This window comes from Saccostrea cucullata, unplaced genomic scaffold (genome assembly GCF_032062105.1).
Source record: "Saccostrea cucullata isolate Sc308-1 unplaced genomic scaffold, CSIRO_AGI_Scuc_v1 ctg1636, whole genome shotgun sequence".
Classification (NCBI taxonomy): domain Eukaryota; kingdom Metazoa; phylum Mollusca; class Bivalvia; order Ostreida; family Ostreidae; genus Saccostrea; species Saccostrea cuccullata.
Window position 1 is genome coordinate 29,033 of NW_026921197.1, and position 144,179 is coordinate 173,211.

Consider the following 144,179-nt stretch of genomic DNA (forward strand, 5'->3'; position numbering starts at 1 on the left):
TACAAATGATCAACACTGCACCGACTCCAAATATAATGAACGCAGTTAGAGTGACAATCACCATTGTAAAATCAACATCATTCATGCGACTGAAAGAAAGAGAAAAATGCTTTTAAAACTTAAATTGGTTTAAAAAGTACATATTAACATTTAAATACCAAAGAATGTCTTTTTTATCATTTCACTGTACATGTACTTAGCCCCCCCCCCCCCCCTTTTTGTGAACAAAGTTATGGAATATTATTTGAAAAATCAACTATTGTTTTTAATTAAAAGAAAGACAGCGTTGACGACCATTTTCAAATCGTTTGTAATTCTACGCTTTCCTGTGTCCATTCTTGTGTCCATTATTTAAACGAAAATATAATTGTAAGGACAAAACAAACCTTGTATTTTTATTGGTAGTTGTGTTTGTCTTATTCGATTGAATAAAATAAACAGTGGTTGTTGCTATTTCACATTTGTTTTTGAGGTGGCGTTTACGACGACCTGTGGCAGACCTGCATTTTTTTCTTATAGGTGCTATAGATGAAGAATTTGAGGATTTAGATGTTACCTCAACAGTTGGTTGGATAGTGCTCTCAGGAACAGCTATAGACTTAATTGATTGAAAACAAGATGGATCTGCAAAACGAAAAATGTATTCCTTAAAACAGTTGGAAAAAAGTAAAGCGTAAAAGGCTGTGAACATTGAAAATTATTTTTTTTCAAAGATATATATAAGACCTCCCGGATAAATATGTTTGTTGTTTTCTATATTTTATGTATCTTAATTAAAACATTATACCCCAAATTAGTTAGTGTATTCAAATATTATAACAAACAAACAATGAATATTCATGAATATTCATATTTACATTTAATAATACGGAAATATTTTAATTTTTGTTTATTTTTTTTTCAAAATGAAAACAACATGTGTTTGTTAAACACTATACACCCATCAGCAATACAATTTAATATTTAAAACGCTATTTTCAGCATATATTTCAAAGTCAAGGTCACTGACCTTGAAGTCATTTGAAAGAACTTGATTTGTAAATTATTGATATCAAATATAAAGTCTCTATCTCTTATGGTTCAAAAGTTATGGCTAAAGTACGAAAAAAACTATTTTTAGCATACAGGTAACATTCAAGGCTACAAGGCCATTTACCTTGGTGTTATTTGAAAGAGATTTTTTGGTGAGGTATGCATGCAAAACATGAAGTCTCTATCATTCAAGGTTCAAATGATAAAGCGAAGGTTAAAGTTTTCAGATAAAAAGCTATTTTAGAATATAGATCACAGTCAAGGTTGCAAGGTCGATGACCTTGGTGTCATTTGAAAGAACTTAATTGGCGGAGTAGCCATAGCAACTATAAAGTCTCTATCTGTCATTGTTCAAAAGTTATGGTGATGGTGCAAGTTTGCAGACAAACAGACAAACAAAAAGACATACAGACAAGACAATTAAACCAATATACGCTCCGGATCTATCAATCCAGGTGCATAAATAACACCACTGATAATGCATTTGGAGTACTTACACGTTATCGATTCATTTGAATAGTAATGAAAAGGACATTCTGAACAGGCAACACTGTAATCCTCTACAATACGACCTAATCCCCCGTTGAACTGAACGCAGCATTTTCCTACAACAGATCATTTCAATGTTAATTGAGACTCCTTAACATGCCAAAATATTTTAGTTCTTCCGAATTGTTTTGGTGAAATTCAGTTTTATTTGATTATTACATTAGGAATAAGGGGAAAGCAAAAATAATATTAATTAATAGATATGCAGAAAAACATGAATGTTTTGAATGGATAAAATCATATCCTTTTTTCTAATTTGGCAAAATGTAAGTGCAATCAAAATCACACCCTTGAATGTTTTTTCTAGAAAATTATTTTTTTGAAAGTTTCAGCCATTCGAAATTCGAATCTCTCATATTTTAATCGCAAATGTTACACATTATTGCACTGGCGTCACAGGTGTATTGTTAAGCACGGTCAAGCAAAATATATATTTCATTTCCAAAACAAATAATTTATGGTGTCTCCTATCAATCCCGTTAGAATTTTAAAAATTGATAATTGATAATTGACAGGATATTTGTTATAATTTCTGCTGTTTGGATGTACAAATCAGCAAAGGAATTAAACAAAAAATGTTCTTGACTGGAGTTGCAAGGGCTTTGTCACTATTCAAAACAATCGTTTTGCCCGATCCTTTCTTCTGTACTAAATATATTCAAAGAATTAGTACCCTGGATTTTAAATTTTCAAAAGGGAAAAAAGAGACATTTTAATGTCGCACGCACATCATCTAGTAGGGATGTTGTGAATCTTGGAAAAGTTTACAGCGCCGTCGAACGTCATGAAGAAATTATATTTCTAGTCAATAGTATTTATTGCTGGAGCAGATATATGTATATATATATATATGTATATATATATATATATATATATATATATATATATATATATATATATATATATATATATATATATATATATATATATATATATATATATATATATATATATATATATATATATATATGAATGTAAAATGAAAGCAAATAATGACGAAAGAACATCTAAAATGTCCATTTTTCATAAATCTTGAGGAAGGAAATTTTAGTCATTTGTCCTACATTCTTCTATTCAGTCGAAGTTCGTAGGTTTGACGGCTTCAAATTTGATCTCTTCTCTCCTTGTTGGCATATTTCTTGTTTTTTTTTCTCTCTTTAGCAGACCCTCACACATCAACGATTGACTCTACGAGTTCTTATTGAACATTGACACCTTTTGAGTGTTTTACTTTCGAAGACCCTCTTTATTAAGAATGTTTTTCGCTTAAATATGACCATTTTCAATATTTTTCAATCAAATGATTACTATATCTTCATGAATGTAGACGTGCTTCATTTTTAAGACATTTAAATGCATATGATAAAAACTCATAAAATACCCATTTATGACACTGTTTTCGTAAATGTATACCTGTGATAAAATTCCTTGGAGCACAGACTTCAATTAGTTTGTTTCCAAACCGCACACAGTGATATACTAAAGCGTCTTTGGAACAAGAATCATGCATATCTTCACACCTTCTTTCTCTTGATCTCATCCTTGTAGACTCTACATCTTCTGGGCAGAATTGAACTATTTTTCCTGTTTTAATCGTTTCGTTGCATACATCTTTCTGTATGCAAATAACATTAATTTGCTTTTAAAAAAAACATGGCATTGCAAAGTAAATACTTGAACGTAATTTTATCGCAACTGCAAAAAAAAAAAACATATTTAATTAACTTTATGTGTGTGTTTAACTATTTAACAATGGTTTTAGATCTTTGGGAACCCAACTGATATTATCAGTTTAAATTGTACAGACAGCGTTTTACAACTGTAGGATAGAAATATATATTGTGGACCTTCAGATATCCGGACCCCAGATATTCGGATGCTTCAGTATTCTGACGACTTTTCCTTGGAACGGAATTTGTATATGTAATTTTTCTCTTGTTTAACTGGTGATTCAGGTATCCATACTATTCACATAATCGGTCAAATTGACTGGGAATCAAAGCGCCCAGATAAATGAGGCTCCACTTAAGAACTAGTAAAGAAGCAGAATCCCCCCCCTAACAATTGGGAGGGCTGGCATCACCCACACAACTCCAATTCAGAAAAGTCTTTATATTAAAAAAATGATGAATTTCACTTTTTTTCAAATGAGCTTTGAGCACGACACATCCATTTCTCACGAATGGTCAAATGTAGTGAATTCAGTAAATCAATAAAAGCCCAAGGCTTCTAAGTTAATGTTCAGGAGAATCATTCACCTGCGTACTCAACAGTATCCAAAAGTCTAAATTACCATTTACAGGTATAGAAACTTCATATCACAGGTACCTTCCGAAAAACTGAGCCTCGTTTATTGGGTCTTATTCTAACCACCCTCAACATTCACTTCAAAATGCCGGGCGCTTGATAAAAGACAGTTGATACTTTTTTGTCAGTAGCAGCCAGGATTTTTTTAGCCCAGGACTTACAGATCAAGAGTTATCATTATCATTAAGACACGAGTTTATAAGTATGGTTTTTTCGCCGTAACTTTTTGACATTTAAATCAACTGTAGCTTCTCAGTATAACCAGGAGTCATCAAATTTCAATAAAAGGCAGTACGACAACAAACTTAATGATCAAAAATTGAATATATGACCTCAAAATCAATAAAGGTTTACTCTAGGTCAAAGGAGATTGTTACATTAAATTTTATAACAAAAGCGCAAAGTAGTTTTATATCATCTGGAAATGTTGGTAGAAATACAAAGAAAGAATCACAACTGGTCAGTTAGGCAGACAGACAAAATGTGTACTTCCTCCGAAAGCGGGAGGACAGTGCATAAAAAATACCCAAACAAAATAGGGACCAGGGAGATGTCTTCCCATCTTACATGTATATCCAAATCTCAATTGAAATTTTCAAGGGGGTCCTATCACCCTAGGTGGTGAATGATCACATTCTGTTTATATTTTGCTGTTTCAATTGAATTACTCTTCATAAGTGATAAGAAATTTACAGAAGCTCTAATTATCGAATAATATACCCGTGTAAATCGCTTCTCTATCCTTAAATTTCTTGATTCCACATGGCATATCTGTACAATTAATAAAAGGAGAAAAGTTGAGGTTGCGACGTAGTTACACCAGCCTGACATCATCACTCTGATTGAGATGTTTCTAGCGTCTCTTGGAACTCCTGGGCGCGCCGTCGTCAGAGGTCTGCCAAACTATGAAATCTGAAATTAAAAGAAAAAATAAATAAATAAAAACCAATAAAGAAAATATCTGTGTTTTTTTTTAATGTCTGATTTTATTTTTTTTATCCTCTCCTCGATCTGTATAGTTTTTGAATCGTATACGAGGGTTGTCCGGTAAAATCTTGGACAAAGAAAGAAAAACACATAATAATGGTATTCTACGTCTCAAGGCGGTGGTTATCCTTGACTGGGGTCTTCATTAAAGGTCCCCATACCACGCCCATCGGGAGGGGACTTGGAATTTAAAAATATGTAAGCAGCTAAAAAATATAGACAATATTGATTATATATGCAGTTCTAAGTTTTACAGTAAAAATAAGTTTCATGTAAAAAATCTGAACTTGTATGAACAATTATATTTATAACTAGTAAACTTATTGTTCAAAGAACAATGAGACGTCTTTCCACCTTTTTAAGTGTTTCCGTGTCCTTAGGGTTGGAAAAAAGACAAGAAAAATACAAAAAAAAAATTATTTCCAAATCAAATGGGCCCCTAGCCGATTCGAACTCGGGATCTTCAGAGTGACTGGCGATATCAAAGCACATGGATTTAAACAAAAATAGACACACGTGCGTTTTTAAATAGTACAGAAACACGTGTATTTATTTAATTTGTTTGTGATGGAACATAGAGAGGAATAATTAATAGTTCTGAGAAAAACGATTGGTGGATAATGAAAATGCTGATTTCCTATAAAAAAATCATTTGAGTTTGTTTATAGTTTGAATAGATAGAGTTAATCATACAGAGCTTATGATACATTCGAACATCCGTGTCGGCACTGTGTTTATTATTTGTGAAAATATAGGCGCGTTCGTTTTGACAGATATGGCGAACTCATAGGTTAGATTAAATAATCATCTCTATTTGCATTGAATTAATAGTTATGAGCATAAATTAAACTTGAAACATGAATTTCATGAAGAAAACGGTGTCACGGAGAGCGTGGAAATTTATTTTAGATGAAAAATCGCTATTTCCGAGATTCAGTGGATTAATATTTAAATCTAAATAAAATTGAAATAAATTCCATACACTTAAGAAAGCAAAAAATACTTGGTATTAAAATATCGTTATAGAGCAGGAGAATCAAATGCTGTTAACAAAAACTGAAGAAATAGCCAAAGCAGGCTTTAAATAATTTTTATGCTCATCAGCACTTTAATTTCAGACAGAAAAAAATGTAGTTTTCGCCGATATTGAATAGAATTTTATTATACTTAAGAGACTCACCGTAAAACTCTCAGGACACTTTCTTTGAGGTGTCTTCTACATTTTAATCTGAATTTCTTGTCGATCTGTGATCTCCTTTAAGCTATACAAAATTTGTTTACGTCGCTATTGATTTTTTTTTTTGAAGAAGGAGGGAGGGGGGTATAAGAATTTGTTTAAGAAAGAGAGTTGTAAATACCTCCCAGACAATTAGCTTGATTGTGACCTTTGGGTCATTGGGGTCAAAGGTCAAGGTCATTTAACAAGGACAAAGGTCAAGGGCATCAAAAAAAGGAGAGAGAGAGAGAGAGAGAGAGAGAGAGAGAGAGAGAGAGAGAGAGAGGTAAACTTGAGATTAACACTTGAAGCTGAATCTAGATAAAGGTAATGAATATTTCTTTATAACCTTTTGAGTAAGGGTCAAGGTCAAAGGTCAAGGTCAATGTCAAATATCAAGGTCATTTGGATTTTAAGCTTAAATTGACAATTTTTCTAGTTTTCCAATGACCTTGACCTTTGACCTTGACCTTCTTTTCAAGGTCAAAGGTCATAAAATCTCATGCACTTGGTCCTATAACTTCATCACTTGTCATTTAGAAGTTTTTTATTTGTTTTGTAAACTTTAAAACTTTCAGGAGCAATAACTCATAGAAGTAGTCACCAAATACTTTTGCCATCAATAGATTCCAGACTCCTCTCAATTAGTGGAAGACATTGGTGAAGGTCTCATACTTCTACGGTTTACGGTTTCAAAGGAGTAGCGATAACAAGCATTTCTTGCGAAAGGGGCAATAACTTTGAAAGGGGTCATAGTTCATATACGCAGGGTTTTTTGCCATAATCTCTTGAAAAGTACATTCTTATAAACTATAAATCTTTTCAAAAGGCCTTCAAACAAAAAATCGTCCGGCGGAAAAATAAAAAAATAACTAGGAGACTTATTGTTCACAGAACAATAAGAGGTCTTTCCACCTTTTTAAATTTCTTATAGTTTTATATTTTACTCTCTAATTTAATTTTAAGGAAAATGGCTTAAAAAAAAGAAAATGAAAATTAAAAAAAAAAAATTGAAATGACCTTGACCTTTGACCTTTATTAGATCTTCAAGGTCACAGGTCAAGGGTCACATTGCAATTGACCCCATGCCTCCGTGATTTTTAGTTCTATAGTTATAAGTTTAAATATTAAGTGCAAAGAAGTTAAAGGGCAATAACTCATATAAGGGGTCATTAAATCCTTTAGTACTTATACAATGAAGGTGTGCCTAGAGACCTTTAAGACATTAGTGAAGATTTCATGCCTCTACAGTCTACAGTTATGAAGTAGTAGCGATAAAAATGTTTTTCGCATAAGGGGCAATAACTTTTGATAGTGTCAATCTTGGGGAACAAATAGTTTTAAGAGTACATATTAATGATGCAAAGATTGTTTGCATATGTTAAAAGACAAAAAAGATATAAAAAGGGCTTAATTTCTAATTTTTGGAATGACCTTGACCTTTGACCTTGACAAAATATTCAAGGTCAAGGGTCACAATGCAATTGACACCATGCTTCTACCATTTATGGTTTTCAGGATACATGTACAAGGTTTAATAGTAAGTATAAAGAAGTTAAAGGGCAATAACTCATATAAGGTGTCATCAGATTCTTTTGCACTTATACAGTGAAGTTAGGTCTAAAGACCCTTAAGACATTAGTAAAGGTTTGGTGTCTCTTGGGTGTACAGTTTTGGGGGATTAGTGATAACAAGGCTTTTTGCACAAGGGGCAATAACTTTCAAAAGGTTAAATCTTAGGGGACAAGAACGATGTCTTTGAAACAATTTTAAGAGTTCATGTTAATGATGCATAAACATTAAGTATATGGTGAAAGACAAAAGAGATACGAAAAGAACTAATTTTCTCATTTTTGGAATGACTTTGACCTTTGACCTTTACATGAATTTTAATGTCAAAGGTCAATGAATCTTATGCAGTTGGTCCCATGTCTCTACAACTTCTCGTTTTGAAAATTTTTAATTATATGTAAAATTCAAAAAGTTTCAGGGGCAATAACTCATTGAAAGGGTCACCGAATACTTTCGCAATGAATAGATTGAAGAGTCCCCTTAATTAGTCAAAGACATTCGTAAAGGTTTCATACCTCTACGGTTTACGGTTTCAGAGGAGTAATGATAACAAGGGTTTTTTAGCACAAGGGGCAACAACTTTTAAAAGTGTCAATCTTAGGGTCCAAGATTTTTATCTTCTAAAGAGTTTCAAAAGTACATATTAAAGACATAAGATAGATCGTTTATGTTTAAGGACATACATGTAAGAGCTATTAAGAGAAATTTATTTCTCATATTTGGAATGACCTTGACCTTTGACCTTGAAATGAATTTAAAGACCAAAGGTCATTGAATGTTATGCAGTTGGTTTCATGTCTCTACGTCTTTTCGTTTTGAAAATTTTTAATTTTTTGTAAAATTTATAAACTTTTAGGGGCAATTACTCATTGAAGGGGTCAAAGAAAAAGTACGCAATGAATAGATTGAAAAGTCTCCTAAATTAGTTCAAGACAATGGTGAAAGTTTTGTATCTATACGGTTTACGGTTTCTGAGGAGTAGCGATAACAAGCTTAATGTTGAAAGGGACAATAACTGCGTAAGGGGTCGAAGTTGAAATATACGGGGTCGTTTTTCGGAATAACTTTATAATATCCAGTATCATGAACTAAAAAGTTTTTCGATAAGTCTTACGGTCTCAAAAGCTAAGGGGAGAAATAAAATAAAAAGAAACAGAAGCATTTTAAGAGGTCTCTCCACAGAAAGGTGGAAAGACCTAATAATTCAATAGGTCTTTCCACAGAAATGTGGAAAGACCTAAAAAGTTCAAGTATCGTTCGTACATCAACCATGCATGAAGTTTTGACAAATGTGAATTTTAATAAAACTTTTTTGACAGGGATACATGGTAATAATAATTATGTTTTAATATTATTTTTATAATTTACTCCAAGCTCTCTGATTGGCTCATTCTTGATTACATGATTAAGTATATTACAGCATAAAGACTTGAGTATCTATTTATAGAATACGAAATGCATATCGACTTAATAATGATTCTTAAAATGGAGGTACTTTTCTGTAAAACAAACTTTATTGAATTCACAAATACAGCTGTATAACTAATACATAGTAAGACAATATTTCTGAAAAAATCCTACAACTTGCTTTAATACTTGTTTCCCTATAATTGATGAGATGTAACAATGCCTTGTAGCCTTAAATTAGGATCTACTTTACATTAAAACATATTTCAATTGGATATGTATGTCAAATATTGATACAAAACATAATGAAAAAAATAAGCTGTATTTGAATGTGCAATTCCTCTGAACTACTCCATCAATATAAAGGATACAAATTTTGTTTTGTCAATCTATGTATAAAATAATATAACAAATGTAACCCTTTAATTCGGTCAATTCATAGATATATCGACTTTGTGCTCGGTCGATATGCCTTTCTGTGAAGTCGATATATCTATGGATCGACCTCATCAAAGGGTTATTTTCATTAATTATAAACATCTTCACCCCCCCCCCCAAAAAAAAAAAAAAAAAAAAAAAAAAAAAAAACAAAAACAAAAAAAACAAAAACAAAAAAAACACAAAAAAAAACATACATTCCCCCCTAAACATTATTACAGACATCATATTTTCCTGAGAAAATTGGCTCTGGGGAATACACACTCTTGAAATACCATGCACAGAGTGCGACTTCTCCTTGGAAAATTAAATCTGGTTTGGGGTATCTGTAGGCGAAATTCTCCTATTGAGACAGTTTTCCGTTTCTAAAATCGAACTATACAACCTTCTTTGCAGGGAGGAAATCCTTCCCTTGAGTCAGTTTCCCGGTGATAAAGATTTTACAGCAGATAGCTTACTCTACCACACCGACAGTCATTTTTATAGAGTGTACATGTAGTTCCTTTTGTGTAGTACATATATTTAAAAAATACTCTTAAAAACTAAAAGTACATATAAGTATATGCTATTTTTTCATGTTGTAAGATTTTTTATTCGACTTGTACTTTTTAAGTAGGTCATGTCATTATCTTTTTGTAGACATTAAGAATAAAATAAAATACTCCTCGGTCATTCGTAATACCTACAGTTTTCTATTTCAAAGATAAAAGTGACACTTGAGTAAGGCATGGCAGGTTGGGATGGAGATTAATATTTTTTTTTAACTCTGTTTGGGTTCGGTTCACTTTTACACAGGAAATGAAACCAATGTTAAATTATATGATTTTGTATGTTTTCGATCCCTGCTCCTTAATGAATGTCTTATTTTTCAATTTATTCTTTTTATTTACAATCGTAAGAAGGCACTTTCTTTCTTCCACGCCATTAGATTGTAATGCTGAGATTTAGCTTATAAATGATAAATAATGATTCATATTTATTTTCGATGAAAATTCCAAAACCTAACTTTGGGTAAAAATATTCACGTTCTGCGAAAAAAAAAAAGAAAGTTAGAACATTAAGATGTGTTGCTTCGATTTTGTATTTTTATGAAAATCGTTCTGCATTAAATTAAATAAATTCCAAACTACGTCTTTCGATATCAATACAGTAATTTTAAAGCAATATAAGCGAAAAACAGAGAAAATTCAAACCATAACTCCGAAATAGAGGATCCCCGGAGGATCCCCGGAGGCGTTAACTAGATTTTATGCTAAACATGAAAACAAAAACGTCAATGTAAACATATTCAGGTGGTAAATATGTAGTTATATAATTGATCTGAAAACCTCTAAGTTCATGCAAATAAGAAAATGGGAAGACCATCTCACAGGGTTATCAATTTCAGGTACTACTCAATAACTCTAATCTATGTATAATAAACCTGACAATCACGGGAGCGGTAAAATGTTTATATCATATATCATACGATAAACAATCTAATACATGTAATGATACATCTTGTAAATCATATTACTAATCATTTCTGATTAAATTCAATATTCACTGTAAGCATTTCAATATGGCCACATCTCAATTTTTGATGTAGTCTGATCTTCCGGGTTAAAATTATATAAAAAGAAAGTACCGGTAGGTACAAAAATGATCAAAGAAAAAAATTGAATTTATAGAAAACCTTTAGAATTAATGTCCTTCCTTTGTTGCAATTAAATCTAATCTAAAGAATTATTTTTTTATCAATAAGAGACAAAGCTTATACTTACCGGTATTGTATATAATCAAACACACTGAAAACGAAACTGAAACTAAAATTAGAATGTGGAAATTTTATTGCATCATTTTCCAATAATAAAGGAGCGATAATCGATCGAGAATCTACAATGAGTTCCTATTATCAAAAAGAAAATAAAGATTTTTTTTAAATCGCAAAAAAAATTGGGTAATTCTGAGATTATTCTTACAAAATTGCACATTTTGAAAGATGAGGAGATGAAAAGGTAGTAATTTAATAATCTCATTACATAGATGATTGATTAAAAACATGGATATTATATTTCAGCATTATCCTCTAAAGCTGCAGATCTGTAGCTCTCCGAAAAAATATATATTGATAGACCGGAGAGCGACAATGCCACCCATTGAAAAAAAAATTGTATATTTATTGCGCTCAAAAAAGTGCTCTCGGTCCTTGATTATTTCCTCCAAATTCTTACCTCAATTGCACACAAAAGGAAGATGTTTAAAGCATCCTCTCTCCTCTACCAAGTACTCTCGTAGTTGACATCTGAGCATATTGGACCTATTATCTTTGAAATCAAAATGGCAGCATAAATAAGCGAAATGTTCGATGATTACAATATCAGGGTCAGGAGGACTATTAACAACAGTTATGACGAATGTTTAATTGTGGAAAGAGTCAAAGAATATTTCAGGAGCATACGGTTAGTAATATTTTGAGCTTACGATTGTAGGAACATGGTGAAATAAATCAAAAACCGACCACACTTTTTTGTGCGCAATAAATATACAGTTTTTTCAATGGGTGGCACTGTAGCTCTCCAGTCTATCTATATATATTTTTTTTTCGGAGAGCTACAGATCTACAGCTATATCCTCTCTTTTCTTTTATACGAATGAAATACAAACATTTCGATTTTGCTAATTGTAAAATCCAACTTAAAAAGTTTGATTATTTAATAATAAATATTTTTTTCATTAAAAACATCTTTTTTACGCATTCATCACCTGACTGTCCATCGATGGAACCAACCTTCATTCAGTACAGAGTGGGTTATACTATGGTATTTCTGTAAGTATTTAAATTCTGTGATAAAAACAGCTTAATTAAAATTAATTCAATTTTTAAAAAATCACCCTTTTTTTGCACGTCTACTTTCCGTTAATTTTTCATAGTAGGCCTTTACATTGTATGCGACTGCAGTTATATTTGGTATTTTTTTTTTGTTAGTACAATAAATATGTAGCGCTTGTAATCGTCTGTAGTTTCTTACTGCACTGCATCCAAAAAAAAAAAATACACAGCTGATATATTTTTTTTTTCGCCAGCTAGTGTTGTATATCCTAGAATGTCTTCAATGGTCGCGATAAAATTCAATGAGCAGTGTGGCTTATTTAATTGTGTCAACACCTACTTTCACACCTTGAGTATTTAAGGTATCCATCAAATAATTTGAAACCTTCATATAGAAGAGAAGGAATGTAATGCAATATGTAGGCTTACAAAACACAAAGTTTCGTTGCAAATATCTAAAAACTTCAATAGACGTTCCTGGAAAATAAACGGTTTTCAAGCTAACATATATTTGCATTTTTGACGTCAATTTCTGTCAATTTTTGTTTGCCAGCATTTTGGATCTGCCAATAACGTTTGAAATGTACAAGTTTCAAATATGTTTCTAAAAAGAGTTGTAAAACGTTAAATATGAAACACATTATATCAAATAGACTTTTTTAAGTTTATGAAACATATAAGTATTGTTTCATACTATTAATGTCTTCTCTAATGAGAGAGTGTTTGCCTTCATCATTGTGATATATAACATGCAAAAGACTTGTATATTAAGAGATTTAAAAGAATTTCTCTTTTTAAATTCACATACACGAAGTCTGAATAGGCAATTAAATTTAAATAGAAGAAATCTACATGTATTGAAAGTAAGGCTTCCCAGAGATTTCTGTTTAAATTGATATTAAGTGGTAAACCATTTGACAAAAGTGTTCATCTGCATTTGAACACTGCTTTTCTTCGGATTCATTTAGCCATTCGTCTCTATCATTTAGACATACATTTATTTTCTTGACCAGTATTACTTTCGAGCAATCTGTTTCGTTGAATCTGCCATTTATCTGAAGTATGCATGAACATGTATTTCAAAGAAAAAAAAATCTGATGATCAGAAGTATATTCATTTTAAAAATTATCAATAGAATATATTGGTATAGTATAATGTACATGTAGTACAGTTTTGTGTAGTATAGCGTATAATAGTATAATATAGTATAGTATAGTATAATATAATATAGTATAGTATAGTATAGTATAGTATAGTATAGTATAGTATAGTATAGTATAGTATAGTAAAGTATAGTATAGCATAGCATAGCATAGCATAGCATAGCATAGCATAGTAAAGTATAGTATAGTATAGTATAGTATAGCATAGCATAGCATAGCATAATATAGTATAGTATAGTATATTCTACCACGATTATTCAAAACATCAAAGGAAACCGGCGGACATTATTCTCCAATAAATCACGAACAACATCAAAAAATTATCAGATCAGAAACACGTATCAAATTTGAACAATTCAATTCAAGCTGTATCAGACATGTTTTATTCAAATAAGGCATTTACAATGAGAATGCATTGAATCCCTTATTTGAAATGTATGTAAAGTAAAAAATATTGTACTAAGATGACAATTAATGAAGTACTTTTTCCTAAACGCATCTTCATTCATACACGACCAAAAAGTAAATTGTCCATCGTTATGTTTGTTACCATAAGTCACCATTCGAGAGATTAACTCCTAAGCCAATATATCTATTCCGTAGAAAGACAATAAAAAATAACAGCATATCTTCAGTTAGCAGTCCCAAATTATTCATGATATTACTAATTGGTTTGGAATGTTACTTACGATTCACTTACGATTCATAAAATTACATGTTTTTTTCTAAGATGTAATTGAAAATCTAAGATATATATTTATATCAGATACACAACACAGTTATAGATTTTGAAAAGCGTCCAGACCCCTCGCAGCACAGTTAAGGTTACAAATGGAAATATCAACGATTTTTTAAGATAAAAATATATACTTTATTAGGATGGGCAATTCTTTTTAGGACTTCACTGATATAAAAAAAATGTAATGTGGTTTAAATCTACATGTTGGCTACATTTAGATTTTTTATTTAGACTTGTCGTGTGATGTCGACGTCACATGACTTTAGCAATTATACTTGCAGTTTAGAGGTCATCTATAAATTTCAATATTGCAAGGGCATAACGAAGTTAAAAATCTTAATTACATATATAATCCTTTTCAACACTTTATGTACTTTGTGAAAAGTGCTGCGAACCTATATAGATTCCCTTTTTTAATTGCTAAAATTTAATTTGTTGGACGGCAGGTTGAATAATTTGCTGGTCAACTACATTAAATATAGCTATAATTAATTTATTTGCAAGATTTCAAGAGGTTCGCAGCACTTTTCAAATATCTTAATGCTTCTTGAGTTTATGTGTAAAATTTTGACAAGATACATTAAGGGTATGCCCTTGCAATAAATTGATTTATTAGGGCCCTTCCATTACTTTTTCAATGAATCTGCATACAAACATACGACAATATGCCTTGTCTGGAGAATGTACGTAAAGTTTATAAATAAAATACTAAAATAGACATCGCATCCAAATTAACGGCTTTTTTTAAAACTGCAAATAGTATTTTATTTGAGAACAAAAGACATTTTTTCACTGTACAAAATGTGACTTGATCAGCCTCTAACTGTGTACAAACTGCGTCATTTTGCGAGATGACGTCATATTGACAAGTGCATTGCGATCGATGCATCGTTTATATACTGTTGTGTGGGATTTAACAAACGACAAAACTGCATGTAATAGTAAGTTTGTATGTAGTATACAGCTATTCAGTTGTTTGAAATAGCAAATAATTTCATTTTGTGGTATTTTGAAGACCTTATATTATGTGTGATGTCATAGTTAACATTTCCCGTACAAATTAGGCCCCGCCTTCTTACTGTAACCTTAACTGTGCTGCGCTGATACGCAGGGTGAATAAGGAAGCATACAAAATATTCTACCTTGACTAAATCAGTGCTACATTATGACGTCATAGTAGGCGAGATGACGTCAATTCAAGAACACAAGTTTTCGTATTATTGGTATTTAGAGATGTATTTTAACTCTAGAAAATGAATAGAAACGTGTAAACATTAACAACAATGAAATGTTCTTATTTTGTTATGCTGTATTCTGCCATTTTGATTAAAATCTACCACCGATAACGTCATATGTGTACTTCAAGTAACTTGGGAATCGACCATGTCGTGTAAAGAGAATTTGGCTAAGACGGCATGTACAAAGATATGTAAAATGGAGTTTAAAAGCAAATATCATGAATATTTTGTAAAATTCATATGGAGATTAATCAATAAAACAGGTATGTTAATTTATTTTAATCGATTATATTCTCTTTCAAAGACAGTCAGCTATGTACGTATCCCTGTCGGCCTTTCTTGTGTCATTTGTGACAAAAATAATGCAACAGAACAACAATAAGCTGGATATTTCAAAACATAAAATTTGTACATATAGAAAGTTTGCCTCCTAAAATACTTGGAAAGTTCTGCTAGAATCCCGAGTTAAGCATGGTTTTACGGAAAATCTCGGTTCATATGTAAAAAATTTAAAACATGGGGTAAGGTTCCGTGCGAATGTGTGGAATAATTATTTTACTGACTGGACAGTGGGATTCTAGCAGCACTTTGTAGACAAAATAGATGCTTTTCAACTACATTATTTACTCAAAGAAATTATCAAACTCCGGGGTATGGTTGTTCTGTTAGCTTTTTTATTAAGGAAAAATTCGCTATTAATAGAAGTCACGTGATGCCGTGGTGGTGGGGCACGTCGTTGCGTTAGACACTCTTTTATCTCTATGAAATAAATAATAATAGTTTACGTTTATGAGTGGTTTTGGTAAATTACCAAACTGAATTTTCTTCAAAAAGTCTAAATTCCCAAAAAATGACTTATATGCTTCCTTAATATACCTGCGTATGTAGATGAAAGTGCCGTTAAACAAAAATAATAATTCCATTAAATTGTTTATCCATGGTGTCTACAATGGTCAGATCAGTAATAACAGTTACCACTGGTATATTTAGCCTTCTGAGAAACAGAAACATCTATAAATGGAAACACGTCATTTATGTTTCATTGCATTCAAATTCGGCATGTTCTTTGGAACAAAAAGCTGATAGATAAGAATAAACCAAAGTTTCTTCAGGAAAAGAAAGAAAAAAAAGAATCGTGATAATAATTGAAATTAAAATTAGTGCTGTTTTAATTATTTGTCATTTTTGTACGTTTTCTTTCATCTGTTGATTTTTTTTTCAATTAAACTAAAAATAAAGACAACTCAGGGTTTCCCAGATGTTTCAAATTTGAATGTAGAATGCACTAATGCTATACTACGCAATTTACCTGTAAACTGGAACATACAGACAGTGTTACATTTGTAATGGCTTTTTCATTTGATACATGGGAATGCACATTGCAAATAGTGGATATACTCAGGTGAGCTGCTACCAAATAAAGTTCATTTGGCAATTATACATGAGTTTGTAAACAGAAATAATCTACCGTAAGGTATAAGTTAGGTGAAATGTTAATAGACAAAACAAAAGCATATTTAACCTTTCGTAGCACTTGGGTTGACTACAATATTTTCCATTTTTTTCAATCTTGCGTAGACACAACATTTTCGTACAAATTATGTATTCTTATGAATATTGAAGATAATGAACATGTAACTCATTATGTCTACATATAAGCTGTCTTGAAAAAAAAATAGATTAGATCTTGTACATCTCCTGAGTGAAATGAATGAGAATTCTCTGGAATAACTTTTATATTTTATTTCATAATACGCGTATTGATACAATTCTGTTACTTAAATCTTTTCACCACAATATTTTCAATAAAATTCTCATATACTATAATCTAGTATACAATTTGTCCTTTATGTCCTTTATTTAAACCTATCCTTTAATAGCGTAAAATACATTAAACAGATTTGATTATATATTTGTTTTCCTGTCTATGTTCGATGATAAAATATTACGTCAATCTTTTTAATTAAAATATGATAATAAGTATTGTATTTATATACACAAAATGAATTCAGTAATAAAAGTAGTACCAATATTGCCACAACCATGTCATCCATTTTTTGTTGCATTGCTGAGACTGAACGATGGGAGGCCATCGGAGCCATTTGTAGATTTACCCTTTACCCGTGTTGATAATGCTTCTGAGTTACCCCGGACAAAAATACCCGTGGACAGTGTCCCAAATACGCGTAATTATTTTTTACTCACGTCAATTTTGTTCGTTGTGGGATCTGTTTTACTAATAGTTACACTTCCGATAGTTCTTTGCTGTGTTTTATATAAGAAGAGGAAAACACTCTTTAAGAGAAAGGACCTGCCTTTGCAAGATGCTGTACGCATAAATAAGAGTGATGTACAACAAAATACCAATGAGTACGAAACACTTGGGTATGAGACATTATTTCAGGGTTTTGGTAATCTTTCAATTTTTTAAAACCGTAGGAGAGAATCTTACTCTATAAATATTTCATCAAGGGACATATGTGGTAAAGAAGAAAAACCTCGTGCAGTGGCAACAAGTCAAACAATCGAAATAAATTCCCTGAATACATTTGATCAAGACAACCCGTATGTGCTGCCAAATAATGTCCATACAGAATCATCGACAGATGTACACACGTTTAATGATGAACTTATCGCAACAACAGAATCTGACTGCAAAAACAGCAATGTGTACGTATCGATTATACCCTCAGACTAATTAAACATGACCTCATTCTCAATAATCGAATGAAAAAAGAATCTAGATGCATGAAATACTACATGCATCTTTAAGACCGCAACCACGACACCTATACAAATATAAAAGAAAACTTTCTTGTGGATGGTGGGCAAAGAATATATAAAAAATATATGTATTTACTATTTTGTTGCATGATTTTAGAGAATTTAATTAAATCATGATGCTTATATCAGTGAAATATCAGTAAAATTTAACTCCATATTCTATATCACGTATTCGCTTTTCAGAAAATCTCCATGTTTCCCTAAAACACCAACTGTCTAAATTGTAGAATGCATTGAACTACCAGATAATATTATATAAATGAATTGATTAAGTTAATGAAAGTAAATATCATGATGAAACTTTGAGCCTAGAAATATCTTATGTGTTTTGCTCACTCATCTATGCAGACGAGGACAAAAATGGAACCCTCATGTTAATGTGACCCACATTCTACGTATGTTTACAAAAGTACTATTGTCAATAAGGTATATCCGTCCTTTTCAGTATATCATGATTACGAACAAAGTTTGATATATACATTTACATATAAAAGAAGAAATAAATGTATCCATATGAAAAAAAAATATTGATTGATTTTTTTTATAGGAAAATATGAATAAAATTGTAAACAAAATTGTTTTACGTTTAAAATTTAAACAAAATTGAGAACTGGAAGGTTTTAATTACCTGTTGGTGAATAAAAAGAAAAATATTCGTGTACCACAAAAAAAAACAACAAAAAAACGATCTATTTTTTTTAAAAACAATCATATAAAACTTACTTCTTTACTCCGTTTTCAACTAAGAATCGGGAATTTTTGCACCAATTTCTCAGAATTGAATTTAAAAGAATTGACACATTTTTTCATTATTTTGTGGCCCGAGAGGGGCAGAAGTTTGAGAGTCTACTGTGGTGTCGCGGAATTAGGAGTTCAGCCTTATGTCGTGGATTCGATTCCCACTGTGGGACGTAGATACCCATCCTTCGAATGAGATCATATAAACCGAGTTCCAATGTCGCAGTGGCCGCTGATCCGAAAAAGATATGTCATTGCTTAATGAACCTGAGTGCTAAGTAGAGGCAAAAATGTATCTTTCTGTGCATGTGGAGACGTCCCTATATGAGTAAAAATTCACGCAAGGGAAGTTTACAAACGATCAAACAATTCATCTTTCATTATTTCTACCATCACGATTCTTTCAAGCGCTCGGCAGTCAAATAATATACAAGAGGCCCATGGGCCACATCGCTCACCTGAGAAGCTTTGACCATTCTGTTCTTTACGAGATTTCCCCCTTGTTATACATAATGCGTCCCCACCCTACCCCACTGATCATAATTTAGACATTTTGAAATCTACACTACCCCATGATCCTTCCATGGGCACATATGTTTCAGCTTTTTTGGCCCAGTGGTTCCTGAGAAGAAGATTTTCAAAGATTTTTCCTATATATTTCTATATAAAACTTTGATTCCCTATAATGGCTCCGCCCTTCCCCCGGGGGTCATGATTCCTACAATTTAGAATTTACAATACCCCAGAATGCTTCCACATAAGCTTCACTTTTTCTGGCCCAGTGGTTCTTGAGAAGAAGATTTTCAAAGATTTTTCCTATATATTTCTATATAAAACTTTGATTCCCCATTGTGGCCCCGCCCTTCCCCCAGGGGTCATTATTTAAACAATTTAGAATCTACATAATACCAGAATGCTTCCACATAAGTTGCAGCTTTTCTGGCCCAGTGGTTCTTGAGAAGAAGATTTTCAAAGATTTTCCCTATATATTTCTATGTAAAATTTTGATTCCCCATTGTGGCCCCACCCTTTCCCCGGGGTCATTATTTGAACAATTTAGAATCTACATTATACCAGAATGCTTCCACATAAGTTTCAGCTTTTCTGGCCCTGTGGTTCTTGAGAAGAAGATTTTCAAAGATTTTTTCTATATATTTCTATGTAAAACTTTGATTCCCCATTGTGGCCCCGCCCTTCCCCCGGGGGTCATGATTCCTACAATTTAGAATTTACAATACCCCAGAATGCTTCCACATAAGCTTCACTTTTTCTGGCCCAGTGGTTCTTGAGAAGAAGATTTTCAAAGATTTTTCCTATATATTTTTATGTAAAACTTTGATTCCCCATTGTGGCCCCGCCCTTCCCCTGGGGGTCATAATTTGAACAATTTAGAATCTACACTACCCAAGGATGCTTCCACATATAAGTTTCAGCTTTACTGGCCCAGTGGTTCTTGAGAAGAAAATTTTTTAATGACCCAACCCTATTTTTGTCTTTTCTTGATTATCTCCCCTTGCGAGGGGATATGTCCCTTCAGTTAAATAATTTAAATTCCCCTTCACCCAAGGATGCTTTGTACCAAGTTTGGTCAAAATTGGCCAAGTGGTTCTTGAGAAGAAGTCGAAAATGTGAAAAGTTTACAGACGGAGGGACAGACAGACAGACGGACGGACGGACAGACGGACAGACGGACGGACGGACGACGGACAAAATGTGATCAGAAAAGCTCACTTGAGCCTTCGGCTCAGGTGAGCTAAAAAAGATTGATACAAGAAAATATCATACTGGCTATTTAGTTTTTCTTTACCACATATACATGTATAATACTATTTTGGTGCAAAAATGTTATATAATAATAAGTGCGCATTAATTTACATGATGTGTTCAATGATTTATATTAGTTCAACTATTTTACATGAAAAATCATATATATATATATATATATATATATATATATATATATATATATATATATATATATATATATATATATATATATATATATATATATATATATATATATATATATATATATATATATTAAAATTGTTGCATCTGATAAAATATTAATCAACCAAAGAATTACAATTTAAGTGCAAAAAATCAAATTAATTACGTCGCAGCTTAGTAAGATGCACAATGTTCCCTTATTTTTCTACCAGTGTTGACCATGCTATATAAGTACTTGTCTAAAAAATATCGTCTATAGTATCCTATTTTCGACTGTATTGTGTTTTCGACCTATTTTTCCCAATCTGCTTCCCGTGCAGATACCGCACGGTAGAATTTTTTTTCGGTTGCTACATTTGGAAAAATACCTGTGAAGCACTGATGTTGTGAAAAACACTCAAAATAATTCATTCAGCGGAATTCCCCATTGGTTTAAGTCTGTTGTCAGAAATTCTAGTCTTTTTACAAATGCTCATTTTATCTGTACATTAATGAAATCCGAAATCGATTAATTACGAAGATTTTGTGATGACATTGTTCCGAAAGAAAGTTAAGATCTCTGTCAAAAAGACACATGAATATTGAAATGAAAAGATGGGTCAAACATTTCTTTTCTTCCTTAAATATGGACATTTTTTTTACAGATTTTTACTGAAAAATTCAACGTAATTTTTTGTGGAAATGCACAGCTACTGACAGATGGGTTCAAACAACGAATAACTGTTTTTGCAACCCAAGTATGCAACTTGTTCAATGTTTTTTTTTTTTTTTTGAAAAACAGACAATCGTATTTTTATTGTTTGGAATATCCAATGGATATTTATAGCCAATACTTATTGGGAGTTGATACTCTACTTAGGTGGAAAAGACAACGCTAATATTTTGTAAGGAAAATTGCACCCTCTCCATATTGACATTTAAATAGAATAAGCACAAAACTGCAATTAAGGTTATATCAGTTTTATTTATAGACACATATGCTAACATTTTAAGCCCATATTTTCTCAGATTATTTAATGTTTGCAATAAATTATAAATAACATCTAAAAAGGTCGAAGATACAATACGCCAGGATACTTCTTCAAAATGCTTGATATAACTAATTTCACGACTGACATACCTTAATATCTATGAACAGTTGCAATAATTAACTGGTTTCTGTTTTGATTCTTATTACTTCAATGTAAAATAATAATAATAACAATACTAATAATAATAATGATGATACTATTAATAATAAAGAAATCGTCACATAATACATGTACTTTAGAAAAAAATAGCTATCTATGCCACTAAGCTAAAACTTACAATTATATGCTTTCGTGGATTCATATCTAAATTGGCAAGACGTAGAGAAGTTTTAACAAGATGTAAAAAGGTTTGGTTCAATCCTACATCCCCTCATGTTGAACTCTGGGCAGTGGTAACCTTTAATTATAATAAACAATGTTAAATAATTGACATTTTACTTCAATATATCCTGCTTTTTCTTGCTTCGTTAGCCTCTCTCCAAAAATACTCAAGAGGATATATGAGGAAATTGGCTCCCTATTAGCGTCAATTTAATAATCAAGTGCATAAATTGCTTGAATTAAAGTATATTCCTACCGTTACTTTTTGATATCAAATTGTTAGGATTATCTTCGAATTAATGTTTGGTATTTTTTTTTTTTTTGGAGAACATTAGTCTTTTTTTTTTTTACTTGCAATTAGAATATCTTTACTTGTAATTTATTTAATATTTACCAATAATTCTTTTGGGCTTTGCACAGACAGACAAAGTCATATTCATCCAGGTATTGATGAGACAGTGGTACACTAGGCAAGGTCTCAATGTTCCACTAGAACAGTTCTTTATAAGGGCCTGTGCCTCCCATTCACCTTTTGTGCGAGGACAATGTCATCTACTGACAGGTTTTACTTTACTTGCCATGCATGTTTCTTCGCCATATATCTGCATAAAAAACATAAAATTTAAAATACTAGTTACTACATGGTATGGATGAAATGATATATATGCATTCACTATTTTATGTTTCTCTGTTTTATTTGTTCAATGAGTATAAACTTTGTCATTCAAGACGCAATGATTTGATTAGCGTCGCAATAGAGTAGGTATAATGATAGATAGACATAAAATATATAAAAAAATGTTACTGTACAATTACATTCACTACAAATAAACAAAGATGAAAAAGGCTCCACGAAGATTCCATATAAAACAATCTTTTTCTACAATGCTAAGATATCATTTGAGAATACTTTTAAAACAACTATGAGCAAATTTATTTAAATTTGATCGATCAAGAGAAAAAATGACACAATTTAAGACATTGTATTACATATCCTTATGTCTAATTTTGTAAATCATACATTATTGAATGGACAATTAATAAATCTGTAATAGCTTTTTTTTACACCGATACATCTACTTTTTTCTTTAAAAATAATTAAAATATATTTGAAAATCTAAAAGGTTTAATATTTTTTTTTTCAAAAGCATAGCAATGATTATATCTTACCCAACAAATACACGTTTACCTCTCGATAGCCCAGAACCGCGTGGAAGCAAAGAATCCTAGCATTTCATAAAGGTTATAAAAAGATAGTTATTATTGAAGTATCTTCAGATATTTTTAGTACAGGTGTTTCCATTGTTTGTAAAATTTAAATATTCACAAGATTGACATATATTTCCTTTTTTTTTTTGGATACTCCGATCCTGATTTAGAAAATGCTGATTCCTTTCCTTTGACGCTTCGTTATTTTTATGCTATTTAAAACGAATCAGTTAATAATAAACAACAGAAAATTGTGCAGAGAAGAGATTATGCTTTTATGACAATGGCTAGGTTATGCTGATGTTCAAGGGTATAAATACCCAAACCACTGAGTCTAGTAAAAAGAAGTTAAGAAATAAAGAAGTAAAAAATAAAACTAGAGCGAGTGACAGAAATAAAAAGAGAGAGATAGGGGCGTGGGGTAACTGTTAATTTTAATTTATGTAAAATAATTTGTGGTACATATGTAACACCACTGCTTACCTTTGCTTCAAGATTTATATCGATGAAGTTTTTGATTTGTGAAAATTCCTGTCATTCAAAATGAATAAAAAAAGTCAGAATTTTCATAAAAGCAAAAAGGATTCGTATACCTCAATGAAATGTCAAATGCTATCAAATTATCTCGTCTCTAAGGACTACAATAAAAACAGACGTTTGTCCCTTTCAAAAGGTTTTCAAAAGAAGCGTATGGCTAAATGCAAGATTGTAGGATTCATCTGGCACAAATAAAGCTTTATTTTATTATGCTTTTTAAGTTTCATAGCAATTTGTTGGACTGGATTTACAAGACTAGCACCGTGAGCACCTCCGTGAGCACCTCCACCGTACAAAGAATGATCCCCCAATCTATACAACTTTCAGTTAGACGTCCTTTAAAACTTTCAGCCAGAAGGTTGTTTGAAATGAGAAAAAAAACAGACTATCACTTTCGAAGACAAAGAAAAGGAAAATATATATTTTGTACGCGGTATACTTTGTTTCCGACGTGTCAACATCAGCAATGCGACGTCATAAATATTTATGTGTATTCAGTTTGGATAGAAATCATTCATAATTTTTTTACAGGGGCTATTTCAAAGTTTTTTGAAAAAAGAAAATCGTATTATAGAACATCTAAAATTGAGCAATTCGATATTTGGATCATACAACCCGTTGACATAGTGTATATTCGCTCAGGAGTCCTGCAAAAGCTTCCTTTTGTACATTTATATTGCACATTAAATTTGTCTACATGGTGAATACTATGCTTGATTACAATTTTTGAACTTCATGGAACATGACAGACCAATACATGCAGTTTTCATTTTTATAAAAAGAGTGCCATGAAATGAATGACCATTCTCAAATAAATACTCATTAGATTGTCATAAGAAACTTTTTATGTAAGGATAAAAAAAAGTCATTGAAATGAATCGGAGAAGATTTTATCATACAATATTTGTTTGGATTTCCAGTGCGAATTTCGGCTACGCATTAAATATAGAAATGTGCTGCTTAGTTTTATTCGAGTTATATTTGAAATACTGTAGACGTACTTTTTTCCATGGGGTCATATTTCCACGGAATATCAATTTCTGTTTAATCCGCGGATAGAAAATTACGCGGATTTCTTACACTGTCACTAAATGCCTTACATTTACATTTAGTACGCTTGGACAAATTTCCACGGAAAATTTTTGACCGCGTACATAGCATATATTTATTCCATGCGGAAAAAAGTACTTCTGCAGTATATAGATTGCCCTAATAACGTAAGACATAGGCTCTAAATATTTAAAAAAAAATATGTCGTTTTTTCAATGCAGATTTTTTTTTTAGAAATTATATCATTATTCGAAAATAATAGATAATGTAATCGTGTGTATTGCTGCATGAATAAATGAAAGGGAAGCCACTTCATAAAAATTATTGGAGTATATAAAATGGTGATTACGAGCATATACAGTTTTACATTTTGCTACCTGGAAAATGTCAAATAAATTTTCAATGCTACATATATAGAATTCACATTTTTTACGTTATTTGATATGCCGAGAAGAAGTGCACTTCTTATACGCTTTCAAATTTCAAGATAACCTACAACTAGTATCAACAATTAAATCATGCTCACTTAATAAAACTAAAATTACATAATTGCCTTAGCTGTGAAACAAAAAGTAGTGTAGAGGTATGTGAGCAAAAAACGTGAGAGAGAGAGAGAGAGAGAGAGAGAGAGAGAGAGAGAGAGAGAGAGAGAGAGGGAGAGAGTACATGTTTTATCAACATAAAGAGGAGGCAGCCGGATATATTTTTGTTTTTATTTTCATTTCGCTTGATTGCTTAATTTAAATAAGAAAGTGAGACTAATCCATTATGATAAGTACATATTCTAAAATATATTTATAAATTATAATTTTATATCAAGTGCTTATTAATTTATTTGACTTGTTCAGAGAAGTTTTTGAAAAAAAAATCTGAAGTTTGTGTTTAGGAAATAAATATTATAGAATTACTTGCATTTAGTATCTACGGATGAAACAGGAATTTTTGTAAACTGTAATACCAGGCCAGGATAAATTCGCTTTGTGTGGTGACAGTTCATTTAACCCCTTACAGAGCATATACGCATTTCTACGCATCTGACTTTAAAAAAAGTGTGAAAAAATTCATAACTTTGTTAGTACTGCAAATTTCAGAATAAATCTTGCACCGTTGGAAGGAGAAAATAATATATGAAAAAATGATATACGGAAATTCTTTTTATTGGTTGTACCAGTTTTTAGCTGGCTTGAGTTAAACTTTGTGCAATATTTGAACGATTTTACCATTATCAAAATCAATGCATGGGTAAAACATTAAATGTAAAAATGCTAAATTGTAATAATTACCTTCCAGCCCATTTCCCCAAATACTTAAAATTGGTTTGTAAAATAAATTACAACATGCTCATAATTTTCATCACTACAATTAAATATTATTTAATATATTTAACTCAGCAAACTAAGAAAAAACCTAGAATGAAACAAATTCTTGAATAAATGGAAATTCCAGCATCATTATGGTGTATTTCGTTGCCATGGCAACTGATATGATATTTTTATAATCATTTATAGAAACTACACAATACCTGCTTTCAGAATATATATACATTAATGTGTACAAAAATTACAAGAAATGCTAAAAAGATGCATCGAAATCTTAATATTTATTTGTCTGGAAATGCTTAAAATCTTTGCCATGGAAGTGGTTTACGGGTTGTTATTGAATAGACATCTTAAAAACGGAATAAGCATGAAACATAACGCCTTGAGCTCCTTGTTTGGAGGACTACCCCTTTAATTTCGAGCATATGATTCGTCTGCACACTTTACGTCTGTCATCAAATGTGAAGTGAATGTAGGATTCCTCGTACTTTCTATATGAGGTAGCTTTGTAGATGTGATTAGGTAGAAAACATTTTTCTAAGAGAATAATCAATAAAAAAAATTATGATTTTCAGATATCATAAATCAATTTCATTGATAATTATTTTTGCTATTATCGGAATATTTAAATTTAGCGATTATCAATTTACATGTAATTTTAAATAGATATTAGAGGAGAGATTTGATATTGTGAATGAATGTTCATCTTCCTGTTCATAACACAATCACTGTTTCAAAGGGCTTTCCATAGAATTTGATGTCAAATGAGTTTTCAAAAATATTTTTTGCTCAAGGAAAGGATGTGTACATGTTCATGTTCCCTCACCAGGAAAAATACGGTGTGTTGTAATATTGTAATTGTAGGTCAGAAGGGAATGGCTCTAATAAAGAAAAATCAAATTACCCTGAATAAAGGAAATGCATATTTTTTATGACTCGTAAGCGTTCATACTCAGATATTATTCTATATTTCTTTGAAATATCAACCTAACTACAAAGATCGATGTCATAAATAAATAACAATTGCAAATTAGGCCTATCTTATATTTGTTTTTAAAAACATTTATCGTAAAAAGTAAAAGGCCGAAACCCTAGTGATGTGACGAGTTACATCATCTTTGAAGGACATTGAAATTTAAACAAATTAATTAGAACATTGAAAAAAAAAGTATCAAGACTCAGTTTGATTAATTATTTCTTTCAAATCCAGTTCGAAATATTTTACATGTAACTCATATAGAGACGACAAGCTATAGCAATGAAAGCCTTTTAATTACATCTAATATTCAGTTTTTAGGACCATGGAAAAGTGAAAGTTCGTTATTGAGTCATCTTTTAATGTTGCCTCGATTTTAAGGATAAATGATGCGTAGAGCACGCTTTAAAACGAAATTCTATAAATAAAAAAAGTTATGAGTTCCAATATGCTTGTTCCTCAACGAACATATTTTTAAACATGGCATGTTTATATTCCTCAAGTACAGGAAAAACTAATTATTACGTCACACATTTGCAAAATAAGCGAAATTGTATATTAGATACTACGTACAAATGATTTCAATCAAGAACCATGTAAAAATATTTTTGTTCCTTAATTCACGCTTTTCTGGTACGTGGATTGAAAGCACAAAGATATAAAGAAGCAAGATTGAGACTCATGTAAATTTCTCTTAAGTAAATGACTTAATAAATATACTACAAAAAGTTTTGGATTCATGATTTATATATAAGACTAAAAATGAATTCTGGTTTGATCAGTTATGCGATGAAGTAAACCGTCGTACCGGGATAGAGTCCGATTGTGTGGTACCAGCTCATTCAAGGGGTCTGAATTGTAGGGGATAGTGAAAATGAAGCATGGTTTACATGCATATTGCCATGAGCACTTTGATTGTGGGTCTACCCTCTTAATGTAAAAGTACACAATCTAGCTACACACTTAAACACTATCATTAAAGGTCAAGTGTCTGTTGGATTACTCGTTGTTTTATGAACAGGTTTTGCACATACATTTGAGAAAAAAAAAGTTTTAAAAGAAAAAAAAGGTATAATATTTTATCCTATGTAATAACTCATGATGATATTTGCTATTAGTTATAAAAGAAATCGCTTGATGTAATTTGCTTGAGATAGAGTCTCCTATATGTAGTGTCACAAAGTCCAAAAAGTGGAGCGTCTTGTGAAGTTTCAAGCATTTTGAATTGTTGGCACTGAAAGCTGCTTTAAACTGTAAAGACTTAATGAGTTATTATGTGTTTACATAGAATGGCAGTGCGGGACATAAATCTTACAGATTTTTATGTTGCACTCAGCATCTGTTAACTAAAAAATATATTTTAAAAAGCACAGACTGAATGCATCTTTTATGAATTTTTAGGTCACATTATCATTCGTGATATCATTAATTTCACATTCTTTTAGAAAAGAAAATGACAGCAGTGTTCTTAAGTAAATGTTGTTTCCTTTTCATTCAGTCTCTGTTATTCTGCATTTTTAAATCAAAAACACCCCCCCCCCTGCTGACATGAGCATGTTTAACATTAAATGTACATACACAAACTCTGAAAATTAAATATTCTTAACTGATCTTCAAAAAATTATAATTGCGGATAAACAGAATAAATATAATAAGTATTATACTTGATGTGTTTAAAGTTGCAAACCGAAAGTTAGAAATATTATATTGTAAAGCAATGTTCTACCTCTTACATAATTTGATTCGAAAAGGTCCATCCCTTCCTCTTTCATGCATTCCAGTTCGGAGTCATCCCCAATATTTCACACAAAACAGAAAAGAAACTGCAGGGTTCTCATTTCTTTCAAACCTTTAAGCTTTAAAAATAATTAAGGGAAGAGACTCTATTAATGGACTGTGTCTTCGTCCATCTGGTCAATCTATAATTGATTTAACAATGGATTTTTTTATTGTTTTTTATGTCAAATGGAAGTCTTCAAGAAGGTAAATGTTGGAACTAAAGGGTTAATATGTGTAGGCTAGCAAGGAAAAACATGGATGATACTGTAATGCTTAGTGAAAAGTCAATATGAAAATGGCTCCAGCGAAGAAAAATCAGATTTCCCCGAATAAAGGAAATGTAAATTTTAATGACCCATTTATACTCTGATCTTTTTTATATTTCCGTGAAATATAAAAGTTTTAGCAAACACCAATGTCAGAGAGTTGGGAGAAATGACAGCATGTAGAAGTGTTATTATTGTTTTTATTTTTATGCTATATTTACAAGCATTGAAAGGGAATAGTACAACGCTAAAGCCTCGGAGATGTGACGGGTAAGAAATTATTTTTGATGAAATTGAATTATTTCACATCTTCTCTGTATGATAAAAACCCAGCTAATTTATATGAAATATATACTACATGATCATTTTTCATTAAAAGGCCAATTTTATACGAGCATCAAACAAAATTATATTCATATATTATAAACAAATCAGACGAGCGCGTAGCGCAGTGGTCACATGGGACGTGAATAGCAGAATAGCAGTCCTTTCGATGAAACTGTTTAAACCGAGTTTCCATGCTAAAGTATGTGTTGAAACCATAAAGATTCCTTCCTGTTCAATTGATCTGAGCCGGATAATGATTAAAATTTATTGCCCTTCTCTGGCAAGTGATGGCGTCTTCATATGTGTAAAAAAAAATCATGAGAGGCACGTTAAATGATATGCAGACAATAGGCAAATCATATTATACGTATTTCATCCCCAACGTAGGAAAGAAATTATGAAGAATAAATAACTTGCAAGCAATAAGTATCATTTTTTTTTCAATGATATGAGACATGTTGTGGTACATTTTGACATTACAAAATAAATAAATAGCGTTTATATTTTCTGACTCAAATTACAATTAAATAATAAAACTAAAGATGAATTTTCTGAATTTATAACAATTTTTATGGGGGTGAGGTATTACTTTACCAAATAACATTAGAAAAAAAGGCAAGGTATGCATAACAAGGCTGAGTGAAATCTTACAAATTTAGTGCTTCAGTAACAACAACTTTTCTATATGTGTAGGAAAAGAAAATAATATGACCAAAAAAATATGATTGTATGCTTATAAGATTTTCTTTTTTTTTTGGAGTAAATTATTTCTAAGTTTAAAAATAAAAAAAGGATTTTCATTCGTATCATATGAAACTCTCAGCAAGGACATTTAAAGAAAATTATGTTTAATTTATCATTATATATTTTATTCAAAATTAAAAATAAGCATTGAAAGAAAAGTCTCAAATACCCCATATACAAATACATTGTTAAAAACCATTTTGTGATAATACATGTGTAAGACTCCAAGGTCCGATGGTGACGCCAAAGCCCGATGGTCTCGCAAAACCCCGATGGTCTGCGCGAAACCCCGAGGGTTTGTTGTCGTCACGGACGCCAAAGTCCGATGGTCACGCCAAAGTACGATGGCTCGTTTCCTATAAGACGCTTTGCGCTAAAGTGTGATGGTCTGTCACGCCAAAGTCCGATGGTGTGAAGAAACAATCGACAGTTTATGACGTCACAATAATTCGACGTCAATCCTTGGCGCCGTTTTCCTGCATTTAAAAATGCCATCATTTCCGAATTATCCTTGCACACTTTTTTATTTATTTTGTGTATTACTTACATGTTTCAGAGATATTAGGATCAGTCCTCGCACACAACTCAACTGTTTAGGGTTAATCCTTTTAGTTTTATTGATTTAGGGTTAGTCCTCGCACACTAGTTATTAGGGTTAGTATCGCACCCACCCAAGATATATAAGTATCTATATACACATGTAGTTGTAAGGCCTACACACTTTTCGAGCGATTAGGGTTAGTTTTGCACCTATCCGAGAGATAAAGGTTAGTTTTTGCATAATGATTTTTCATGTTTATTTAAAATTTTGGCATGGTGAAGCATTGTAGTTTGCCGCATTATACGTATTATGACGTTTTAAACGTAAATTGTTTTCAGCACCATCGGGGTTTGGCGTGCCAAACCGTCGGGGATTAGCGCAGACCATCGGACTTTGGCATGACCATCGGATTTCGGAGTCCTATCATACGTTGGAGTCCTACACATGTATTAAGAACAAAATGAAGTGGACTGAATCTAAATTGCATACATTTGAGAGAAAAAAAAATAATGTGCATTTAATGGAATTTCTCTTGCTTTTTTAAAAATTTTAATACAAGATTTTGTATTCTGCTTGTTCTTTAAAAACTTCGCATCGTGATAGAGTGGTTTACATTTAACCATGTACTTCCTATTTTACTGAAAACAAAGTTCATGGCACCGTTTCTACTTAGGAATATGTCCCCGTCAACGTGTTTTCCAGGAATCTGATTATTTTTTTTTATATAAATATAAATATTTTTCCTCTTTTGCTATTGGTTGGAGTCCGTCATGTCTTCTATTGTTCGCTCTTCCTCTTCAAATTTCTTCTTTAAAGGAGTCTTTCCATTTTGTGAAGGTGAGCTGCTTATTGTATAGAAATAACTTTCAAACTGTTTGTTGCTTTTAAGATTTTTGAATAATACGCTGAAATATTATATGGATTTTTTAAGGACATTTCAGAAATGAGCGTTCTTACAAATGAATAAACTTCGCGGTTTTGCAAAATAAAACAATAATAATCTAACGCGGTCTTAAAACCAATGAAAGTATTTCATGTAGGTTTAGAATCTTAATGTAGGGAATCAATGATTTAACAACTACAGAACAATTCTGCGGAAGAAAAATAATTAAGATAAATTAATGAAAACATTAAAAGAAATTTTTTTTAGATCTGCTTTATATTTTTATTGATTGACCTATTTTACGTCCTTTGTGAGATTTATAGGGACGCTCAGATAAAATCCGATGGAGGGTTTTAATGTTTAACCTATCTTCGGCTATCAGGGACATTGAGAAAAAAAGTTCCTTATCCTGTCATTACTTGTCCTATGATTGAGAAAAAAATGCTATTAAACCTGGAGGAATTTACAAATTACACATGAAGTAATATTTTTTCTGTTATCTTATGTGCCTTATTTATCTTATATAATTATGCATATATAACCAATTACATGATACTGTACAATTATGTCATTTGCATTTTTAATTGCATTTACATGTAAATATAACATTGTAATTTTATATCAGAATCCGGAAACATGAAACCAGACCTTTCAATATCAGGATTTATTTTTTTTTTTTTGTTATCACTATATATGCATGTACATGTACTTGAAGTTCATAATTAATTTCCATGCTCTGAATATTTGAAGCCATTTGAACTATTTATCCATTTTTTTCACAAGGGAAAATAAATGCTGCTTCGGCTTTACATGGGATGAAGAACTGCAGGGCTGTAGAAGTAAATACTTTTTATGCCTTCTCTTTTCCCAACCGCTATGAAAAAGGATAAAAGACAAATGTTTATTGAAGTTGAATTTTTATTGATCAAATTAAAGGTTTTGATCAATAAACACAAATTGTAGCTTATATTAGCATTAAAGGTTACCAACAAAAATGGACAATTGCTCTTTACAAATATAAAATATTTCTTACATACATGTATAATAATAACAGACTTCAACTTCAATATTATTTTTATGAACATACATGCATAATACATGCATGCTCTATTTGCCTTCATATGCTAATGCTGTATCAAATAGTACAGAACAAAGTAAAAGAAAAAAAAAGAAAATAATTATTAGATTTAAAAAACAATGTCACTTGAAAAAAAACAAATCACTATAAATTTCAAAACAGTCTTGTTTTTCCTATTCAATAGTTCTCCGTTTGCAAAATCGGAAAGGCTGTAGAAAACACTTAAACATTTCAACATTTCTATTCTTCTCTCCTTTTTCAGAGTGTAGCACCGGGTTCCACGGAGTTTACTGTAATAAGTCATGCCTATATCCATATTACGGAACAGACTGTGATGAAGAATGCCATTGTGAAAAACCAACTTGTAATTTTATCACGGGTTGTTTAGGTATTCTTTATATTTAACAGTTGATATACATGTACATATATCTTATCATTTTTACGGACTTATCATAGCCTATGAACAGGTGTTTGTCAAGATTTCAACTGAATAAAAATTCTGAAATAATTATGATAATTTTTTTTTATAATATAAAAAAATATGTTTGTATTTAAATATTATCCAAATATTGCTTTTTTCACTTGAAAAATAAAGCTCAAAGATTTTCAGAAACCGTATTTTGTTTAATCTATGTTTGCACTTTAGGATTTTTAGGGCCTGTTGTCTATGGTATGTAATTTTTTTTTCAGACAACACAACAGATATATATACATCATCGGATCAGTCATCTACAGACACCTATGAATTCTTCACTAGTGTTACGACATCATCTATACACAACGAATTGTCTTTGAAAAGTCTCCAGTCGCCATCTTCTATTAATCAAATTATTTCTTTTTCCCTTCGCGATTTCCTTCTTTTTATTGCCGGGGTACTAATTGTACTCATTTTGATCACAGTAATCAATGTTTTTATATGTAAACGTCGTGCTAAAAGAAATTATGTAGTTTTTAACGAGAAAGAAATTAAATGTTCATTGATTGAATCAAAAGATACTGTTAAAAATACATGCAGAAGAAATACGAAAATCATAATATCACACTGCACAGAAAACAATTCCTGCTTCTTGGAAATTACAACAGACAAGGACAATACAGACACCAAAAATAGTTGCTATTCAAACGCTGATGTTGATAAAGAAGAACGGGAACAAAACAGAAAAATTGACTCGATATATGACCAAACCCAATTGCATCTGTGCACAATTAAACCATTGGGACAAGAAGAAACAATTTACAACATCAGTCAATGTTCCCAATATGAACTCGACTGCTACACGGATGTAAAGGAGGTATCTGACGAAAATCATTCAACAACTACTACGAAAGTTTCACATGAGAATGAATACATCAGTGTACCATGCTGCCCAGAGTGTGAAAGTTAGCTATCTCATAATGCACATTAATGTCCGAACATTCTAGATCTGATAGATATTTTTTTCTGGTTTTGCTCTTATTTAATAATTGTATTTGTTCTACTTTACCTCTAAATATTTCAATAAATGAAATGCAAAAATAAGAAAAACATTCTTTCTCAAAAATTGCATTATATATTGAATATAGGAAATTCAGAAAACACAGGGACCCTTGAAAAGATCTAAATGTACCGTGGAATGAATGCAAATCAAAAAGGAGGAAGCGTTCTTGTTGCGTGCTGCAGATCAATGCCAGACCCTTCATAACTCTCTGGCACATTCACTTCATCCGAGATAATTCATTATGACAGTGACCTAAAGTAGTTAACATACCGTATACAGGGTTGTTTTTGCTCCGTGTTATTTTCTCCCTTTTAAACTTGCGAACAATATCAATTGTTCTAAATTCTCCGTGTCGCCGTTCTATCTAAGAATTTCTGCTGTGTTCTTTAAATTTGCATTTTTCAAATTCGCCCACCAGTGACAAGCGAAAAAAACGGGGTAGGGGGGGGGGGGCAAAAATTTCCTTGTATACAGTATCCAATCACCACACCCCTGGGCATATGTTGACTCTTTGGTTTTCTTTGGTATTGTGGTTCATCAATTTTCGTTGGAATCAATTTTCATGGATTTTGTAAAACAGAGGTTTTCAAGGATACGTAATTTCGTGGGAAAAAAGCATTGCCCATACAAATTCATGCCATATTTCTTAATTCAATGAACATTTGAATTCGTGGATCTGCTCAACCACGAATGCACAAAAATTGGTGCTCAACAAATATTGATGAAACCACAGTATTCAATGAAATGATATCATGATTGCTGAAAAAAAAAAAAAAAAAAAAAAAAAAAAAAAAACATACGTTTCGTTTCAAAAGTTTTAATCAATTAAGTCATTCAATTTTACACAGACTAACAATTTTATTTACAATATTATAATATTATATATAATTGAGAAGTACAAACTTACAGCAATACTCCAAACAAACATGATATAGTAGTGTTCGATATTTTTCTCACAATAAACTTGTTATAGAATTTAATTACTACCTGTAACATAAGCTCTTGGTTTTGAAGTTTTCATGATTACAATCGAAAGTTAATTTATTCAGTAATGAAATCTTGGAATTTCTGAAAACTGCAAAATGTTGATATTCAATATTCCAGAATGATTTAGAAAAATAAATACCACACATATTGACCACTTTGGAATGTTCAAAGATTTTTTTTCATGTCACTCAATAAATACATGATGAAAAAATACAAATACACTTCAAGTACACAACACTTGAATTGAAATACTAAAAAAGACAATTGTACAAAATCTCTGCAGAATATTGCAGTAATGGTGATATCCAGAAGAACTAAAAAAATAATTGGGTTAATAGCAATACATTAGCCTATTCATACATAGCCATATTCATTAAATTATATAACAGTTTACATTTTATTGTCTCTATTAGCTTTTGAGCATGCAATAAAAGTCTTTATCAGTAATCTTGTTCATAACTTTTATACACATTTATACATATAACTTAAATGGTGTTAAACTAACTGATTTAAAGTATATTGTAAAAACATTCTGTGTTCGAATATTTGAGATATATTATATAATATTATATAGATCCACGGAGCTTCTGGTACCCCTGGTACGGAAGTTTTGCCTCACTATTATACTGTACATTATTGAATAAATGCTTAAAACATAAAAAAGTGATTTCCTATACATCTTGAATAATGAAGCTGTGTATAAAATTTCAAAAGAACATCGATAACACTAAGTATCCCCTTTCAGTACTATCATGCATTGGACAGGATCCATGATTAATAAACGTGTGCCCGACGTACAGTAAGATAACCGTATAAGTCAAATTAAAAAAAAAATCATTGACAAAGTTTTGCACACCGAGTACATTTGTGAATTGTTTGTTTTTAATAATCATTAACAAAGTTTGCATAGGACAGTTATTCTCATTGAAGTCTAAAGAAAGAAAAACAACTCTTTAAATTTTCGATTTCTTAATTAGCGTTCTGGTAACTCATGTTTTTGGTGATTTCAAATAGTTTAATAACAGGACAATTCTATTCACCGGAAAAGTTTAATAACTACATGATTATAAATAATGCTAATAAATTGTTCGACTCTTCGACAAAAAAATTTAAAACAGGAAGGTATTTATCTTGCATTAAAATTAAGATTAAAGATGTCCGATATATGGTATTTTCTCAACGCATCGCAAACTCACCATTACGTAAAAAATATTCATTTTACATTTTTTTATTTTCTTTAAGTCTAAACAAATTATCCAAACATTGAATCTGCCTTAATTAATATAAAAGTTGTCTTTAAGTGTTTGTTGGTATGCAGTATGCATAAGTGTAGTGATCAGTGTCATGAGTAAAAAAACTATTTCTTCATTGAACTCTAATAATACATTTCACAATGACACCGAAGATGTTAATTTGCATTTGAATATTTATAATGAAACATAAATTTGTAATTTAAAATCAAGCAGCACATTTGTTTTTCCATTTGTATTTTTTTATATAAAAAATGAAATAATGTGATATTTTGTATGGATAAAAAAACATAGATATTCGAATTTTTCGTTGAGATATCCCATTCCAAACAAAGTCGACAAATGCAAAAAAGACAAAGAAAAATAATTAAATTAATTTGTCACATTCAAAAAGAAACAAACCTATTATTTGTAAAGACTGAAACAATTTTAAATTTCTTTCATTGTAAGTATTAAATACCTTGCGATTAGATCTCGTTGAAATTCACAAGACAACAAACGAAATATATCTTTGTAAGGATTCATACCTGCAAGTAGCTACTGAGTCTCCATGAAATTCACACACCCCATATCAAGGCAAAAATAATAAAACAAGAAATAATTTTGCATGGTAGCACGGCAGTCCCTCCAGCATTTTAACATTTCTTTACATCTACTTTCATTTTTCCCTCAGAGGGTAGAAGAAGATACTTCGGTCTTTACTGTAATAAGACATGTCCATATCCACATTACGGAAAAGACTGCTATGAACAACGCAGATGTGAACAACTTACTTGTAACTTTGTTGTTTAGGTATTCTTGATATTTAATATTTGACAATTTCTAATCATTTTGATTGGATGCAATTCTGGACTCTTTAAGGGTTATTCTTTGAAAGTAGACTTAAGGGAGCCGAGCGTGGTTTTATTTCTGTGAAATCTACAATAGAGAAACTCTTTCAGTTACATAGACTTCAATGTATATGCCATGTTTAGAGAACATCTATCGGTTATAGCTATATCTTTTCAGAGGCCATCTCAAAAAAACAATTACATTTACTCTAGGGTAACATCGAAAGTGACAATTCTTCACAATTTAAAGCAAACTATACTAATTATAGTATAGATCTTTCGTTCAAATCATAGAATATGATGAGTAATAAAAAAAAATCGTGCAATGTGTATCAGAGCCACAAAAGTCCAACGTTCAATTTTCAGAGGGTGGCATTAAAAAAAAAATGAAATTTCCCTGTGTTGATAGATTGCTACAAAATATGACAGTATTCATGTTTTGCTCTGGAAAATCCAAAATATATGTCAGATCAAAAAGTAAAATAGAAGGTGCACAACGACAATAAATAATAAAGATTCTGTGAAAGTTTAATTAAATTTCCTTCAGTGGTATGAGAGGAGTTCCGAATAAGAGATGGGTACCCAAGAGCATAACAGACGGACGCACGCACGGAAGGACGTACAGACAGACGGACGGACATCATGATTACTATAAACACTCCCACTTTTCAAGCGGGGATATAATGAAGAGATTTTTTCCGACGCAATACCGATAAATAGGGCTGCGAAAATGACGTCTGCTTAATTGACTGAACACGACACTTTCATTAAATTGTGTGTAATGCATGAGAAATCGTCAATATAGTTAAAAAAAATATGCATGTTAAAACCTACAGTAAACCAAGGTATAGCATTTGTAACATGTTGGGGTTGAAGATTCTCGAAGAAAACTTTATCTGGATTATTAAGAAAGAAATTCTGAATGACCAATATTACACATATCTCATAAATACCTGCAATTTTTGGTTTAAAACAAAAAAAAAAGAATAGAGAAGTGTTGACTTTTGCATTTTTTTTTCGTTTCGAAGAACAGAGGTTAAGACTGATCGGCAAGCAAACACAATGTATGCATTATTTTGTACGAAGAAATTGTAGAATTATATTAACATACCTTACATGAAGCTTTATTCCCACGTGAATCACACATGATATTCACTCTAAATGCTTACAACTTCCGATTTCTTGTTTTTGTTGACATGAATTCTCGTTACGTTTCACTTTCACTCTTCTAATACTGATCAACAGTTACATGTTTGACGTCATGGATTTTGAATTTAACCTCTGTGATATATGCATGTACATAGACCCAGAAACAACAAGATTCCGTTTATATTATGCCTCTGCATGATTTGATTCATTTTACGACCTCAAATCAATCTTAAATATCGATTTTAAGAAATTATTATCTCTAAAGTGCTTATTTAGGTTACTATGAGGTCATTTTAGATAAGCAAGTAGAATATTTGGTTGTTACCTTAAGATACCTGCGATGAGAAAAAAATAGTCTCAAAAGAATAAATAGGCTTCAATTTATTATGATGCGCAGAGTATTGCGCAGTGGAATAAAAAATCTCCCATCTTACGTAAAAATTTTAAACAAATATAACATCTGATGTTGATAACTTAACAAAATGCTCATCATATCTTTTAAGTCAAATTTTATATGAACAAGGAAAACTAATATATAAGAAAAAGAGACAAAAATAGAATCAAAATTTTCACCTCAGGTTACTCTCATTTTATGGTTATGGTTGATATTTATGGCATTAAATATTCAAGTCTTTGTTAGACAATGCATCACATATCCACTCAGCAACCGATCGTACATCTACAAACAGCAATGACGTTTTATCCATCTCTACACCGTCATCTACAGAGAGCAAACTATCTTTAAAAAGCGTCATGTCTTCTTCAGATAATCAAATTATTTCATTTTCTCTTCGTGATTTCCTTCTTTTTATTGCTGGAGTATTAGTTTTACTCATTTTCTTCACAACATTCAATGTATTTATATGTGAACGTCATGCCAAAGGAAATTATGCAGTTTTTAATGAGAAAGAACAAAAATGTGCATTGATTGAATCAAAAGATACTGTTACAAATACATGCAGAGGAAATACGAAGATCATAATATCACACTGCTCAGAAAACAATCCCTGCTTCTTGAAAATTACTACAAAGAAGAATAATATAGACACTAAAGATAGTTGTAGTTTAAACATTGATGTCGATAAAGAAGAACGGGAACAAATCAGAGAAAGTGATTCGATAAATGGCCATACCCAATTGCATATATGTACAATTAAACCATTGGGACAAGAAGACACAATTTGCATCACAAGTCAATATTCTTAATGTGGAATAGATCGCGACACAGAAGTAAAAGAACTCTCAGCCAGACAGCAATCAGTTATCTACTACCTCGAAAGTTTCATACGAAAACAAATACATCTGTGTACCCTGCGGCCCAGAATGTGTAAGTTAGCTGTTTCATAATACTGAATATCAATTTTTTCCCGACTTCTCGGAATGTGTTTTTACATATGTAATTGCATTAAGTCATGTATTTATCTTCTTTGTACTTCAATATTTAAACAGATAAAATGTTTTAACAAAGCGCATGTCAAGATGAAATACTCTAATTTGACATTAAAAAGAAGTGGAGCACACATGGATTCCTTAAAACACCAGACTAGAATTCGGAATACGTGAAGGAGGAAACATTCCCTGTCGATAGCTCAAAGTTTTTCTTAGTTCATTGTCTCATATATACCGGTAATTTTCGTTACCGCTTACAAGTTGTTATGATAATGATCTAAAGTAATAAAAATAATAATAGTACTACCCTCCCGTTGATTTCCCCCCTTAATGCTTATATGTATACCCTTCATTTGATTATGATACGCAAAGTATTGTGCAGTGGAAGCCCAAGCCTGCCCTCTTGGGTCAAAATTTAAAATTAATATAACATCTGACGTTGATAACCTAACAAAATGCTCATCATATCTTTTTAGTCTAATTTTATAAGAACATGGAAAATCTAATATATAAAAAAAAGAGACAAAAATAGAATCAAATTTTTCACCTCAGGTTAATCTCATTTTATGGTCTCATATCATAGTGCTAGAAACTGATTTTTCCCAAAAAGTTTACTTTGTATTTGTAATCATTGCAAATTATTAAACGTGGTCTATTGATTTGCTGAACACATTTATTTAATACAAAATCATTTTGCACCCTCTTACAATCTAAAGGGTATTGTGTTTAAAACTTTATTCAGAAACACGTAAAGTGATGAAATAATGATAACTCTTAGAATACTTTAAAACGTAAAATCCTTCTTATTATCCTTTGTTGATGTTATAGATCAAATTTATTTCAACAACATTATTAGCTTGCAGTTATAGTCATACATTGTAACCACATGGCGATAAAAATCAAGTTTAGTTGTATGACAAAAACAAAACACAATGATATTTAGATAGAAATTTCAAATATATTGATTTAAATTTGTCCAAAGATCGTTTTTCTTTTTCAGATATAACGTGACAAAAGGAATGTCCATACTTTTGCGGATCCAGTTTTAATTTTACTTTCCAATATGAAATTCTGCTTTTCAATTTTCTTTGGAAATAAAATACGATTGGATGATTGAAAATAATTCAGCATGTTTAATATTATTGTTTATTATAGTGCAATTGTGCACTCAAAGCATTTAATGCATGTATACATTGTTTTTGGAAATTAACACTTTTCATTGTCCATCACATCCACATGTCATTTAGTACCAACAAAGAGACAAAATTCTTAATTGCCAATAAATATATCTATTTATATTGATATTAAGCCTATATAATCTTTATATTTTTTTTTTTTGCAAAGAAAGTTTAAAAAATGACATCCAAAAATGGGGGTATATATGTTTAAAAAGCTGTTTTGTTAAATTTCTCTGGTCAAGCATATTAAAGTAAGAGTTTATTCGTAACCTAAGATATAATTCTTTAGAGTCAATCTCTGTAAGATTAAAAAAAAAATAGAAAAAAAAGTTGGGAATGACATATAACATATTTGGCTGATTTTTTGCTTGTAATGTAGAAGCACCATGTATAGAACATTTTTGGGGTCATTTTTTTTTATTTTGAATCCCAGTTGCCATGGTAACCAAAACAACCATTTTAGGCAAAAAATACAGAGCAACCTACTGAAAGTGTACCATATTCATCATACATTTATATTTTCTACATATTATTGACTCTATGATGGAAAATTTATTGGAGTAACCACCACAACTGATAAAATTATTCAGTAGTAGGTAATGAAAGAATTGTCTTTCAGTAAAAAGTGTGAATTTTTAAATTTTTAAGAAATTTAAAAAAAATACAATATAAAGCATAATAGCAAGAAAACACCGGAAATCCATTACAAACAACTACTGTCACTTATAAGTCCATTCCTTACTTAACAAAATATAATTTTTTTAGAACGGTGTTAACGTTATTTTTGGGAGTTGATTATATCAACGAGTCTATGTCAGTAGGCCAGGACAGGAAGTGCAACTGACAAACAGCCGCCAAAGAAAATGAGTTTTGCGAAATAGTTCCCCATTAAACTTACAATAAAGAAATTTTAGTTTTTGACAATATTGCCCACAATCACTCTGTATTCAGCTTAAGTCTGTCATTTTAATTTCCTCTAAAGCATCTTTCACCTAAATAATCATACCGAATTCTGATATGTATTCATACATTGTGCATGTATTCTAATTTTAAAACAGGAAAATCCCTATACTTACAACGCGTCTGCAATATGATGAGAAAAAATGATTGTTATTCTTTTGCTTCAGCATATTTAGATATTAGAACAATGAGCTTAGTAATCAGATGTACTATATTCAAAGTCAAATTGGAATACAGAGAACAAAACTTCATGTCTTGGCTAGTTGTTTTGTTTACAATACATATATATGTGTGCACCACTCAGCGGGCATTGTGTGCTTGTGAATCTCTTATATGTGTAAAGCTTTAGATAAGATCTCCCCACTGATGCAGAAGTGACCTACTGCATGGATTAATTTTACTTAATTTTAAATTTTTCTTCTCGCCTTTTACTTTTGTGTCCGGAATGATAGTAAATCAAAGTATACAGGATGATTTTTATATGCGTAATATATGAAGCTTGTTCATTTCTTTTGTTAATGGAAAGTTGTACAGTCATACAGTATAGTGAAAGTCAATTTGCGTGATAAGATGACTGTTTGACCAAGCACGATAAAGAGTGGAAACAGATTATTGCACATTGTTGGCCCATTGAGTATTTTAAGGACGTGGATATATGTTGAGGTATCCAATTTCCCTCTAACACAAATCTGTGTAATTAGTGCATACACATTTTGAGACAAAAAGCCAAATACACACGTATATTATGCTTTGTGGTTTAACAAATATCTCGCTGCAAATTTAGTGATATTTCACGGAAATCGGTCTCAAAAATATAAAATGTTAAATTTAAAAAAAGAATTATACCAGGCAAAAAGCCATAATTAATCTGTCACAATCGAACGAGTTCTATTAATTATGAAATACAACAATCTGTTACAAAACATACTGCATGAACTCTACTTATATTTACATTTTTGAACATCATTGAACTTATTTAATTGTATGTAATTGAAATTTTGGGGTTTTAGCCATTTACTAAAAATACATATCCAGCAGGCATTTCAACGTTGATTCAACGTTGAATCAACGTTGCACTTCAACGTTGAATCAACGTTGAATTTTGGTTGCATATGAAAGTTGAGGCAACTTTGAAACATAACGTTGTTTCAACGTCAATTTTCAACGTTGAATCAACGTTGAAAATAGGTTGAATTTTTGGTTGATTTATGGTTGGTGTTTGGTTGCAAATGAAAGCTGATGCAACGTTGAAGCTTCAACGTTGTTTCAACGTCAAATATCAACATTGAACAAAAGTGAACATTGGTTGTAATTACGTTGAAATTTGGTTGAAATTTATTGGTTGTACAAACGTTGATTTTTGGTTGAAATCACGTTGAATTCATATTACATGTGAACGTTTTATTTTATAAATAAATAAATTTCAAATTCTAATAATTTTTTGCTTATTCAAGTTGCGTAATATTTATATAAGTTATAATCCAGTATTACGATTGTGAGAGAAGTCATTTAGTTTGTATTTTAAAGACAAACACAAATTTGGATTCAATCACTGAATCTCAAAAATCACTACTTGACAAAATTTATATTCCTAGTGAAAAGGGGGTCACAGTTATCACATCAAGGTTCTTCAGAGTACTCGTCTGTCTTACACTACTAAGTTCCACAAAGTGGCGGATCCATTGATTTTAATCACGCATATACATCTGTAGTTAAGTCCCGCGAATGAAAGAAATGAACATCCCAGCTAACATAAAAACATTTTTAAAATGTTTTTAAAACATTTTCAAAATGTTGCGAAAACATTTTTAAAAATGTTTTAATCACGTGATTTTGTATGGTTTTTTAAACGTTTTTAAAACATTTTAGTGAAATATTTCAGCAAAATGTTGTCAGAACATTTTCTTAAAATGTTGCAAAAACATTTTCAATAATGTTTTAATCACGTGAATTTGTATGTTTTTTTAAACGTTTTTAAAACATTTTAGTGAAATATTTCAGCAAATGTTTCTGGAACATTTTCTTAAAATGTTACGAAAACACTTTTTGAACAATGTTGTAATCGCGTGATTTTGTATGGTTTTTTAAATGTTTTTAAAACATTTTACAAAATATTTCAACAAATGTTATCATAACATTGTTATAAAATATAACAAAAAATTTTCAAAAATGTTTTTTTTTTCACGTTTAATTTGTTTGGTTTTTAAAACGTTTTCAAAACATTCACTTCGAGGTTACAAAAGTATTTTTACTGAAATTTTACTTTTCTCATTAAATAATGATGTATTTATATTTTAAAAGAAATAAACACAAATTATATTTAATTTTTTAACCTTTAATACAAAACCATATTCAATATGTTAATCACATTTAAATTCCATTCTCGGTATAAGTTTTTATTTATTTTCTTTCAAGTCACCGGGTTTTTAAAGGGTGAAAACGGCGTCTAATCCATTCACTGAATTTTAAAAGAACAGAATCACAGAAATCCTATGTTCACAGTATAGGTCGAATAGAGCGGCGGATCTATAAGACTTAGTTAGAATCACATACACAGAAAAGGCTGATAAGGAATCCGCCCCTCGGAACGAATAGCACAACCTGTAAAAATAAGGAAAGTTGTGTTTGTATCAGCGTTCTACATCTAATGTATCTTAAGATGATCAATGAAAATATACAAAAAATATTTTAAATAATTATATCAAATTTAAGTTCTTTCCTCATTTGCATTGAAAAAAGCAAAAAAATAATTACTATGACTATATTACTGAAGAGTAATAGTATTTACGTACACCTTTGCCTTCATCAAAGGCGGGTCTTTTGAATGGGGGAATTTGAAAATACGGATGATGCAATCAACACCATGCTGTAAAGAAATTCCATTTTTAAATCAACATATTGTTTGATGATTTTAAAACATTCCACAAAGACAACGAATACTTGAATCAAGGATATAATTGCGTTGACTTAAGAATGAAATATTCAAATCAAATACATGTGTATAATCTTAACGCTTTGTCATTTCTTAATGCTAAACATACATCTGTACAAAATTATTGATCATGCACTGGTAGTATAAAAGTCATTTTTAAATGATCTTTTAAAGTCTATGATAAAGAAATAATTCTTACCATTCAAAGTTAATAAATCCCGAGGTTATTATTGTTTTTTTATGGTGCAAAGTCTTCTCATTTAAATTGGCACGGAGTAAGCGCGCACATCTTGTTTACCAGAATTCAAAATTTGGCCTAGATAAGCTGCAAACCACTATCCTCTGTAACGCGCTGCCCAGCAGGAAAATTGCATAATAGGTTATCATGACACTGAAACTGACCAGTGTGCCAATCCCTATCTAATGCCTCACAGTAAAATGCTGGGAGTGGATCACAGATTTGATTAAGAACATTTTTAAAAAATACATTAAGAGTTTTATCAAATGCTTATGATTTTTTACATTTATTTATATTTTAAATTTTGTGTTTGCCTATCCTTTCATTTATTGATTTTTTGATTTGTTTTAATTATAAGGACTTTATATATGTCTGTTTAATCAATAAGCCAAAACTAGAAATCATTATAAAATACCGGAAAAAATCAATTAAAAAATTACTACAATTACTCATTTCAACACCATTCGTTCTATATTCTCTTTTTTTTCTTCATAAACTAAATTTTAGGAAAATCGCAATCATACATTATTTGAATGTTTTAAGAACATTTTGAAAATAACATTAAAAAATGTAGCAATCTCAATGAAAAATGAAATGTTGCAGCAATGAAAAATGAAGTCTTTAAAAAAGGAAAACACATTAAATTGAATGTTCTAAAATTATTCTCATAACATACTCTTAAAATTTATAAATGAATTTAAATTGTGCCGCAATTACATAAATGTTTCAGAAACATTTTGAAAATGTTTCCAAAAAATGTTACAAAAACTATAAATGTTTCAATTGTAGTGAAAATAATTATTTTAGTTAATGTTTTAAATAAACATTTTCACTGCCTAGGCCGAAAAATATCCGGAATTTAATGTTTATAACTAACAGCGATATTAAGTATGTTTTAAAAATATTTTAAAAATGTTCCTTACAATTTCTTCAGAAACGTTTAGGCAATGTTTCCGTTTTACAGAAAAAGAATGTTTCATTTCATGCTTTAAGAACGTTTTTAAAACGTTTTATAAGATCTTTAATATTTGGAAGCTATACATACCCTCAGGATAATTTTAAGAAAAATGTTCCTTAAATGAATTAAGAATGTTTCAAAAACATTTTGACAACGTTCCTTCCAAATGTTTCAGAAACGTATTCATGCAATGTTTCAGATTTATAGAAAAGGAATGTTTCATTTCATGTTTTTAGAACGTTTTTAAAACGTAATATAAAAATCTTTGATATTTGAAAGCTAAACATACCTTTTGAAACATTTTAAAAACGTTTCAAAAATATTTTATAAAAATGTTCCAAAAGGATTTAATCATAAGCTTCTTGAAAACATTTTAAAAATGTTTTTAAAATGTTATAAAGAGAAGAGAAAATGTTTTAAAAATGTTTTTAAAATGTTTAGTCTGAAATGTTTCGAAAAAACCTTTTTACAACACCAATAAAATGTTTTGAAAATGTTTTGTGCTACCTGGGATGAGAATCCATCCTCTAGAGCAACAGCCTATTAATAAAAGAAATAAAGATGTGAAAGAAATTTCTTCGATACAACGTACGCAACAGGTTATTTCAAACGATAAAAATAAATATACATGAATAGTTAAAAAAATCAGACAAAGGAATATTTTCCGGTACTTGGATTTAATTAACATGATTAAAAAGAATAATAGTTAACTTCATATTAAAATTTGTATTAGTATGCTTATAAATAATTATTACTTAAAAAATGTTATAGACATAGTGTACTTACAAAATGTTGCATTCCTTTGTATAATTTTCACGGGCGAAGAATCTGATGCAATCAAGGCTGACTATATACAATCAATTCCCTCACCACTGGTTGATTGAACCATACGATGAACTAAAATCATAATTGTATAATATATTAGTATACTTATATTTCATAACCAAATGACTATCAACAATACACATAATACACGGACAAAGGATGTGCATTTCACATATACTTATAAAACAAGGATTAAAAGATGTACAGATACTAAATAAACTTAATTTCTTAAATCCATGAAAAGGAAATAATACTTACTGAGCAGAAGTTGATATTCCAGCCTTAATCCTTGTGTATGTATCTTGAAAACACATTCAATATGAACAGCGCGCACTTCTTGTCCATCAGTTGAATTCAAATTTTGAACTAGATAAGCTGCAGCTATACTCTGCCCAGCAAGAAAATTGCATAACAAGGTTATCCTGACACTGAAACTGACCAACTAAGCGAGAGGCACTCCTTATCTGATATCTCGAAGGTTTTTGGGGAGTGGATCTTAGTAATGCTATTTGACCGGGGTTAATTGTCAGTGTGAAAATTGTTGTGTTTATTTGAATTTTTGTTTTATGTATTTTGTGAAATGAAAGATTATAGAATTAATACACACAACAAAAGCACAATCTGATAAAATATGACTTCTTAGATTCGCTCTGTATAACATTTTGCGCAAGAGTATACGGCACGGGTCTATATGAGTCTAATTTTAATTTTAATTCGGAATAAATACTTATTTTTATTAATTCTAAAGTAACATGGAATTACAGTGAGATGTTGGATAAAGATGCCATTATTTATTTAATGCTTATATTTAACATATTTTATAAATATGTATAACTACATTCACAATTTATTAAATTTCACAATGGTAATAGCTGAACTGGCACAACTCTTTTGAGTAAATCAATTCACAATGCATGTGTTTCATTTATTGTGTATAATTATATATATAATATTTTCTAACAATGCATACAACCGTGTGTATCTTGCGAAAAATCGCATAAATTAAGAGTTAAAGAACCTTTATATTTTGACCTTAAAAACTAAAATGCTCAATACTCAGTCATTACCCGCTCTTTTCTTAACTTTCCTAAATTTGAAAATATGTTGAATCTTCCACGTTGTTTCAACGTTGAAATCAACAAACAGTCAACTTTGCATTTCTAAACCTTGTTTCAATTCTATAATATCAGAAAATACTCAACGTTGAAAACATGTTGAATCTTCAACGTTGTTTCAACATTGAAATAACAACGAACATCAAAAGTTGAGAATTTGTTGCAGCTTCAACGTTGTTTCAAGGTTGAATATCGACAAGCATTCAACGTTGAAAATATGTTGCAGCTTCAACGTTGTTTCAACGTTGAAATATCGACGAACATTCAACGTTGAAAACATGTTAGAGCTTCAACGTTGTTTCAACGTTGAAAAAAGGTTGAGGATTCAACGTTGAAACCTCAACGTTGAAACAACGTTGAAATATAGTTAATCAACTTTGCAACCTATATTCCACCTCCTTTCAACGTTGAAGCAACGTTGCGTGCCTGCTGGGTACATTGTATACTAGTGTATTATAAAAAGATATTAAAAAGCAACCTAGCTATTAAACTTTTTTTTCAGAATTTACTTCTGCTCAATCTGTGAAAAAAAAATCAACTGGTTTTTTTAAAACTCAATACCAGCTGGTGTGTAAAAATCTGCAACTTATTTAGAAATTTTAATGTAATTTCTGAATTGGATAGATTAACCCTACATTTGGACATTATACTATCGATGATAAATTGTTGGTATGGGCTTGAATAGTCTTTTCCTATTTTAGAGATGAAAATTGTGAACCAAAATCTATATCTGTGAAATATCTTCAAAGTAAAGCTCCATTTATTTTCTCATCACCAATTTAGATTGTATTTGTTATTTTACTACAATTAAATTTCATTCTATCGAGAAAAGCTGTCCACTTCGATTGTGATGACGTAATCGTTTGATGATATTTTTATCAAGTTATGTCAACATTTATCCATATTAGTACTGCATGCCCCCATGCCCAAATTAAGATAATATCATTTTCCCCAAAGGGTGCGTTATTAATTTTATCTAAAATTTGTCTTGAAATTTATTTTTATCCTAAAACATCTTTTTATCTTAGATACTGAAAACGGATCATCTAACAAGATTTCTCATATCATTCAAGTTATTTTCTTATTACTGTAGATCACTAAATTTGCGACACCTTATTTTCGCTAGATAGTCATTACATGTAAGTATTTATTAGCGTGACAAAATTTGTTACGAATTGTGGTTATTGTTCTATAAAATTGTAAAGAATACTTATATATGTGCAAGAAAGAAATTTTTGCGTTCACGCTGTCTCGCTTAGTTACGCGAAAATAAAGTTCTCGTGAATTAAAAGTGATTTAAAGTAGAACAAACCATACCGCTTTGACTCTGTAGGATCACGAAATCCTCTTATGCATTTGCTTCTCACATACCTCAATCAAGAAGCATCAATATAATTATAATTTGAAAAGTGGGCAAGGATACATACATCGAATTCAGGTTCAAATCCCACCAAAAGACTTGGAGACCGGTATTTCGTATAAGACCGTATAGACCAAGGTCCCGGGTCGCAGTAGGTGCTGGCTCGAAAAAGATCCCTCTCTCTCAATGGGTGCTGAGTATAAGTAAAAGAAAAATTGCAGCTCTCCACCGGCATGCCAGTGGTGGAATCTCCATATGAGTTACAAATTCTCGAGAGGGACGTTTCACACTATACAATCAATCAATCATACATCGAATTAACTTAATAATCAACTCCCATCAGTACTTTCAGTACTTTGATTTAAGATATAAAATGGTACAGAGAATTTGGATTAATTTGTCGATTCAACTTTTGGCTCCTTTTTGTAAATTATAGTTTTAAAAAAAATCAAAAGTAAACACGCCTATAAACCTCATTATTTTGAAATATTATATTAATATATAATAAACTTTATAACTTAATAAAATAGACAAAATTATGTGTAACTATACATGTACCAACCAAAAAGTCAGGAAAAATCACTATTATAATAATTATTGACGTTATCATCATGCATACCATGTGCCCTCACTGCATCATTTAATTTCTTCATTTAAATAGATAAACTTATTGTATTTGTTAACTTAGTTATGTTCATTAGAAAAAGATACATACAAATTCAAATGTCTAAAATCACATTGGAATGGTAATAAAATACAGTAAAGTTTTTTTTAACACTTCTTATAATGCTTGCTACATGTATTTCAATTTTTGTGCTACTGACAAGTATGCAAAAAATAATATAATAGCTTCATTTATGACCTTTTTTTTTCTTTTTCAATAAAATAATTGAATTTAATTGTGTTTCACTAAATCATGAAATAGTAATTCATGATTTATTAAAAAATGGTTGCTATGACAGCCAATAGTTTAGGAAAATCCCTTTCATTGATTTTTTTTTTTTTTTCAATTTATAAAATGTATTGCCTTATTGCTGGCTTACATGTCTTCTTCAATAGAAAAAAAACAGAAATGATCCAAAAAATTATTGATACCAGTATATACAACCCATAGCATGATAGCACTGCCACCAGTGTTGAATATACTTCTAAATACTGTAATTTATTTACCCGGACAAAAACAGATGAATTCAAACTTAAACTGATCACATATACCTGAATTACTGCAGCAGGTTTTCTTTCCATGGAAAAATTAAATACCTACATAAAAGCATGGCATATCCTTTTGAAGGCATTTCCTTTATTAATTGAAGAATATACATATGTTTTAACACATATATGCATTTTTTAGTGTAAGTAGGACATGCACATAGTCAAGAGTGCCCCCCTTCTTGATTCAACTTGTTTCTGCTGTTGTTAAAATGATCCTTTGCTGTTCCTTTACCAGGGCATTATCATATCACCGCTACGAAGGATAGAGGGTATTCTTATTTACTTGTGTGTCTGTCCGTCTGTCTGGCTGCGTGTGTGTCTGTAAGTAACAGGTTTTTGGTCGCAGTTTTTTCATCAACTATCCATTGGATATGCTTGAAGTTCTAGCACAATATTTACTAAGGTCTGTCATATGGTAGGTAATATTTGAGTTTAAATCTTATGTCAACTTCCTGTTTATCCGTGTATCTGTTCGTACCATAAATAACAAACTTTCGTTAAAATTTATATATATCAACATGATAGTCTCTATTATTTCACATCGAAGCGGGGGTATTACAATGTACCAGTGAGCATAGACTTCTTGTTTAATAAATGGTTTGTTGCAGGCTTTTTAATAACAAAACCTTCTTTATTGTTGCAGTAGCATATTAATAGTGTAAAACCCTGTCAGGCAGATGATTAAAAAAAATCTTGTTAAAAAGATGAATTTAAACATATTTTCCATATTATACTTTCCCCCTGAAAGAATATGGTATATAGTATATCCCTCAAATTTTGCCAATAAAAATTTGTTAATGGAATAAATTATTTGAAATGTGGCTCATTTTCCGTTCTTCCTTCCATCATTTTACATTTTAGCTCAAGTACAAAGAAACTTTTGAAGAGATCAGTGTTAATCATACACATTAAGAAAGACAATCAAAACTAAATATGTAATTTTAAGGTTTTGTGAGTTTGTTCTTCTCCATTTTGGCACGGAGGTTAAAATAAGTATTAACCGAGGAAAATTGAAAATAGATGCATAACTTATTATACAAACCACCGCACTAATTACAGTTAGATTACCATAAATAAAAATTGTAACCACCTCATTAAGATATTTTTGTTCAAGTTAAATAACTCATTTTTATCAAAAAGCATTTGATTTCTCATTTAATTTCCAGAACATTAGTCTAAGATAAATGGAATCCTGAGACGTCCTCAGAAAACATGACTAAATCAAATATAATATATGTCTTTCTCAGCTAAAATTTGGAGACATAAATCTATGATTTCAAGAACGACCAACTTACATATCCTCAATATCTCTATCTTCGTAAAAGGAACTCCTCTCCTCCTGAAAGTTGACAGATTTCCCTATAGACCTTAATTTGCTCCTTCATATATTGTTTCAATAAAATGTACACGGTGTATTATAAATTAGGCTTAAACTCAGCTGTCACAGTGTTTTGTTGTGACAAAAATCTTAATTAAATAGTTACTTTTTTTTCTTTTCTGCAATAATATAATCTGATAAGAAATATATTTCTAAGTACTTTCAATTTTTTGTAATAAGTTCCTAAATGAAAGGGCACATGTCACCCATAATCATCCCCATTCCAAAAAAATTGCATCGACGAATTTCAGCCCTGACGTTACTTTGTTTTTAAATACCTTATTTAATGATGCAGCACTTGTTGTCACAAAGGCAGGAATTTCGTAGGATGCAATTCATTATCACCTCAAACACAGTAAAGCCTGATCAAATGTTAAATAGTTTGGATATGGGTGATGTAAAATACCAGAAATATGTTTTCAGAAACCCTGATAATGTCCAAACCAGACAGGATTTACTCCTCAAAGTCGTTCTCTGCTGTGTGTACACTTTCACTTTCATTGATATAAGCAAAAGATTTCCTAAAGGGGAAATAATTCTTCACAAACTTTACAATCAATTTATTTTCTTAAAGTAAATAATACCTCTGCAGTTTTTAATATATTCTTCATAATGTTTAAAGTAAAATTCATAGCATCAGAATATTTGACCAGTGCCTGCTTATTTGTGCACATTGTTATGTTCACCCCCTTCTTTAAAAGCATTTTTATTTTATTATTGGGCATTTACATGTAACGACTGGTCCAAATTATTTTTTTTTCAACTGCCTTGCATAAAAATACACAAATTCTTTTAATGGAAAAAAATAAAAATCAGCTGTATGAATTAAATACACGTTAATTGGATTGATTGATTGATTGTATATTGTTTAACGTCCCTCTTGAGAATTTTTCACTCATATGGAGACGTCACCGATGCCGGTGAAGGGCTTCCTATACTCGGCACTCAGGGCCACTGAACAGTGAGGGTTCTTTATCGTGCCAACGCCTACCGTGACACGGGACCTACGTTTTTAAGTTCATATCCGAAAGACCCGTGACTTTCACTTCTAGTGCCGAGCGATTGGCGAAGGAACAGTCACTACCTATGGTTACGTCTTAGGTATGATGCGGCGCCGCGATCGAGAATCGAACCCGAGCCTCCCGATCACGAAGCGAACGCTCTACCACTAGGCTACCGTGACCGGTCACGTTAATTGGAAGAAATGTAAGATAGTTTCCATCTATGTGGAAAAACAGGAAACCTGGTTGCCAGGGGAACAGGACCAATCTATTACTTTCAATAGTATTTTTTTGTAACTCGGGCTTATAACGTAATTATTTAACCAAGTTTCAACAAAAACCGCGAGAATCAATTTCCAGCCCGTTTTGATGCTTATGGTTTTAAAGGTAAACTGGTATATAAACTGTTTAGATTTTGAGAATTTTAAACAAATGAAGATATTTTGAGATTTTATTTTTCTGAAATGCGTGAACAGATTCCACATCAATAGTTAATGATTTCTGATAAAGATTTCAAATATTCTCTGGGCAAATGAATATTTATGATTTCATAAGTTTGATTTCTTGAATAGCTAAGTAAATTATTATATCACACTTACTAAAGTTCCATTTTAGCTATTGAATTATAAAAGGTATGTACTCTGAGACATGATGTATGCAAATTAACCTGCAAGGATATGTCTTTAATGGATGTTTTGGTCAGATTATGACTTATTCAAAGTATTCCAATTAAAAACTAACAGTCTGATTGAAAATTCAGAAGGTACGGACATACCTTCACAACAATTTTCATTTATTATTTATTTAGATTTATTTCTTTTATACTAATTAAAATGTTAATATATTACAAAATCAAAATATTAACTATCAAACAATGATTTTTTTTTTACTTTAAAGGGTTTTTTTCAGTATTCTCGTTCCTATGCAGTGGCTAAATTTAATTGAATGTATACTGTTTAACTTCCCTTTTCACTCATATGGAGACGCAGCCACTTGCCGATGGGCAGCTGCAGCTTTTCCTATGCTCGGCATTCAGAGTCATTGAGCAGGGAGGGATCTTTTTCGTATCAGCACTTTTTGCGACACGGGATGTTGGTTTATACCGTTTCATCCAGAGGACCTGTCTCCACATACCAAGGGGGGATTGAATCCCGCAAGGTAAGGATCAATTCTTTACTTTTTCGACTCTAAAGCAGACGCTCTAACCACTGCGCCACACCGGCGACTGGCTACGGTAATAAATTAAGATAAATACCATGATTATATGATGAGGGATCACATCTAAATTATGAATATTTATTCATGTGATACATTAACAAAGAAACAAGGGTGGTTTGTTTTAAATATATGATTAAAAAAACTTTTATTTAAAAACAATAACTATTGTGTTTTTAGTTTTAAAGGATAAAAAACAATGTTTGCTCTCTGTGTACGTAAGATACAAGGACATTCATTTTTGGTGAAATTCACACATCCCAAAGAAAGGCGACGAATAGAAGGATAATAACTGTTCTCATATTGCAGACAGGCAACCTGAATACAAACAAGAGAGAAGAAATGTCAGAAAAATATCATAATGACTAATTTGAAAATAAGTCTCTTTAAAACGTTGGCATTAGCACATAAATCGTTTGAATTTAACTTACCTTTGAATTCTGTTTTTGCTGATTAGGTCTTTGTTATTTTCTGTGGTCATAGTTGAATCAGATGCTTCATTTTGAAGAACTGCCTGATGGACCAATTTATAACACCCCTGATCTGTTAATATTAATCAGTCCAATCTTATTTATTCTCCTCTAGTTGTATTTTGATGTACCTTTATGTTCCAACATTTTAAAACCAGGTTACATAACAATCTAAATTTAAACTCTGAATTAATGTAAAGACTCTAAATATACTAATAAAATAATAAAAAAAAAATGCATTACATATTTACATAATTTCTGCTCTATATAATGTGTCTTTAGATTGTAGAGAATACAAAACACGATACATGGTACATGTATTCACTTTTTCCTTTTCCTTAATGATCAAATGTTTATATTGGTTATCAAATTTGAAGTTTTGTCTAAGAACAATTTTTATTTTTAACAGAAAAATAACCTTTTTTTCAGTGTATCATAACAAGCATGCTATTATCTGATAATTGATCAATCTATATTTTACGTGCACGGTCATATGCATGTTTTTTACTTTTAACAAAATATTGAGTAGACTTTATATTTCTTAACACTTTATTTTCCAGTATTCAATGTTCAAACTAGTTTACCTTGTATTCCTTTATTGATAGAAAACCTTATGGATATATCAATAAGTATATTTTATGAACCTCTGTCCACCTTCTTCTGTTCATTTTACGCAAAATTCTTAGTCCTGGAATAATGTATAACACTACGGAACATGCATGCCTTTTTTCCATTACGAAATTAAATGAAATCCTTAATTTTTGCTCACCCATTTTTGTTTTGTAACAAGTGAACATAACAAACGGCATTAATTTTAAACTTACTTCTTATACCGTGGAGTCTGTAATAACAAGTAAGGAAACTGACATTTGTATTTCAATGATAAGCAATAATTTGAGAAGCAATTGTTTTTCTTCAAATTTTACAAAAATACGTACATTTATAAGCTAACGTTGAGGGATACTTGAAGGGACACGGTTTAGAAAAGTTTCTACAATCCGTATCGTAATTCGGCTGTACTCTGTTTCCTTTCATATTAAATTCAGCACAATGATAATCTGAAGAGAGAAAAGGAGATTAACAAAAACATGGACATCCAATGAACAATTATTTGTTTATATTAAGACTAAGTAACGATAAGAACACTTGATTTTTTTCTCATTTCTTTAGAAAGTATTGAAATAAAATTATGTTGACAAACTTATTTTCATCTTTTTAAAAAGAAATATGAAGAGAAGGTATGCGTATAAATATATGACAATATACCAAATATATCGATATTTTAATTCAATGTGTAACTACAGTGTAAGCTGAATATTATAATGTGTACTTGCAAATACTTCGCATGAAATAAAATAATGCGATTTAACCACTCAACGTTAAATCCGTTGATCAAAGTACCATCGAGCTTTTTATTATTTTGGTATTAGGAGGTATCCTTCCTGTCCTGGCCTTGTATTAACGTCATCCTGTTCTCAGGGTTTTCGGGGTATTAGCCAAAACCATGCACTAAAACCAGTGACGTCGATCGCAAAAAATCAATTAAGTTACTTCAAAATTTCAACCCCTCCCAACCACACCCCTTAATAAAGTAATATGTTAATGGAAACTATTTGCTGCTTTCTTGTGTTTTGTTGTTTTCTTTTTCAGACAATATAAGCATTAATCCATATTCACAGCAAGGTCCCGTCCTAACCGTCACGGCTGGAACCACATTCTTTCTGGAGGAACAAATTGCCCAAGCGGATATTTGGCTCACCAGTAGTGCCTAACCTTGATTCTTAATATATGACTTGGTGCACAATTAATTGAATTTTGCCATTATTGTCCAAGCAGGCGAGCGTCTGTTCCCAGGGCTCTCCATTATGCTTGTTTATTTGTGGGGACGCCACCAAGGCAAGAATTGATGCTTGGCGCCCTTATTTGTTTCAATGCAGCCGTGACCTATATCGCCAAATAAATATAAATAATTAAACAGAAGTTTTCTGTTATCTTTGCTATAAAGACCCAAAGTAAGGGCATCTTTTGATAAATACGTAATAAAGAAAGCAGCAGACCCCAACACCAGCCTTATATTAGTAACTATGGCCCTATTTTTTAAATGAATAGATTTTTAGTATACTGTAAAAATACAGATTTTAAAGGAATCAAATTTCCATGGTTTGATTAAAATATATGAGGGATTTGATTTTGTGGTTGAGGATTCGTTCAGTAGTTATATATTTTGAAAAATTGCATTTTGTGGTGAACATAATTCGCAGGTCTCTTCTTTTAAGCTTCTTTCTTTGTGAAAGTGTGCAAATATGAAATATGTATATACCTAGAATATTATCCGGTGCTGCACAAACGGAGTACATTCGGTTCTGCCATGTGTTGATCAGACAGTGATATAACAGATTATATTTGAAACATGGCAGAACTATATTTGAACATTTTTTTTTTTTCTCCTTGCTTGTAGCTCCCAATCATACTTAGTACGAGGGCACCAGTCAACCTGTTCTATACTTGCTGCTAAACAGGATCCTGAACCCAATATCTATCACAAACAGAAATAAAAAAAACATTTTAAATTGGAAGTTGCTTTTACTGAAAAAATTCAATATTTTGAAGGCATATACATGTATTAAATACATTTCACGAACGGAACAAACTTTTTCCCTTTTTGTGTGAATTGCAATTAAAATTGTTAAGTAAACACATCTATATATAAAATGACTCATGCCAATTGACCAAAATTATAATCAATGCAATGTCTCCCTTAAAGTTCCTTCTATCTATTGATATGTTGAAAATGAAATAGTTACTTAGAGTCATTGACTCAAACAGACCCCGACGGGGTTTCACTAAACACTAAAACCAGCTAGACTGTTCTGATTAGGCTGTCCGTAAAATTAAAAAAAATGTTCAAACTGTTTTAATCTCTATGAACTATCTAGATATGACGTCATAATAGAATATGGCATCAAATCACTGCATACTTTGGCTAACATGAAGGGGAAAGTGTCATAAATTTTCCAATTCCTTTCACATTGCATGTAGACTTTTTCGGGTGTTGCTGTTTAATTCACGGGTCGGGATTGTTTTTAAGCGCCATTGTGCTGTTATTATGTTGGACATTTGAAATTTACATATCTCTCTTCCTTTCACTTGTCCAATGTGCACATTTAAACAAAAGCGACTAATTGAATATGAAAAATTACCTTAAACTTTACGCACCCATAACCAGAGATAGAATCTATAAACACATCTATAAAATATATCTGGTAACATTCGACTGGCACTAGTGATTAAAAAGGATACTTTGGCACTGTGAAAACTTTGATTTACTATAATGAACACTTTGACACTTTGATACATGTATTCTATAGTGAAAATTATGACACTTCATTTACTATAGTGATAACTATGAAAACTTTGAATTTATGTCGTGATCACTATGGAAACTTTGTTAATATGGTGATAACTTTGAAAATTTTGATTTATTATTGTAGTATAACTTTGACATTATTTTGATCACTTTGAAAACTTTGTTTAACTATAGTGAACACTTTGACACTATAGTAGATACTTGAATGCTTTGATATACTATAGTGATAACTTTAACACTTCGATTTACTAAGTTCCACTAAAGTTATCTAAAGTAAACTTTAGTTAATTATAGTATTGTTGTTAGGGTTGCATTAACCAGGACTGTTCGGAAATTATTGAGACATTCTGTATATTTTTTTTTATTGAACGTCTTTTAATAAAACTTTGCATAAACGTTTGACAAACATTAAGGATTCATAAAAGAAAAGATTTATATTACAAATTTTTAATTTCTTCTCAACAGTGGTTTATAATGTGTTGATGATGGGGGTTCTCGGTGCAGTCACGAAGTCAGGTTTTGAAAATAACAAACATCACTGTTCAAACCATCGATAGACCCAAAAGAGAAAATAGTTCACTGTAAGTATATAATGTTTCCATTTTATTTTGACTTTATAGTATTGAAGTTTATTAGAATTCTTATAAGAAATTATGAGATCATTAAAAGATTAAGACGGTAAAGAAATCAGAAAACGACCACAAAATTGATTTTGACATCAGTTCGGAGCAGAGAGGGACCTAAAAATTTTTGTAGTGCTATGCAGGATTTTATTTACCTAACTTCCAACATGTTAAACAATAATAACCAGGATTAGATATGTCGAATGGTATCTTTTTTTCATTGGTATATATTTTTCGAACCAATAATTCAACCAGAATAATATCAAAATTTCGATACAGCCATCATTCTATTTTTACTGTATCGTAATTAATAATGTTTAGCTGCGATGAATAAATCGGCATTGCATGATGCTGAATATATGACACTTGAACATTTTACATTTTAGTGTATCAACAACACACATTTTTAAAGAAAAGTAATGGTTTAAAGAAATCTGTTTAATTTTTGTTATGCCACACATGATAATAATAAAAGAAGAGTATACGCTTCAAGATCGTTTTACATGCATTTTCGGCTGACGTGACGTTAAAATGACGTAGTGATGATGTTCCAGGTCGACAGACATATGCAGGTTTATCATTTCACCGGCAAGTATCTGACTATCCTCTTAATTTGAAATGTTGCATAATTGTTTAATTTGTCTTTATAAAATGTTGATGATTTTTTAAAAACTATCTCTGCTCTTATATATCTTAATAACAGCCCTCGTATTTCATTTTTTATGACCCTATAGGTCGGGTGCATGCAGTTGTAATTTTCATTGCACAAAAGTACACAAAGGTTTTTTTTTTCTATTACACTCACACTGGTTCTCAAATACTTGTATTTTTTTAGCATGAAAATGACAGAACAAATAAATATTATCAATTTTTAAATATAACAATTCAGGATGCTGTAAAAGTTTAATAAGTCCTCAAAGTAACCCTTTATTTAACAATAAAACTCAAAGTAACCCTTTTAGTTTTGCTATTTGACGATTAAAAATTGCAATTGAAATGGAACAAGAACCTTTCATAAAAAGATTCAATTTAACCATCTTGGTTACATTTCTTTCTAGTTAAAATTGAAAATTCCAAAATAAATATAAATCTACATAAATGTCACTATGATATGATATTTTACTGTAGATTTAGTTCTGTATGTAACTAATGCAAGATAGATTAACATAAAAGAAAGCAAATATTAGTAATTGGTTGAAATTACGTTACCTTGGCATGCCCTGCGTGTAGACTTATTCCAAACAGGCAAATGACAGCACAGTGGATCCATAGTTGCATAGCACTAATACTCTGAGTTGAAAATAAATAAAAGTAGTTTTCTTGGTATTATTACGTGCATTATATTTTTTAATCAATGTAAGCATTTGCTCTTCGGTCATTTATATTGAAAGGTTTTTGTACACATTTCATTTCCGAGCGACATCTCAAGACTTTTGAGCTTTTGCAATGAAATTTTATATCAAAATTCCCTATGCTCCCACCCACCTTTCTTTAAATACCCCCTTTGAACCCCCTCTTGATCCGTGCATGTTCTTTATTTGTTCTTGTTTGGGGAACGTAGAATCTCCAAATAAAATTATTTCATCTGCTTTGTAAATTATATTTGTAAATTATATTTCAAATTTCTGAACAAAGATAAAGAGTAGAATGATCTTTGAAAAAGAAAATATCATTTTAATGCTTTTAATGCTAATTTAATTTTCGGAAGGCATTCTTTTGAAAACATGTTATACCCATAGTGAAATTGAATGTGAAAACACAACATATTCGATGTCAAGTCCATGGTATGTGCACGCAGATTACTAAGACGATGGATCGTGGGTGGATGGGATAGACCCGATTTATTTTACTTATCTAAACGTTTACCATTTAAACTATCTATTAAAAGGCTGGACCGCCCTACTTTTTTTTTAAATAGTCAACTCCTCAAATTTTTTTAACAAAAGTAGTATTTTTAATAGTTGAATTTGACCTACCCTACCCCGAATTTCTAACGCATTGTTAGGTGCCTGGATTTAGACGATTGAGAATATGTAAAATATAATAATTTTATTTCAATTTTCTTGTTACAAACAAATACCACAGCAACCCGAAGGAAGGATAGCAAAACATAGGGTTGTAGTATTGAAGCTTAAGTTCTCTTACAGAGACGAACACACCAAACTGATCATGAATTTTCAGTGGTTTCTCTATCACAATTAACATATTTTTACTTCTTTTAAATAACATTTAATGATATATAATTTCTTTAGATCTGTTATATATCTTCACAATCCTTAACTTTATTTCAGAATACATTGAAATTTTATTCAAGTATCCATATACAAGTTTCTATATAATCATGTTTTCCATATAACAAAAATATCCTCTTTTTTTGTTAACAAATCTAGCACTGTACTTGCGAGAAATAATGTCGATTTTTGGTTTCTTCTTCCTTGCTTTTTTTTTCTTTCCTCAAGATTTTTTTAATTACTTCAAGAACAAAACAAAAGCAAAAATAAAATAAAATAAAATAAAAAAAAAAATAACAGAACGAAAATAAAAAAATAAAACAAAGCCCAGACTTTTTATTATATCTGAAGTAATCAATAATCATAAATTATATCCATTTTTATAATTACATTTAACCATAAATTCTGAGCGATCGAAATTAATATTTTGATATATTTTAAAATTACTACAAGTTAATTTCTTTTTTACGGAATAAAAAAAACTATTTAAAGACATTAATTTACCTTAAGGTTTTCTATTGATGTATTGAAAAGTAAGTAAAGAAGCCAAAACATGTAATTATCAAAAGCTTCCTGGTTCATTTTAGCTTTGTAAAAATAGCAACGGATTTTCCCCTACTGGAGAAAAAAAGAGACAACTCATTAATGTGTCCTATTTTTAACAATGATGCGTTTTATTTATCTTAAGAAAAACTCTCTTTAAAAAGTCAAATGTTTCAACAATCATTTTGACTTGTTATAAAGAAATGATTTTGAACACAAAGATTACCATCTTATTCTTTTAAAATTGACGAATCATTTGAGTTAAATAATCTTGAAAGGGACGTTAGAAGAAAAATATCATGGATAGCCTAACAGTGTCCTACAAGTAATGGAAGTTGTAGTATACCACACTTCATTTTTACCAGACCCATTTCCATATCTGTACCTTACATGTACCCCCCCCCCAAAAAAAAGGGGGGGGGGAAATAGATAGATAATGTACGTACATTTTAATATCGAAACAAACAGTGTATTTTAGAACAAAAAAAAGGGGGGGGTAAATAGATAGATAATGTACGTACATTTTAATATCGAAACAAACAGTGTATTTTAGAACAAAATAAGTTGGGGGAAAACTTGGTGATTAAGTTTCCTTTGCACTGAAAATCACAAAAGAATGGATGTACATTTAAAGAATCCTGAATTGAAGCCTTAAAAACCTTCGTTTTTTTCTTCAAATATATAACCATTTGCTTAAATATATGCATGTCTTCTCGATACAAATATTTTTCTTAAAAAAACTTTCAAGAAATAAAAATAACTAAAACTGTAGGTCATGAGAACCGTAGATTTCAATATTTTTTAATCGACGGATTATCAGCTTAATTAAAAATCTGTTGATTTTTTAAAAAATAATTTCGAGAATTTTACAGACTAATTTATTTGTATATTTAACATAGATTTTACGAAATAATAATGTGAAATTTATTGTAACTTTTATTTTTACTTTTTTAGATTTGTCTTACAGTATAGCCATGTTCAACGATGGACATGATTAAAGGACGCGAGTATGTTAAGGAAGCATATGATTCATTGCTAGGGAAATTTAGACTTTTTAAGAAAATTAAGTTTAAAAAATTATCAAAACCTCTTATGAACGTAAACTGTTATTAACTGTTGCATACAGATAAAAGAGTGTCTGACGCAAAGACGTGAACCAGCGCCAAGGCATCACGTGACTTCTATTAATAGCGAAATTGTCCTTAATAAAAAAGCTAACAGTACAACAATACCCCGGGGTATAATAATTTCTTTGAGTAAATGATATAGCTGAAAAACATCTATTTTGCCTAAAAAGTGCTGCTAGAATCCCACTGTCCTGTCCGTAAAAAAATATTCTACACATTCGCACGAAACCTTACCCTATGTTTTGAATTTTATACATACGAACCGAGATTTTCATAAAACCATGCCTAACACGGGATTCTAGCAGCACTTTCCTTGTTTGTCAGAAGGCAGACTTTCCAACTATACAAATCTTATGTTTTGAAATATCCAGCTTATTGTTGTTCTATTGCAATATTTTTGACAAGAATGACAGAGGAAAGGCCGACCGGGATACGTATATAGCTGACTGTCTTTGAAAGAGAATATAATCGATGAAAATAAATTAGCATACCTGTATAATTAACTGAACTCCATTTAAAATTCACACAATATTCACGTTATTTTCTTTTAAACTCCATTTTACGTATCTTTGTACAAACCGTCTAAGGCGTGTGTTGCTAAAAAGCGGAACGGAAAACGGAACGGAACGGAAAACGGAAAATATTATTTGAGATTAAATCATTTAAAACATTTAAATTTCTCAAAAACGCTATTATTTTATACATATTTAATCCCTCCATGATCAATACAAGTTTAATTAGTCATTTTAAGTCTCTTATGACATAGCTCCAATTTCTTTCAGCATTATTTTCTTACACTTACTGACTACTATTAATTTAACAGACAGAAAGTGTTGGAGATTTCAATGATCAATTCAATAGTATAAAGGTTATGTCTGGAAAACAGTTGGGGGATAATTGTTATCTTTATAAATCATGATAATTGGTAAAAAAAAATAAAACGTAAAAAAAAATCTTCTTTAATAAGATTACTATTAGAGCACGCCTTTCCCACAAGCCCGGATAACACTTCGATTGTAAAACTGGTTTTTAAAATTTTATACAAGTTAGAGTCGCTTCCTATCAATTAAAATCTTGGATAGATGGAGTTGTAAATCTTTACTGTAGTAAAATTAATATATCGTCCATACGTTTAATTAAGTTATTAAAGTGAGTTTACTTTTTTTTTGGGGGGGGGGGAGGGGATGGCGGTGTATGACCCAATAAAACGTATTTTCTTATTTGCAGCCATTTATATTTGAATTTCTCAATATGCATATCATATGCCACTCATGGATTTAAAGGGGAGAAAGACCCCCTTCCTTTCTGTGACCAATATATGTGTGTGACTAAGGGAACCTCAAACTGCCCCCTCCCCATTTCAAGATTCCCGGATTCGCCAATGTATGCGGCATAATCTGTACACCAGTATGTCAAAGCTAGATTTTTTGTCTTTACCGATACATGTATGTATACATACTACTAGTCTTTTTCCTTCCGTCTTTTTCAATACAAGATTTTTTTAATTATAAATAAGCATTCTCTAAAAATGATTTGAACGAAACATTTGAGAGATGGATACAACTGTAGATCACTAAATTTTCGCGAGATTGTCATTGACTCTTGGTAAGCGAGGCATAATTTTCACGAATAGTTGTCATTCCTCTATATAATCGTAAGGAATACTTTTATACGCGAGAATTTGAATTTCGCCAACGCATAATTCCGCGAAAATAAAAAGTGATTAACATAAGTTAGTACATCTAAATCACAGTATGTGTTTTATTGACCATCGCATGTACATGTTATGAGAGGAGCATAATTCACAAATATATCATATTTTTTAACGTTAATTTTTCATTAAATATGACTTTTATATCATGAATATTGCTTTTTATGTCTGATTCATTTCGAATCAAGGTTCTTTCTTTGACATTTATTTTCCATTTTCCGTTACGTTCCGCTTTCCGTTCCGTTTTCCGTTCCGCGTTTTAGCAACACCCGTCTAAGGCAAATTCTCTTTACACGACATGATCAATTCCCAAGTTACTTGAAGTACACATATGATGTCATCGGTGGTTGATTGTAATCAAAATGAGAGATACCAGTATATCAAAATAAAAACATTTTATGTTTGTTAATGTTCACATGCTTCTATTTTTTTCCAAAATTTAAATTATATCTCTAAATACCAATATAACAAAAACCTTGTGTTATCAAATTGACGTCATCTCGCCTACTGTGACATCATAATGTAGCACTGATTTAGTAAAGGTAGAATATTTTGTATGCTTCCTTATCACCCCTGCGAAATTAAATTTTTTGTCCAAAGTTGTGTTATTTTTTTATCATCATGAACAATATGGTAGAAAACATATAAGAAAGGTCTGTAAAGGATATCTTAGGCATTTAAATAAGTTATAAATACTGAAAGGAAATAAGAAACACGTTGTAAACGTTTGAATAAAATTAAAACTTTTATTTCCAATATGTCTTCCAGTATTGTTATCAAACATTTTAATTCAACTTTAATAAACAAATTACCAACATCTTGTGCTACGCTGACTGATAATCTCTGAGATACTGATATGTTGATGCAAAAATCGGATAACGATGTGTATAACTCTATTGTATCTCCTGGCACTAAAAAATGTGATCAAAAAATTGTCATCATCAACTTGCACGGTTTTTTTTTGTTTTTTTTTTTGTTGCTTTTTGTCACTTCCCCTATGACGCCAAACATATCATGGTAAAGTAATTTTGACCTACAATTAAAAAAAAAATTGCTTTTGCTATACCAGTGTAAAATTTTCATGTGTCATGCCGGGTATATAAAGAATGCCTTAGCATAATGCTGTGCCGATTTATGCGCGGTACAGGTCATTGTTATTAATAATGTAATAATTAATGGTCGTCCTGACCATTTATTTTCACTCTGTTGGAAGAATTGGTTTGAAAAATATACATACCGATAAATTAAGAAGCCCTTAGACTGTTGTTGTTTTAGCAAGTTAGTCAGTCTGGAAAAGAGTTCTACATAGCCCTACACAAAAAATTGGTGTGTTCACTGCTCTGCCTAAGCGTCAATATCCAGTTTGTCGTCGTTATTAGATTTATTTACCGCGCTTTACTTTTATAATGATCTCCGTGTTTCTGATCAAAATTTTATCAAAAGTGTACAACATGAAATCAAAATTGAAATGAAATATAAAACATATAAATTGATTTGATTTAGCTTTTATTATGGGTCCAATGGGAGTTTCAACGTCAATGTTTTTTTTTTTTTTTTTTTTTTCTTTATTTTCAATTACAACTGAACTTGGGATAATATATCCTCAGATACTCCCGACTAATCCTCACCTATGGTGCCAGGGGCCCATTGGATTGGATAAATCATATCTTATATGTAGATATGTATATGTAATATAAATAAATATATATAAATATATAGACATAGAAATTATACATATATGATATGAATCGAAAAGATGAACTACCTTATAAATATAAAAATATGCAAATATTTGTTTTTACAACTAATAATAATAGATAAATAGATAAATAATTGAATAATAACAATTATGTCTCGCTGCCATGGGGAACATCTTCCACCTCACTGAGTTCATAATAATTACCCCCACATGGCAGCACTACTGAAGGACAGACCCCTTCAGATAGTCAGACTATAATTATCACAAAGTTATCGAAATATCATAGAACCATTTATATGTAAAGTTTACATTTAATTTTTTATAAATCTCATATTGATACATAAGGTTCGCCTTTACATAATACAAGATATCATTTATATTTTCTTCTCTGTTTTCATATCTTAGCTTCATTTTAATCTTATATATAAAGAAAGCTATGTATGATAATAAATAATTCAATGAAATAGTGGTTTTGTTTTCTTCATAGAAAAAACCCAATACAATATTTTTCCATTTTATATTCAAATTCAGACGATTTTCTATATTTTTCCAAATCAATTCTACATTTCTACAATCAAAAATTTGATGTTTTGTATCTTCAAGTGATTCACAAAAAGGACATTTATTCGATACATTTCTATTCCATTTGTGAACATTTTTGTTATTATTAAGTAGATTTTGTAAAAGCTTATAATTAAATTCTGCTAATTGTTTATCTTTTATTTTCGTAATTTTTGATTGATAGATGCGTGTTTTGTTTTCCTCAAAACTAAAGCCGAAGCTTCTCGACCAATATTTCTCGGAGTAAGGTTTTATAAAAGTTTTTTTTAGAAAAATGTCATATATAATTTTGCTACTTATCTGGTTTATCTGTAGTCTTTGTTTATTTTCTAACATAATCATCGTCTGATTTTTTATGTTTATATAAGCTCCCTTTGAAACATCATGATGTTTCTGTATAGGTTTTACAACTTTTTTTAAAATATTGTATTCACTGATTATGTTGGATTTGTTTACAAGAATATTTTGAAAATAATTGATATCATGGAAGTTTCCATTTCCGTCAAACAAGTCTTTAATATATAAGATCCCACTTTTTATCCAATTGGTGTAGAAAAGTATTTTATCATTAAATCGAACAAGGTTGTTCAACCATATAGGTAGAGACAATATTTCATTATCGGGTATCTCCCTTATATTGTGTTTTTTAAATTTACAATCGTTCAATGTACTGAAAATTTCACAGTAGAAAATTGGTAATGACTTAAATATTTGTTTTATTTCACTTGTACTTGTTGTATTCGTCCTAATAAGATACTCTGGTGAAATGAATTTTCTCGCAACACAAGATATAAAGAAGGACTTTAAAGATGAATTTTTTTCGTTGAAAATTCGTGTAACCCATGCGACCTTGAGCGCTTTCAGTTTGCAATCAATGTCAACAATTCCTATCCCTCCTTCATTCTGTTTTCCGATTAATGTATTTCTTTTTATCCGTTCTCTTTTTCCCCATAGAAAATTGAAGACTGTTTTCTTTATTTTCTTAATTGTTTCGTTTTTAGGATATTGCAAAATAGATGCACTATAGTATATTTGCGTTAATGCTAAAGTATCAATGACAGTACTTTTTCCATAAATAGTTAACTTTCTGGTGTTCCACATTGTGAGTCGTTTTTCTAATTTATCGACTTTTTCTGTCCAGTTTTTTTCATAGCACTGGTCAGAATCATGACCTATATATATTCCTAAGCATTTTACAGGTGCATTAGTAATATTCATGTCGTATATTTTATCATATCTGTTTTTCAAGGGCCCTAATAATATTCCTTCAGATTTATTTTTATTAAGTTGCATTCCTGATATCTTGCCAAATTGTTCAATTATATCTATAGCTTTTTCTATAGATTTTATATCTTGTAAAAAGAGCGATGTATCGTCTGCGTGTTGAAGGATTTTTATTTCTTTAGGCATAAATTCATTAGTAAAACCTTTTACTTCTGGAGAATTGTGTAATTTTATTGACATTATTTCTACAATAAATAAAAATAGCAATGCTGAGATTGGACATCCTTGTCGAATTCCTTTCGTCATTTTACAGGTTCTAGACATCCATCCATTATTTTTTATACGAAATACGGGCTTTGTATAAAGAATTTTCATCCATTTTATGAATTGATCTCCAAAGTTGAATTTATCTAAAGTGCTGAACATAAAGTTCCATTCAACAGAATCAAAAGCTTTTTGAAAATCAAGAAGTAAGATTGCTCCTTCTGTTTGGTTTGCTTCACAGTATTCAAATATATCAAGTAAAAGTCTTGCATTTTCACCAATATATCTACCTTTGATGTATGCAGATTGATCTTTATTAATTAATTTGTCTATGACTTTCTGAAGTCTGATCGCGAAAATTTGTGTTAATATTTTGTAATCACAGTTTGTTAAACTAATAGGTCTATAGTTTCTGAGATCGTTCTTTGCTCCTTTTTTATGTATCAGAGAAATAATTGATAATTTTTGCGAAAAAGTCATTTCCTGCTTTTCAAATGTCTTATTTAGTGATTCATAAAAATATTTTTTAATATCGTTCCAAAATATTTTATAGAATTCGACGGGTAACCCATCAGAGCCAGGAGATTTGTTGTTTTTCATTTGTTTTATAGCCTGCGCACATTCAGAAATTGTGGGAAGTTCATCACACATCTCTCTTTCTTGATTAGTTAATTGAGGACATTCACAATCTTCTAAATACTCGTCTATGTTTTCTACTCGGACCTGTTTTGTTGAATATAGTTTTTCATAAAAATTACAAAGTGACTACATGATGTCTTCAGTTTTATTTAATAATTTATTTTCTTCTTTAATTTCATGTATCGTATTTGCCGATTGATTTTTTCTTTCTAATCTTAAAAAATATGATGTATTTTTTTCCCCATTTTCTATCCAGTTTGCTTTTGATCTGATAAATGCACCCTTAGTAGTTTTAGCATAAATTTCGTCTAATTCTGTTTCAAGAATTTTTTTCCTTCTCATGTCCATTAAGTAGTGCGGAGACGTTTCAATGTTTTCTATTTCTTTTTCTATTTCTGTGATTCTTTGTTTTCTAGTAAGACTTTTTTGTTTTGAAAAATTTATTGAAAACTCTTTGACGATAGATTTAACCTTTTCCCATCTTATTTGATAATCTATTACACCTTCCAATTCTTGTTGTTTATTTTTCAATAATTCCCTTAACTCAGACGTATAATTTGGGTCAATTAGTAGCGAGGTATTTAGTTTCCAGTAACCTTGACCTCTTGCTTCTTTATTCATTGAAAGATTTAATCTAATCGAAAGATGATCTGAACTTCTATTACCTTGCGTATTAGGAGCCTTTCTAAGAAAAACTTTTGACAAATCTAACTCAAAAGTTTTAGACAAAAATACAAAATCTATTCTACTTTTTGGTATTCCGTTCCCGTCACACCAAGTGAATCCTTGTTTTTCTTTATTTTTTGTCTTCCATGTATCAATCAAATTTAAATAAGTTAGCATATCTTCTAAATGTTTTGAGCTTTTATCATTATTTTTTGTTTGTGTATTATGTCTGTCCTGTTTTTTAAGTACTGTATTAAAATCTCCAGGTAGCATTATGTTGTTTTCATTCATTGCTAACCTATAAATCCACGTTTTTAATTTTTTGAAAAAATCTATTCTACTTTTATCATTGTTTGGTGCGTATACGTTTACAAGGGTGATGACTGAGTCATTTACTTTTAGATTAACCAAAAGTTTACGGCCATCTAAAGATCTATGCACATTTACTATTTCAAAGTTAAATTTCTTATGAAAAAGAATAGATACGCCTCTGCTATGTGCAGAATCTGTATTTGAATGTATGGATGTGCCATACCATCTTGAATCATATTTAAAATTATTTTTTTCGCAAAAGTGCGTCTCTTGTAGAAAAATAATATCTATATTGTTGTCATTAAACCATTGATATAATGTATTTCTCTTATCATAACCATTTAACCCTGTAACATTCAGGGTAATACACTTTATGTATTCCATATTGAAAAAAGTAGACAAAGAGAGAATGATTGCGCATTATTAAACATATAAGCATGCATAGCTAACTAAGAATTGTTATTTATTATGCGTAGCCGGGCGAGGTAGCCCAGATCTGGCCCTGTTTTTCGGTTTTTTCTTTATTTCCGTGGCTATGCGTCCAAGAATCTGTCCCAGAACATTTTTTCCGGGCCACGCTGTGGGTTTAGAACGCTCCGATTGATTAAGGTTGAGACCTGTTGCCCAAAAATCGTCGTAAGTTGTTTCGGCGAAGACGACATTTTTGGGTGAATTTTCAAGAGAGTCACGGAAATCCTCAACTTGTTCTGATTTTTTCGAAATAATTTCTTCCATTACTTCCACTTGTGTGGAAATCCAGGTATCGGATGCCGTGATTAGGTTGCCAATTCTTTTGGACTCAAGTGCCGACTCCGCAGCTCGGATTTTATCTGCAGCCATCAGATCTCCGGATCGAATAGCTTTTACACACTGGAAGGCTTGTTCAGCGGAATTGAATTTTTCGCCAAAGACAGAGAGTTGACACGGATAGAAATTTGACAACACGTTCTCTTCACCATGAAAGAGAATACAGTTATTCGGACATTTTTTCGAGTAGTTCGGACACTGCTCATCTCCCGGGGAATGTCCCGGCTGGAGACAAACTTTGCACTTGGAATCCTCCGTGCATTCATTGGTTGGGTGATCCGAACTCCAGCAAATGCGACATTTTCTTTTTGGAGGTTTTGGTTGACCAAAATGATAGATGCGGCACTGAATTCCTGCGCAGTAGCTCGTGCGGGGTAGGAATTTGTTATCTGCGAAAGGCTCTATGTAGATATATCTGTTGCCATTCAACACACCAGTCATTTTTTTGGTCACGGGATTTCTTATTTTTTCATATTGTAGATCGCTTTTTAGGTTTGCGCCTAGTTTAGTAAGCATTGCCAAAATTTCATTGTCATCTACAGAGAGAGGCACGCCAGACACAGTGACTTTGAGAACTCTATCTGCAGGGGATTTTGAGCCTGTTGTGTAAGGATTATGGTCATAGACATTGAAGTTTTGATTATTAATGTCAACCCCTTGCGCCAGCAATGTTTGTTTGCTTTGATCATCGATCAAATATATCCGCCAGAGGTCACGGTCGAGCTGTATGCATCGTACCATATCCCCGACGGACCGAATCACACTTTGCATAAGCTCAAAATCAGATATTCTTTTGTTTCTGTTCATTTGAATTTCACTGTCTTTTAGATAAACAGGTTTAGATAATGCTTCCATCTTGAGATTGAAGGGTTTTTTTTCTCGATGTTTAGGACATATGATTGACAGTTTACAATAGACAGGTAAATGACAAAGTAAACACAGGTGAACACGTACTCACCGATCAGCCGAACTGTTTACAAAGAAAGATCCCAAACTATCACTATTTGCAAATCGATTTCTGCACAAAAAGGTTCCCTATATGACAACTAGGTGATGGCGAAATCGTTGAGTGAGTTTTGGATCAAAAAGCCTTTGAAAACAGCAAAAAAATTGTCAAAAAGACGGAGCGAGGAAGGTCACGTCTTTCCTTCACCCTGTCACGTGACTTTTTTCAACGTCAATGTTAGATTTTTTCAATATCTGATTTCGTGACTGCTCCAGGTACCACTTCCACTGACATTTATGTACGATTTAGGAGAAAATTTAATATATGTAAAACATTTCTTGTTCTTTTTGAATTATTAATGCTTGTTAAACGTATATGCAAACGTTCATCGAAACATCTTAATTAGAAAGAAACAACCCTCGTATATTTATCAAATAAAATGTTTTAATTGAAATTTCATGTCATATTATTTTGATGAAAATATTGATTAATTACTGTCAAGAGTTGATAAAGAGATACGAGGGTAGATCAAAGAACAAGGAAAAAAGAGAGTTGAATCTAAGATTAGAACAATGACCTTGTCAGCAACTACAATTTATCATTGTGTCATATGATGACTGACGTTTTTCATACTAATTGTTAGTCCATTGAAGGATTTTCCCGCTTTTTTCTGATCATGACAAGGAGCACACAGTGGGTGTGACCTATCGGCAGGGGTTGCTCACTTTTTCATGGCGACTTTTCCCAACTCTAATGTTTTAAACAGTGTTAAAGGGCCTTGTTTGTTCTGCACCTGTTCTGTATTGTTTAATGGACTTTTGAAATAAAATACGGTTCTTTACCTCCATATGTTACAATAAAAACACATAAAAATCTAGAAACTGTTGCCATTCATTATATTTGGGGATTTTTGCTACTCTTACGTGAGGAATAATCGTGACAAATTTCATATTCTTTTAAAGCTCTATGAATTGATATTACATGTATGAGAATTTCTCCATATGTTTGAACACAAATTATAAGTTTAAAAGTGAAGATTAGTCTCTCTCTCTCTCTCTCTCTCTCTCTCTCTCTCTCTCTCTCTCTCTCTCTCTCTCTCTCTCTCTCTCTCTCTCTCTTGCAGTAGAATATCGAAAGATCATTCCGAGAGAAGATCTCAGTTAGTTCATCATAACGATAACCTCTCCTGATATGAGACCTGTACAATAATGACTTTTCCGCATATGTCGTTATTATGTATTGTTTCGTTGTTTTCTTATTTTTTTTTCTCTACAGAAACATTGCTTTTTTGCTGGCGTTTCTTTAAATTTGACCCTCTTCAAGGCAGGCAAGGGTTGTTGTTAGGGTTGAATGTAAACCTGTTCTTTGCAAAAGGAATGCAGAACAGTTATGGTTACAGTAAGGGAATAAGGCCCAATTTATACGGGAAATGTTTACTATAACGTCACACAAAAATATAAGGTCTTCAAATTACCTTTGAACATATTTTATTGTATAAATACTATACAAATGGTTTGAACACAAATTCTTACAACTTATTAGGTTCTCACTTTACATCTGTCAATATATATATATATATATATAGGGAAAAAAGGAAGAAGAAATATTGATGTTTGAACATGTTTGTTAAACTGCACAGCTAGGATTAGGCAGCCCGTAAAATATAAAACTGTTCTAACTGTAGTAACTCTTCTGAACTACCTAGATATGACGCTATAATAAAATATGACGTCAAGTCACTGCATACTTGAGCTGAAAAAGAGCTGACATGACGGGGAGAGTGTCATAATTATTGCGTGGCATGTAAATTTATTATGGGGACTTGTTGTTTAATTCAAGTGTAAGGATTGTTTTTTAAGCTCGAATATGCTGTTATGATGTTGACCATTTGAAATTTAAATATCCCTATTCCTTTTGCATGTTCGATATACACATATTCAAACAATAGCAAAAAATTTGTGTAACACTCCCCTTATACGTCTGTAGACAGAGTTAGAATTTGTGAATCGTGTTTATTTTGTTACCTCTGTTATGTCTATTACCATGGGAGAAATAAGAAGGGGGGAGGTCTGCGTGTGTTTATGTATGTTGTTTTTAAAGCTACTAAAGGGTATGCTGTTTCTAGAAGTGATACTCAGACTATTACATTGTTTTATTGTATCAGGAACAAAAGATTTCTTAAATATTTTAAGTCTACATCGAGGAATAGTGTAGTCCTTTCTATTGCGTGAGTCGTCCTTTGATTCATTACTTTCTTAAATAATAGGATACTAAGTTGTGATGTACTTTATATGTATACTATTTAGTTTTGCTACTTTTTGCCTATCTGCAAGAGGTACCCATCTTGTTTCTAAATATAATTCATCTCTTGAAGCGATGATTGGTAACCCTGTAATTATTCTTGCAACATAAAGCTGCACCTTTTCCAATCGTTCAACATCTTGTAAAGAACACCCATCTCAAACAATTATTATAGAACAATATTCAAGCAGCAGTCTAATAAAAATTAAGTACATTTTAAATAAAGTTTTTCTACCGATATTCTATTTCAGCTTTTTTTTTAACAGACCTAATCTTTGGTAAGCTTGTTTAACTAAATTGTCTATAGTATCAGACCAATTAAGATTTTGGCTCAAAATTAATCTTAAATGCTTATGAGAGGTTATATATTCTAGATTACATCGTTGAAATTGTAATTTGGGGAGATAATAATTGGATTTTAGTGTAAAGAACAATGCTTTTGTTTTGGTTGGGTTAAATTTCATTAGACATTTGGAAGACCACTTATCCAGAATATCTAAATCACGATTTCAAGTATATTCAATAGTTGCAATATTTAAGAGAAACTTTGCAACGGGTTGTCATCTGCAAACAATCTACACAATAAAATCACGTTTTCTGATACATCATTCACATAATTCAAAAAAAGGAAAGGACCAAGAATAGATCCTTGTGGTACACCAGCGTTAATGTTTCTATTAGACGAAAAAATATCTTTTATACACAGCTTTCTGTCTTCTTTTACATAGGTAACTCTCTATCCACGTAAAATTTTTACACAGAAACCATATGTTTTTAATTTAAAAAGTAAACTCTTATGCCACACTCTGTCGAACGCTTTAGACAGATCACAAAATACCATGTAACACATTTTTCCTTCGTCGATATTCTTAATTATAGTGTGATAAGTTTCAAGTAATTAGTAAACAGTTTAGTGACGTGGCAAAAACCTGCTTGAAATTTGTATAATATTTTTTTTTCTGATGAAAGTAATTGTACACATGTTTAAAAACAATTCGTTTCATAATTTTACTAACACAGCTCAACAATGATACCGGTCTATAATTAGTAGCTACTGAAGGATCATCTTTTTTAAACAACGGTAATACATGAGCGATTTTCCATTTGTCTGGGAATATATTTTCTGCCAGTGACTTATTAAATAACCAACACAGCGGTTTAGACACAAAATTAAAAGTAGATTTTAACATCTTGTGGCGTATTCAATCAGGACCTATTGCTTTATTAACAGGGATATTGATATTATATCGACAATTTCTTGCTCAGTAATTGATATATCACTTGTCATTGCATAGGAAACACTGTTGCTGTAATTGTTTTTTTAAGGTCATCAACGCTGGATATAGAAGAAAAATACTTGTTCAACACATAGACGTCGTCTAAGAAAGCTATATTTTCTTCGCCGCTATCAGAAATGTTTTGTATGGGTGAAATATCTTTGTTCGGTTTACATGAAAAGCATCTCTTAGCATTTGATGGCACCTGATCCCACCTCTGATGTTTTGGAGGTTCGTGTTGCTCTGTTCCTATTTTGTATTGTTTTATGGACTTTGAGATCGAATACTGTTTGTTATCTCCATGTCCTTCTCTCTTAGTTATCTTGGTTGACTTTCATCTGTAATACCCATATCAAAAGATTATCCACCTTTATTAGTTAAATCATCAAAAATAATTGAAAGATTTTTAAAAAAAGATTAATGCAGAAATAGTTAAAGCTATTAAGGGTAAGCCAAAAATATTGAATGATTAGACATGAATTTTATTTGATAGAACCTTGATATGTATTCGAGAATGTTATAATAATGATTTTAATATTAGTTATTGAAGAGAAGGGACATTTGTGCAATATGATGATAAACGGTAAAATAAAAAAAAACTATCTACACGTATATCTCTACATTTTTTTTAGATCAAATAACAATTGTAAGCGTGAAAGAGCTGAATATGAAATAAACGGATATGAACAATGCAACAGCTGACCTATGTCCTCTTAGTTTTATATAAACGTAGAAAAACTTCCTTAAAGCATAATAGTTATGTATTATTTAGGAAAATGAAACGAAAACCACCTTATAAAGGAACATTTTGAAACATAATATTTTGATATCATTAAGGAAAATATAAAAAGTCCCTTTAAATTAACCAAACATTTACATGTACTCGCCGCTATGTAGTTAAAAGGGGGAAAGTTAGAGTTAATTGAGAGTGTTAATGTACATATACCTATATTTGAAAAATGCTAACGTATAATAACTTACTTGCAACTAAATATGAGAAAAACATTTAACTCACTTATACGCACATGCCCTTACTTATTGCACAACCGCTCACACAAATAAATAAAGAGACAGGTTTTTGAGAGGGATTATTTCACTTACAACGACATTTTTAAAGAAGTTTAACTTTAAAACACTGAGACTGAATCGATCATTATGACGTCTCTCTGCCTAAAAAAGGACAATGTTGACTTTGGTGATTATTTTAATATCTACTTAGGAGAATTAATATTTGAATAATGCATCATGGATTAGAAAATACACCTACTAGTATTTTCCTCGTAGAAAATTTTGTTGTGTAATTGTTCCTCTAAAGTAAATAAAATTGCCTTATTATTAATGTTTGACCATTTTTGCTTGACATATAGGAAATGTATTTCTATACATAGGAAATTTTCATGTACATAACTTTTGAAGTAGAATGTATTAAAAAGGGATAAAAAAAATTGTAACGAAGAGAAATTGAAAATGTTAAAAAAATTCTTTACTGTGAAACAAAAAGGAGTAAAATGTGCAATAAAGTTATTTGTAAAAATAGATTCACTGATATAGTCCCACATTTTAGCCTTTCCATATGTTTCCTTCTCTTGTGATTCCGAAGGAAGAGTGTGTGGGAAACATGATGTAAACAAAAATAAATATTAACAATTCCAAAAAATTCCCCCTATGATTCTTTACAAAATAAAATGCAGTATATTTTCTCATGAACTACATTAGGTATGTATCACAAATAAGCATGAATATCTCCATTGTTACGTCATGATACCGCTCTTGACGTCTAAATATTCAAAAAATAAAGTGCACGCTGTTTTGTTTTTTAAATGACAGTTGAACGGCGTAAATCTATAGCAAGACATAGAAAAAGTAATGTAAATATAAGAAATGAATTTAATTTTTTGAAGATTCATGAGGTATATGAACTGCAACGCTTCATGCCGGCATATTTATCATAAAGGGCTAACGCGCTTCATGAAATATTCCGGCATGAAGCGTCGTAGTTCATAACCCCATGAATCTTCAAAAATTAAATTTATTTTTTAATTAAATTCATATTTGAAACTTTCACTGACAAAAGAAAATGAATGATCATTGACCATAACAACCAAAAGCACGGGTTTCTTCAAGTTCTAATGTGCTATCATGAAAGATCATGTGCTAAAGGAGAGGTTGTGTGTCCACTGACAACACAGAGGGTGAAATGGAATTGTAGTCTTATCGTAACAATTAACTTATTGCAAATATGTGAGAGATAGTCTTCATTGTAAATCTTATACATTTTATGATCAACCAAACATTTTTTTTTTAATTTTGTATCAGCATTTCTTTCTCCTCTCTCTATCTGTTCCTTTTTTATTCACCTTTCAGTCGATAAAAAAACCCTCTTTGATTTTAGAATTCAGAGCCATATTCCTTTACATTAGATCTGTATAAATGTTGCCTTCTCTCTCGTCATTCTTCCCTCCGTCTGCTTCAATACTGGAGTTGGTAATTGAGCTTTTCACAGATTTAATGTGTATTCCTGGTTCATCGGCTGTGGGCAATAAGGGGACAATGTAAAGGGACTCATCTACCGATTGAAGGTCAATTATCGTAGTGTTGGTATCCATGGTTTCGACAGTAATGCTACTGTCCATGGATATATAATCCGCCGGAGTTTGGTTTCGTTTGACTTTTGCGTAGATGTCATTATTATGTATTGTTTCGTCGTTTTCTTTAGCCTTTTTCTCTTTGACCGGAACATAACTGTTTTCTCGGGCTTTTCGTTGAGCTGGACCATCTCTGCTGCATGCAAGGTTTGTTCTAGAAGTGGCATCAACCTCTTCTGTGCAAATGGAAAGTGAATCATATTCGGAAGTTTTGACACATGTGTTTATTTCATTCAAGTCATTGTAACAGGGATCATCATTTTGCAAATTTGTCTCTTCTTCATTTTTTATTATCAGTTTCTTCTTCTTGAATTTTCTGCAAATGAGTATAATTACCACGGTTGTTACTGGTAGAGTAAGAAGTGTATTCGATATTACGATTGCAAGAAGTCCGTGGCTCATATGATTAGTTGTTTTGGGATTGAAACTTGGTCGCAAGTTTGCTTCCCAATGGAGCCGATTAGAGGTAGATCTTGATGTAGGACTTGGATTATCCGTATCAAACACAATGGATTTTATCGTTGATTTTTCTGAGGCATAGATGCTTTTCTCGGTCTTGATTGTTTGGGTATTTAACCCACTTACCAAATCTGTTGAAGATAGAAAAGGAAAATATTCATATATTTGTACAGACCATGTCACAGAACGGTTTTTCGATCATTGAATATACATATACTTTGTAAACTATATACCACATCCATATACATGATGACAGGACTGTTTGCACTTGCACGTCATTTGACAATTCCAGCCATACAATCCAAATGGGCATATCGTTGAACAGTTTTGTCCATAGAATCCGTCGTCACATTCTACATAAAAAAAACAACAGATTAAAACAAATAATACAGACAAGTATTGTATTAAACTTTTTATCTACATACATATGTTTCAAAATATGATCAATAAATTATCTTTTAAGTTCAATTAAGATTTTGATCAATGTCGGATCTGAAAAAAATGTATTAGTTTTAAGTGCACATACTTTTACAGATTTTCGTTTGAAAATCGAACATGTAACCATCGCAGCAATTGTAAGGTTTTCTGAATAAGAAATAAAAAAGAATGATTAAAAAACGGTATAAGCATATATCAATTAGTGACCTAGTTTCCATTTAAATTAATTGTTATCAAAAATATTGTTTTTTACTTATTGATGACAATCGAAAAATCTTGCATTTACTTACCCCTCACAAGTATTGTTTGCAGAACTTCCCTTTAAAACAAAGTTTGAAGAACATATAACTATAGGTAGAAATAAACTGATTGGCATCATCCTGAGTTGCATTTACAGCTATTGTCTATTGCTGACTGATACTTCAAACAAAAATTTTAAAATTTCCTTGTTTTCGTTTAAAAAAGGTGGAGACTAAATGACGAATAAAGTGAAAATGATCAAGTGTATGTCATGTTAGCAATTTTATTTGAAATATGGGGCATAGGCGCCTTGATGTAAATAAGGCATTGCTGTATGTTTCTAGGTTGTAAATAGAATCAGATACGACGTGATGTCAGTGCTGGGGACAGAGAGGAAGTATTGTCTTTAGTTGCTGCATGCTCATTTGTTATAATTTCTATATTTTTTTCTGAATAAAAATCAATTTAGAGCCAAAATAAACAGAATTTTCACCTATATAAAATGTATTCTTCTAATATCAATAAAGATGTCCAATGACATCATTTCAAGTATTTTTACATTTTCTTTATTTTAAGATTTTATGCATAGAATAGATGCATTTTCAAGTCATCATATTTCAGCCTGTGATAAATTAGTAATAAATTGGCATAGATGAACGGTTATTTGCAATAAGGAAATAAATACAATTCATAATAGAGACATCTGCTGATTCTATATTACATGTATGCTAGGTATCTTAGGAGTAGTGTTTTTTAAAGGGAATGTATTATTTCATTATATTATTTTATATTAGCCCGAGTGCTTATGGAGACGGCCCATGTCCTGGGTAAGTGCATCCGTATAAAATTAAACGTTAGCTTAATATCTATTGCTGTTACTTACAGAAAGTTTTAGCTTCCGGATCTGTATATAATTTGATACCATTGTGTGTGAAAAGCCTCAGGATGTTCTTTGATTCTGAATGTGCATACGCAGTTTCCTTTGTAGCACCATATGGTGTTTCAGTGTACCACTATCAGACTTGTATATCAGCGAAATAAATCCATTCATGTACATGAAATATATGGAGGTAACGAGCAGTACTCAAGCTAAAAAATCCATTAAACTACAGAAAACAAAAAAAGAGCAAACTCGGACTTTAGAGGTGAGATCGGGTGCCATGGAATAGTGACCATTCCCTATATTTAGAGAATATTTGTAGGACCTGTAAATACTCAATTTGACATTTTTATTGTTTATGTAAAGACATCCTAGTGTAGAGGAAGTGTCGTTCCTTTGTCAGGATTTCAAGGCAATTTAAAATATTTTGGATAATCATTTATAAGTCCATTTCACTTGTTTATACTAAAACATTTTCTTGGTTTATATTTTTTGTAATATCACCAGCGTAAGTATACAATTTTATTGACTGTGAGTATATAGTGAGAAATATCCTCTGGTTGTATTTATTACACCAAAGGGTAATTATCCCTTTCTCTCAACTTGCACACACTTCACTTCAATCGAAGCAAGGTATATTTAATTTTATTTTAGATTTCTGTACATCACGTACTTGTAGTTTGAAAATACCTTGTACCTTGTATAATATTTTTAGCAATAATCATTAATGATATACACAGTGTTTACTTTTAAACGTTTATTTAAGACTCTACAAAGGGTGTTGCCCCGATTCAAGATGGGATCAGAGCAAAGATATGTGCATAGGTAAATTCTATAGGTAAAATTTATTACACAATACCACATAGCGGCTTTTCTTGCCGGGTCTAAAATTTGGCGTTTTGCGTGCTTGAAGGTGCGCCATATATTTTAGGCATAATGTTTTTTTAGTAGACATAGAGTTTCAGCTCTTTGGATATGATCACTAAGAAAAAGTTCTAAATGATTTAGCGATAAAATTTTTAGCAGGCTTCATTTAAAACGCCAAAAACAAGCACCCCGCTTAAATATCCAACTATACGGTATTAATTGCAATTACTGTAAAATCACATATTTTCGTGGGGTCAAATTTTCGTGGTTGAAGGAAAAAACGTTGGTTCGTGGGGATTTTATTTCGTGGATGAAGAACTTTTTAGTAGTTGTGCATATGAACATTTACATTTCGTGGTGGACATGAATTCGTGGGTCTCTTCATACCACAAAAACAACGAAAATTAAACCCCCACAAAAATTAGTGATTTAACAGTATTACATTTCAATTAACAGTTTATATTCTTCTGATATGATCTAAGTTAAGAAAAGTGATATAGAATTCACTAAATTGATTGTGCTATTTTTTTTTTTAATTTAAGAATGTCCGCCTGGCGTTTTTGGTATCAATTGTACAACGCCTAGCTTGTTTCCATATTTCGGGAAGAGATGCGAAAGAAATTGTAATTGTAGCAAAAACAACTGTGATGTTGTCGAAGGATGCCAAACATCTACGAATGGTATTTTTATTCATGCCTTCTCTGATAAACCAATAATATACTCTTAAAAAAACGCATAGTAGGAACAATGCCCTGAACAATGTATGATAGTTTTGTCATATCTTTTATTTTTATATGAATATGATGTACGTATTCGAGTAAAATGCGTGATTTTTATTGCAATTGTAAACTTTTGAGCTATTCTACAAGTCTCAGACAAAAAGACCTGATTTTGTAAAATTTCCCCAAAAATTTTAATCTCAATTTTCATTTGTTGAATTCTGTTGCAATTCCTATAGGTACAAAGGGGTTATCAAAAGCGGGGGTTCTCGATATTTTGACTCTGGTTTTATCTGAAAAATGAATCTTCCTAAAAATGTTGCATAGCACAAAAAGGAAAAAAGGGGACTAGAAGCATTACGTTTAACCTTGATAACATAAACCAATAACATCGGACACCCATATTTTTCAAAAAATATGGCAGACTTAGAGTGACATCAGCAGCACAGCATCATTTCAGAAGATTAGGTAAATTGCATGAATGTAGTGCAATGACGTGATCTAAAGCATTAGCAAGAGGATTATTCACGTCATTGTTCTGACCCAACAACATCCCAAATATCGACTTCAAAGATCTCATATTAATAGAATATGACAACAGCACCACTGCTGAACATTTTGGTTTAGCTACTAGTCCAGAATGTTTATCCGAAAGCCTCTTATAAGGTTAAGAGTGATAATGCTTTGTAATGAATGTTAGACAAATAACTGCCTCCAGAACGTTACAAAAATTGCTGGTGGTAGTGTTATGATACGGAAAACGGTTTTATAAGAAAGTAAGATTGATTTGGTTTCAATTCAATGGACTTTAATGGAAAAAAGTACTCTAACCATATTCTGCCTACACATGCCTAGAACTATTCAATTTTGCCGCATCCTAGCTAGAGCTAGAACCACATTACACATCAACCTGTTTCTGCCACAGTCATCTAAATCGCTAGATTTAATCCAAATTAAGCAGCATTGGACAAAATGGTTTGACATGATTTGCCAAAGACAATCGCATCCCTAGATTCTGCAACAGCAGATCAAAGTTCTACATTTGAAGTGGGAGAGTATTCCTAAACAGTTTTTATTACATACATTTGCTTCTATTGGATGCTGCTTGTGGCTATCAGAGTGTTATGTTGTACAGACATATGCATGAATTTACCGAATAATGACCTTGTTGGTGCCGAAACATACATTTCTTCGCACTTAAACTTAGATTGTGGTTTTATTTTTTGGTTTTAAGGAAATGCATCTCTTAATCCGGAGACCAATTCAGATTTTTACACTCCAATCAAATTGCATACATTAATGCTGGTCTTTAGTTGCTTATAGACAGCGGCAAATATAACCGGTAGAAATACACAAGTCGGTACTTCGTTTTATAATTTATTAACGGTCCAAACTAGGCGTTTTCTACTCGATCAGTATGTCGGCGTGGACAGTGCAAGGTCCAGTTTCCAACTGAAGATCGTGCACAAAACAAACAATTTATAACAATAATGAAAGAACAATTATAATGAAGAGTTACTCAAGGCGTTAATACATAATTGACATAATTAAGATAATTGAATAATAATTTTGAACACCCCTCTTATGTTTAATTGTAACTGATAACTGGATAAAAAATTTAAAGATCCTTTTAATTAATCTTCAAATGTCACTGTAATTCTAGAAGCAGATCTCCACGTTTCATTTTGGCTTTTGTTTTAATTTCACAGCTATGTATCCTTTATGGAGCTCTCAAATGACCGTTAAATCCCGTTGACTTTTTTTTTTGTTTTATTTATTTTTAAAAGTTTGCATTTAATTGTTGTTTTCCTAATTTATAAAACAAAACTTTGCACAACATACTTAACCAAACTTTTGGTCAATGTTTCCCTGTTTGTGAACTAATACAATGTTTCCATAATTGCTTTCACAAATTTTTATTCATAATAGAGACAACTCTCTAAATTGTTTTTGTATTGATGACTTGATATTAATTGGTTGGTACATATTATGTGCAGTGGTTAAACACTAACAGAATATACTCTCATTATTTCTTCTATGCATTAACAAATAAACAAGTTATGAATAGAAAGATGAAAGAAAAACGTCATTTATGCTTTTAGAATTGCGACGTATTAAAAAAACGTTTTAGAAGAATATAATTTATAATCAGACAAGTAAATAACAATATCACGGAAACTCGTGTTCAAAAATTGACGTCATCTCGTCTACTATGACTCCATAGTGTATCTCTGATTTAGATAAGGTTATATATAATTAAGTTTTTATTTTTTTTTATCTAAATCTCCTTTCTCAGAAAAGAATGTGTATTTGTTAATCCCCCGACTGTGTGCGTGTATGTGCTAAAGTTGATTAATAATAAAAAATTTGGTACTTTTTTCATCTTATATATGTTTTTCCGAACAAGCATTAAATCTTGCTCTATGAATTGTACTTCATTTCTCCGTCTTTCACAACTAAAGCGGCGAGTAAATCACCTCATTTTTCTTTGTACTTCCCTACATGTATATGGTATCAAAATAGTATTCTAGATGTTCCTCTCTGAGAAAGAGTTCAGTTCCCCAACCCATATATCATTAATTTGTTTCAGGAAGTTTGTTACGTTGATGAAAAACATACAGGACATTATCCAGCTGTTTTTATAACACATTCTGTTTCTCCATTTTAGCTATTTCACGGTTATTCATGAATGCAACATGAATCTCGAAAATAGACATATGTGCAGATGCTATCATTGTATTTGAAATAATTATAAAGTAAAATTGACCCTTCTGTACAAAGGTTTAAAAAATTAAAGAAAGAGAAGATAGTATGGTATTTATTTAAAATAGATATAACTCATTTTACTGTAATCTATAACTCAATTTAGACGAATATTGATAATAAGTTACTTTTTTTCGTATTTTTTCTTATGTAATAGGGAAGTGTTATTCATTAATTCTCCACTGGGAGAATAAGAAATCATTTCTTATTTATGTACATATAAGATAATTTTTGTAGAATTAAAAGTATCGATTACGGTAATTAATATAGAAAAACATGTTGCATTTATAACTATCCTTCTATTTGAAACTTTTGTATCAATTGTTGTAAAAGTCCAGAGTACAGTGGAGCCTTGTTTATCCGGACACTTTGGTTCCCAGTCACATTGTCCGGATATGTGAAGCATCCGGAATTCTGAATCACCAGTTAAACAAGAAAAAACAACTTTTAAAAATTCTGTTCCAATGAAAAAACGTCCGGATACTGAAGCATATCTGTTGTCCAAATATCTGAAGGTCCACTGAATTTGGTTTTTTTCTTCTATGTGGTATAAAAACAGGCAATCTTTCACCAGAAGGCGTTTTACGCTCATCGCTCCAACACCTCTGTTATCGTCTAAATTACAAGAATCTTGTAAAACGAAAATAAATTATAGATTTCCACCAACTTGGTAATTTTTTGAAATGAAATTAGAAATATCAATCTGTAGCACTTCTTTTGTTCTTTCAAAATTTGGATATATCAAAATGGCTTCAATATATACGGCACTATTTTGCTCTTAATTTTTTACACATATTTTCATTTTGAAACCAAGGAGACAAAATCAGGAAATATTTCCTACCAGAGAGCTTAAAACATGTAACATCATTGAGAAATCATACAAAACAATCAATGTTTATACAATTTTTGTCGACAAATAATTATTTGACAACCCGCGCTACTTTTTAGACGACAACAGAGGTGTTAGCGGAGCGCGCCCTCTTGTGAGAGATTGGTTAAACAGGAAATAAATTGTCTTTTTTTACGGTAATGGAGTTGTTTACATAATAAACTTAAAGAAAGTGTATCCATTAAATTCGCATGGGTAATAAGGAAGCATTCAGAATATTTTTAATAAAAATTACAAATTGATTTAATGAGTATGCAATGACTCTGCTTGAACCGAAGTTGTGGTTGTTCTTTTTAGATCTGCTTCGTAAAAACAATTATATAAATTTGCATTTAGTTAAGGATAAAAATGGAAGTTTTCAACCCCTCGGCTATGTTAAGGAAGGTCAGAGTTCACATTCCTTGTACATCGTATTGGAAGTTTAATTGTGACGTCATTGAAATCTAACAAGCTACAAAAATTAATTAACGACATGATTATGCGTAAATAACAACTTGAATTTATCTATTTTATCGATTATTCATAAAATCTTGTAAAATTGCAATACTTGATAGCGATACAGTCGAGTAAGAGAAGAAAGCCTTTTGTCAAATATGACGTCATCAGCCTTGACATGACGCAGCACAAGTGATCCGGAGGAGTAAATTCACTGGTTTATTAATTACAAGAATGCTTAAATAAATATGATATCATTGTTAATTTTTAAACCTAATCATTAAAACTAAAAGAAAATAATTTATTAAATACAATGTGTATAGAATATGAATTTATCTAGTAGCATTGAAGCTGCACAGGGATAAGGAATATAGAGAATATCGCTAAAACGATGAGCGTATTCGTGATATACATCAAAAGTGCAAGGGCATAGACTATTTTGTTTGAGCTGAAATTTGGCATATCTATTGCTCATATAGTGTATATTTTGAAAAGTGCTGGGAGCTGATCCTGGTCTGCATAACATTAATTTTATTTATAACAGAATTTAAGCGAAGTGGAAATTTTTAGCTATTATAAGCATTTTCGGCAAAATTTTAAGTACTTCGCAAACAGCACTGACCAGCTCCCAGCACTTTTTGGGTAGAGGATATAAACCTCTTTTAATGTGTATCAATTATTTTCTTGAAAAACAAGCGTATGCCCTTGCACTATCCACATTTCCTACATTCAGCTTAACAATTCTATTTTTATACAAGTCACGTGACAAACAGCTGATACGTGCGATATAACTGGTAATAACTACGGCCCAGTCCTATCCATTATTGATAGCTATATTACCTTTTGTACAAGTATTCAGTTGATTTGTTAAATTTTTTTTAAAAGAAGCAATACATATTAAAACGGTACAAAGGTAACATTTTCCATATCGGTCCTTAACATAGCTGAGCCCCAAAACCACTCTTGTCAAGCAATGTTGACTATTGTTTGACAGGAGCGTTTAGTTTCATAACTCAGAAAGTAATAGTGTGCTCTTTAACAAACGCTTCGCGCTGAATCAGATTGAACTTACTTACACAAAGGTATTATTATACGTAGAAGAATGCATCTTAGATTTTAAAAATATAACTAAAAGTGTTATCTTTACGGAAAAAATAAGCGCTAAGTGTTCAACTTAAGTTAATAAAATTACCACCTGATTAAAATTTTCCCATCTTTAAATATCAAAATTGCTTATAAAATGTACATTCACATAAATACAACTTTTCTTAAAAAAAAAGATTGTGTTTTGTAAAAAAAATAATAAAAATGTTCAAATTTAATACTGAAATAACAAAAATGAAAGGTAAAATGTAATAAGTAACCTAAGGTAAATTATTTTTACACAAGTTCCTTTTAAAAAAAGAAACGGTTTGTCCTTTTGCGATTCCCCACAAAAGGAGTGGTGAAATAATTGACAGACATGAGAAAAAGTCGGTTTTAAATATTTCACTAGCAAAAAAAGGCCGACGGTGACAATAATTGAACGACCCAAACAATGTACAAGCACGGGTTCCTTTAGTTTTAAAGCAGGGACAATTGATAGAGATGAGACACCTGTTGACTGAGCTCATGGAGGGATATAGCAAATCATAGAAGACTGCATTTAAAATTTGCTTTGTTGGAATCCATAAAGAACAAATTGTGATGCTAGTCTTATTCATTTCATTATCTTTATAAAGATTTTTAAAAAAAAAACTTTTGAATCATGTTTTCCTCTTTCTCTCCTCCTGTGTCTATCGATAAAACCTGGTCATTTGCTTTGAATTTACAGTAATATTCCTTTACATTAGATCTGTATAAATGTTTCCTTCTCTGTCAGTATTCTTCCTTTCTTCTATATCAATACTGGGGATAGAAATTGAGCTTTTCGGAGATTTAATGTGTATCCCTGGTTCATCGACAGTGGGCAGTAAGGGCACAATATAAAGGGATTCATCTACGGATTGAAGATCAATTATTGTAGTGTTGGTATCCATGGTTTCAACAGTGATGCTACTTTCCATAGATATATAATCTGCCGGAGTTTGGTTTCGTTTGACTTTTGCGTAGATATCATTATTATGTATTGTTTCGTCGTTTTCTTTAGCTTTCTTCTCTTTTACAGGAACGTAGCTGTTTTCTCGGGCTTTTCTTTGAGCTGGACCACCTCCGTTGCATGCAAGGTTTGTTCTAGAAGTGGCATTTACCTCTTCTGTGCAAATGGAAAGTGAATCATATTCGGAAGTTTTAACACATGTGTTTATTTCATTCAAATCATTGTAGCAGGGGTCGTGATTGTCCATGTTTGTCTCTTCTCTATTTATTTTCAATTTTCTTTTCTTGAATTTTCTGTAAATAAATATGATGACCACGATTGTAACTGGTAGGGTAAGAAGTGTATTCGATATTACGATTGCAAGAAGTCCGTGTTTCATATGTTTAGATGTATGGGATTTTAAATTTTGTTTTGAATTCGCTACCAAATGGCGCCGATTAAAGGTAGATCTTGAAATAGGACTAGGATAATTCTCTGTGAACACTGAGTTTTGGATCGTTGAATTCTTTAATGCATCAACGCTTTTCACGGTCTCGCTGTTTGCACGAGTATTTCCAACACTCACAAAGACTGTTGGGAAAAAAAAAATTATAAAGAACAATATAAAAGAATTTTACATCATTTAATGAAAAATTCATAGTCCTTTCATATAAAATAAAATACCACATCCATATGCATGATGACAAGGCTTTTCACACTTGCACAGCATTTGACAATTCCAGCCATACGTTTCAGGAGGGCATTTTATTGAACAGTTTGTTCCATAGAACCCGTCATCACATTCTAAAATCAGAAGAAAAAAAAAAATAAATAGTAAACACATATTGTATTCAACTTTTGTCTAAATATATGTTCCAAAATATGATCTAGAAGTTATCTTCAAGTTCAATAAATATAGAAATCAATGTCGGATAAATAAAGATTTGAGTTTTAAATGCATATACTTTTACAGCTTCCCCTTTGAAAATCGAACATATAACCTTCACAGCAATAATTAGGTTTTCTGAAAATAAAACCAAAAAGAATATTTTAAAAAACGATATAAGCATTTATAAATTAATGATTTTGTTTGTAACCGCTTAAAAAAAACAATTGCTATATACGTATTTTTTACTTATTGATATCAATCAAAGAAACCAACATGTACTTACCCCTCACAAAAAGCGTTTGCAAAACATCTCTTTAAGACGAAGTTAAAAGAACATATAACTAAAGGTAGAAATAAACTGATAGGTCTCATCCTGAGTTGCATTTACAGCAATTGTCTATTACTGCCTGGTACTTTCATACAAAAATTTTAAAAATTTCCTTGTTTTCGTTGAAAAACGTGGAGACTAAATGTCGAATAAACTAAAAATGATCAAGTGTATATTATGTTAGCAATTTTATTTGAAATATCGGGCATAGGCGCCTAAATGTTAATTAGGCATTGCTTAATGTTTCCAGCTTGTAAATAAAATCACAAACACGGCGTGATGTCAGTGTGGCGGCCAGAGAGGATGCAATGTATTTTGTAACTGCATCTTCCTCTGTCATAATTTCTATATTTCTATTTTTTTCTGAATAAAAATCAATCTAAAATCTGAAGTAAACAGTATTTATGAAAACATGTATAAAAATGTATTCTTTTAATATCAGTACATCAATAAATGTTTATAATATCAATACATCAATGAATGTATCCCTTGGCACGCGTACGATTTAAAGTATTTAAACATACGCTTTACTTTAAGATTTTGTGCATAAGAAAGATGATTTCTCAAGTCATCATTTTCAGCCTTTGATAAGCACGCGTAAGTTTTTATTTTTTTTAAAAGAACATGGACGGGATGGTAACAGATTTTAGTCAATAAAAGACATTTTACCCTATTTTAATATATTTATATAATGGCTCTAAAAGCGGTAACGATGACTAGGTATATGGTTCTCTGAATAAAGAGAACCAAATAATAATTGACATCAGGATGAGTCCAGTGTTAGGTATGATAAGTAAACCATTTTCTTGGTATTCATTATGATCGGAGAAACATTTTCAAAACAAAGAACAAACCAAAAAAATGGGATAAGATTTTTTTTTTCCTTTAAGACTGTACGAAAAAAAATATCATTACAATAAAGTAGCAATTCCTACCAACGGAATGTATGTTAATATCTGAATATCATGCTTATTTTTTTACAGATTTTGTTTTATAATGTTTTATTATGAAAAGAAAAGAAGGATTTTTAAGTTTCCTGTTTTCTAAAGTGGTCAGGGATTTATCTTCTCTTCTTTAATTTCAAAATGAAATATGCTTTGTAATTTTCACTAAATGAAATTGAGCATCTAAACAGGATTAAATTATTTCCAAACTATTAAATATTATTTTAAAATATTTCCTTCTGAAAAGCCGGTCCTTCGGATGAAACCGTATAAACCGAGGCCCCGTGTCGCAGTAAGTGCTGGCACGAAAAAAATCCCTCACTGCTCAAAGGCCCTGAGTGCCGTGTGGCAACCTCTAATGATAAAACGCCGCTTAATGATACAAATAGCATTAAGCGTTGCAATTGCAACGCTTAATACCATAAATTATTGCATTAATAGCTGACATTATCAACCGCTAATGCTAAATCGCCGCTTAATGACAGATTTATATCATTAAGCGTCACAAATGTAGTGCAACATCGACGCTTAATGAAACAAGCAAATATCGACATATTCGACGCTTAATGATACACACTGGTGTATCATTAAGCGTTGCAGTTGCAACCCTTAATGATATAAAATTTAGAAATCGCTTGTAATATCTAAGAGAAACACACATCCGCCTTTCCTGTACAATGAGATATCACTTGTCAAAATATTTATATACGCCCTTGTGCTTTATAAATAGTAATTATTGAAGTTTTACTGAGTCAAGGGAACGTCTTAAACCCCAGATGTTTAAGAGATAGCTGGAAGAAAGAGATACAAACAAAGGGATAAATAAAATGATATTCAAATCCTTTAAAAGAACCATTTTTAACTGAAAATACAGAGGCAAACAAGCAATTAAATTCATTTTTAATTTATACAATGATTTGAATAGTCAACGTGAAATATATATATGTTTTAGATTTTATACAGCTTAACACATATCACTGTTAACGTTTCAGATATACGTATCGAGATTTTCACTATTGCTTCGTTTCTACAAATTCCGAAAGAGAGAGACATAAATATTGACAACTTGTGTTTAAGAATATATAACAAAGAATACAAGTACATGTAATACATAGAATAATATATATTGTGTTGAGAAAAAGGTTCATTTATGCATTAATAGTGAGCCGTAATACTTGAATACATCATCTGTTGCATGATTATTTTAGAACCAATTTTGAATTCTAGTATTTATCAAATTACAATATACAAATTGACTGAGGTTGAAGAGGCTGGTTTTTTTTTAATTCTAAATATTTCATTTGTAGTATATTTTTTTTTCTTTCGATATATAAGACTAGGTTTACATCTGACTACATGTAATATTAAAATGAAATAGATTTAAACGAATATAGTTCGGTACAAGAGAGACACTCTCTATTAATACTAGTATTCATCAGAAGTATTTCGTTCACTGCGAATGGGTATTGAAAGGTCGCATGAAAGGTCCGACTATGCTTTACTTGCATTGGTTAATACTTTAATGAGCTACAAAATATTCTCGTCTCATGCAACTACGGCCAGATGGGGAGAGGATCGTACATTTTGACAGTGGTTAAGGACGTTCCAAAGTTTTCACTTTCTCAAATCAAAGTTCCAAAGTTTTTACATTGCTTCCCTAGTTGATTATATTAAAATATAGTAAACTATGTAGTTTTCTATAGTATTTGTTGTTAGGGACATGTCCGCTATCTAACATCAGCCGTGAGTAAAAAAAACTGTCTAAATTTCAGACTTATTAGCTCACCTGAACCAAAGGCTCAAGTGAGTTTTTCTGATCAAAATTTGTCCGTTGTCTGTCGTTGTTGTTGTAAACTTTTCACATTTTCATCTTCTTCTCAAGAACCACTGGGCCAATTTCAACCAAACTTGCTACAAAGTATCCTGGGGTAAAGAGGATTCAAGTTTGTTCAAATAAAGGGCCATGCCTTTTTCCAAGGAGAGATAATCATGAATAAGAGAAAAAATAATGGCATTTTTAAAAAAAATCTTCTTCTCAAGAACCACTAGGCCAGGAAAGATGTACTTCATGTTGAATCATCCTCAGGTAGTGTAGATTTGATTTAAGTTTGTTCAAATCATGACCCCCGGGGATAGGGTGGGGCCAAAATGGCCGATCAAAGTTTTACATAGGAATATAAAGGAAAAATCTTTAAAAATCTTCTTCTCAAGAACCACTTGGCCAAGAAAGATGAAACTCATGTGGAATCATCCTCAGGTAGTGTACATTTAAGTGTGTTCAAATCATTGACGCCGGCCGGGGGTAGTGTGGGGCCAAAATGGCCGATCAAAGTTTTACATAGGAATATATAGGAAAAATCTTCTTCTCAAGAACCATTGAGACAGGAAAGATGAAACTCATGTGGAATCATCCCCAGATTGTGTCGATTCAAATTTGTTCAAATCATGATCCCCGGGGATAGGGTGGGGCCAAATGGCAGATAAAGTTGTACATATGAATATATAGAGAAACCTTTTAAAATCTTCTTTTCAAGTACTTCAAAGCCATGCTTAGTGATATTTATAGGGAATCATCCTCAGGTAGTGTAGATTCTAGTTTGTTAAAATCATGATCCCCATGGGGGTTAAAATTCAAGTCCCCTTCCCCACCCCCCCAGTAAACTTTCAGTTCTGATCTGATATGTGCTTTTCCTAGCCAATTGCTCAGGTGAGTGATATGGCCCCTTGGCCCATGGTATTAAGCAGAACCGAATAACAGGCGAGTATAAATGGTACATGTATACCGAAATAGATCATTCTTTGCTGACAATTGCAGTGGAGACAGACTGAAATCTTTCTAGTAAGGAATAGAATTAACCACTTTTGAATAATGTGACATTATTGTTTCTAATTATTCCAAACTTAAAGTACAATGCTTTGATATGCTTGGACTCTTGGTATTTAAGGCATGGCATCTCGGTGCTACATAATTACATGTTAAATCGATTCCACATGGTCATTAGCTCATCTGATTCTATATATAAAAAGTAGCACAAATACAAGGAAAGAAAGAAACACAGAAGTCTTTCTGTGTGCTGTCTAGTTGGCAAAAATAACCACTAGCTAGAGTTTTTATTGCAATGACATTTAATTAATTTTCATTTTTTATCGTTATAAAAAAGCAATACTTTGATTGGACATAGTTACTTTAGGACCCTGGGTAGCACATGTAATTTAGACTATAAAAAACGTAAGTCGCATATAAAGAAAGCCTGTGGCAAAATTTCCTAAGTAAAGAGGAGGACCTCCAAAAATGGAGAATAAAAAATCCCTAATCTTCCCAAAACATTAAAGAAATATTTAACTTAAGTAGGGTTCTTCTCTTGTTTCTGACTAGATGGAATATTTAAAGTATATCTGTTGATATGTAATATATTTAGATGTAAGAGGTTTAAAAGACCATATTTTTATTTCCTCATCACAATTATACAACTTGAAATAGAAATGGTAAACTGCGTTTGAAAACTAGCAGGGACTATATTTTGGCGTAATGGTGGCGTATGAAAATATCTTCTTTGCTGCCTCTCAGAATTATTATAGAACATTGAATTTAGTTATAATTTTTACGCAATCAAAGACTAGACGAAATTTTCAAATTTAAGTTCAACTACATGTAATAATAAGGGACTAAAGTTTCAAAACATATCAAATAAATAAGATTTTTCACACATACTAGAACTATGGTTGCTTTTAAATGCTTCAAATCCAAGTACAGATTTGAGTCAAAAAGTGTTATCTTAGTAAACGATCAAAACTATTAGTTTTTGTATTATTTTGTACCTTTATGTGCCAACTTTACTATATGTGAAAATTGGAAAAATTTAAATACATGTATAGGAAGCATATAAAAATAACTAATAAATACTAAAAATTTAAGAAAAATAGAGGATATTCGGATTAGCATATATCCATTTTATTTAAGTTACCCATGTCAATTTGGTAATACCATCTTATAGGCCCTATATGGTAGTATCTTTTTGTGCAAAAATAAAAAAAAAATTAATCTTTTGAACTACAAGTAGGGTCGCATTATTGGAAACAGTAATTTTTAGCTCTACTGGTCAGAGACTAGAAGAGCTTATGCGATAGTAATGCGTCCGTCCGTCTAGCTGTCCGTCTGTCTGTAAACATTTTTTTTTAAAACGCTAATCCTCCTACAGTTTTGGTCTGATTTCAATATAACTTGGCACACAAATATACTACACTAAAATACATAGGATACTTCATCGGTTTTTGATTTCGATGAACAGTGTTGCCATGTTTACTAAAAATAGAATTTTCTGTCAAATTTCTTTAAAATACTACTTGTCCTACAATTTTTGTCTGATTTCAATATAACTTGGCACACAAGTAGACTGCACTAAGATTCATAAAATAGTGCATCAGTTTTTGATTTTGATGAACAAGGTTGCCATGATAAGTAAAAATAGAAATTTCTGTGAAATTCCTTTAAAACGCTACTCCTTCTACAGGTTTGGTCTGATGGTAATGGCTTTTTTACAAGTTTTTAAGTACAAACCAGTAGAGCTACAGTCTTGACAGAGATTTCTGGTTTAATGTTAAGATCAGACGACACGTTCCTCAAAAATATATAAATTTTCTTAAGAGATTGTCATTGAAGAATAGGTACTTAAACAAGATTCCTTGCAAAAAATAAGGTTACCTTACCAGCCATTTGGACAAGATACCAAAGGTTCATATTTCTTTTATAACTCTTATGGATAATCCTCTGAACGGCCTATCTCACCATTTTTTGGTGTACCTATATTTTAAAACATTTTGAAAACAATGTAGAAATCAGAAGAGAATACTAAATATGAATATTTTTTATCTTATTCCAAGAGATTCAAAACATATTATTAAGGAACGTGTCGTCTGACCTTAATGTCCAGGAAAAAGGTAATGACCTTGACCTGACCTTGCCTGTAATATTAAACGGTCAAATTTATTCTTACTGATACCATCACAAATATTGTCCTCTTGATTCTGTGAACATTTCATTAATTTTTAAATACAAGAAATGTGAGAAGAATCCTACCTTAACCAACATAAAATATTTATTATTGTAAGTAACCCCTATCCCATCCCATCCCGACGCTTACAAACATACTTTGTCTCATTACTTCTCCTTAAATTGAAAACTTCCATTAAAGCAATATGAGCTGCATTTTTGAGAATTTTATTTTGCTGGTAAAATGTGTTATTATGATTAATCTGTATGTAATCTAAACCCTTATGATCAATAAAACCAAAATATTAAGTTTAAAAATGTTTCAGAAGAATTTTTTTGTACACCGAATATACAGTATTATATAAGAAATCATTATTATACAGGACAACAATAATTCAATTTTGCTTTAATTAAAAACCTCTTTCATTGCAAATATGACCAACAGAAGTTTATAAATGTTCTATTTTTTTTGTCATTGAAATAGTTTATTACAAATTTGCAACATTTTTTTTTTGATCGGCTTTTTGTTTTATTTTGATGAGAAAGTCGGTGATGTTACAATGGACGACAAACTGAAATTTAACGGCTGGCGTAAAAAAAAAACAAGTATATCCTTCAAAAAATACTACAGTAAACTATAGTTTACTTTAGTTAACTATAGTACCAAAGTAAACATTTAAAACTTAAATTTACTATTAATAGTGAAAACTTTGGAACTTTGATTTGCTATAGTAAAAACTTTGGAACTTTGATTTACTACAGTGAAAACTTTGGAATTTAATTAACAATAGTAAAGACTTTGAATCTTTAATGTAATTATGATTGGATTCTTATTCTTAATGTTTCATTACATTTCAAGGTTAAGATTAAAAAAAAGGTTCCAACATTTTTTTAGGAACAGGACCATTTTTCTAAAAGAATAATGTACAAGAAATGAATACTAGTACATGCATCAATAGAGAGGGTCTCTCTTGTACCGAAAAAAGAACTATTCATTTAAATCTATTTCATTTTTATATTAGTAATATGTAAACTTAGTCTTATATGTCGAAAAAAAAATATATCTCTGTCGAGACTGTAGCTCTACTCGTTTGTACTTACTTATAATAAAGGAAGAAAAAACTAGCAATTGGGGCTTAAAACTTTATAAAAGCAATAAATAGAATGACAGTCCTTAATTAAGTCTATTTTTATGGCAAGATTCCAATAAAACTACAACTGTAGTACTAGCTTTCAATAAAATTTTACAGAATTTTCAATTTTAGTTACTATGGCAACATCAATCAACAAACTCAAAAACACGAAACTGATAATGGTGTTTGCTAGTATAGTCTACTTGCATGCCAAATTATATTACAATCTGACTAAAACTGTAGGAGGAGTAGCATTTTGAATGAATTTCACAGAAATTTCTATTTGAGTTACCACGGCAACACCGTTGATCGAAATCAAAAACCGATATCTTTAAGTGTAGTCTACATGTGAGCTAAGTTATTTTGATATCAGACAAAAAATGTTGGATAAGTAACATTTTATTATATTATTTCTATCTTTAGTAACTAAGGCAGAAATCAAAAACCGATGCAGAAATTAAGTATCTTACTGTTGTCTATTTGTGTGCCAAGTTATATCGAAATCAGACCAAATCTGCAGGGGGAGTAGCATTTTGAAAAATTGTTTACAGACAGACAGACAGACAGACAGACAGGGAAATATACTACAAAATGAAGTGTGCGTCATTTAGAATTTTAAAAACATCAGCTTCATCAACTTCATTCGACATTCATTCATATTTTGATAATCATATACATGTACTAGTTTTCAAAATTGATTCTAAAATAATCATGCCACAATAATGTGCTCAAGTAAAACTGATAACAAATAAAAGGTGAATGAACCTTTTCTCAAAATAATATATTATTCATTGTATTACATTCATTTGTATTCTTTGTGTTTAATATACTTAAACATAAATTGTCAATATTGATGTCTCTCTTTATCGAAATTTGAAGAAACGAAGCAGATTAAAAATACAATTATAGCGAAAATTATAAATTTATTTCTCGATACGTATATCTGAAATGTTAACAGTGACATGTGTTAAGCTGTATCAAATCTAAAATACAAAGTTTGTTTTTTAAATATATTCTATATATTTTAGGTTGAGTATTAAAATCATTGTATCAAATTAAAAGGAATTTAATTGCTTGTTTGCTTCTGTATTTTCAGTAAAAAAAAATGGTTCTTTTAAAAGGATTTGAATATCATTTTATTTATCCCTTTGTTTGTATCTCATTCTTCTAGCTATCTGACTAACTGTCTCTTAAACATCCGGGGCTTAACGACGTTCCCTTGACTAGATAGAAAACACAGTAAAACTTCAATAATTATCATTTATATAGCACAAGGGCATATATAAATATTTTGACAAGTGATATCTCATTGTTCAGGAAAGGTGGATGTGTGTTTCTCTTAGATATTACAAGCGATTTCTAAATTTTATATCATTAAGGGTTGCAACTGCAACGCTTAATGATACACTAGTGTGTATCATTAAGCGTCGAATATGTCGATATTTGCTTGTTTCATTAAGCGTCGGTGTTGCACTGCATTTGTGACGCTTAATGATATAATTCTGTTATTAAGCGGCGATTTAGCATTAGCGGTTGATGATGTCAGCTATTAATGCAATAATTTATGGCATTAAGCGTTGCAATTGCAACGCTTAATGCTATTTGTATCATTAAGCGGCGTTTTATCATTAGAGGTTGCTACAGTGCCGAGCATAGGACAAAATTTGTAGGCCTCCACCGGCAAGTGGTGGCGTCTCCATATGAGTGAACAATTCTCGCTAGGGACGTTAAACAACATACAATCAATCAATCCTTCTGAAAAGAGTAATTATCAGCATTTCTTCAAATGAAATGCATGGCTAAACAAAATTTGTTAATATAAAGAAAACTTTGGAGTGTTTTCCACTTGCACGTTTTCATCGAGCATTTTTTTTTCATTCATAGAAGTTAAATTTATTTATTTTTCGATGACATATTTATATCCTTCCTTATTTCCATCCATGAAATATATGATCTGAACTGGAGTACATAAACAGTTATTTACAATAAGGAAATGTATTCAATTCCTTTAAAGAGACACCTCCTGATTTGATTCTATATCATATATATATTAGATATCCTTGGAGTTGTGCGTTTTTTAAACAATATGTATCATTTAATTATATTATTTTATATTAGTCTGAGTTCCATAGCAGATGGTCCATGTCCTTGGTAAGTGTATCTGTATAAAATTAAACGTTAGTTTATAATTAATGCTATTACCTAATCTACTTTATAAAATGTAATCAAGCATTTTGAACTGTTTCGCGATTCATTTGATATTTTTGCGTGATCATGAAACAGTCGAACTGTTGACCGCGCTACAGAATGAACTCTTGCCTTTTTAAAGCGTCATGGTGATATTCAAGCGTTTTGATAATCACAACATCACTATTTACCTGCTATATAATTAAATAAACTAGAATAAAACACGCAAACCATCAATTCATTAAGTATTAATTAAAATTATCAATTATTAATTTAATCTTCACATTCGGTGTTCAGCTCATTACACGTAATAGACTGATATATCGATGACCAGTTAAATTGTTAAACATGTTAAAAATCTCTAATGGTTGTTTTTAATCCAGTTTTGTTAATTAATATATAGTAGTTTAGGTAATAAAACACTTCGGCCTCGGGCAACAGTTTTCCAGGTTTTCCACACTACCTTGGGAAATATTTGACTGTGTACCTCGTAGTCATTAAATAAGTGTATACAGTAACATGAGGACATTTTAACTTCCAGATATGTACTTAGTTTTATACCATTGCGAGTGAAAAGCCTCGGATGGTTCTCTTATTCTATTCTTAATTTACAAAACTAGATTTCTTTGCAGCACCAAAATGCCTTACACAGTATCATTAACTGTTTTATATAAGCAGAATTCGTCCGTTCGTGTACATGAAAGATCTGGCGATAACGAACTGTATTCAAGCTCAAAAGTCCGTAAAACTATGTAAAATCATCATTTCGTAAGTTTTATAGTCCAAACAATGACTCTGTCAGCAAATTCAGTTTGGGTGAAATACTGACTGATGTCTTTCAAACCAATTGTTAGTCAATGATTTATACACTAAATTGACGATGGATACTTCCGTTATTTCCTGCACATGACAAGGAGCACTCGGCGGATGTGATTGGTCAGCAGATCACTCCTCCATGGCAATGATACCACTTCTGATGTTTTGTTCGTGTTTGCTCTGCTCCTATTTTGTATTGTTTTATGGACTTTGGTATCAAACACTGTTTGCTTGCTCCATATCCTTTATAAAGAACAAGAGAAGAGCAAACTCAGTCCTCCAAAACTTCAGAGATGGGATCGAATGTCATGGATGAGCGGTCATACCCTGTTATAAGAGAAAACTTGTATGACGTATAAATATTTACATTTGGTTTTGTAATTGATTAATAATATGTAAACACCTCATAACACCTCATAACACAGAATAAGCGCTCGTTCCTGCACGGACTGCAAGGAGAATTTAAATATTTTGGATAATCAATTAAAAGTGTTTTTTTTTTTTAATTTCATTTTTTAAACTAAAAAATGTTGGCATACAAATTTCATTCCTTTTTAATCACCAGTATAAATATACATTTTTAAAATGATTTCAAGTATATATCAATTAATAACTTCTAACTAAATACGTCTCTCCTATATCCGTAATACGAAAGGGATACTATCTCTTCATCTCAACCAGCGCACACGTCGAATCGATCGAACTGTTATCAAACACACACTGTAGACGAATCAAAAACATCTTAAATTTAATTTTAGTTTTCTTTACATCACTTGATAGTAATCTCGAAAACCTTTTGTAATAATAAGAGTAAAAATTACTTATACACCATCTTTACTTCCAAACTTATATTCAAGATTTTTCAAAGGGTGCTGTCCTTATTCAAGATGGGATCAGAGCAAAGAAAGGTGCATAGGTAAGTTTCAGAAATAAAATTAAGCAAATTAATCACATAATTTTTAGTGCGATATTTTATAATGTGTCAATAAACAATTTAGACACCTCTGATATAAGTTTCATTCCCAAAAAGTGATATAGAATTTACTTTAAGGTAAGTCACTCGTCAGCTTTTTAGAAAAGTTCACGCAGAAGCTTTTACTTCAAAACTACTTATTAAAATTCAATTTTTATAACATATTTAAATTCAACAATGTAAATTTTTTAACATTCAGTGAAAAAACTGCTCAAAAATCTACAAAGAAGCAAGATTTATGAGGGACTATTTCTTTTGGTGGAAGGATATTTAGCAGAAAATTCTGCAAATCTGCACATTTATAGAATTTAATGTAATGGAAATTAAGCCTCACGTACTTTTACTCGGAGAATATTTTCTGTTTTGATATTGCTAAAAATATTTAATATAGGTCTTAATTTATATTTTTAGACTAAGTTTTACACCTTCCCTCAACAAAATTTTCCAAAAAATGAAAATATATTAAAGAAGTCTAGGTCAAATTTACACCATTTTTTGCCTGAAAATCACATATCTTGACAAATATTTCAAAATTAACATCACTGACCCCACCTTTTTCTTTCATTATTTTAAACAACTCGATACTTGTGACTAATCAGCGCTCAAGTCGTAAAAGGTTTGATATAAGAAAATCTTTTATTGCCTATTTTTTAATACCCAAATATGTTATTTTTTTAGTGCAAAAAAGTCACACAATAATTAACGCGCATTAATTTGCAAGATTTGTTTAATGATAAATATTATTCAAACTATATTACGTAAAATAAGATTATATTTATTGCCATTCTTACATCTAATCATATATAAAAAGGGTAAAAGTAATTAACCAAAGAGATGAAATTTAAGTGCAAAAAGGTCAACTGAAATGTACCGTAGATCAGTAGGATGCACACTGACCCCCTATTTTCTTTGCGATTTTGTGTTACACTTTATGAGTACTTATCCAAAATATACTTCTCAAAAAATCCTTGATATAACAAATTTCAGGAGTGACTTACCTTAATAATTGGTTTTGATATTTTTAAAATTCAAGAATGTACGATTGGCTTTGCTGGCATGAACTGTACAATGCCCTGTGAGTTTCCATATTACGGGGAAGATGCGATGGAGAATGTTATTGCAGCAAAAACAATTGTGATGATGTCGAAGGTTGCCAAACATTTACGAAGGGTATTCAACTATATTTCAATGTTGCAAATTTCCATTGGCGACGAATTTGGCTTGTCTCATAAACATAACAAGAGTAGACTGTTTATTATAACGAATCTTACACAATGCAGGAAACGTTAAAAACACTGAATAATATAATATTTGATAAGATGATAAGAACAATATAGAAAACAACTGTAAATTACACCACTACCTTACAATAATTACAAGACAGATATCTAGTATGTGTATGCCTTAATTTTCCTTAACATACAAAACCCAATTTAAATGTTTTGAGTTGCATTTCTTATCGTAAAAATATTTCTGGCTATTGTAATAAAAATTATTCTAGGAGGTACTGAAATCTCCTTGAATCAATAAAATTATATAATTGTAGATCCTTCATTTTCTAACTTTTACTTAAAACGTTCACTAGAAAGAAGAAATTCAGGAGATATCTAATAACAATGATTCGATAAAATTTTCTGTTTCATTTTTTGAATGACACATATAGAAATAACAAGCAGTATTTAAGATCAAAATTCCATAACACATTACAAAATAGAAGCAGAGACAACACATACCACCAAAACATCAGATGTGGGATCAGGTGCCGGGGAGGAGTGGGATTCTTCTGCAGAAGGTAAACCCCACAGCATGTTCCTTGTCATGATCAAGAAATAACACGAAAAACTGTCGTCAATTCAGTGTATAAAGAATGGACTATCAATTTGAAATTTAAATAAAAATGTTAATATAATAATACTTTAAGCCTTGATACTGAATATAACTGCGCAGTCGTGTATTACTGTTTTCACATATGAAGGCATTTTGAAGGAAACATGACACAAAGAGCGAAAAATTCCTAATTGAAGCTTTCCATATCAGAATGTTTCCCTACGAACGCGAAATAACGAGAACGATTAAGTACATCACATCCGTTTTATTTACTTTTTTCATACTTTACTCCCTAACTAACAGTGAGTCAACTTATTAAGCTCACTGTGGACTTGACAAGTATTGCTACCCCTTCATGACATGTGATCTCACTTTTAGTACCCCATTTATACCATTTATATAATAGCATGGTTTAATTTTTAGGTTTTGAGATTCTTCAATTTTCCTTACATTTAATTCATTTCACAAAGAGGCATGTCAATTAAAATGGTTAGTAATCAGTATCTTTTTTATGATTAATACAAAATTTGAAAACAATGAGAAAGATGTTAGCATTTGAAGACAAAATCATTCAAATATATTTGATTTCCGAAAAAACAAAAGGCACTAATGGTAATCTAACAACCAAGCTATATGATTAACGTGATGACTTTAACTTTTCTATCGTCAACTTCCCCTACTTTATGCAGCAATATACATTCATCACCTGCATACGGTGTTTATATATCTAAGTTGATTTAATATGCAAGAGCGTGCTCTACGTATGAACAATTTCTAAAACGAGGTATATTATCGACTAGCAAGTTGATGAAACAAAAATATCAACAGTATTGTTTAAAGTCATCATTTAGCAAGTTCTATGGTCGACACAATGACCTTGTCAGCAAATACAACTTATCATTGAGTCAAACGCTAACTGACATTTTTCATACCTATTGTTAGCCCATTACTTATACACTGAATTGACGACGGATTTTTTCCGTTATTTCCTGATCATGACAAGGAGCCCACGGCTGGAGTGACTGGTCGGCAGGGGATGCTTACTCCTCCATTACACCTGATCCCACCTCTGATTTTCGGGGGTCTGTGTATGCTCTGCTCTTGTTTGTATTGTTTTATGGACTTTGAAATTGAATACTGTTCGTTATATCCACATACTTCTTCCACCGATGGAATATAAAGAATATACAATTATTCTGAGAATACCTTTCATAAAACAGACTTATCATGTTTAACATCAAGTTCTGAAATGTAAGCATTCGACTTTTTGAATTAAAAAAAATCACTTCCTGTGGAAAATGAACAGTCATTTACCCCAACAATCAAATTCACGGGTTGCCGTACACGGTAGCTCATTCGGTAGAACACTTGCTAAGTGATCGAGAGATAATGAGTTTGGATCTCGGCTGCAACTGACCTAAGTCGAAAAAAAATTGTTAGCAACTGTTCCATCGCCATTCGCTTGGCACTTTGAAGTTAAAGTATCGGGTCCTTCAGATTAGACCTTAAAAACCAAGTCCCCGTGTAAGCAGAAGACCTTGGCACAATAAAGATCCCTAATTTCTTACTGGTTCTGAGTGCCGAATAAAGGTCAAAATTTGAAGCCCTTCATTGGCATACGGTAACGTCCCCATATGAGTGAAAAATTAGACAGGGACCTTAAACAATATACAATCAATCAATCAAATTCACAGGTCTCAACGTTTTAAAGCAGGATCATGTGCTGAAGAAGTGACTGCCTGTCTGCCAAGAACAGAGAGGTAGAAATGGAATAGTAATTGTCTGATCGTCAAATATGCCTATTGATCAAATTTGATGGACAATCTTGATAACCGTCTTATTAAATAAAAGCAACTCCCTGTCCGTTTCTTTCAACCCGTGTCAATCGATAAATATAAACTCGTCAATTTTGGAATTCAGAGTCATATACCTTTGCATGTACATTAGATCTGTTTAAATGTATCCCTCTTTCGAGCTTTCGATATTCTTGCTTTCTTCTATATCAACACTAGAGACAGAGACTTTTTTTATGTATATTCTGGTTCATCGCCGGTTGGTAGTAATGGCACAACATAAAGGGAACGTGATCATTTTCAATTTGAAGAACATTTACACTAGCGTCGGGACATATGGTTTCAACAGTGATGCTATTGTCCATGGAAATATAATCTGTTGGCGTTTGGTTTCGTTTGACCTTTGCGTAAATGTCTTCCTATACGTTGTTTCGTCGTTTTCGTTAGCTTTCCTCCCTCTGACCGGATCGGGCTTTTCGTTGAGTTTGTCAATCTCTGAGGCAGGCAAGGTTTGTTGTAAAGATGGAATCAACATATTCTGTGAAAATGGAAAGTGCGCCATATTCGGAAGTTTTAACACATGCATTTATTTCATTCAGATTATTGAAGCAGGGATCATTAATGTCCATGTTTGCCTCTTCTCTATTTATTTTCAATTTCCTTTTCCTGAATTTTCCGTAAATGAATATAACGACCACGATTGTAACTGGTAGAGTAAGAAGTGTATTCGATATTACGGTTGCAAGAAGTCCGTGGCTCATATGATCAGTTGTTTTTGGTTTTAAATTTGCTTCCCAATGGCGCCGAATAGAGGTAGATCTTGAAGCAGGCCTTGGATGATCCTCTGTGAACACATAGGTTTGGAAGATTGATTTCTCTGGTGCCTCAAAGCTTTTCTTGATATCGCTGATCACGAGTGTTTGCAGCACTCACGACTGTTGGAAATAAAAAAAGAAATATATTTTTCAAAGACAATGCAAAAGATATTTACATTCTTCAATGAATAGAATTAAAGTCCTTTCATATGAATTATATACCATATCCAATTATCCATAGACATGATGACAAAGTTGCTTACACTTGCACTCCATTTGACAATTCCAGCAATACGTTTCGGGAGGACATTTTATTGAACAGTTTGTTCCAAAGAACCCGTCATCACATTCTTTAAACAGAAAAAAACAAAAAAAGAAAAATAAAGTTTTCTCTTTGAAAATGGAACATATAACCGTCACAGCAATTATTAGGTTTTCTATAAAAAAATCAAAAAGAATATTTGGAAAACGGTATCAGAATTTTTAATCAATGGCCAAGTTTCCATTTAAAATACTAATTGCTATAAAAGTATTTTTACTTATTAACATCACTCTAAGAATCCAGCATGCACTTACCCCTCAAAATTATCGTTTGCAGAACCTTTCTTTAATACAAAGTTTAAAGAATATATAACTTAGGGTAGAAATGAACTGAAAGGTCTCATCCTGATTTCCATTGATAGCAACTGTCTATTGCCGACTGGTACTTTTAAGCAAAAAATTAAAAAGAAATTCCTTGTTTTCGTTGAAAAAAGTGGAAACTGAATGTCGAATCTCTAACAAAAAATACTATAGTTAACTATAGTTATAACTTTGACACTTTGAAAACTTTGATTTACTATAGTGATAACTTTGACACTTTGAAAAACTTTGACGAAAACTTTGACACTTTGAAAAACTTTGACGAAAACTTTGACACTTTGAAAAACTTTGACAAAAACTTTGACACTCTGAAAAACTTTGACAAAAACTTTGACACTTTGAAAAACTTTGACAAAAACTTTGACACTTTGAAAAACTTTTGCGAAAACTTTGAATTTTTGAAAAACTTTGGCGAAAACTTTGACACTTTGAAAAACTTTATCGAAAACTTTGACACTTTGAAAAACTTTAGGGAAAACTTTAACACTTTGAAAAACTTTAGCGTTAACTTTGACACTTTGAAAAACTTTGTTGAAAACTTTGACACTTTGAAAAACTTTGGCAAAAACTTTGACACTTTGAAAAACTTTATCGAAAACTATGACACTTTGAAAAACTTTATCAAAAACGTTGATACTTTGAAAAACTTTATCGAAAACTTGGATAATTTAACATTTTAGAAAACTTTATTTAAAAATTTGACATTTTGAAAAACTTTATCGAAAACTTTGACACATTGAAAAACTTTATCGAAAACTTGGATAATTTAACACTTCAAAAAACTTTATCGAAAACTTTGAAACTATGAAAAAGTTTATCAAAAACTTTGACACTTTGAAAAACTTTGGCTAAAACTTTGATACTTTGAAAAACTTTGGCTAAAACTTTGACACTTTGAAAAACTTTATCGAAAACTTTGACACTTTGAAAAACTTTAAGGAAACTTTGACACTTTTAAAAACTTTGGCGAAAACTTTGACACTTTGAAAAACTTTATCGAAAACTTTGACACTTTGAAAAACTCTGGCAAAAACTTTGACACTTTGAAAAACTTTATCGAAAACTTTGACACTTTGAAAAACTTTGGCGAAAACTTTGACACTTTGAAAAACTTTGGCGAAAACTTTGACACTTTGAAAAACTTTAGCGTTAACTTTGACACTTTGAAAAACTTTGGCGAAAACTTTTACACTTTGAAAAACTTTGACAAAAATTTTGACACTTTGATTTACTATAGTTATCTATAGTTAACTATAGTATTTTTTTGTTAGGGATAACATAAAAATGATCAAGTGTGTGTAATGTTAGCAATTTTAATTAAAATATAGGACAGAAGCGACTTGATGTTAATTGGGCATTGCTGTATGTTTCAAGATTGAAAATAGAATCATGGATATGACGTAATGTCAAAGTGGAGGATAAAAAGGACGCAATGTAAATGGTTGCTGCATGTTTTTTTGTCATGATTTCTATATTTTTTTTCTGAATCATATCAATTTGAAGCATGACGTAAACAGAATTCATAATAAAATGTACAGGAACTGTGTTCTTCTAATATCACTATACCAATATTTATCAATGGTATCAATATATGAACAAAATGCCCCATGGCACGATTTTAAGTATTTATACATACTCTTGACTTCAAGATTTTATGTGTAGAAAAAATTAATTTTCAAGTCATCACATTTCAGTCTTTGATAAGTAAATGTTTTTTTTCTTAACTGAACCGGTCATGTACGGGATGGTTACAGATATTAGTCGAGCAAGAAAATTATTTCCCCATTTTATATAACTTTTATAGAGCGCTAAAACAGGGAAGGATGGAGACGTATATCAGTTGATCAGAGAGGACCAGGTAATAATTGTCATCAGGATTAGTCCAGTGCTACGTGGGATGAGAAAACCCTTTTCTTAGCATTCATTATGATTTTATTTTATAACAATGGTCAAATAATAGAAAAAAAAATTTAAAAAAAAGTAATAATATTTATTTTCTTTGATAAAATCAAACGAAAAGCATTTGTATAATAAGATGTCATAATGCATAAATACTGGAAAATTTTCACCACATCCCAATTACAAATAAGGTCACACAACCTTTCTTAAAATAGATAGTTGTAGAATCAAAGGGAGACTTCGAGGTAACGTCAAGTTAAGTATGTCACCTTATAGAAGACTTCCGTTGTTCAATTCGATTAAGTAATTTTACAAGCTGCTGTCTTTGGGTACCTGTAAAGTGCGAAACGAAATAGAAACGAAACTAAATGAACTGAAACGAAACGAAATCTGCCGAAACGAAACTTACCGAAAAAAAAAACGAAATCAAGACGAAATGAAACGAAATCAAAAAACTATCAGAATGTTTATATTGGCTATTTTTACTTCATATGGAATTTATATAGTTCAAGCACCACAGCCAATTGTTTCGCTCCACGCTCCAACATAGGCGTCGGAAGGAAATTGAAAGTGGGGGGGGGGCTTAACCAACAAAAAAGGTAAACACTAGTTTCCTAATATATATGCCTAATGCCTAATATATATCTTTGCAAGAAAGTGGTAATGGTGGCTAATCACCCCCCCCCCCCCCCCCCCCCCGCCGCTTCCTACGCCTATGTCATATTTTTTTTTTATTATCTTAATGAATAATTTGCCTACTTAAAAATGACATCGTTTGCTTCTGGAAACTTTTTACTTGTCAGTTTAATCATTTTAGACGTTTCTGGTCGAGCTTCTTTATTGCAAACAACTCATTTCTTCCTCCAAAATTACCTCGATAAAAATAGGACCGTATGTACGTTGAAAGGATACACAAGAATCCGGTTGGAGTATAATCATGTATAATCTGATTGAATAATAAAACCAGACACCTTGGAATGGAATATTAAATACTCTAAGTCTCTAGTTTATCCTATGTTTTAAGACATTCGCAATACAACAGTACAGTGACTTTATTTCGACCCGTACATAAACGAGCCTTTACATGTAACACATCAATTCTGATAGATATGTTGTATCTAGATAAATAAAGACTGAAAATAAGAGTAAGATATAAAAATTAGAAAATAATGCACATACTGAAACTATACATACATAGTACTTTTGTGCATATTTGCAGCTGGCAAACATATACATACATCATTAGACTGAGAAGGGAGCATAATTTATCGGTAATTAAATTTAAGTTAACAACTGCTTGAAGTATATAAATTTTATATGAATTAAAAATAAAAGTCCACATGCAGTTACACATCTATAATTAAATATATTTATCTTGATTTAAGAAAAAAAAACAATTTGATAGTTTTGTTTCGTTTCGTTTCTGCAGGTTTCGTTTTGATTTTGTTACGTTTCGTCTTGATTTCGTTACGTTTCGGTAGGTTTCGTTTCGTTTTGGTAGATTATGTTCCCCAAACGAAGTTGGGGAACATAATTTTGCGTCGAGATCAACGCAATATGTAATAACGCAAAATGTAATATCATGATATTTGGATTATTACATTTTGCGTTGTTACATTTTGCGTCGAGATTAAGCAAACAGCAAGAACGAAAAATGTAATAACACACTCTTTGATCAGCCAGATTGAGTTACAATTTTTAATAGAGTAGTAGCCGATGAAGAGGAAATTAAACAAAAGGAAAAAACAGATATATGCAATTTCCTACAATTAATGAATTTCATAATATATTGATATAAAAAGGTACATGTGTTTAAAATCAGTTTAATTAATGTTTCAAATTATAGCTGTTGCAAATAAGAAACGGGCGTGAGTAACAGTGTACTTTTGCTTTTTTAAAATAGAAAATGCAATGAATCTAAAAGAAAACCTATTTATTTGTACTGGCAGTGTAAATATATATCTGAAAGGTTTATTGACAATTGTGATACCATACTGATCTATGCAAATCACCTGCATTGCAGACAAGCAAAAACACCCCCCTCTTTCTATCCAATAATAAAATGGACTGTTTCTGCATGTCCATAGTAATACAATGATAAATATGCTAAGTAAACACTCCACCCTATCCCTGCCCTTCCTCGCTTGATACACACATACACTTCTTTGTTAACCAATGTACACATGCCATGCAAACAAGAGATAATAATGAACCTATCGTCAATTCTTTGGTAATTAGATAAATTGTGTTATTGGTTAGAAATTTAATAAGACTATCAAAAATATGCCAATTCAGTTAAATTAAAGCTTTATAATTTAGCACAGTGTATTCAATATTACTAAAGTCAGAGTCAGAAGAACGATACATTTTGATGTATTTATGTCCGTAAAAGCCCTAGCGTTGTTTTCATTGTTTTAGTTCAAAATATTTTGTACAGCGTTTTTCCCATGTTGGTTATATGTATATTTTGAATCAATTTTATGATCTTTTTAGTTGAACGCAATAAAAAAAATTGTATTTTGTTTTATTACATATTGTTGTATTACATTTTGCGTTGTCTTCAGTGCAAAAATAAAATAACGCAAAATGTAACAGCAAAAAAGCAAATTATTACATTTTGCGTTGATCTCGATGCAAAATGTAATAACGCTAAATGTAATAATCTAAAAATCGTGTTATTACATTTGGCGTTATTACATTTTGCGTTGATCTCGACGCAAAATGTAATAAAGCAAAATGTAATAATCCATGTTTATTACATTTCGCGTTGTTATTACATTTCGCGTTGTAACAATGCGTAAAAATTCCGGCTGTCTCAAAAGAAACGATGAAAATAACGCTTAAAGACAGGTAAAATTAAAGAAAGCAATTAATTTCAGTTTGAGCAACAGAAGGTCATTTCTGCAAAGAACTTAAACGCTTTTTAATAGATACAGCATTAATTTTTCGAATCTAATTATCTGATGCGGAAACATTTGTAAAGAGTTTAAAGATATGTATGCCGTGTTAAACATTTTTTTTTGCACTGAGCTGAAACCGAACAAAAATTTATGGAGTATGATAAGCTACCAAAAATGAAACAAATTTTATTCGGTATTAACAAAGTACTAGTCAGGATAAGAACATGATATTCTCATGCATATTTATAAAGGACTGACGTTTATACTGGATCTGCGCATGTGCGCGGGAAAAGCATCGCGAGAATCATCAGGTCGAGGAAAATGTTTTTTGTGACGTCTGTTCAGTGAGGGACACAAATAGACCAATCAGCTCAAAGAGTTGCATTTAATGCATTTATGGGTTACTACATAAAATACTACACGAGTACATGTGTTTTTCAAAAAGGCTAGTTTTTTTAATCGCTCTCAGAAAGACTTGATGCATTATGTACATTATCATCTACTAATCCCATGCTCATATTTGCATACAAATGATTAATAATGATGAAAATTAAAGTTTTCCCCATTCCATTGTACAGGTCCGTTTGTTTAGAGTCTCCCCGTGCTGTACTGCTAGTGGACATTTTCGGTTGGGTAAACATTTCAGTATGGAGCGCATTATGCGCAAAAGATATTTTATGTCAAATACAATGTATAGAAAGTAATTTAAACTACTATGTTTACACCCTTAATGGGATATCGTCAATTATCCCTTTTAGTTTTTTAATATGAACTACATAACATATGTAGATGAAACTTATATACCATACATCTTGCCTTATTAGAAATATAATTGGGCTAATAAAATAAAATTGGTCAAGGAATTCCAGGCCTCTAAAAACTATTCCAGTTTGAGGGCACAACCAAGCATTTCGATGAACACCATTAAGAAAAATTAATTCAGGTAGGTAGCATCGTTTTTTTTTTAAAGTGGGTGGGGGGATAGAACAGTTAGAATAAAATAATTAACTAGCTCGAAAAATTTGACAAGTACGGGGGTTGTCCCGTAAAATCGTGGACAAGATGTCTAGTGTGAAAAATAAACATTAATGCGTTATGAAATTTACACTATTATTTAGTACATATTTTAGTAATATACATAGCAAACTTCAGATAAATATATGCATAAATAAACAGATTATGAGATTTTATGCCATGTATTGTATCACCTTACGGCGCATGGATTATAACGTCAAAGTGTCTAAATCAGCGTCATGTTTTATCTTTGCTGAAAATGAAGTTGGATGAGTCCGACTTAAATTTAGGAATTTCATTGATACACATTCTTTAGTCTTCATAAACAGTCGAAGAACCAATATTGGCACCATCATGCGATCTCCTGAAGATTTATTAGTAAGCTACGGACAATATTCTTACGATCATTCAACTAATAGAAAATCTCATATCGGCAGTCTACTGTGACAGCGTCTTTTCCTATAACAATAGAAGTTTGTCCCTATGCTTTGTACTCCCCAGGGTCTCGATCAAAAAAGACTTCGCTAAGAAAATCCCATTTTATTTGTATACTTAAGATACGGTGATATCTTTATAATCTTTTTTCTTCTATGGTCATTTCAAGTCTCTTAAGGTGTCATTACAACATCGAAATAAAACTGAACTGCTCACTGGTGCGCCGTAACGTCATAAAATGTCGCCATTTTTCGTTTGTTGTGTTTTCGAATGCTCGAGAAACTGCCAAAAATTAACTAAATGCCTTGAAATTTTTACAAAGACTACAATTTGATTGTGGAATTGAATTAGGATAATTTTAATCCAAATCATATGTATTTAAAACTTTTATTTTGAATTCAAATTTGTGTATTCTTTAATAAAACCTTGGTTTTTTGACCATGCGCCGTAGGACAATGCCCCGTGCTCATTCAAGCATTATAAAATCTTTATTTTTGCCTATATTTTATTAAAAAAATATCATGCACTCAAATATAATAAATAAACATTTACTGAAATTTTCAGCTTAGTGCGCCCATTACTTTTCAAAAAAACGTTTTGTACACGATTTTATGGGACAACCCACGTAAAATAGGTTCCAATATCTTTCACTACTAAATTTTACTCATTTACTACAATTTACTGCCAAACTCCAAACTTCACTTTCGAATTAGCCCGAGCCAATGCCGATAACCTACTTGCAAGATTTTTTATATTTTTTTCAAGGGGTCAGAAATACTGTGGTTCATATGTAAAGAATATAATTATATTATTTAGTTGTATTCTGGTTTTGGCATTCGGTATATTGTGCAGATTTATACATGATAATCTGTGGAAAACTTTTTGTTGTTTTGAACCATTAAGAAATGCAGAATCGAATGTATCTAATAACCTTTTTAATTGATCAAATTATATCATTTTTTATTGGTTATTTCATTTTGGCGCAACATGGTTTCCACACTTCTTTATCCATAGTCGCTGACAGCTATAGAAGTTCACTCAACCGAAAATGTCCATTGAAAGACAATTGCACGTGATTATTCCTCGGTACAAAAAGCAACCAACTCTGAGGTGCTCTCAAAATTGGCAATCCCTAACTCACGTGTTTGTAGTAAAAACGTAGTAGACCATCATGCTTTTCGGTTCATTGACGAGATTGGACCATTGATTGCTGTAAACATGCGAGACAACGTGATCATGAATATTTCAATAACAGGCGGTTTTTTTATCCGACACGGAGAGAAAATAACTTTTACCAAATAATATTTCATAACTTTTAAAAGTGATGGAGTGGAATTGTCTGATTTGCAGAAAGTATATAACTTATATAACTTGATGAGACACCACATATATTTATTACTTTTAAAATAAAACACTAATACGGCATATATAGCTTTAATTATATTTTGTACAATTATCTTAAAACTAGAGGTACTGTGAGCGATGAGCTCACTATATGATACCCCCTGCCTCCATATAGATATAATGGCAAAGTCTATATTTTGCTGTGGCCGGGAAACCCAAAATATGTGTCGGATCAAAAAGTAAAATAGGAGGTAAACAATAGAAATATGTAATAAAAATTCTCTGAAAGTTTCATCAAATTTCATTCAGTGGTATATGTATGAGAGTTATTTTTTTCGTATTTTTTTAATGAAATTGGGAAGTGTTTTTCATTAATTCTCCACAGGGAGAAATAGAAATCATTTCTTATTTATGCACATATAAGATAATTTTTAGAGAATTAAAAGTGTCTATTACTGTAATTGATATACAAAAACATGTTGCATGTTAACTATACTTCTATTTAAAATTGTGTATAAAATATGTAAGTTTGCTAAAGTATAAAGTGATTAACAACCGGTATCTTATGTCCATAGTACAGTGGAGCCTCATTTATACGGACACTTTGGTTCCCAGTCAAATTTTCCGGATATGTGAACCATCCGGATATATGAATCGCCAGTTAAACAAGACAAAACAACTTTTAAAAATTCTGTTCCAATAAATAATCGTCCGGATACTGAAGCATCCGGGTATCTGTTGTCCGGATATCTGAATGTCCACTGTATTTGTTTCTTTTTGTCTATCTGGTATAAAATTGTCTCTGGTTAAACAATGAAATGAACTGTCTTATTTTAAGGTACGGAAGTTGTTTACATAATGAACTTCAATAACGGTGTATCCATTAAATTCGCATGGGTAATAAGGAAACATTCAGAATATTTTTTAATATGAAATGAAAAAAATGACTCTGCTTGAACCGTAGACAAAAACCATGATTGTGGTTGTTCTCTTTAGATCTGCTTCGTAAAAACAATTATGTAAATTTGCATGTAGTTAAGGATATAATGGAAGTTTTCAACCCCAAAAATCGCTCTAAATTTTGCTGTCAAGCAATGTTGACTATTGTTAGGCAGGATCGTTTAGTTTCATAACTCAGAAAGTAATAGTAAAAAATAATAAAAATGTTCAAATTGGATTCTGAAATAAAATTAAAAAAAATGAAAGGTAAAAGGTAAAAAGTAACCTATGGTAAAAATATTTTCAAAAAGTTCTTTAAAAAAAACAGTTTGTCCTTTTGCGATTCCCTACAAGAAGAGTCGTGAAATAATGAACAGAAAGGAAGAGAAAAAGTCGCTTTTGAATAGTTCACTAGCAAATAAAAGGCCGAAGGTGACGATAATTGAACCACCCAAACAATGTACAAGCACAGGTTCCTTTAGTTTTAAAGCAGGGACAGTTGCTAGAGATGAGACATTTGTTGACTGACCTCATGGAGGGATTTAGAAAATCATAAGAGACTACATTCAAAATTTGCTTTTTTCGAATCCATAAAGAAAAACTACGATGCTAATCTTATTCATTTTATTATCTGTATAAAGATTTTTTAACAGAACTTTTGAATCATTTTTTCTCTTTCTCTCCTCCTGTGTCAAGCGATAAAACATGGTCATTTGGTTTGAATTCACAGCCATATTCTTTTACATTAGATCTGTATAAATGTTGCATTCTCTGTCAGTATTCTTCCTTTCTTCAACATCAATACTGGGGATGGAAATTGAGCTTTTCGGGGATTTTATGTGTATCCCTGATTCATCGGCAGTGGGCAGTAAGGGCACAATATAAAGGGACTCATCTACCGATTGAAGGTCACTTATCGTAGTGTTGGTATCCATGGTTTCAACAGTGATGCTACTATCCATGCATATATATAATCCGCCGGAGTTTGCTTTCTTTTGACTTCGGCATATATGTCATTATTATGTATTGTTTCGTCTTTTCTTTAGCTTTTTTCTCTTTAACCGGAACATAGCTGTTTTCTCGGGCTTTTTTTTTTTTTAGCTGAACCACCTCCGTTGCATGCAAGGTTTGTTCCAGAAATGGCATCTACCTCTTCTGTGCAAATGGAAAGTGAATCATATTCGGAAGTTTTAACACATGTGTTTATTTCATTCAAATCATTGTAGCACGGATCATCATTTTCCAAATTTGTCTCTTTTTCTTTTTTTCATTTTCCGTTTCTTCTTCTTGAATTTTCTGCAAATGATTATTATGACGACGATTGTCACTGGTAGAGTAAAAAGCGTATTCAAAATTACGATTGCGAGTCCATGGCTCATATGTTCAGGATTAGAGGTTTTGGGATTTAAATTTGATTTCAAATTTGCTTCACAATGGAGCCCATTAGAGGTAGATCTTGATGCAGGACTTGAATTATCCGTATTAAAAACTGAGGTTTTAAACGTTGATTTTTCTGAGGCATAAGCGCTTTTCTCGATCTTGCTGCCTGCACGAGTATTTAAACCATTTACCAAATCTGTTGAAAATAGAATAGGAAAACATCTCATATATTTGTACAGACCATGTCACAGAACGTTATTTCAATCAGTTATTAAAACCATAGTCATTTCATATACATTTGTAAACTATATACCGCATCCATACACATGATGACTGGAATGATTGCACTCGCACGTCATTTGACAATTCCAGCCATACAATCCGATAGGGCATATTATTGAACAGTTTTGTCCATAGAATCCCTCATCACATTCTACAAAAAGCCACCAAAACAAAACAAATAATACAGGCAAATATTTTATTCCACTTTTTGTATACATATTTGTTCCAAAATACGATCAAAAAGTTATCTTTTAGTTCGATTAAAATTGTTTTCACTGTCGGATCTAAAAAAAATATGTCTTAAGTGCATATATATACTTTTACAGATTTTTGTTGGAAAATCGAACATGTAACCATCACAGCAATTATAAGGTTTTCTGAAAATAGAAATCAAAGAGAATGATTAAAAAATGGTATAAGCATATATCAATTAGTGACCTAGTTTCCATCTAAATTAATTGTTATGAAAATATTGTTTTTTACTTAATGATAACAATCGAAAAATCTTGCATTTACTTACCCCTAACAAGTATTGCTTGCAGAAACTCCCTTTAACACCAAATTTAAAGAACATATAACAATAGGTAGAAATAGACTGACAAGTCTCATCCTGAGCTACATTTACAACAATTGTCTATTGTTGACTGGTACTTTCAAACAAAAGTTTTAAAAAATTCCTTGTTTTCGCTGGAAAACGTGGAAACTCAATGTCGAATAACCTGAAATGATCAAGTGTATGAATTTTTAGCCATTTAATTAAAATATCGGACGTAGGCGCCTTGATGTAAATTAGGCATTGCTGTATGTTTCCAGTTTGTAATTAGAATCAGAAACACGGCGTGTATTAGTGCGTCGGCCCGAAATTGTGCAATGTATTTGGGTACTGCATGGTACTCTGTCATGATTTCTATATTATTTTTTTTTCTGATTAAAAATCAATTTAAAGCCTGACGTAAACAGAATTTATAATAACATGTATAAAACCGTATTCTTCTAATATCAATATATCAATAAATATCAATAATATCAATGAAAGTATCTCATGGCACGATTTAAAGTATTGAAACATACGCTTTACTTTACGATAATATGTATAACAAAGATGTCTTTTGAAGTCATCACTTTTCAGCCTTTGATAAGTTAGTGTAAGTTTTTTTTTTTTTTTTTTTTTTTTTTTGAATAGGAACTGAACATGTACGGGATGGTCACAGATTTTAGTCAAGAAAAGTATTTATACCATATTTTAATACTTTTATATAGCATTTAAAGTGGTAACGGTGATTAGGTATATGGTTTTCTGAATACAGAGAACCAAATAATAATTGACATCAGGGTGAGTCTAGAGTTAAGTTTGATGAGTAAACCATTTTCTTGGCATTCATTATGATCGTAGAAGCATTTTTATAACAATGACCAAATTAAACAAGAGGCCCAAGGGCCTTGAATCGCTCTTCTGATAAATTGTACAATCTATCACTTCTATTAGAAGCCTCCAACTCTATTAGTATCATAAAACCTAAAATGTCTCAACTTACAAAGTTTGATAATATTTAGCCAGTTAAGACTGAAGATATTATAATATAATTATAAAATACCATAAGTAGGTATCAGTGACCTACCTTTTGATTGAAATTTTATGAGGACTCAAGAAACATAAAATGACAAAGACTGATGATTCTAATTAAATAAGTACTTGAGATATTCAAAAGTAGGTCACCATGACCTACTTTTTGGACAACATTCTCTGAAAATCCAAGATGCATCATCTGACAAAGTTTGACGATTCTAAGCCAATTAGTTCCAGAGATAATTAAATATAGCCATCAAATGTCAAAAGTAGGTCATGGTGACCTACTTTTTGGTCGACGTTATCCAAAAACCCAAGATGCCTAAGCTGACAAAATTTGATGATTCTAAGCTAATAAGTACCTGAGATATTCAAAAGTAGGTCGCCGTGACCTTCTTCTTGTTGGACATTCAATGAAACCCAAAGATGCCTCAACTGACAAAGTTTGATGATTCCGAGCCAATAAGAACCAGATATAAATAAATATAGCCATAAAATGCCAAAAGTTGGTCAAAGTGACCTACTTTTTGGTCGACGTTCTCCAATAACCCAAGGTGCCTAAACTGACAAAGTTTGATGATTCTAAGCTACATGTAATACGTACCTGATATATTCAAAAGTAGGTCAACGTGACCTACTTTTTTGTCGACATTCTCCGAAAACCCAAGAAGCCTCAACTCACAAAGTTTGATGATTCTTAGCCAATAAGTGCCTAAGATACTTAAATATAGCTATGAAATGTCAAAAGTAGGTCACAGTGACGTACTTTTTGGTCGACAATATCCGAAAACCCAAGATGCATCAACTGACAAAGTTTGATGATTTAAGTTCGATAAGTACCAGAGATACTTCATTATAGCCACAAATTGTCAAAAATAGGTCACCATGACCTACTTTTTGGTCATCACTCTCCGAAAATCCAATGTGCATCAACTCACAAAGTTTGATGATTCTAAGCCAAGAAAAAACCGGAGATGCTTAAATAAAGCCATAAAATGTCAAAAGTAGGTCACAGTGACCTACTTTTTGATCGTCACTGTCTGAAAACCAAATATGCATGGTCTCACAAAGTATGATGATTCTAAGCCAATAAATACCTAAGATACTTAAATATAGCCATAAAATGTCAAAAGTAGGTCATCGTGACATACATTTTGGTCGACATTTTTCAAAGACCCAAGAAGCATCTACTGACCAAGTTTGATGATTGTAGGTCTGAAGGTAATCAAAATATGCGTTTTAAACAATTTGAAAACAAATGTCGGCAAAATTCAAAAAGTACGTCACAGTGACCTACTTTCATAAATATGTTTTAAGGTCCCAAGATGCATCAAAGTACAATATTTGATGATTCTAAACCTCCCAGTGTCTGAAATAATGGGATTTAATGTTTTTTAAAAGATAAGTCATTAAGTTCAAAAAGTACATCATGGTGACCTACTTTTGAGTTGACATTGTTTGAGGAGCAAAGATGCATCAACTGACAAAGTTTGATGATCATAGGCCTTAAAGTGTCCAAAATATGCCTTCAAATCAATCTGAAAACAAATCCTCGCAAAATTAAAAAAGTAGGTCATCGTGACCTACTTTGGAGTTAACATGATGCGAAGTCTTAAGATGCATCAACTTACAAGATTTGATGATCCTAGTCCCTATAGTAAGCAAAACAAACATGTTTTTATTCATTGTAAATTTATGTCAACTTTGAAGTGACCTTGAGACCACGTCCTTTGCCCCAGGGTAATTCCCAGTACAAATTTTAATCTTCGGCATATTCTGATCCTTGTATGTAAGTTTGGTGAAAATCTGCCTGGTGGAAGAAGATTCTTTAGCAACCAGTACTTTTGGTTTTGTTTTCCTGATTATCTCCCCTTTTTAAGGGTCCCAACCCTTATTTTAGTAAAAATGGTAGCCCTTCGGCAAAGGATACCCTGTGACAATTTGGTACTGATCGGCCAAGGGGTTCTTGAGTTATGGCCCATATTCTAAAAAAGTTTACGCACACCGCACGAATGGCCATAGCATTAGGTCTTTGAGCCTTTCGCTCAGAAGAGCTAAAAAATGTGATAAGATTTTTTTTTCTTTAAAACTGTATGAAAAAACCATCATTACAATGAAGTAGCAATTCCTACCTACGAAATGTATGTTAATACCTGAATATCATGCTCATTTTTGATAGAGTTTGTTTTATAATATTTTATACTGAAAAGAAAAGAAGAATTTTTTTCTGTTTCCTGTTTTGTACAGTGGTCAGGGATTTATCTTCTCTTCTTTAATTTCAAAATGAAATATGCTTGTTATTTTCACTAAATGAAATTGAGCATCTCAACGGGATTAGATTATTGCCCCAATTTTAACATTATTATAAAATATTTCCTTCTGAAAAGAGTAATTTTCAACATTTCTTCAAACTGATGGATTATTTTTGTGAAAATAAAAAGTCCTTTACCCCTTTCTTTTAATCAATGACAGCTGATGCAAGCAAAAATCGATGCCTGGATTGGTATATACAGTACCGACCGGACACAAGCTAACACCAGAGCGAACCCGGAGCGGACCCCGGGTTCGCTTCCCGGGTTCGCTCGGGGTCCGCTTCGGGTTCGCTTTCAGAAATCTTGGGACCGCTCCGGATGCGCTTTGGGTTCGCTGCGGGTTCGCTCCGCGTTCGCTCGGGGTCAGCTCTGGGTCCGCTAGAGCGAACCCGGCGTTCGCTTCCTGGGACCGCTTTACGCACTGATGCGTGAAGCGGACCCCGCTTTAATCTCACCGCCAGTAAGCCCCGCCCCTTGTATATTTCAATACAGTAATGGTATTGTGGAACGATCATTGTTGTTTATGCGACGATGCGGACATGTACACTGTTCATGTAAACAGGGATATAATGGAGAACATTGATAAATTTTCTAAAATTCAACTGTACATTCGACGTAGATTTACATGTACATGAATAATTGATTTCCGTGTTTTCTCGATCCCGAGAAATTCAAACTAATTTAAAAGCGGGTTTAAGGCATTTTTTTTTTCTTAAGTTCTAACGAGAAAACAAAAAGGAAGAGGAAGAAAAGAGTGTTGAATTGATTTTCAGTGTATCGAATGGTGTACAAGTGAAACTGACGAAAGAAATCTAAACTAAAAAAGAAAATAAATATATAAATATAAAATACAACCCGGAGAATTAAAATAAATAAATATTAAATAATATTTTAATTATCATAATAGATTACACAGCACAATCACACGTTCTGCTTGTATGTACAGTCTTTGGATTTATCACGAATTAAATCAACACGTTCGATCTTATATCCTAATCGACAGATCAATATGCTATTTTGATTGGTTGATACGCTGATTAGTTAATCGCTAATCCTGATTGACAGCTCTGTAAAGAAATAGCGAACCCGCGTTCGCTCTCTGGGACCGCTAATGAATTTGGGGTTCGCTCCCTGGGTCCGCTTCGGGTTCGCTCGGGGTGAGCCCTAGCGGACCCCGAGCGAACCGGAGCGGACCCTGTGAGCGAACCCGGGGTCCGCTCCGGGTTCGCTATCTGTTAGGTTGTGTTCGGTCGGTATATATATATATATATATATATATATATATATATATATATATATATATATATATATATATATATATATATATATATATATATATATATATATATATATAATATGACTCAGGTTGTTATTATCATTTTTTGTTTGACAAAAATGTGTTTCTGTCATCTGTTCTGAAATGCTGACCTTTATATACAGTGTTTTGTGAAGCAAGACACAGTTTTATTTTGTATACAAATCGATATAAAAACTTATAAAACATATTATAAACGGATGAAGTAATTATGTGTGTAAAATTTATGGTAATTTTTGTTGCATGACTTCACAAAATTTGTAAGATAAAGTAAACTTCATAGTGTTTTTCAACTTCCAAGTTTTCATCAAGCATTTTTTTTATCATTCAAAGAAGTGAAATCAATTATTTTTTATGACATATTTATATCCTTCCTTATTTCCATTCATGAAATATATATGATCTGAACTGGCATACATAAACAGTTATTTACAATAAGGAAATTTATTCAATTCTTTTAAAGAGACATCTGCTGATTCCATATTACATGTATGTTAGATATCCTTGTACTTGTGTAAATAATATGTATCATTTAATTATATTATTTTATATCAGTCAGAGTTGCATAGGAGATGGTCCATGTCCTGGGTAAGTGTGCCTGTATAAAATTAAACGTTAGTTTATTATTAATGCTGTAGCAGGAGGAAATTTTAACTTCCAGATATGTACTTAGATTTACACCATTGCGAGTGAAAAGCCTCGGATGGTTCTTTCATTCTATTTTTGATTTACAACACTAGATTTCTTTGCAGGACCAAATTGCGCTACACTGTACCATTAATAGAATTCGTGCATTCGTGTACATGAAATATATGGAGATAACGAACTGTACTAAAGATTAAAAGCCCGTAAAACTACGTAAAATCATTTCGTATGTTTTATGGTCGATACAATGACTTTGTCAGCAGTTCATCATTGGGTCAAGTACTGACTGACGTCTTTCAAACTAATTGTTAGTCCATTATTTATACACTGAATTGACGATGGATATATCTGTTATTTCCCAGACATGACAAGGAGTATACGGCGAGTGTGACCGGTCGGCAGGGAATGCTCACTTTTCCACAGCACCTTATCCAACCTCTGATGTATTGTTTTATGGACTTTGGTATCGAATACCGTTCGTTATCACCATATCCTTCATAAAGAGCAAGAGAAGAGCAAGCTCGGTCCTCCAAAACTTCAGAGATGGATAGGATGCCATGGATGAGCGGCCATTCCCTTTTATCAGAAAATACTTGTAAAACCTACAAGTATTCACATTTGGTTATAATTGATTAATAATATATATTTCCATAACTAATTTCTTTTCTCTTTGATAACTGTGTGAAAGTGGGGGGAGTTTATTTCTTGATATTTCTGCCGGAATGTAAATTAGTCAGGTCGATAGGTCAGCAGCTTAGGAAGCCTAATAAGCATGCAAATCTCGTGAGCTTCTGTCTCTGTGTCTGGCGCTAAGGAGGCCAAATATGCATGTAAATCTCGTGCGGCTGTCTTTATGTTTGACGTCAGTGTGCAGGACGTTTGAAATTGGCATGGAAGTCCTCGTGTAACTTAAATCTATCAGTCTACATTTTTAATGTCTAAGTCTACAATTTTATTTCACAATGAAATGGAAATATAAGGAATCACTGTCTAGTTAGGAAAGTATGCCAAAAACATCAACAATAGTGGGAAACATGGGATAATGAAAACATATTATCCCATGTTTCCCACTGTTGTCGATGTACTGGCATACTCTCCAAACTAGACGGTGATTCCTTAAGTAAACACCTCATATTATATACAGAATAAGCGCTCGTTCCTTGTCAGGACTGCAAAAAAAAATAAGAATTTTGGATAATCATTTACAAGTGTATTTATTTCTTTCATTATTTTTTTAGACTAAAATCTATTTGGTATACAAATTTAATTCTTCTGTAATCACCAGTATAAATATGCATTTTTAAGATGATTTTTAGTATATACCTATGAATATCTTCTGACGGTATATATACGTCTCTCCTGTATCCGTTATACGAAAGGGTTACTATCTCTCAATCTCAACTCGCGCACACGTCGAATCGATGGAACTGTTATCAAACACTTACACTGTTGGCGAATCAAAAACATCTTTAATTTTATTTTAGTTTTCTTTACATTACATGAGAGTTATTTCGAAAATCATTTGTAATAATAAGAGTAAGAATAACTTATAATATACACCATCTTTACTTCCAAACTTATATTCAAGATTTTTCAAAGGGTGCTGCCCCGATTCAAGATGGGATCAGAACAAAGAGAGCTGCATAGGTAAGTTTCATAAATAAAATTAAATAAATTAATTACATAATTTTTAGTTCAATATATTATAACGTGTCAAACAATTTAGACACCTCTGATATTAGTTTCATTCCAAAAAAGTGATATAGAATTTACATAAATAATTGATTGTGATATTTTTAAAATTTAAGAATGTCCGAGTGGCTTTGCTGGCATGAACTGTACAATGCCTTGTGAGTTTCCATATTACGGGAAGATATGCGAGGGAAAATGTAATTGCAGCAAAAACAACTGTGATGTTGTCGAAGGTTGCCCAACATTTACGAATGGTATTCAACTATGTTTCAATGTTGCAAATTTCCATTTGCAACGAATTTGACATGCCTCCCAAACATACAAAGAGTAAATTCTGTATTATAACGAATCTTACACAATGCAGGAAACGTTAAAAACACTGAATAAAGTTATATTTGATAAGAACAATATGGAAAACAACTGTTAATCATACCACTACCTGTGCAATATAAAATGCATTCCTTTGTGATTTTACATTAACAGATTTCTTTGCATCATATATATCACAGTGTTATGTAAAGTCAGTGTGATTTACACATTATAACATTCAAACACATCTCATGAAAACTCTTTTCTGAATATCTATACTTGGACACTATCAATCAACGACAAACACTCTAATTAAGTAATTTGATCTCAGTCGCCGAATTGTGACGCTAAAATTAATGAATACGGCATTCTATTGCCGGAAAGCACGATTGTCAGGTGACTTTTTTGGTAAATAAGATTTTATTTAACAAGTGATTATTATTATGAGGTATAGTTAGGGAATAACTTTCTTCTAATTTGGTATTTGCGGCCATTAATGCTGACTTAGCGGTTGCAAACTTAGTTTTACCGCCGACACGTAAGCGTAGCCTGTAAAACGGATATTATAGACCGATTAATCAGCATTAATGGTCGCAAATACCAAATTATTTCCAATCATTTCCATTCTTATGCAGTTTATGCATATACTTTTATGTTTACGTTTTCTTTTCTCGAGTTTTGTTACATGAAATACGTCATGTAGCATTGTGTTTTTGTGTCGCTCTATTTTGACGTCACGATTAAAAAGACTTTCTTTCTCGTTCATGCTCGTGTTACTGCTTCAAACATCAGTGCACTAGCCAATTAAAACGTGGTTTACAAAACAATTACATTAGAATAATATTTTAAGCCTTGTTACTGAATACATATACAGCCGTGTAGTATTGTTTTCATATATGAAGGCATTATGTGGCAAGTATGACATAAAGAGCCAACAAATTCCTAGAAGAACCTTCATATCAGTACTCATATTTCCCTTTCTAAGGAAGACATTCTTCCTAGTCATATGTCAGACTTAAATATATTTTAATATTCCAAAGAGTCAAAATGAATTTGAACTACCCTATATATATATATATATATATATATATATATATATATATATATATATATATATATATATATATATATATATATATACAGTACCGACCGGACACAACCTAACAGAAAGCGACCCCGGAGCGGACCCCGGGTTCTCTCTGGGTCCGCTCCGGGTTCGCTCGGGGTCCGCTAGGGCTGACCCCGAGCGAACCCCGAGCGGACCCGAAGCGAACCCGTAGCGGACCCCGAGCGAACCCGAAGCGGACCCAGAGAGCGAACCCCAAATTCAGTAGCGGTCCCAGAGAGCGAAAGCGGGTTCGGTATTTCTTTACAGAGCTGTCAATCGGGATTAGCGATTAACCAATCAGCGCATCAACCAATCAAAATAGCATATTGATCTGTAGATTGGGATTTAAGATCGAACGTGTTGATTTAATTCGACATATTCCAAGCACTGTACATAAAAGTAAAACGTGTGAATGTGCTATGTTAATCTATTGTGATAATTAAAATATTATTTAATAATTATTTATTTTAATTATCCTGGGTGTATTTTATATTTCTATAATATTTAATTTCTTTTTTATTAAAGCAATTAATTAGATAAATTGGGTAAATACATCAGTCAATGCATAAAAATGGAAATCAATTGATATTACACTTTTTACTGACAAAAAGCGGAGAAAAAGAAATATAGTTGATCTTCGACAATTATTGTAAAATTTCATCACCTAAAGTTGAATTGGAAATTTATATAAACAGTATTAAATAAAGAAAGAAATCCAAACTGCTATAAAGTACATTTGGTTTATCGGGGTATACTCAGGTGATGTGCGATTTACATAATTGAACGAATTAATTACGCTAATTTATCACGACATTTAGTAAATCGTACATTGTTTCATTCTCTCAAAATGCGTAACTATACTTGACAAAGAATAATCAGAGAAATATAATATAGAAGGGATATTTTAACATGAATTATAATCTTTTATAAATTTTGAAATGTTTTAGGACTAATTATTGGGAAAAATAATTAATAAAGGCGTTAGCAATGCATAGTTATGTGGGTTGTTCGAAAGACGGTAACGCAAACTAACTGTAGAGTTACACTAAGTTGAAAGAATAAATAAATCTTGTTAAGTATCATCAGGAATTGTGTCTAATTCACGTTCATTCTGGTGAAGTCATTCAGTTTGTTAATACCTTTTGGGCGGAATGACTTCAATCTGTGCATCCAGAAGGAAGATTTTTATATACACGCATTTTTTCATGCCCAAGAAGACTAAGAAGATCAATAATTTTGATGTAAATTTTGAATAAATTAATGTAACACGTAAATTGAGAAATCAGAAATAAAATAATTAAATAATTAGAATTTTTTAAAGACAATGTGTGTGTGAAATAGGGGGCATATGCAGACTGTATTAATATATTCTTATCGGGTCGGGAGAACAATTATTATTTGCCTTTTTCTTTATTCTGATAAAAATCATTCCCGCTCCAAATTTTGACCTTGGAGAAGCTCTAATATACAGTGTAATTTTCTTTTTAGAAAATGTCCGGTAAATATTTATTACGAACTTTTAATGTGCAAGTACTATAAATGAAATCTAAATATATCAGATGTACAAAAGGTTACATGTAATTTATAGATGCGATATCATAATTCACGTGTTTAGTAAACATTCAAACTATGATTTAGCAAATAGTAAGGAATTACAAATGTATTTTTAAACTATATAAAGCATGGATTTAAAAGGTATTCAGTTTAAATTTCTTTCATCTGTTTCACTTGTACACCATTCGATACACTGAAAATCAATTCAACACTCCTTTCTTCCTCTCTTTTTTTTCTCGTTATAACTTAAGAAAAATAAATGCCTTATAACCCGCTGTTAAATCAGTTTGAATTTCTCGGGATAGAGAAATCAAGGAGATCAACTATTCATGTACATGTAAATCTACGTCTAATAAACAGTTTAATTTCAGAAAATTTATCAATGTTCTCCATAATATCACTGTTTACATGTACAGTGTACATGTCCGCATCGTCGCATAAACAACAATGATCGATCCACAATACCATTACTGTATTGGAATATACAAGGGGCGGGGCTTACTGGCGGTGAGATTAAAGCGGGGTCCGCTTCACGCATCAGTGCGTAAAGCGGTCCCAGGAAGCGAACACCGGGTTCGCTCTAGCGGACCCAGAGCTGACCCCGAGCGAACCCGGAGCGCACCCAAAGCGCACCCGGAGCGGTCCCAAAATTTCTGAAAGCGAACCCGAAGCGGACCCCGAGCGAACCCGTGAAGCGAACCCGGGGTCCGCTCCGGGTTCGCTCTGGTGTTAGGTTGTGTCCGGTCGGTACTGTATATTGGATTTCAAAGCTTCATAACAAACCTTACAAACAAAGATACATTGAGGCTTCCAGTAAATGTTCAACCAAGCCTCTTTCGTTTCTCTTCGCTAAGATACAGACCCTGAGACGTGCAACTACCCCAAAAAAGCGTGTGACTTTCGTGCGCTTTCCGTTTCGTGTAAACCGTGCAGCGTTTCGTGTAAACCGTGCAGCGTTTCGTGTAAACCGTGTAGCGTTTCGTGTAAACCGTGCAGCGTTTCGTGTGAGCTCCAAAGCGTTTCGTGCAAACCGTGTAGCGAGCGTGCGAAAAGCGTGTAAGAAACGTGCGACTTTCGTGTAAGAACCGTGTGAGAAACGTGCGACTTTCGTGCAAGAATCGTGTAAGATTCATTCGGAAGTCATTTCATTTTAAATATGGCTATCGATGGGTCAGGATGTAAAATTCTATTAGTATTTTATTATTGAATTAGTTATGCTTGTGATATTAAAGGAGTAAAAACCACAAAAAAAAAAAAATGGAACAACAAAATGAAATTAAAAGGTATTGTATAATTTATATTTGTTTGATTTCTTTTCTTTCTATAGAAAATGTGTTCAAATTAATCAACTATTTACAACAATTTTAAGGGGTATGAATTCAATATACTATCAACGCGATCGCGGCTTCGTAAATATATTTTCTCAAAGAAAGAAAGAAATACCGGTATTATTTTTTTAAATTAAAGCAAAAATATATCAGGACTCCGCTCTTGTCTTTACATTTAAAGTACGTGAAAGAAAGTTTTGAAACGATGTGTCATTTAATACTTCTCAATACATAAAATATGTTGCCCATTATTGCCAAATAAATGGATTTTATAATTTTAATTCACATGCACTGACGACCACATCTTTATAAATGAGGAGGGGGGGGGGTAAATTAAATTACTAGTAGAGTCTTTCATTTTGTGTTGTAACTTTTAATCTAATGTTAGTTTAAATAAATGTGTAATTTTCTATTCTTTTTTAAATCCCTTTGAAAATGTGTGCACAGATACACCCCTTAAAAATGTATTGGAATCTTCTTTTTGCCTTTCAACTGTGATCAAGGTCATTTACAACAGCGATCACCGGCTCCGAGTGCATGGCAACTGAAAACCTGTTTTGCTATATGTACATGTTGAGTTCACGGCTTAATGACACCTGAAAATTACGACTGGATTTTATTTCTTTTTAAATAAAATGGTTCTATAAATATGTATGGGTACAACTTATAAATCAGCGGATTTCATCTTTTATTTGTAAATCCGAATTTCTAGCCGTATAAACAGTAAAATAAGCAGAACTGATTTGGTAGTCTTTTCATTAATATCATGTAAGAAAACCTTAGGAGTAAATCATGAATAATTGTATATTATTTGTTTTATATATCAAGTACTTTTTATTTCATCTCAGATATTTCAGTTTTCTTGTAATATACCTGAATGCCGGTGTAAAGATCGATCTATATTGTATGTACAATGTATAGTCAAATGCCGCGACTACTAGTATTAATAAATGTACACATATATACATACGTTAAGTCTTGTTTTGAAATGAAGGATTTTACAGTATGATGGGTATACTGATGTTATTTGATAAGTTTCATTTAAAAAGAAAATAGAATAGATTAATAGATCACATTAACCCCCCCCCCCTTACCGGTTTCCCTCCTATCGATAATGCTTGCGTAAAATGAAAAAAAAATCTTTAAAAATGTATCAATAATCGTTAGGAGAGTATATAGGCAAATTTTATTACTAATTTAAAATCAAAATCACGAAAAATAATCCGCCTACGGAAATCAAACACAATATAATCAATATTATTCAAAAGCAATGAGTTCATATTCCTGCAGAAAGAAATCGAATTTGTGTTTAATTTATTAAATTATGCTCGTAAAAACATTACATTGAAATGAATGACTAATACCTTTATATAAAAATTGTATTTTATTAAACAGTCATTCATTATACCGGCATTTCGTTTTTAAACAGTTGGATAAATAAATAAATACGAACTGAAAATTATTTATTAAATAATTACAACTGTCAGAGTATTAAATATTTCTATCGGTTTATATAAGACTAGTGTACTGATATTTAACTTAAACAGCTGCTTAATGTGGCTTTGTGAAAGATTTCCATTGAATTAATGATAAAACGGTAATAATGCCCGAGATATTCCGAGTAGAAAAATCCAAACCGAGGCCAAAACGTGCCAGAATCGTGCACAAAGCATGTGAGAAACGTGTACAAAGCGTTTCGTGCAGCCTTTCGTGTAAACCGTGCAGCCTTTCGTGCAAAGCGTTTCGTGTAAACCGTGTAGCGTTTCGTGCAAACCGTGTAGCGTTTCGTGTAAACCGTGCAGCGCTTCGTGCAAACCGTGTAGCGTTCGTGTACCGTTCATGCAGCGAGCGTGTGGGGTAGTAGCACGTCTCAGGGTCTGTATTGACAGTAGTGAATTCGAAGGAAAAACTTCGAGAGCACTGTGCAACAATATATTCAAGAAGTATTGTGAATGAGATGTGGATACTCAAAAATTTCAAGGGGCTTTTGGACAATTTGAAATTACAAGAATTTACTAAAATCAACAGCTTAAAAATCAACGACTTTTCAACTTTATGCACAACCTTTCCCCACGATAAAGGAAAGTCCAGATTTTTTTTTTATATCATTGACAACTGTTTTTACAATAAAAATGGAACTCTTAAATGATTGCATACACAAGTACTCTGAAGTTGACATAAAAAAGATGCTTGAGTTTTTGATTGATTAGTCTTTTTGAGGTTGAAACTTTCACTGACATTACCCCAAAACAATCAAAATCACTGGTCTCTTAACGTTCTTGAGCGGAATCATGTTCTGAAGAAGAGACTGCCTGTGCACTGAAAACACAGAGGGGGAAATGAAAAAGTAATAGTTTTATCGTCAAATTTGCTTATTGCAAATATTTTAAGGATAGTCTTTATAATAGTTATATTCATTCTATTATATTTACATTTGCAAATGTTTTCCTTTACATAACACTACTGAAGGGAAGCGTTTTTATAACTGTGTAAATACAGGTTTGGTGTCAAGAGGTCATAGATGTGCCTTTGGATAAACGTTCGACGTAATCTCTCTGTGACGTCATAAAGGGTCGACGCGCGTTTAGTGGATTACATACATACCGTTAGGTTTGAAAAATTAACGCATTTCACACGTTAAAAGTAACAATCAGGCAAATATAAAGTATGAATAAGTCATAAATGTAAATATAAGTAATAAGGTATCATTTTTTGAGTTTTATTGAGATGTAAAACGGGTTGACACATGATCAAATCTTCCATAAAGCCCTTCGGGCTTTATGGGATTTGATCACGTGACCAACCCGTTTTACATCTCAATAAAACTCAAAAAATGATACCTTATTTCTTAAATATATTCTATACGGGATTTTTTTTAAAGTGTATCAATATTTCTTTCTCCTCTTTGTTCGTTTCGTTCTTCCCGTGTCATTTGCAAAATATACTTTGTCAATTTTGGAATTCAGAGTCTTACATGTATATTAGATCTGCATAAATGTAATAGTTTTCACACATGTTTTTTTTTCAGTCAAATCATTATAGCAGGGATCCTCATTGTCCATTTTTGTCTCTTCTATACTTATTCCTCATTTCTTTTTCTTGAATATCCTGCAAAAAAATAACGATTCCTTCTATTGAAAATTATTTGAAAGAATTGAGAAGCAAAATAATAATTGTAAATTCGTAGATTCCAGGTAACACCCCTTTGATGATGCAAACTATGACGTTATCTCAAAGTTATTTTTGTAGTATTTTCATCCTTGCATAAAAGACACGTCGCCATAATTTTTTTAAAAAATTTATATTTTCATCTTCAAGGATACATAACACATTAACACATTTTATGTAAGAATTTATTAATTTTCTTTGATTTTGAATATAAATGATATGATTTATTCCCAAAATATTTAGATTTTTTTAATTAAATTTGAAATATTATTACTTGTTTTCGTTTTTTTCAAGGAATTGAGACACCGGTGGATTGAAAACCACCATGTAAAATTTCATAAGCATTACCACTTTGCATTTTCCAACTACGAAAACAAATCTCCGCAACCAATATATTTCCCAAGTCCTCCAAAATTTGATCCATGAAAATATGTGATTTTACAGTATTTTGTTGTTATATTACCTATTTTTCTTTTCTTATCCTTATTATTTTTTGTGCATAGATATACGACACATTATCTTTTTTTGTAAATATACACACAATTTTGCGAAACATTTCATTGACAATGTGATAAAATCTTAACAATTTCTCCAACTCTGCCTGGATTATACTACTTTGTACACATAACATCATTTGAGTTTCTTATTTTAGTATTAATCTATTTAAAATATCGATGATTCTGATGAAAGTTTATTATTAGTATTATTCAGGCAAAAACAAGAAAGAGCCCAGGGGTCTTAGGTTCAATGAAGGTGTATTGCTCAAATTTGTTTGAAACAAGGTATGTGCCTGATGCACGATTAGCTCACTTAATATCATAAAAAAGTGTATTATTGTCACATCAATAAAGCCATCGAGAGCAGGTTATATCCAACTCAGTATTTTGATATTATATGATAATGTAGAATAATAATATCAATAAATTATGTACATAATATTCGAACAGACACCTATCGTAATTCAAGATCAACATACTCTATCAATAAGAACAAAAGCGATGTAGAGGAATTCTATCAATAGAGCTTGAAGCATTCTGTGCGAACCTACAATGCCATATTTACTACCACATGACAAATGTCTGTACATTCGTTTTATAGATTTATAATGACAATACAGATAAAAAAAATCATTGCGGAAAAGAAGCAGTTTTATAAAAGAACATGTGCCTTAATGATTTATCATTGAATATTATTTATTTTTTAAATATATAGTTATCATATAAATAATTATTTATTAATTACTAAAAGGTCGATGGCGCGAATGCAATAACGCCATTGCAAAATGAGGATAAAGCAACAATGCGATGAATATGATGCGATGCTGTAACAATACTAGGACATTGCAGAGTTAACATGATAGTGAACATCGCTGCATCGCCATTGTGTTCGAACCATCGGCATTGCATTATCGCTTCATTGCACAATATTGACCAGAATATTGATGATGCTATGATGTTTTGGTGAAATACATGACCATATCCAAATTCCACATTTTCATTCCCCAGTAAATGAAAATTTGGGGTATATAGTTTTTTTCGTGTCCGTCTGTCTGTTTGTCCGCAAAACATTTCCTAATAATTTTTGATTTTGTTACATGACATGTATTTGGGTACCATCAAATTTTATCTTTTAACCTTGACCTTTGACTCTCTTTTACACAAAAATTTCTAACTTTCAAAATGGCCATATTTGTTGAACAGTAGATACCAGGACTTTTATAATTTATATGTGTTTTCTTTTTCGAAGAGACATTTCATTGAATACCAACAACCTTGACCTTTTGACCTCGGAGATTTCCGTACTTATGGAAAAACTTTAACCTTGGCCATATCTTTTGAATGGTAGAAGCTATTGCTTTTATTCTTCACATATAAAATTGTTGTGAAAAGACCCTTCATTGGATAAACTTTGACCCTTTAACCTTGACCTTGGAGTTTGACCTACATTTAATAAGCAAAACTTGACCATAACTTTCAAAGGGTTAAGGCAAATGCTTTCATACTTTATATATTAATCCTCGTGACAAGAACTTTCATTTCAAATCAAGAACTTTGACCCTTTAATCTTAACCTTGGAGTTTGACTTAATTTTTAAAAAGTCTTGGTTATAACTTTTATACGGACTGGGCTTCCATACTTCAAATATGTATTCTTTGTGGTAAGGTCTTTCATTGGATACCAGTTACTTTGACCTTTTGAACTTGACCTTTGAAATTTATGTTCTTAGGAAGAAACCTTAACCTTGGCTTACTCTCATATTTCACAATTGTATTTCCAGTGAGAATATCCAATTTTAGGTACCAATATATTTAATTTGCATTGAAGAAAAATATAATCTTTGCTACATGTACTTGTACATGAATGTTGCCATACGGACGCATCAGTGTTTCACAAACACATCTTGTTTTTATATTCATTTGTACCAAAACTATAACGTATTGCTAAATATCTGAAAGTTGGCGTGTTTCATTTATTTATTTAATATTTATTTTTATTTTACAATTAAGGACTTTAAAAAACAATGCTCTAGATAGAGCAAAAAAAGAGGTATGCTCAATTAATAAACTTGGACATGATAATTTAAAATTACATACTAGATCTTTTTCCCGATTTTATGACGTTCTCTTCCCCGTCTTATCGAACTGGTATTTGACGACCTGTTCTTTTTCTTCCTCTTTTATGTCTGCAAAACGAAATGTGTAATTATAGTGTTTATAATTCGAGACAGCATCCAAGAAAAAGTCGACATAAATTGTGAAAGACTTTTAAATTCTTAACAATACAGCTTTGTCACCAGGTCATAACATAAGGACCCCTTGAAGCTTCAGATGTGCCTAGTAGGAGTGGTCAGTTGACTTGATGTAATAATGAAGCCATATCGAGAGAACTAATTAAAGATTAGGAATCATTTACATCCTATTTAATTATACAAATTATTCCTAAAATAATACTAGGCATTAGAGTGCATATTTCTTTGATCTGAAGTTTATTTCAAACCTTAAAATTCAATTCCATATTATTGTTGTAATTTAAGTTAAATACCTTTGTTATCTTCTAATTCATTTTGATCTGCTAAGTTAAATACCTTTGTTATCTTCTAATTCATTTTGATCTGCTAAACACTGCTTCAGCTGTTTTATTTGGGAGGATAGTTTTTCTGAAAAGAAATTTTAACATAATTAGAATTTTTTTCCTTGAGGACCAACGAAAAATTTTCATACAGTGCCTGTATTTCAAAGTTGTTTGATCCTATTTAAGAACGTAACTTACCTTTACAAAATATAATCAGAAGCACAAAGATGCTACAGGTAACAAATAATGCTAAAGCTCCTCCGAGAAATCCATAATTTACATCATCGTCATTAGAAACCCTATAATTCGATTAAAACCATGACATTAATGATACCTCGTTTACCTTTGCGGTGTAATCTTAAAGAAAATATAAAGTTTTCAAAATTATATGTGTAGAACAATGTATTCCTGCATACTGATGATCATTCCAATCATGTAGAGGTAGAATAAAATCAATCGATTTTCCTTTGGACACGAGAATATGTCATATAAGCAATCTATCTTGATCTTAATCTGTTTTTTGCACACATTATACATAATGTTCGTATAATTTAGTTAACTTTGTAATAAATATCTTTCAGGGAAAAATTTGCACGACTGCAAGAGAGTTAGGCTCAGCGCATTTGCAAAATCAAAATAGTCCTTATGGATTCAAAATATGTAGATTAACCCTTCTTGATCCATATTCTATATTATGTATAACGTCAAAGATTTAACAAATCTTCTCTCAAAGACAAAAAGTTATATTGTTTACATTGTTACATAATCAATACAATAAAAGGTAAAATTAAAAATAAAATATATACCTTTGTTTCGTGTGAAGTGAATAGGACTGTGGTGCATGGGTGATTGTTGAAAAGCTAGATGATAACGAAGTTTTTAACTCATGGGACACATTGTTGACAGTATTGATTGTTGAATTCAAATTTGAATTCCTATTTACAAAAAGTGAATTAGAAATAGCGTGAGGATCCGAATTTTCATCACTTTTGGAAGTCTCTTGGTCCCCTATGTCTTTGTAGCAGGATTGATCTGCAATTAGATAAAATTGACTATGTACTAAAAGGGTAGGTACGGTAATAAAATACCTTTCATATTATACCATTCATAAATTTGTTAGTTGCCCTCTTCCAACCGACTGGCTAATAATTCCGCCATTCAAAATTGTCTTTTTTTTTAAACGTAAAGGCAACTACATGTATTTATAAACTGTATATATGCACTCTGGAAAACGGATTTTGAATTTCAGCATTGATGTTGAAATGTACGTGGAAAGAAATTTCTCCCTACTACCTACCGACCCATCTTTTTTCATCCTGAATCTGGAGAAGGCAATCCACTTTCATTTAAGATAAAAAAAATATCGAAATCAAGTAATGGAAATACATTGTACGTTTCAATTTTTATTTTATTTTTTTTTTATCACTTAAAAAGGTTTTACTTACATTTATACGATGTGGTAGAGTTATAGTTAAAGGGACACTCTTTGCAAGGGCGGCTGTACAGTTTGAAAATACGCCCTACCCCTGGATTGTATTGAATGCAATAAGAACCTACAAAAAGAAAATTTTCAATAATCAATGTGAAATGTTACCGAATGACAAAAAATCTATTGCAAGTCTAAATACGTGTAGTTAGATTTGATGAAGGGACAATTACACAGACAGCAAGTGAATTAAACGAGTTTTAAATATGATAAACTGTATATTATTTCATGAGTAAACCTTTGTTTAATATAAGAGTTTTTTTAAACTTATACTCTTATATGTACGTTATTTCTGCGAAAAAGAATAAATTCATCTTAAAAAAAATCGAGTAAGAAAAATTAAAAATGGTAAAATCAAGCACATATCAAAGTTCTTAATCTATCGTGTACCTCATGCATGTGGCTGATGTCTGGTAAAATTCTAAGAGAAAAGAAGCTAAATGTGTTAACTGATAGAAAAAAATAGTTACTCATTTTCAGTGTATAATTGATACATGTATTTAAAAAAAAACATTAGAATTAAACTTGAAATTTTTGAATAGATATTTCTTCAGGTGTTTTCGATGAAAATATTTTCCCCGTTAATGATTGATTGATACTGTTTCACGCCGAGTCGGCTATATTTCAGTCATATTTCGGTGGATCTGTAAATGATGATTTAAACAACATTTCACAGCCTTATATACGAAGATTTTTTTCACATGTGTATCTTAGTGAAATACGTACCTGTTAGATGTGTTTCTGGTGCACATACTTCTATTGTTGCATTTCCCCATGGATTTAGTGCACAGTGATACACACAACGTTCATCCCAACAAGCTTTTACCGCTGAGCAGTTTTTCAACCGAGCTCTTTTGATATATGTGTTTTCGTCATATGGGCATGAAGGTACAATTGTCATTGAAGACAATGAAGACGCACACTGAAAATGTAATGAAATGAAGAACATTTACATTCACTTACAAATGTAATTATAATCAACATTTCTGAACACGTTTAATATAGTCTACCTGTTTAAATAACGAAGTTTTTTTTTGTTTAGCCGTTCCCTTCGAGAATTTTTCGCTCATCTAGAGACATTACAGCTTGCAATTCCAGGGATGCAAATTTAGTCATAATACTCCGCAACAGGTTCAATGAGCAGTGAACAATTTTTTTCGAGGCAGCGCCTACTGCGACACGATCCCTCTGGACTTCATTATCTGGAACATTCCAAAAATTTTAAACTTCATACTTCTCACTGCATATTTTTGCGAGAAGCACAACTCGCCAAAAAATACTCGCGTAGATATTCATGGTGCTGCATTCGATGCAAAATTTCTTGATCAACTGTCCACTAACGAATTTTTCCCTTCAAGCCATTATGCGCTGTTGGGTATTATTAGGAATGAGTTGAACTAAAACATAAAACTACATTGTAGCAGGGAGAGAATCTTGAGGGTCGCAAGACATATTATCTTGTTTTTTAAGTGTAATAAATATTTACATCTACATTTTAAGGTTATCTCTCTTTCTCTTTCCAAATGCATGTACCTAAACATAGAGGTTATTACTGAAAAGAAACCCAGTGCACAAAACATTGTGTGGCTCCCCGGCTATACGGACGCGGTAATTCTTGTTCACACACATTCTTTGGGGAGGGAGGGGGTTCGTATTAGTCTCTACTACATTTAATTCTGCTAAGCGCATTTAATAGCATGATACCACAAATCAATCGCGTTTTATAGAAATCACAGATTTAAAACAATTATAGCTGATTTATTTCCGACTCGGATAAAAATATCAAACATAGTTTAAAGTCAATTTAACTTTAGTAAGGTGGGGTTATTTAAGTTCAAAATCGGTGCAAATTTGCATTCGGACGAACATTGTAAATACATGTATCTTGTAAATCTACACTCGTATTTTTATATTTAGCTCAGATATCCATATATAGCTTTACGAATATGGATTTAAATTATATCAGATTGATACGTGTATAAACATGTGAAAAATTGAGCATACATACTTTTATCCAACGTTTAACACGAATGGATTTTGTTTCCACTAACATGGCAATTACCACTAAGAAGATAATTAACTGGCTGAGAATGGTACTTCTGTTTCTAAATACAGTAGCCATAACTTAGAAAGTTCTTTTGCTTCGCGGAGGATATTGTTGAAATGTCTTCAGATAACCCTTTCCCTGTGGAGTAATATTTGAAAGATTATAACCGATATACACCAGAAATAAACTTAATTTTATCAATATGCATGTTATAAATATAAGAAAACAAAGAAACAAAGTCATGGCATGCTATTGTGTGTGTGTGTGTGTGGGGGGGGGGGGGTGTTACACAAAAATCAAGGCTGGAATCGAAGTGAGAAAAAAGGCGGGTTAAGAATTAATTTGTTTAAACGTGAACAAAGTTCACAATAACTTGCTAAAATCTGATAAACTTATTTCATGGGTGTTTGTCTGTGTTTTGGGGAAATAGTTGTCATGTCCATTTCTTCAGATACAGGTACGTGTTTTTCTTACTATTTTAAGGGGAAGTCAGAGTTTTTTGGGAGGCTGTCCAAGGTCAAATGAAAATTTATCAATTCTGATAACCCCTTTCTCTACATAGATCCATGCATTGACAAATTGATTCAAAGTAAACTTCAAGTTAACACATGTAAACTCCTCCTGTTCCTCTTAAACTTATTAAGGGAACTCTTAATTAAGTGCACGTGTAATGAAAAGTTTTAACAAGGACATATTCAAGGAATAAACCTCTGATTATCATTTGAAAGAATTAAGCTTCTATATAATTCATTACTGTTAACCCATAACCACTTAAAATGCAAGTTAAATTGCTGTTTATGTATCATTATACAACATTTAACCTCTGCATGCCAAAATATGATAAAAATGAAATCGAGTAATATATTTTAAACCATAAAATTAATGATAATTAACGAATTGACAATTAACTTACTCACACAGTTTTTGTCTTGACTTCAAGATTTTGAAATCCGCATTGTTTATCCAAGCAACACCAATCAGGTGAAAGCAATCGGATCACCTCGCCTTTTTTCTGTTGCATAACAATGGACTTTTCTAGCGTACGACGGAAAAGGAAGAAGTGATCCGATTGAGGCTATGATTAAAAAAAAAGAACGGGAACAAGGAGTATAAATACTCCCTGAGGGGGAGTATTAAATATTTAAAAAAAAGACGTGCTAACAGCTTCTATATACCATAGCAAAGATGTCGCTATAGTGAACGTAGGTAAAATCAGGAATATCTTAGGTTTCCCAGTTTTTTTTTTTAACCATTTTGATATTTTACGTGGCCTTGAAGAGAGCCTGGAAAACGCAAGTGATATTTCGGACAAGCATACATACCTGAACAGTGTCGGATCTTTCAGACAAAATGATCTGGCTTGTAAAGAATGAATGCAATTTTGATATACGTGTATTTGGACCTGTTAGAGGATACATGGCAGCCATGGGCATTAGTAAATATTATAACATCACGAAGCATTTTGATCCGCTCCACCATTCATTGAATCATCGATGCATAAACTTACGTTGTGAATTGTTTTAATGTTTTTATGTGATGCAGTTGGTCAAAAATCGAAGCTCTGCTAACTTCTTTTTAAAGAAAAGAAATATATATACTTCTAAAGGCTTCATTAATTTAGAAAGATAAATAAAACTGAAGTTATCTAGATACAATCATCTATAAATAAATGCAAGAAAGATAACCCGAGGCATGCATGCATATATACGTCGCGCGCAGCACTGTAAAGGCCTACTATGAGAAATCAATGGAAAATAGACGTGCAAAAAAGGGGATTCATTAAAAACTGAATTTATTTTGATTAAGCTGTTCTATTATTACAGAACTTTAATACTTACGGAAATAGCATAGTATTACCCACTCTGTACTGTATGAAGTTTAGTCCCATCAATGGACAGTCACGTGAAGATTGCATAATTTGTGTACTGAATGTAGGTCATTAACAAATTTCAATATCACAAGGGCATACACTAGTACACTTAAAATTCAAGCTATTTCTTGTTTCTGCATACTTGGTAGTATCTGATATGTGCTGCTGCTTTGAATAGAATACGCGTTTTAATAGTTAGATTTTCAAGTAAATAGGCCAATGTCGAAATTTGTTTGACTTTCACCAAATATTTTGTGTACTTACAAAATTACGCCCTCGATTTAAAGAAAGCAGCTGCACTTTTCCAGTTGAGGAAAAAATTCTTTATCTATATTCAAAAAATGTTTAAGATCTATGCAGTGTATGCCCTTGCGAAAGTACGATTTTATAAGGCATCTCGATGTACAATATACGTAATCTGTATATAAAAACACGACATAATTAATAAAATACATCCTCTTGATAGTTAATGCATAATCGCACTAAACAAAGGATAAATATTGGTATTAATCGACTATTTAAAACCTGTTTATAATATTCCGTTTTATTATAAAACGCATTTTTCATTGTAAAAAAATTCCCCAATCTGCCTCTCACAGCACATGAAATACGTCATTTTTACCAAAATGACGTCATATTCACAAGTTCATCGCGATCAGTACTTTGTTTATAACCAGCTACATGGGATTTAACTAGCAACTTTTATTAATGCATTGATACGTTTTATTGTTGTTTATTATACTAATACAGTTAAAAGTTGCAAATTATATTATTTTCAGGTACATAAAAATCATTTTTGTTTGACGTTACAGAAAACTTTTCCGGTATAAATTAGGCCCGCCCCTTTTTCAAGCCTTAACAATGCTGTACACTTAAGAGGTATCAGAGAGGGGATATTTTTTTTAGCAACAACTGAAGAATATTTTTATCAGGTCTTTTAAACAAATATTTTTCGGTACTTTTCGGAAGCGAGCATTTAAAAAAAAATGCAAAATTGAGCTAACATTATCGATGTTTATTTATTCTTATATTTTCTATATTAATATATTTCAGTAATTTGTCAAATAGGCAGACAGGACGAAAAGGAAATACTTTGAATTGAAGAAAAAAAAAAGAAAATGTTTATTACACACCGTTCATAAATTTCAGCGCATTTCAAATGTTATTCTTTGTTTGTTTGCTTGTTTATGTTTGTTTGTTTGCTAATTTTTTTAATTTTAATGTTTGTATGAGGGTTAAAAATTAAAGTATTTTCTGCATTTTTTTTGTCGGTAGTCAGTCTGATATTTGTAATTCATAATATCTACACAGTATAAATCTCTACAGTAACATGTATGTATATCATCTCCGGCTACAAGCGTTTTACTGATAATGCTCAGTTATCAATTGGGGATGTTGCTTAAATTGTTTTCGAATTGGATAAACGGATTAATTTTATTCTTCTAATTGGATAAACGGATTAATTTTATTCTTCTTGTAGAAAAATGCTTTAGAATTAGTCTAATTTAGTTTTGTACATGTAATAAAAAACTTAGTGACACGGTCAGTTAGGGACCTCTATACAGGGTGTGATATGGTAACCCATACTAAAAATAAAGAATATATGAGCCTATTATGAATATATCAAGTTTTAATCCAAAAAAAAACCAATCGAAATAGAAATTAAAATATCATAACAGATGACAAGAAATTTACTTACCGAAACCGTTTCTTAGCTGCCATTTTTATTTACATTAACAACGCTTCGAACGGAATCGCGTGCCCGAATTAATTTACACATGAAATGAAATCCTTTTTTCTCTAAACTATACCTATCTTTTTTTTTTCAGTAACTCAAAATTATTTTTTCACTTGTTTAATGTTTGTATGACGGTTAAAAATTAAAGTATTTTCTGCATTTTTTTGTCGGTAGTCAGTCTGATATTTGTAATTCATAATATCTACACAGTATAAATCTCTACAGTAACATGTATGTATATCATCTCCGGCTACAAGCGTTTTACTGATAATGCTCAGTTATCAATTGGGGATGTTGCTTAAATTGTTTTCGAATTGGATAAACGGATTAATTTTATTCTTCTAATTGAATAAACGGATTAATTTTATTCTTCTTGTAGAAAAATGCTTTAGAATTAGTCTAATTTAGTTTTGTACATATAATAAAAAACTTAGTGACACGGTCAGTTAGGGACCTCTATACAGGGTGTGATATGGTAACCCATACTGGGCGACGTCTGCATGTACGACTCCGTATTAGGTCCCTAATTAACTGTGTTACGAATTTACCCCGCTGATGACTTTTTGAACTATATTAAAAAATATATGAGCTTATCATGAAGATATCAAGTTTTAATAAAAAAAAAACATCGAAATAAAAATTAAAATATCATAACAGGTGACAAGAAATTAACTTTCCCAAACCGTAGCCTAGCTGCCATTTTTATTTACATTAACGACGATTCTAACGGAATCGCGTGCCCGAATTCAATATTACATGTACTCCTTGGTATGTACTCCTTGACAGGGAAGTTATTCGGAAAATATCGACACTCCTCGGCTGACTTCCCTACGCTCCATTCAAACCTCGGATGTGACAGGTGGAGGAATACGCATCAAGTCGATGCATTTCTCTGCCTGAATCTGTATACGTAAGAACTTGCAGAGTATCTTATACAGATTTATTTATCATATCCTTCCTTATAAAATCATCTAAATTACCACACTTAGCATTTAAATTACCTCCTTAAAAAAACCTTTCTCTTGTTAGAAAATTTGCAAATTATTTTTCCAAATACTGCAGAATTTCTGCATCTTCTTTTTTATATAAAAAGTACCTTCTTTCTGGTGGTATGCAGCAAAAAGATTTCATTTACATTTGACCCTTTTCTTTCAGATCCAGCATTCCGAAAGAACTATAATATTAATATCATATTTATTTACAATATTTACAGACTTCTTATCTTTCAGGTTTTGTCTAATACCTTTATTTACATTCAACACTATGAAAGAAAGGTTAGAGGTGAAGTCACTGACCTCTCTGTCTCTACAATGTTGTTCAGTCACACGTTTGCTGCGGCCGCACTCACAATGAAGAGTATCACGCTGCTTGGATGTGGCGGCCATGCACTCATCTAAAACCCATTGCAGTGCCCTGTGCTGAAGCGTAGCTCTGGTAATTAATTGTGTTCGTACGAGTGGCGTTCAATAAATAATGTCATTGGGGCTGGGAAAGAAAAAAAACCGCCTCTCTATGATTTAGTCTGAATGATTTAACTAAAATGTTCTCATTTAATTAAAACACATAAAATATTGAAGATCCTATGATTTGCTGTTCTTGGTTTTTTTTCTTCTTGATAGATGATTATCTCAGTTAAGGAAATGAAACAAGTCAAAGGTTGAAAGATCTGGCAAAATTTGTTGGTGTGAAAAAATATTAACTTTCTGTTTATCCCCAAAACTCCTTTACTCTTTATGGCTTGTGGGTCTAGACACTGTCATGAAGAAATTTAATGTAGTGAATTCCTCATTCTGTTTCCTTCCTCTCATTTCATTCCTTCCTTTCATTTTTTTGCGAAACATTTGTTTTGTAGATTCCTCCAGAAATTGAACTTCCTCCCCGAATATGATTTTGAACAATAAGACCACTAATATTTATGAAAATGCCATATAAAACTGCTGATGTGCTCTTGCAATTTCTTGCTCTTTTTATAATTAGCCTTTTGTAATTTTGTCAAGTGCATCTTATTGCAGATTTGTTTTGAGGGTTTAAGGCAAAATGGATTCAAGTTTCATTATATGTTTGAATTTCAGACATAAATGGAGAAGAACAATTTTTGATAGTTTTAAAGAATTGTAAAGAAATTCCGACACGCTGTAGTTTTCACTCATTTTTCAAAATATAGGGTGACCTTAGAGTATTAAACTTTTTTACCATCAAATGTTCCTTTAAAGCAGTGTGAACTGCCCCAAAATGATTTCTTTCAATATTGCTATGTGTCTAAAAGTCAATAAAAGATAATCAATGATTATTTGTTGAATTTCACAGCTGCTTTAATGAAGCGTTTAATCTTACTCTAGTTTACTGATTCTTAACCATACATTTTTAATGCAGTGTCTCGAATAGCCTTGTTTTCCAGCTTCCAACAATGAAATAGTACGACGAAAAATGGTCACATCAATTGTTATCAATTCATTTAAGATTCAATAATGAGAGAAAGTCAAGTTTGATGTCATATGATTTCTATGTTTGTCATCGAGCTTATGGCATTATTTATTGAATGCCCCTCGTATAGTAGTCAATAGGATAAATCGTGTCCATATTCCCCCTCTGAGTACATGTAGCTATGACTGTCCGGGTCATACTGTCGACCGTTCACAATTAACTTATCGCGCACAAGTTTGACATACGACTCCTCGCTACGTAGTTGACGAATAAGTATGAGCTCCCGTCGACGTTTTTCCATGACCACTGGGTATTGTCTACGTAATCCAAAGGATGTTCCCCGTAGCCAGCTTGATCCGTCCAGTACCAAATCTAGATCCTCTCTATATACAGAGAACGCGGGTTTGTTAAGGCAGCACATGGATCAGAATTCGGCGAATTAACACTTTTTTATAATTAAAAAAACACTAATAAATCGGAAAAGTCAAGGATAAAACTTTTACCATAATTATGTACTCTATAGACTTCAATGGCACTTATACTACAGAAGGCAATTCACCACGACGTCACCACGTGACGTCTATAATTAGAAAATATGCCTTAATGAAAAAGTCAAAAGTTTAACACTACCCCGGGGATAATTAGTTCCAATTTATATTAATAGTCATGTTAAAACATCTTTGTACCATAAAAAGTGCTGCTAGAATCCTACTGTCCTCTTAAAGAAATAATTATTCAACAATTTCGGACGAAACCTTCCCAAAATTTTTTACATTTTGTTCATAACATCGAAAAAAATGCATAAATTCCCGTAAACCATACGATTATATCAGCACTTTCCAAAAACAAAAGAATAAGAACTTTAGATAGAAACAAAAATTAAGTTTCACGGTATGCGGCGTAGTGTTGAACTTTTGCATATTTTTTGTTACGAACGACAGAGGAAAGGCTGATCGGCAAGTAAACACCCTCCCTGCTTTAATTTTACGAAGAAGTTGCAGAATTATATTACCGTACCTTATTCACACGCTTTATTCCCACAAGAATCACACATGATATTCATTCTAAATCCTTTTAAACTCCGATTTCTTGTGTTTGTTTACATCGATTTTCGTTACTTTTCACTTTCACTCTGCTACTGCCTGATCAACAGTTATGACGTCACGGGTTTGGTATGTAACCCCTGTGATAACTACAGAGGCCCGGGAACGACAAAAGTCCGTTGATATTATTCCTCTGCATATTTTGGATCATTTTTACGGCCTCAAATCAATCTTAGATATCGATATTAAGAAATTGTTATCTCTAAATCTCACGTCATATAGCTTATTATGACGTCATAGCATATAGGCAAGTCGAATATTTGGTTGTAACCTTAACCTACCTGGAAACAAGCAACAATTGGTC

General features: G+C 31.6%; 5 protein-coding genes and 3 long non-coding RNA genes across 9 annotated transcripts in view; 2 read left to right on the plus strand and 6 right to left on the minus strand.

Moving 5' to 3' along the window:
* Positions 1–4,795, minus strand: part of LOC134259446 (uncharacterized) — a 12,867-nt gene extending 8,072 nt beyond the window's left edge. The window contains exons 1-5 of one of the 2 annotated variants that reach the window (XM_062742031.1): positions 4,609–4,795; positions 2,995–3,196; positions 1,530–1,637; positions 387–624; positions 1–89 (exon numbers count right to left, since the gene is read on the minus strand). The exon at positions 1–89 is cut by the window's left edge and continues 3 nt beyond it. In XM_062742031.1, the coding sequence (XP_062598015.1) occupies positions 1–89; positions 387–624; positions 1,530–1,637; positions 2,995–3,196; positions 4,609–4,722 (751 nt within the window). In that variant the 5' untranslated portion in view covers positions 4,723–4,795. The remainder of the gene's footprint in view (positions 90–386; positions 625–1,529; positions 1,638–2,994; positions 3,197–4,608) is intronic. The other variant, XM_062742032.1, reaches the window with a different exon arrangement.
* Positions 4,796–29,561: 24,766 nt separating this feature from the next.
* LOC134259449 (uncharacterized) lies at positions 29,562–34,537 on the plus strand. Its single transcript, XM_062742033.1, has 4 exons — positions 29,562–29,691; positions 32,700–32,755; positions 33,257–33,382; positions 33,685–34,537. The coding sequence occupies exons 1-4, from the start codon at positions 29,591–29,593 to the stop codon at positions 34,377–34,379; spliced, it is 978 nt and encodes a 325-aa protein (XP_062598017.1). The 5' UTR covers positions 29,562–29,590; the 3' UTR covers positions 34,380–34,537.
* Positions 34,538–46,857: 12,320 nt separating this feature from the next.
* LOC134259450 (uncharacterized) lies at positions 46,858–48,002 on the minus strand. Its single transcript, XR_009990358.1, has 3 exons — positions 47,427–48,002; positions 47,130–47,240; positions 46,858–46,883 (listed from the first exon to the last, which is right to left on the minus strand). It is a non-coding gene; the product is annotated as an uncharacterized LOC134259450 (long non-coding RNA).
* A 6,460-nt stretch (positions 48,003–54,462) lies between these two features.
* Positions 54,463–60,239, minus strand: LOC134259451 (uncharacterized). The gene is made up of 5 exons (XM_062742034.1): positions 60,119–60,239; positions 57,240–57,455; positions 55,858–55,977; positions 54,881–54,992; positions 54,463–54,767 (listed from the first exon to the last, which is right to left on the minus strand). Exons 2-5 carry the CDS (start codon positions 57,274–57,276, stop codon positions 54,701–54,703), a joined length of 336 nt encoding a protein of 111 aa, XP_062598018.1. The 5' UTR covers positions 57,277–57,455; positions 60,119–60,239; the 3' UTR covers positions 54,463–54,700.
* A 16,547-nt stretch (positions 60,240–76,786) lies between these two features.
* Positions 76,787–79,186, minus strand: LOC134259452 (uncharacterized). Its single transcript, XM_062742035.1, has 4 exons — positions 79,050–79,186; positions 78,848–78,906; positions 78,555–78,674; positions 76,787–78,452 (listed from the first exon to the last, which is right to left on the minus strand). Exons 1-4 carry the CDS (start codon positions 79,148–79,150, stop codon positions 77,629–77,631), a joined length of 1,104 nt encoding a protein of 367 aa, XP_062598019.1. The 5' UTR covers positions 79,151–79,186; the 3' UTR covers positions 76,787–77,628.
* A 503-nt stretch (positions 79,187–79,689) lies between these two features.
* Positions 79,690–101,063, plus strand: LOC134259454 (uncharacterized). Its single transcript, XR_009990361.1, has 3 exons — positions 79,690–79,826; positions 80,646–80,704; positions 100,902–101,063. It is a non-coding gene; the product is annotated as an uncharacterized LOC134259454 (long non-coding RNA).
* Positions 88,293–88,939, minus strand: LOC134259453 (uncharacterized). The gene is made up of 3 exons (XR_009990360.1): positions 88,781–88,939; positions 88,574–88,632; positions 88,293–88,412 (listed from the first exon to the last, which is right to left on the minus strand). It is a non-coding gene; the product is annotated as an uncharacterized LOC134259453 (long non-coding RNA).
* A 28,765-nt stretch (positions 101,064–129,828) lies between the features above and the next one.
* On the minus strand, positions 129,829–136,823 carry LOC134259455 (uncharacterized). The gene is made up of 8 exons (XM_062742036.1): positions 136,702–136,823; positions 135,420–135,615; positions 134,653–134,760; positions 134,014–134,239; positions 133,406–133,506; positions 133,221–133,292; positions 132,730–132,818; positions 129,829–130,076 (listed from the first exon to the last, which is right to left on the minus strand). Exons 1-7 carry the CDS (start codon positions 136,813–136,815, stop codon positions 132,748–132,750), a joined length of 888 nt encoding a protein of 295 aa, XP_062598020.1. The 5' UTR covers positions 136,816–136,823; the 3' UTR covers positions 129,829–130,076; positions 132,730–132,747.
* Between the last annotated feature and the right edge of the window lie 7,356 nt (positions 136,824–144,179).

Coding starts and splice junctions, on each gene's coding strand:
- LOC134259449 (XM_062742033.1), top strand. CDS start 29,591: ATGACAGCATGTAGAAGTGTTATTATTGTTTTTATTTTTATGCTATAT. Junction 29,692..32,699: donor AAGCCTCGGAGATGTGACGG/GTAAGAAATTAT, acceptor TTTTTTCACAAG/GGAAAATAAATGCTGCTTCG. Junction 32,756..33,256: donor AGAACTGCAGGGCTGTAGAA/GTAAATACTTTT, acceptor CTCCTTTTTCAG/AGTGTAGCACCGGGTTCCAC.
- LOC134259451 (XM_062742034.1), bottom strand. CDS start 57,276: ATGTACTCCGTTTGTGCAGCACCGGATAATATTCTAG. Junction 55,978..57,239: donor AGCACCGGATAATATTCTAG/GTATATACATAT, acceptor TTCTCTCTTCAG/ATTATCATTGTGCTGAATTT. Junction 54,768..54,880: donor AGCAAAAACAGAATTCAAAG/GTAAGTTAAATT, acceptor GTTTGTATTCAG/GTTGCCTGTCTGCAATATGA.
- LOC134259452 (XM_062742035.1), bottom strand. CDS start 79,150: ATGCAACTCAGGATGATGCCAATCAGTTTATTTCTACCTATAGTTATA. Junction 78,907..79,049: donor GCAAACAATACTTGTGAGGG/GTAAGTAAATGC, acceptor TTTCTTATTCAG/AAAACCTTACAATTGCTGCG. Junction 78,453..78,554: donor TCATCATGTATATGGATGTG/GTATATAGTTTA, acceptor TATCTTCAACAG/ATTTGGTAAGTGGGTTAAAT.
- LOC134259455 (XM_062742036.1), bottom strand. CDS start 136,815: ATGGCTACTGTATTTAGAAACAGAAGTACCATTCTCAGCCAGTTAATT. Junction 134,240..134,652: donor CTCTACCACATCGTATAAAT/GTAAGTAAAACC, acceptor ATCTAATTGCAG/ATCAATCCTGCTACAAAGAC. Junction 133,293..133,405: donor TCTGATTATATTTTGTAAAG/GTAAGTTACGTT, acceptor ATTTCTTTTCAG/AAAAACTATCCTCCCAAATA.